Source organism: Vulpes lagopus, chromosome 10, assembly GCF_018345385.1.
Source record: "Vulpes lagopus strain Blue_001 chromosome 10, ASM1834538v1, whole genome shotgun sequence".
NCBI lineage: Eukaryota > Metazoa > Chordata > Mammalia > Carnivora > Canidae > Vulpes > Vulpes lagopus.
The window spans coordinates 97,719,108-97,863,286 of record NC_054833.1 but is presented as its reverse complement, the minus strand read 5'-3'; the positions used below and the strand labels follow the sequence as shown (position 1 = coordinate 97,863,286).

The 144,179-nt window shown below is 40.2% G+C and overlaps 1 protein-coding gene and 1 long non-coding RNA gene across 3 annotated transcripts; one reads left to right on the top strand and one right to left on the bottom strand.

The window, feature by feature from the left end:
• Window positions 1-50,598: 50,598 nt before the first annotated feature.
• LOC121499417 lies at window positions 50,599-133,514 on the bottom strand. 2 transcript variants are annotated; one of them, XR_005990117.1, is made up of 5 exons: window positions 133,367-133,514; window positions 124,988-125,152; window positions 106,389-106,610; window positions 63,230-63,324; window positions 50,599-50,842 (listed from the first exon to the last, which is right to left on the bottom strand). It is a non-coding gene; the product is annotated as an uncharacterized LOC121499417 (long non-coding RNA). The 2 variants fall into 2 exon arrangements; XR_005990118.1 differs by lacking the exons at window positions 50,599-50,842; window positions 63,230-63,324 and adding an exon at window positions 86,257-86,365.
• Window positions 133,515-133,587: 73 nt separating this feature from the next.
• DYNLRB2 (dynein light chain roadblock-type 2) lies at window positions 133,588-143,243 on the top strand. Its single transcript, XM_041772020.1, has 4 exons — window positions 133,588-133,704; window positions 136,058-136,133; window positions 142,005-142,172; window positions 143,002-143,243. The coding sequence occupies exons 1-4, from the start codon at window positions 133,702-133,704 to the stop codon at window positions 143,043-143,045; spliced, it is 291 nt and encodes a 96-aa protein (XP_041627954.1). The 5' UTR covers window positions 133,588-133,701; the 3' UTR covers window positions 143,046-143,243.
• Window positions 143,244-144,179: the final 936 nt, after the last annotated feature.

The window sequence follows — 144,179 nt, the reverse complement described above, 5'->3', positions numbered from 1 at the left end:
AATGGCCCTGGAACCAGAGTCTGCAGCTTGATTAAGATACAAAGTGTTGGACAGCCCAGGTGGCTCAGAGGTTTAGTGCCCCCTTCAGCCCAGGGCCTGATCCTGGAATCAAGCCCCACGTTGGGCTCCGTGCATGGAGCCTGCTTCTTCCTCTGCCTGTGTCTCTGCCTCTCTCTCTCTTTCTCTCTCTCTCTCTCTCTCTCTTCCTCTCTCTCTCTCTCTCTGTGTCTCTCATGAATAAATAAACAAAATCTTAAAAAAAAAAAAAAAAACCAAAGTGTTTTCCCTGGTCTACAAAGTTCCTGCCTGTCACGTACGCATGTACCTGGGGAAACTCCTCATCATGGGCCTAGTCCTTCCTCATGCCAGTCACTTGCACACCTTTGTCCTTGACTTTCCTCTGCCAGGAAATGTCCTCTCCCCAATCCTCATCTACTTTTCTATCTAGAAAACTCCTATTCATCCTTTGAGATCCAACAAAGTTAGCCCTGTCAGTGGAGCTTTCTCCCCACTCTCATCCTTTGCTTCATTCTTGACTCATCAGAGGCTAGCCCAATGCCTAGCACATAGTGAGTGCCTGTACCTGTTGGGTGAATGAATAAATCAGTCTTGTAAGACCCCTAGCAGTTTGTGTATATCTTTATAAGCCTCCCAATGCCCCATGTTTGAGTGTATATCACTCTATACTATTAATGTGAGTTCTTGAAGGGAAGGGTCTATGCTTTTTAAGTTCTGCATCCCCTAAATCCAGCACAGAGTGCTCATAACACGCTCGTTGAATTAAGGTATCCAAAAACAAGGATCTCTAAGAGTAAGCTGCTTCAAAATGTTTATTTCTGGCAAACTGTTCCATATCCAACTCTCAGCAGAGTGAGAATCATAAGATGAAAGGTCTGTGCCACTCACTTGGACTGACGGCTTTCCTTAGGAGAAGAGTCTGCTCAGAAGGTCCACATCAGTCTCCTCTGAGCTGTGTGCCATCGACCTTACTCTGAAGGATGGACGAGGCAGGCCACAGGACGCAGAAGGCACTGCAGACAGGATTAGGTTTCCTAACTTCCCTGTCTTTAAACTTTGTTGACTGTAGCTTTAAATATTTATAACCCAAGCAGGAAGTTTGGCTGGAATGGAGAGGAGCAGGAGTGGGGGCGGAGGATCTGTTTCCCCCTGCCTCGATGATGCTGGCGGAGTGCTCCCTCAGCACTGTTCTGCCAAAGCCTGGGCGCTGGCTCCCAAATGTCAGCCCATGCACTGTGGGTGGGGGCAACTGTGTGGGGATTGTAAATGATGGTTTTGTTTTCATCCACAGCTATTTTTCCTAGTCTCAGGGATGTACTATTGACCCAGTCACAGAACAGAGACACAATGCAGAAAATTGTCACTCAACCCATCCCTGTGCAAAGAAACCCAGCCATTATGTAAAAAGGCACAAAAGCTTCGATTGCGGCCAGAAATTCCAAGTCCATGCTGAGTGGGCTGGGAAGTTAGAAGTGGGATGCCTCAGAGAGATGATGGGTTTTCTTTTCTTTCTTTCTTTCTTTCTTTCTTTCTTTCCTTTCTTTTCTTTCTTTTTCCTTTTTTTTTTTTAAGAGAGAGATGGAATCTTCCAGATACAGCCTGCTCAATAGTTCTTAGCAGAAATAAATACTGCAAGAAAGATAAGTCCTGACAATCACCACTGTTTATGTAGAATCTCTGGCAAACGGCTTTCAACTCAGCGAGTTTTCAAATATGCATCACTCCGCTGCAATATTCTCTCCCCACACTATTTCCAGCCAGTGGATTTTGTTTAGGACCGTTTTCATGATTTGCACTCGTTTTGTAAGCAACATGAGGACCAACTCCAAAAGAAAAGCTAATCAGGGCTCTACCCAGAGACCCTGCAATCGAAATCAGATGTGCTGAAGGAAAAATTAATGGAAACACAGAAAAGGAAGGGCGCAATGCTGATTTCATAGCAGAGAGGAGGAGCTGACAGGAGGGAATCTTCGCTGAGCAGAGGGTCTGTGGGAATTCCAGCTGTGCAATTGCGCATTGTATTTATCATGCATGAGGCAACATCTGTATAAAACATTGAAGATTTCTGGGCCCCAAACATCAGGGGTAAAGAAAGGGTGTTTGGGAAGGGAGTGAACAGCAGAATGGTTTGTGCGGCCAACAAATAGCTATAACTCCTCAAAAGGGTGAAAGGAGACACTCGGGATCAGCTTTTTTTTGTCTTTCAAGCAGTTCTGTGGAGCGTAGCAGGTCTAGTGAAAACCAGCTAAGTCACGTGGTAGTAAAAACAAAACAACACATGCCAAAGAGGGCCGTTGGACAATCCCCCTGGAGGTCACCTTCACTTCTGGCTCAGATGGTGAGGTACCACATAGGTGAAAGTATAACTTGGAATATAAATTGATGAGAGTCTCGCGAGTTATAAAATCATGGAAGAAATGAGATCTCCCACAACCACTGAGGTGTGTGCCCACGACACGAATGAATGGAAAGAGCTAAAATGTTTTTGCGCTCACAGATGGTACCCTACTAGTCTACTTATTCCTTCTCAGTGTTAGAAGGGAGCTTGTTAACCCTAAACAAATTGGAGAAACTCACTCAGCCCACCATAAATTATATGATTGTAGCTAATCAGTGGTGTCAAGTTAAACATTCTTTCATTAAAGATAAAAATGCCTTCAAATGACAGCAAAGCCTAGACTATTCTCTGATGAAAGGCTCTGATATTGGTGATCTTTTTCCTGATTTCTTGGCAATCTCTTTCCATTTCAAAATCAGTTAAAATGGCACATTTACTGATGAAAAAGTCTCATGAGGTTGGTGCTGGCCTTCCTCTGGCCTTATCATACATCTCTTTTCCTGTTTTTACATGTACTCTTTTGCTGTTTAAGGACACACATGTGTGTATGGATAAAACACACTTTACAGCCCACATACTGACACATGATAGTTGCTGTATCCACTCACCCAAATCAGATTGGAGAGAATTAGCACATTTAGCAGCTTTCATTCAAAAGAACAAGATGCCTCATAAAAGTGGCCTAATGAAGAATTCATAAAAAGAATCTCCAAAAACATATGCACTGTGTCACCAGCTAAAGGTCACACTCTTTATCCCATACATCTGCCTCCCACCTTCAGAAATATAAATAGAAAGCTGTTCAATTTAAAAATTCAATTTATAAATTGCTCTGCTATGCTCTGTAACCACCATTAATAAATGATAATTGACTTTATCATTCTGTGGCCACCTTTGTTTCACTCGGGATACCTAGTCAATTACCTAGCAATAATGGCGGCCGTACGCTATGTTACTGCTTAATTTCACAGGCCTGGGGATATTTCTGGATTTAAAAAAAAAAAAAAAAAAAACAGGCAAAATGACAAGTTTCTCCCTTTACTTAACAGAGCTCACTGGTCCCTGCAGAGGGGTAAGAGGTGGTCAGAAAGGGAAAGGGGGGCCACTCCTGCATGCCTGTATCTTTCCGCAAGAGGCTGAGCAAGGATGGCAGGTGGGCGCAACCTGCCGGAACGACATTCACCCACAGCAGAACCGAACATGCTTAGTGATAGCGCAGCATCCTTTATCCTGCGCTTGTAAACCGGCCTCCCTGACCTCTGACAACGAGGGAAATCAGACGTCGGCTCTGCGCAGGGAGAACTTCTGCAACTCTGTTTTATGTAGAATTCCAATCCGGCCCCCAGGAGGTGCTTTTTCATTTCACCGCCGCCCTCCTCTCATCACCCCGACCTGCCTCTGCATTCCCCCGCCCGGCCACTTTTATCTTCACTACCAAGGGCAGAGCCTGTCTCTTCCAGTTCTGCTCTAAAGGAAGAGTTCTCTTGAAGGTTCTTAGGAAATGTGGTGGCTGCGTCTTTACTGAGAGGCAGCTCTGCAGCACATATTGAAATGTTTGCTAGTAGAGATCATGCAAACCTGGGAGATTCCAGAGGTCACTGACTCTGGATTTTTCCTCCAATTTGACTTATCAGCAGCCATTTCAGTAGGTGATAAGGATGGAATTGTGACCACCCTGCCCCCCCAAATTCATACATTGAAGCCCTACACGCCAAGATGATGGTATCTGGAGGCCTCTGAGAAGTGAGTAGGTTTAGATGAGGTCATGAGATACAGCCCCCCATGGGATTAGTGCTGTTTAAAAAAGAGACACCAGAAGGCTTGCCGTCTCTCTCCACCGTGCGAGTACACGGCTGGAAGGTGGCCACCTTCAAGCCAGGAAAAGGGTTTTCACCAGAACCAGGCCATGCCTGGCACCCTGATCTCTGACTTCCAGCCACTAGAACTGTAAAAATAAAGGTCTATCTATTATTTAAGCCATGGTAATTTGTTATAGTAGCCCAAGCAGACTAAGTCAGGAGGTTAAAAGCAAAATTCAAAATAAAAATTTAATTAAAATATCAGGCTTCTATGTATTCTGTCAACTCTGAATTCCCACTATATCCTGTACTCACACAATTACCTCAGCAAGTGACTCTGCTCCTCTGGATCTCAGAGATACGCATCTGTTAAACACAAATGGTTCCCCCTACCCATGTCTCCACCACAGAGGGTTGTAATCAGAAATTTAAAAATTACCAAAACAAGGCATTTAAATACTTAGCACAGTGCTGGGCATGGAGTAACCTCTCGATAAATAAAATCAAGATTCCTAATAAGCTTGGGAAGAAGAACGCCTTGAGAAAAAACACAGTAAGAGGCACCTTAAGAAAAATAAAATGGTCTAGTGACCAATGGTGTGCCAGCGACCTGGAAACAGTAAGGACGCTGCAACTCCCTGAAATTCATCTCTACGCCTAAGTGCAGCATCTGCACTCTACCACACCGCACCCAAACCTGCAGATAAAGTCCCTTTGGCTCTCTGAAGTCCAAGTATGAGCTCATCCTCTTCCTCATCTTGTACCTCAACCCTGCTATCCACCAGTGATTTTGTTTTCATTTCAGTATCAACATCTGGTGCCTCTAATTCTATCAACACCCAAACATATGGAAGGAACAACAAGACCCAGCAACGTGAACCATTATTTTTAAAAAACAAACCAGGTCCTAAATACCAATTGATTGCTAAAAGGGCACTTACTGAGGTTTATTAAGTACATAGAACATAAATCTGTTTGGCATGTAATTAATTCAAAATTACAGGAACACTAAATATGTAATTAAATCTACACGGAATGTTTAGGCCTTTAGCTGGCATTTACAAAGGAAGCTACGGGAAATTTATTAGCTAGCTATTTATTGTTCAAAATACTGGCAAATCATGAGTATGTTGATTGAAATCTAGCTTGCTGTCACTCTGCTGTTCTGGGCCAATTAAGGGCCTTGCAAACCAGTCGCCAAACAAAAGTCCATGGCTAAGAATGCTAAGGATGGAGTTTGATGGTTATGGCTAAGTTTGCCCTTTCTTTGTTTTGTTTTGTTTTGTTTTGTTTTTTATGATAGTCACAGAGAGAGAGAGAGAGAGGCAGAGACATAGGCAGAGGGAGAAGCAGGCTCCATGCACCGGGAGCCCGACGTGGGATTCGATCCCGGGTCTCCAGGATCGCACCCTGGGCCAAAGGCAGGCGCTAAACCGCTGCGCCACCCAGGGATCCCAAGTTTGCCCTTTCTATGTGATACCACCACACAGCATTCTTCAACAGACTTAAGTGCTTAACTGACACATTCAAATGTGACACACAACAGATCTGAGTGAGATAAATACAAAGTTATATTTGGAATCCTTACCCACTGACAAACTTCACTGTGTTTAGCCAGAACAAAACATTTCTTCTAGCCTGCTATGTAAGTCAAAAGTGTAATATGAGAAATGCATAAAATGAAAGACTCCAAAGTCATTCCAGAACCTCTTCTGCTCATTTCTAGGCTCTGCAGCAGGCTGAGACAAAAGAAGACTGTCTAGTGTCCACAGCTGGCTTGGCCCTCAGTTGATAGTGTACTGTATAGGTCCCATTGGTCAGCTTGGGTACAGGTGCTCTGGGGCACCCCTCGGGAAATAGCTCCAGTGATGCCACCTCCTAAAAGCTCCTGGAAGACTTTGAGAGTAGAGCAACCAAGTAGCGCACCACACTCCTCAAACCTCAGGAGGACTGTGTCCCAGTGCTTCCAGTGAGCTCAGTCTCCAATTCTTTATTTGACAACCTGGTAAGAAATGTTACCTTCAGTTGCTGTATTCCCAGTGGCTGGAGGTCCTAAGCACTAGCTTTGGAGAAGAATTCCCCCTACCTTTGATTAGGAGGGACTGGAATTTCTTCTCATTCCATCCGTATTCATTAGGATTGCATTTGGCTACAAATAATATAAAATCCAACCACAATATCTTTAAAACCACTTGTACTTTTCCCTCACACAACAAGAAACCTAGAGAAAAGTGGTCCTTTGCTGTGCAGAGACTGCATAGCATTACACTCCACCTTTCCCTATTATTTGCTGTCTTTTCAGTATGCTTTACTCATCACCTCATGGCCACAAAATGGCTGCTGCAGCCCCGCCCATCATACCTATACTCCAGTAGAAATGAAAAAGAGTGATATGGTATAAAAGGTTTTTGTTACAACAACAGCATTAGAAACTCCATAGCAGACTTATATCTACATTTTCCAATGGCCACTGTGTCCTATTGTGTCCTATAGCCACCTCTGGCTATAAACTGACACTCAAGAAATGTATTGTAATAGAGATTGAGCCAATCAATTAACACTCACTACCACACCATTCCTTTTTCATTCAGTCCCAGTGACAAGATATTCAGTATTTAGTGTAGAGTAGGAACTCCTTATATGTCAAATAAGACTCTGAAAAGCTCCAGAAATCACTTTCCCAATTTATTCAACTAAACACTAAGTCAGACACAGGCAATACAAAAGTGAACAGGTCAAATACTTAATACTTTAGACCAAAAAAAAAAAAACAAAAAAAACAAAACAAAACAAAACAAAAAACCCTTACAAAATACCTGTTTTTTAGATGAAGACAGGATCCCAGATTTGAAAGAGATATCACACTAGGCCATGCTCCCAAGAGAACTATCTACAGTGATGGAAGAGTTTTATACACTGTCCAACACAGTAGCCATCAGCCATGTGTGGTTAGCAGGCACTTAAAATATGGCTTGTGTGACTGAGGAGCTAGCTGATTTTATTATTTTATTTTTATTTCCATTCATTTAAATTTATATTTAAATAGTCACATGTGGCTACTGTCTATCATATTGGACACTTCACATCTAGAAATCATGCACACATACATTAAAAAAAATCAGAGGATCTCATTTTAATAGAGGGATTTCCAAATGTCATGGGAGGTAGAAGCCAATTTCTACTCAGAGCGATTGGAAAAAATAAAAGGATGGATTATTCAATCTGAGTTTTGTAAGATGTACAGGAGTTTGCCCATTGATAAAGAAAAGCTAAGGGAATGCTCTATAAGAAGAGAAAAAACTGTGTACAACAAAAAAGGGGAAAAATGAGGGTCAAGAGAGACTCTGAGCCAGAAACATCTATTTAACTCACTCCCAAATTGCTGACCCACAGAAGCTGAGATAAACAATGTTTGTTATTTGAAGTCACTATATTCTGGGTAATTTGTTATACAGCAATAGGTTACAAATATAGGATAAAACACCATATTGTGTGTGCACTAACTTTACACTGTGGACAGTGATGGGGAATCAGAAAATATCAGAGGTGATGGTGCAGCTCAGAAGATGAGAGAGAAAGGCCTGTGGAAATGTACTTTGCCCAGCTGACCTCTCTATGGCATCCAGCATCAGTCTCCAGGAAAGCTCTAAAGGCTCTAGACAGCCAGGGCTTCTGAGCCCTCCCACCGCCGACTAGCCAATGGCCTTCCACACCTAGAAGACCATTTAATTTCAAAAGCAACATTTCAAAGGACATTAAGTTAGCCTTCCTAACTGTGGTCCCTGCAAGTAATTACCTTTTCTGCTGGATAATATGCCAACAAGAATTTTAAGGACAGAACTCATGTTTTTAACTTCCATATGCCAAGCTGAGAAAAGGGCTTTATGCAAATATAGCAAAAAAATATATATACCCCCCAAAAGTCATCATCATTAGGCTTATTTCAAAATCAGATCTAATATTAATTCCCAGGCAATAACACCCTTTGGAATGAAAAGATCTGATTACTCTATAGGAATTCTAATGAATAGCACCCGCCACTCCTCTACCCACACCCACCCCCAACTCTCTCATAAGCATTTTAAATAATTTTTCTTTCTTTCTTTCTTTTTTTTTTATAAGTAACATTATATACAGTTCAGAAACACCAGCTAGAAAACATTCTGGCTTTGGAATTAAAGATCACAACCCTCGAAAGGCCTGGTGACAGGGGCCAGAGAGCATTGTGGGCAAAGTGGAATGAGCTAATGCTTCTCTGCAGGACATGGGGCCAGAATCCTTTCTGCCATAACCAGGGTCTCTAGTGCAAAAATATCCACATGGGTCATAAACACCAGTCCCAGTCCAAACAGTGGAGAGGCAGAAATCCTGCAATAGCTGTTTGAATGCAGTGTTATTGTTGTTTTTTAAATGAATCTAATATTTCAGCCCAAAACAGCCAGCAAGTGTCAGCAGTACCATCTTGATATCCACGGACTAGAAGAATTTCTCCTGCAAGTGTACAGCCAGCAAGTATCAGCAGTACCCTCTTGGTATCCACGGACCAGAAGAATTTCTCCTGCATCTCTTTTCTGTTTCTAATTAAGTTTCATAAAACCATAGGACATCAGAACCAAAGGGTGCTGGCATGGAGAGGGGGAAACTCTCCTTTTCACAAATAAGAAAATTAAGGCCTGGGAGGGAAGGGGACTCAACCCAAGCTGCATGCACATTGACCCAGCTGGGGCAGAAGCTCAGTCTTTTCCAGGGATTCAGAAGAATAAATCCAGTGCTCCCTGGATCCAGTTTCAGAGGGGTGGTAACACAACAGATTATTACTCATGCGAGCTGATCATGAACTGCTCATTTCTTCTGATTAGCAAGTCTTAAGAAGAGATGTTTCTTGACTCTAGTTGATATGGCCCTTTTAGGAAATCCACTTTCTTCTACCCCAAAGTACTTTGGTTCCAGGAACAAGACAGATGGATGGATCCAAATTTCATTCACATGCAGCTCTGTCAACATTCCTATAGGACAACACAGTATTGGGAAACCAACAATGAGGGGCTTATACTAGTTACGAGATTTGAAAAGTTATAGGATCTTTGAGAAAAGATTTGAAAGGACTCCTTCAGGCTGCAGAACTCTAGATATACCTTGTCTTTATAGCTGCCAGGCATGCAGCCTGCTCTCCTGGACAGTTCTCTGTGTCTCACTGGAGAGGACAGATTTCTCTCTCTGCTCTTCCCTTTCCTTGCCTGAAAAATTAATGTGTGCATATGGGGAAAAACGAAAGCATAGCAAAAGCCTATACAAAGAAGTTAGGTCTCCTTCGAACTCCCAAACCCAGGCCTGGCCTTTAGATGCAAGCATTATTCACCATATTTTATTTCATGCCTATGTGTATATCTCCTTTTCTTCCCACCAAGGGGAACATTCCAAACTCATATTGCCTTTGGTATTTTTCACTCAACGAAAGAGGTTTGAGTTCTTTCCTCATCATGTATAGAGATCCAGTTTATTCTTTTTTCACGAGTTCATAATATCCCATTGTTTATACAATCATTTATTTATCATTCTCTTATTAATGAAGATCCTGGTTCTGTCTAATATCTTATTTCTTAAATCTATGCCGAGGGCACAGTCTCAGCACAGGTCTGGAGGACAAGCCCCTGGTAGTATATGGTAGGCTTGTGCATGATGGACATTTCTAAATCAGAGACGGGATATTAGGGCAGCCTAATAATAATCGCAGTGCCTCTATACAGAACCAGTAGAAACCAGACCCAGTTTCTTCCTCAGCCTGGCTTCCTGTGCCTGCTTCCTGCCCCCCCCACCCCCACCTCTCTCTTGCCTTCTGAGTGGTCATGTACTATCCGTCTTCTCCACTAAGTCAAAAGCTCCACTGAGGACCAAACCTCCATGCCCCTCAGAGTTCCACTCTATGAACTTTCCTCCCTTTGCAGAGAAAAGCAATTCACTAAATATCTGCTAAAGAATCCACGAATGCCTAAACGATTAATGTAGTAAATAGCAAACACTTAACAAGGGCTTCACAGTTTTCAGTGGGTTTTACTCTCAACCCTTTTAACGGGAAGATACAAGACCTGTCCCTTCTTGAGTGTGAAGGAAGATGTCTTCCCTTAGGTCACACCTGTGTACCTCAAGGTGACCCCACAAGGGCAGAAGGAGCAAACAGCAAACGTGGACCCTCCCAGGCCAGTGGCCACGATGCATGTGTGCATGCATGCAAGTGTGCACGCAATGAGTACCTGAGCACAATGCAGGCCATTCCATAAACAACAAAAACAACAAAAGCAGACTGCCCGTGACCTTTAGAAGAACCCCGTGTCTCCCCAGCAAAGGCTGTCAGCAAGACTGCCTGGTGCTCTTTTGTTTGGGACTGACTGGAACTGTCATGGACACAGTGCATCTCCCAGTGGCAGCTCGCTGTAAGCCAGGCAAGCTCTGTACAACAGATGCCCTGCCCAGAATTCACTTTAGCAAGGAACTCTGGGCATTATTCCTCCAACAGGGGGAGAGTCTTCAGCAGATAAGGAATTACAGCAGCTGAGAACCACAACAGCTTATGCTGGTGACTAATTAAGTGCCAGGCACAGTCCTAAGTGTTTTGTGTACAATAGCAGATCTGATCAACACCCAGTGCCGTCAGTACTACCATTATCCCATTTCCAGAGCAGGAAACCAAGGCACGGAGGTTGAGTAACTTGTTTAAAGTTCCACAGCTAGTAAGTAGCAGATGTGGAGCAGGATTCTAGGACCATGGCTATTTTCCACCAGGCTGGTGGGAGGGAGGGCAGCAAGGACGGTCTGTCTACATTGCAGGCACTGCTTTGAACAATCTACACATATCTCGGGTGGTCTTTCCAGCAGCCCTGTGAAGCAAGAACCATGAATAACTCCACTTGCCAATAAGGACATGGGAGGTCACCTCAATAAGCCTGTGGAAGATCCTGCTGCTAGTAATTAAGCTTGAGAACCCAAATTCCTTGAGCTCCAAGGCTCGTGCTCAGAACCACGCTGCTCTGCACCACCTCTGATCCCACGAGCTCCCTGCCTGCAACAACTGCTCTCATGTTTCAGGCACCTTAAACCTGATGTTAAACCACAAGGGGCACCTTGTACCTGATCTTGGGACCTTAGCAAACATCAGCCAGCCTCGAGGGCTTGTGAAACCTTTTGGTTTTACAAATATTCAGTGTGTAACACAATGGAGACAGAGACAAACAGGCGATCAGAAACACAATAAACTTGGAAATAGAACAGAGGCCACCAACTGGCCCCTAGTTCCAGGGAGACAATATTACCAGGTACCACTTTGTGAGTGCTTATTCTAGATGCTTCACCTGTTAAAAATCATTTAATATCCCAACAAACTTCTGAAGTCGGTAGCACTGTCTTCATTTTACAGGGGGAGTCAAGGCACATACAGATTCAATAAGCTGCCCAGAGGCACACAGCATATAAGAGCAGGATCAAGATTCAAGGCCAGGCAGTCTGACTCCGGAGTTAGGTTGCCAGGCTTAGCAAATTACAAACAAAATAAAACAACAAGAAAAAAACCACGTAAGCGACAAGTAATTAAAAATGTCACATGCAGTATCCCTGCTCCTCCACAGCCTACATGATTCACACAATGTGCGTCCCTGTACGTGGGACCACTGCAGTGTCTGGTAGACTCACCTTTGTGGGGAAGGTGACCACAGCCTGTTCCCATCCCTCTGACCACACCAAGGTCTTGAGAGTCTCTCTCCAGCACCCCCATTTTCCCATCTGCTGGCACACGGTATAAACACACATCACTGTCCCTACACTGAGCACCCACCCAGCCTCCACGTAGCTTTGATACTAAAAAGAGGGCTCTTTATTCACCTCTGGACCATGGAGCTTGTCTATGCAGCCAGCAGCTTCTATTGAGGTTTGGAACAAAGCTGTAGCCATTTTGTTTCACACGTGCACAAAGGTGAGGCAGCTGCTCCCCTTGAGCACAGAAATGGGTGAAGAGCACTGAAGGGCCGCCCAGCCCCTCCGCAGGGTGTCTTGATCATCAACCCTGTGCTTCAGTCTGGGATTTGGACGCAGAAGCAGGTGAAGCTCCTCTGAAAAGAACAGAATCAAAAGGGCCTATGTGACTGTGTATCAGGGACATGGCCAGCAGAGCTTTGAGGCTGGAGCATGGATAAACCCTCAAAACAAGCGAAAGCCAAAGTTAAAAGTAAAGAGCAGCTCAGAGACGAGGCATCCTCTCTAGATATTTACAGGGCCTACTGCAGCATGTGTGCATGGATCCAGATGTGGATTTCAAGATTGCCATTTGGGGTGCTTCTTGGGGCTAAGAACCATGAAGACACATGTCCCCCCTGCGGTTTTATGACCATGTTTAGCAATGAGTGATGCTGAACGGAAGGGAGCCATTCTGCAGTGCACGCCCAGGCCTCACAGACGCTGCTTCCCCCCTCCCCAGAGCTCTGGGGCTGCTTGAGGCACAGACCTCATCTCTGCCCCCAAAGCTTTCTGTTTCCACAAAAGGGATTCTCAGCAAAACAGCATCCTGGCCGCAGGTAATCGCAGGCCTCTTTCTCTTTAAATAGCTTCTTTGTAACCACAAACATGTATGTTTTTCATAAAGCTCTGAAAATTGTACTAGGCCCTGGGGAGGTACCAAGTGGAAACGCGGGTGCCGGGAGATTAGAACTCGGCTACTCCAGAGGTACACTGTGCTGTTTGTAACAATTATAATAATACACCTGTACCACCATTGTCAGTGTGGACCAGCCACACGGGGGCTCATTAGTATTGTATTAGGGCTGCATGGGGAAACAGATAATGGCCCATAATGAAAAATGCCAAATTTTCTATATAATAAAAATGAACTTGATTAATGAAAATCACTTTCAGGGAAAGAGTTACAGCGTTGTTAGAAATAAAAAATGATGTATTAATCCGACATTCTTACAGATGGTCCCAACCTCCTGACAACTGCTATTCATTTGAGATGCTATTAGCATGCATAATTATGCTAATTAAGTTGTAATTAAGCACCAATTCTTCAGAGGGCTTTTTTTGTCTATCATTTAATACAACTCAGTTGCAAAGAGTGCTTAAAGCTTTGTACAGTGTTTCATTCAAAAGGGGTTCCCAAATTTCTTAGCAAAGATTTAGCAGCTGAGCCATGGATAGGAGCTATAATCCTTGTTTTGGTTAAAGAAAAGTCAGTAAATACCAGCGGGGTCTGCCAGTTGTTGATAAAATAATGAACGCTTTCTGCTAAAATAAGCACAGTTCAAACCAGGGCAATTACAATGAGAACAAAATGTATAATTATCAGTAGTGATAGAACCATTGTGCTATTACATGGTCGGTTTTATTCTTTTTATTTGAAAAAAGGGGACTTAAGGAGTACATTCAATAAGAAATAATTAGAAAAAACGCCATTCAATATTTTATTAAAAGTAAAATAAGTCAGAAAGCTGAAGATATCTCCTGGGGAAGGGGATGTGCGTAGAGAAGGAATCAGTGATTTTGTTGTCAGTTCCAAAGGCTATTGAGATAAACATTTTACAAAGAACATCATAAAATGATAAAGTGCACAAGATGGTTTTTTTCAACTCAACTGTCTGCAGAGGCAAAAGCAGAATTTCTAGCAGAGAAGTTAGTTAAACTGGCAATTTCAAAGATACATATTTACCTGTCATTTTGACTGAATTCTACCACTTTTGCTCGCAAGTATGCGCTGCGCGTGAGTACGCAGGATGCCGATTTAAGTTCCGTTTTGTTTTCTCACTAGCTAGGCTGTGACGAAGCCAGAAACAGCCAAGGAGCTTAGAACAAAGGAGGATACAGGGCTTGAGAACAGTGTTTGAAGGAGGGGCTAGCAGGGTCTGTTTTCCTGGGACACCAGAACCCTGTTACCTTCCTCCCAAAGCAGAGAAATGTCTCCTGTGAGCTCCCGAGTCATCTTCATTCTACCCTGAGCTAAAGGGGTTAGAGTCAATAAATAGACCTTGAGGAGCCCTGATTCTCCCTGAATGTAACTTTAAGTGACTTATTTAAAAGACAGCCAAGAGCCTATACCATTGCAACCCCATCTCTCCCTTGCCACACCGAAAATGACCAGCCAAAGGTTTAAAAAAGTAAAAATAAAAAAGCTCCAGGAGGGAGCATTTGAAATACCATTATGCCAAATCTTGGCAACCCATCTCCCTCATTCTTTTAACTGGCATTACAAAAATAAATATATAGTCTTTCTTTGAAATGACCTTTGCCTTTTCTGTTGCAATCTCTTTTTGGACATGGTCTTTGCATTTCATTTTACTTCAAAGCCTCTGGAAAACTTACTCCTCAGGTAGCATGCTCTGCAGAAACCACTCATTTTGTCTGTCTCCACTTTCTCTGCCTGCAGTCCAGAGCACAAGAGAAGGAACTTACAGAAAAACATTGCACTGGATGGTGGTAGCAGCAGCAGCTGGTGGCCTTCCTTGGTCACAACGTAACATTCAGCAAAGTACCCTCATCTGTAAAATGGAATGCCCATTAGCTGCTCCAGACAGCTCACATGTGAGTGTCAGACAAGGCAGTAAGTGTTAGGCAAGGTGAAAAGAATGGACCATTACATCCACTGTGTGGGACCTCCACTCAACAAAGATGTCAGGTGTTACTGAGACCCTCTGATGCCAAATGTCAGGTGCATCCACACCACAGACACAGGTACACTTTTCATTGGTTCATTCATTCAACAAATATTTACTATGTATCTACAATGTGCTCTGTAGAGCACAAAAACTGGGGATACAGCAGTGAACAGGTATCACATTTAAATAAGATGCTAGATATAAATACTATGAAGAAAATAAAATTGAGCAACATGATAGGGTTACTGGAATCAGGGAGTTGTTTTTTATAGTATGGTCAGGAAAGTCCTCTCTGAGATGCTGACATTTAAGCAAAACTGGGAATAACAAGGAGTCAGCAACAAGAGTATACTAGGTAAAAATAAAGAATGGGATGCCTCAAACTAAAAATCTTTTGCATGGCAAAGGAAACCATCAACATAACAAAAAGGCAGCCTATTGAATGGGAGAAGATATTTGTAAATGATAATACAGGGTTAATATCCAAAATATATAAAGAACTCCTACAACTCAACACCAAAAAATAATCTGATTAAAAATGAACAAAAGCCCTGAATAAGTATATTTCCAGAGAAGACATACAGATGGCCAACAAACACAAAAATATGCTCAACATTACTGATCACCAAGGAAATACAAATCAAAAACACAACTGAGATACCACCTCACACCTGTCAGAATGCCTATTATTAAAAAGATAAGAAATAACAAGTGTTGGTAAGGATGTAGAGAAAAAGGAAACCTCATGTACTGTTGATGGGAATGTAAATTGGCACAGCCACTATGGAAAACAGTATATGGGGGTTCCTCAAAATAATTAAAAATTGAAGTACCATATGATCCAGCATCCCTCTGGGTATTTAACAGAAGGAATTGAAAATACTAATTTAAAAAAAAAGATATATGCAACACTATGTTCACTGCAGTATTATTTACAATTGCCAAGTGTCATCAACAGATGAATGGATGAAGATGTGGTGTACACACACACACACACACACACACACACATACACAACGCATAAAAAAGCTACTCAGAATCTTGCCATTTGCAACAACATGGATGGACCTAGAGGGTATTATGCTACATGAAATACGTCAAACACAGAAAGACAAATACCGCATGATCTCAGTTATATATGGAATCTAAAAAACAAATGAACAAACAAAACAGAAACAGGCTCATATATACAAAGAACAAACTAGTGTTTTCCAGCAGGGAGGGGTGTTGGGGGTGAGCAAATTACATGAAGGGAATTAAGAGGTACAAACTTCTAGTTATAAAATAAGTCACAGGAGTATAAAATAAGGCATAGGGAATATAGTCAATAATATTGTAATAACTTTGTATGGTGACAGATGGTAACTAGACTTATTGTGGGGATCACTTCATAATGTTTACAAATACCAGGTCACCGTGTTGTACACCTCTAACTAATATGGTATGTCAACCGTACTTCAGTTTATAAAAAACAGTACATTCTTTAGGATCATCTCAGCAGAGTGAACTGTTGGTGTAAAGGCCATAAAGCAAGAATGAACTTGGCTGGTTTGAGGGATGAAAAGAAGGACAGAATGATAGGAGACACCAAACAAGTTGGAGATTAGAAGCCCATGGGGTCAAAAAAGAGATCAGATCACACAAATCGTTACAGATGCAATAGGGAGTTTTGATTTCTAGCTAAGTTAAGGAGAAGACATTTGGTTGTTTCCAATCAGATAGTGGTATATTCATGTGAGCTTCTGGAGAGGACTGGGTTACAGGTGAATGAGAAGTGAGCAAAGTTAAGAAGCTCTTGGAGGAATACAGATTGGGAGACAGTAGCTGGGACAGGGGAGGTAGCATGGCAACAGGGAAAAGTAATCAGATGGGGGACATATTTTGGACATAGAACTCACAGGACTGACCATATATACACAGGACATGTGGACTTCGTCACTCACTGCAAATATCCCCAAGAATATTTGCTTTCTGTTATACCATTTTTAATACTTACATGTCCCTATATTAAAACTGATGGCAAAATGTGAACAATCAGCCAATCTCAAGCATAATATCTAAGGCATGGAGGAAAACATTGGATGATGGGACCATTGGATTTCCTGGCAATGGCCTCCAAGGAAGGCATACAGGCATTCCCAAACTATATAAGCTACTCGTAACTCATATAAGAAATATCAAGGCCTGGCAGCTGGTGGGCAGAGTTCCATGGGAGTCTGAGAACTGATGGACAGTAAAAGGCTTCAATTAAGGTAGCCAGTAACTTGCTCACTGGAAAGAACCACAGGCACAGAAGGAGAAATTAGTTGCCCTCAAAGAATAGAAAAAACAATGACCAGGAAAGAAAAAGTTAAAATTCCCATATTGCAGAAAAGGGGCTTACTCACTTTCAGTAGTCAAACAGACAGGACTAACTAAATGCAAGGTTCTTTTACATCTGTTATCACTTTAACTGACAATGTCACCTGTGAAAGAAGTAAAACAGTCTCGAGGATGGTAAATCAGCCCAGAAGTGACAAAACTGTATTCAAACCCTTACTTCAGGCTTTGAACCACTGTTCTTTCCACACCCAGATAATTCCTGTGACTTGGATTCTCCAGAGCTCCCTCCCAAATATTCATGAGAAAGTAGGTTTTTGCTTGGACCTGCAGCAGGTCTTGATCACAAAGAGCCCCTCTCCTGAAGGCAACCACAGCTCTCTGGAAGAATGGGCTTTTCTTTGCCTCTTCCAGAGCTCAGCATTTTAAATATATCCCTTTGCCAGTAATTGTTAAGGTCAGAAGGGTGGAATAAGAGAATGATGAAGGGAATAATTTTAAGAACAGATGGCAAAATATTTTTTCAATATGTAACAAAAAAAGCAAAGCAAAAGGCAAATGAAAAGAGGAAAAATATTCTCAACCTATATCACAATAATGTCAACATCTCCAATATGTTAAAAGTTTCTATAAATAAAGCCCAACAATCCTATACAAAAAAAAAAAAAAACAGGAGTCACAGAAAAATAAACATAACAACTCTTAAATGTGTGAAAAAGTGCTCACTCTTGCTAATAAAAGAAAAATGAAAAGTAAAACTACAGTTAAGTAGAATTTCACACCTATTATGTTCACAGCTAAATAGAATTTCACACCAATGAAGGTTGACTGCACACATATATACACACAGCCGCATGAACATGCACACGTGCACGTGCACACACATGCTGTATTGGTGAGGGAAAAACAGGAGCTTTGATACTTATTGGTAGAACTTTCAGATGGCACGATCCCTATGGCAGAAATTTTAAAATGTCTAGCAAAAATACATGCATTTACCCTTTTGCTCAGAAATCCCAAAGACATGCTAGCAAAAAATAAGGTGATAGGAACCAACTAGCAAAAAACTACAAACAATACAAATGGCCAACTAGGTGACTAGTTGGATAAACTTCCATGCATTATATAAAGAAATAAATGAGATCTACATACAGCTATGGAGTTATCATCAGAAAATATTGTTAATTTTAAAAATGCAAGGAACAGAAAAGCATGTATATTTCCTGTCATTTAAGAAAGGAATATGTGTATGTAAATGAACCTGCTTCTAATTTTTAAAATACATGCCTGTACTTTTTTTAAGGTGCCACATAGGGACAAGTGAAAGAGAGTCAGGGTAAAACCTAGACTTATTTGAATATCTCTTGTTTTTCAGCCATACCTCCAGAGCTCTGAAAATGTTTTAACAAGTTGTATTGAAAAAAATCAGAGTAAGAAAAAGTACCTCAAAATTGAAAAGTAAATGAAACAAAGAATCTAAATATGTATTACATAATCAAAAGACATTATTCCAGTGACTTTAAAGTATAATTTGACCATGAATTTCAAGTGGGTATATCCTAAGGTCAAAAAGAACTGCAAAGATATATTAGTTTTGAGTATTTGTACTGTCAGTATCAACTCAATGTATTTGTTCATAAAAACATGTTTTTCTTAGAACTGTCTGCAGAAAAGGCCTCTGCATAATGACAAACCAAATACAAAGAGCCCAGTGTCCAGACTCTGGTCTCAAAATACCTTTTCTCACTGATAGAAAGCATTTGCTCCTTGGAGAAATGGCTGATTGCAGATCTAAGCACAGGAAATGAACAAGATGAGCCAGAGACAAATAGGAAAGCGTGAGTCACCAAGACTTCCAGGGATCACATCAAAGGACACAGAAGCCAACTTGAAGGAAATTCCACTGGCTAAAGATGGGGCAATTTGAGCATAAAAAGAATACCTCCTGTTATTGACTTAAACATATTGATCATGTTAAAATTCATGTGTTTATAATTGTATTCTTTTTGAAAAATTTATCATTGCCATGGTTTAAATATTTGTATCCACCTTCCAAATTCATATATTGAAATAATGCTCAATGTGATAGTATTGAAAGGTGGAGTCTTTGGGAAGTACTTATACCATAAGGACAAACACCCTCATGAATGGGATTAGTGTTCTCATGAAAGAGACCCCACAGAACTCCGCGGTCCCTTCCACCATATGAGTACACAGAAGTCTGAGACCCAGAAGATGGCCTTCAAATCATCATGCTGGCACTCTGATCTCAGATTTCTAGCCTCACAAACTATGAGGAATAAATTTCTGTTTTTTATAAGCCACCGAGTCCATGGTATTTTGTTACAGCAGCCTGAATGAACTAAAATAGTCACTGCTAGAAGATGCTAGGAAACTAAACTAATTATTTCAAAAACTGAAAAATAAAAAGGAGAAAAATCAAGTATTTGCCCCCCTTTCCTATATGAGTTCTCCCTCAGTTTAAAAGAATAAGGAGAGAGAGAGAGGAAAATAAAAGTTCTTCTTTTCTGAAGAATTCCAGGTTAAAATATGAATGAAAAGTGGACTCAGAACATCACCACTTTGCAAAATTTAATAAAATGATAGATCTGGGCAATGATTATCAATGGCCAATTAAACTACTAGATGGGAAGCTGGTGAGGAATTTTATAAAAAGATGGAGTTGACCATATCTGAACCCACTGATAAGTTTCAACATCAAAAAGAGATACAAAAAAAAAAGAGAGAGAGAGAGAGAGAGAGATACAAGCAGACATTCTGTACCTCCTGATACAAGTACTCAACACTATGAGATATAGATTTAAAGGGAGAATCAAAAGGACTCAGCAAGTCATTGGTGATTGGATTATCAAATGTTATCCTAACCAAACTAATCCAAAAATTGTAAATAGACTTCTAATGCTCTGAAGAAATGCAAGGATGGTTCAAGAGTAGAAAACAATCATTTCACACAATATGGGTAAAACATTATATAAAATTTAAATACTCATAACAAAATCTTAGGAAACTAGGAAGAAAAGGAAAAATTTTTAACCTGATACACAGTGATTTCTGAAAACATACTATAAAATTATACTTAATTGTGAAATATTAGATACATTGTTTTTAAAGTCAGGAAATGGACAAATATGTCCTACAATCACTTTTGAGGTCTTAGTTTGTGGGGTAGGTCAGGAAATGGAAATGAGAGTTAAAGATTAGAAATAAAAAGAAAAAAATGGATTTCATATAAAAATTAGGTATCATCCTATGGATTATACAGTAAAACAAAAGTACTGCAACTAAAAGGATAATTTAGAGGATTTCTGGATAAGACTTCTAATAAAAATAAATAACATACCTATAAGCCAGCACTAACCAATTAGAAAGTATTATAGAAAAAAATTCAAGGTCCTTAAGTATTATGAAGAAATAAAGCTATTAAAACGTATATGACTTGTGGAGTTAATACAATAAAAATCATTGAAAGATATAAAAATTTATAAATTTACAGTACATTTATAAATGAGAAAATTAGCACCATTAAAAATTCAAGTCTCTCCAAATTAATCTATAAATTCAATGCAGCTACAATTAAAATCCCTACAGGGTTTTTCAAAGAGTTGACAAACAGATCCTAAAATTCATATTGAAGGAGAAAGATCCAAGAATTGCAAAGACAACTGTGAAGAAGAATAAGAAGAGGAAATGGTTCTAATATATATTGTTGTGTAACAAACCACCTCAAATCTAAGTTGTTTGAAACAACAATTTATTTTGTTCACAAATCTACAGTTTGGGCAGATCTTCTTTTTTTTTTTAAGATTTTTTTTAAATTTATTTATTCAGAGAGAGAGAGGCAGAGACACAGACAGAGGGAGAAGAAGGCCCCATGCAGGGAGCCCGACGTGGGACTCGATCCCCGGTCTCCAGGATCACAACCCAGGCTGCAGGCGGCACTAAACTGCTGCGCCACCAGGGCTGCCCCAGTTTGGGCAGATCTTGGTTAGAAACCTCTCCTCTCTGCTCTGAGAGTTATCAGCAGAAGTTGAAAGTACTGCTCAGGACTACTACCATCTAAAAGCTCATTAACTTACCTGTATGGCCATTGATGCTGACTGATGGCCATGACCTAGGCAGGGCTGTTGGCTGCAACACCTGTACTTGGCCCCTCCACATGGTTGCTTGGCTTCCTCACAACATGGTGACTTGATTCTGAGAGACCTGTGTGGAAGTACTTTATAATCTAGCCTTAAAAGTCACATAATATCCTATCTGTTTGAAATAGCTAGTAAAGCCTTTCCAAAATCAAGAAGTGGGGAATTAGATCTCTTGATGGGAGAAGTGTCTAAGAATTTACAAACAAGTTTTAAAACCACCACAAATATGTTTCCATAAAATATAATATTTAAACTATAGCAACTAAGCATGTCCTAGTGATACACAGACACGGGTTGGGATAGCATAATTTGGGATGAGATGGGATGGGATGGGAAAAGATGGGATACGATTAGATGAGGAACCAGTAAACAGTCACATGTACACAGATACTTAAAACAAGAACTGACATTACCAATTGGTGAGGAAATGATGCACTATTTATTAAAATGTGCTGCTACACATGATATGCATTGAGGAAAGAAATAAAATTAGATCCTTACAGAAAAATAAATTATTGGTGAAATAAATGTATAAAACCTAAAAACAAAAATCAAAACTTAAACAAGAAAGAAATGTAAAATAATATATTTATAACACACTGATGGCAAATTATTTTTTAAAGGAGACCTCAAAGAACACCAATCATAAAGAAATAGATTGTGAATTCTTCCTAAAAGTAAATTTTCAGTTTCTATATAACTAAAGATACCATTAAAATGCAAATGACAGGCCATAGCCAGGAGAATGCCTTTTACTGACAATTGATTAGCATAAGAACATATAAAGAACATTTAATACTCAATAAGGAAAAGGCAAATAGCTCAAAAGAAAAATTAGCAAAAACTACACACAGTTCATAAAAAAAGGAAATATGATGAAAAAATACATGAAAAGTTCCACAACTTTCCCATTTTTCAAGGAGATGTAGTTAAACAACTGGGAAATACCATTTTTTTACCAAAAACTTGGCACTTTTTTAAATGAAAATATCAAATGTTGGAGGGATCATGTGTACGCTACTGATAAATAGATATTTGAACAATATGACAATATATAATAATGTTAAAACATCCAAGCCTTGCCAACCAGCAACACCACTTCTCTAAGCTATGTACTTTAGAGAAATGCTCACACACACATGAATAAATTAGCAAACATGTTAATGGTTTATGAGACCAAAATAAACAAATACATAAATAAATAAGAGAAAACGCTTAAGTGTTCATCAGGAGAGAGGGATAAATTATCTTATATTCAAATAATGAAAAATTCAACACTTAAGTGAAAGAACATGATTTATAAGTATGTTGAATTTTAAAAGCAAGTTGCAGAAGGATAAGCACTGCATAATATACCACTAATGCATTTTCATATTGATACATACTGATGTAGTAAATGTATAATATTATGGAAGTGTAGGATATTTGCCAAGACAGTAGCTTTCTTTGGGAAGGAGAGGAGGGCAATGTGGCTGGTAGGGGTACAAAGGAGGCTTTACCAATATTTCACATTTTATAGCATAATAATAATTCTAAATATAAAAATCTGAAGCAAAAATAATAAGATGTTAAATTTTATTATTTCTAATTAATGGACAGAGGTATGTGTCATATTACTTTCATTATCAGCTCATTTATATTAAACATGTTAAGTGCCAATAAATTTAGTTATTGGACACTTTGTGGCAAGTATAAGAAGCTCAAGTAACCCAGATCAGATAAAAATGGATATTTAGACTCCCAGAATCTCACAATAGTTTGAAAGACCAACCCTGAGGAGAAAAAATTTTCAGCAGATCTTTGAAACAAAGTTGAACCAAGAGGCATGAATGCCACCCAGATTCTCTTGTCCACTCTGCTGTCTACATTTTTCTGCATGTAATACTGCCATCCTTATTACAACTGCTAGTACTACTGCCACTACTGCTAACCATAAATACTTACAGAATGATTACTGCATACACACTGATGATCTAAGCACTTTACATTTAGTGACTAATTAAATCCTCAGAACAATACTACTTTATGGATGAAGAAACTGAGGCTTAGCAAGGCAAAATTATCCTGTCCAAGCCACATAGCTGGTAAAGAGTTAAAAAGGCATTAAACCCAGGCAGCCATTATTATTCCTGATTACCAGAAATTGATTTTTACCAACCTGTAGAAATAGAAGTATTGAGTATTTTTTTATTTGTTTTGTTTTGTTTTGCCTCATACTTTCTGCTCCTAGAAGAAGACAGATGCTCTTTCTGACCTCACATTTAAAAATCCAAGGGAAGGGCTGTGATTAGCTGATGTTGGGTCAGGCACTCCTCCTGAACCAATCCCCTGTGGCCTGTAGGGGCAGCACAAGAGGTATAAGGAAGCATGGAACACAGTGGAAGTTTCCATAGAAACCATAATGTTAGAGTACGAAAAGAGACTAGCAGAGAAAATGAAGGCTCAGTTTCCCAAGGCAGGAGGGAAAAATAAGGATGAGAGGCTGAGTAGATAAATAATAGATGCCCACAACATTTTAGTATTTAGTGTTAAGTATTGTACTTGTTGCTTTTATACTTTTCTGTTTTATCTAAAACATGTACAATGAGCATGTACTGTTTTATAGTTTTAAAAAAATTTAAGTTCTTTCAGCAGTTACCCCTTCTTTGAATTCTTCTCCTCTTCTCTTTTCTCCTCCCGGAAACAGATTCTGGCACTTTGTGTTGGAGAATGAATGGAGTCAATGTCTCCTACACTGTCTCTGAATTCCTCCTGAAAAGTGTAAAATGTTCTCTGTAAACATCCCAGAGTGAAGAAATTAGGAAATTTATTTAAAGGTCATGTTTAAAAGTTGTTTAAATGACTAATTGTTTTATTTTCTTTATTTTTGGAATCATGGTGATCAAACAGATAGAGGTAGTGTGTTACAGACTCAGAGATGTAGATTCAAATCTTGGCTCTGACACTAATTGGGAAACAATCATGAATATGTCTTAATCTTCCTTATTTTATCCTAAGTTCATCATTTTAAAAATGGGGTATATAATAATAGCCTCACCGGTTTGTGGGGTAGCAGATGGTATCTGGAAGGGAGAAAATCAGAATGGTAAGAGTTTGGTCCAGGTGGTAAGGTAATCATAGATTTGTAGAATTTGTCACTTGTCCAGAAGAGCATCAGTGGTCTTCCAGAATTCTGTCACGTAAATGGAGATGCATTTCCAGGCTTTTTTTTTCCTCTTTATTCTAGGAGAGGAGTTAAGCCCCCTCAGATGTGTGCTCTGGCAGGCAATAGGGCCCCTAGAGAAGAAACCTACCCATGGTGTCTTTGCCTAGCATCCTCGCTAGAAAATAGCTGTCTTTATGGCATGTTTCTGCTAGAGAACATTCTCCTACACATCTGAAACCAGAGCCTTAGAAAGAGCCTCCTATTCTCCTTTCTCAGCCAGGATTCAGTCCAAAGACATTAATAATGAGCTGTCTTGGACACTAATTTCTTTCTGCTACATTAAAGAGGCAGACAAGATAGAAAGCTGTGTCTTAAGAGAGTATTCAGGAAGAGCACTTTAGGTTCTGGGGTCTAGTATGAATTGTTCATACATGTGGTGGCCAAGAAGAAAAGAGAAAAGAGCATCCCTGGGAGGGAAATAGATTCCAAACTGAAAGGGTCTGGATCTGTGATCATCAAGAAAGGCGAGATGAGAACACAAGTTGAATGTTTGACTCATCTGCTGGGGACATTAATCTTTCAGACAGAGGGAGCAACAGTTCATTTCAAAGACTTAACAGAAGTTTGTGGTTGGCCTTATTCCCCAGGCTGAGTTTCAGAGTGGTGTGGAAGGCCAGTGGGAGTGAAAGAAGATGAGATTTAGAAGGTGATGTGGTCATGGAGGTAATGGGAGTCTAAACTTGGGAGAGTGCAGGTGAGGATAGAAGGAAGTGAGCCATCTCTAGAGACATCTGGGAGTCTGAATTTGTGGAGCTTGTGATCATTTGGATGTAGGGAGCAAGGAAGAGAAACACGTCAAAAATGAGTGCTCAAGGACAGGCTGGAGCACCTGGAAGAGTAATGGTGCATTTGCTGAAAAGGGGCATCTGGACATAGTGGCACGTTGCAAAGAGCAAGGAGCCCCAGAGATAGTTCTAGACATGGAGGGCAAGTATTCCTGTCCCTGTGGCAGTGGAACTCCCACAATAAATAAATACACTGTCTCTCATGTATATAATAGCCTCTTGTGAATTTGGTCACCATAAGATATTCCCACAAACTCCAGGTAAATTCATAACGTTGGCGATGGAGGACAGAATAGTGGAAATTACAGAAACTCCCTTGTGCTGCCCCCTTTCCAGATTTGACAGAGCTGCCAACACATATTCCTCTCCATTTCTCTGTTTAATGTCAACAGGAAACTGAGAGTTTAAGTCTCATAAATTACCACATGAAGGGTGAAAATAAAATGGTAGGGGAATTCAAAGAAAAGAGAAGTTGTCATCATTGGGGAGGACAAGGGATGTGACCTGGGGGTCAAAAGGCAAGCAGGCTCTGGATTATCAGAGAAGACTGGTACCTTCTTGATTTTAGAATAAGATGGGAGAGGGTATCAGGATGAAAATCTGAAATAAAAATGAGAATGTCTAAGTGCACAGTAATCTAGTATGCAGTAGGCACTCATTAAAGGAGTCTCTGATCTGGGTCTAAATCTCAGTATGGTTGAAGCCACTAGTATCCCTTTGCTTATTTATTGAGCCCATACTCTTCTAGTTAACAAGGTCCTGCCTGTTCTCCCAGTGCTGTTTGTCTTATAAAGGGAACTACTTTTTTTTCTAATTCAATCCTCTCATTTGGAGATGAAGGACTTAACAAACCACTATGTGTTGGGAGGAAAGGCTAAAACTGCTCCTAAACCAGATGAACTAGGCCTGGAATGGGGCAAAGAAGCCGGACAAAAAGGAACAAAAGCCAGCACATCTGTGGGCCTAGGGAAAATCCCCCTGGCACATACTGAATAAATACTCGGTCAATTACCACTGAATGAATGAGTAAGGGAATGAATTAAGAGTCACTCATTTTAATAATAATAGCTCATATTTGTAAAGGACTAACCTGTCATAGGCACTGCACGCAGTGATTTATAGTCATCTCTTCCTCTTTGGTTTTCCTCTTTCTTTAAATATGCAGCTAGGGAATGTTCCTAACATCACACAGCTAATAAGACATGAAACCAGGACACAGACCAATGACTGCATTTATTGCAATCCCGCTAATCCTGTTCCTATATCATGTTTTGTTCCAAAATATTTAATCAGCAGATATTTACTGAGCACTTACTGTGTGCCAGTCACCTACTAGTATTGGGGACAGACTGGTGAACTAGATAGACACTGCCCCCTTTGTGGGTCCTGGAGTTGAGAAGACAAAAGAAGGCAATGAGATGCTAGTCACATCTGCAGCCCAGTACTTCAGATGTTGATAGTTGCTGAGAGGAAAACCAGATGGTGTGATTGACAAGGACGGGGTACAGGGCTACTTTTCAAAGAGTGGTTGGGAAGGGATTTTGGAAGCAATGACATTTAGAGAATATCTGAAAGTTAGAAGCCTGTCCTGCAAAGAAGCACCAGGAGAAGTCATTTTTTTTTTTTAACCTCTAGGGGAAAAAGAGCAAAATAGTAAGCATTTCCATGGTAATTTTAATACCCAAGCATTTCTGCATGCATTATTTCACTTCCTCTCACTGGGATAAGGCTTTGGAAGTCATTCTACTTAGGGGTCCTTTCCACAGAATATCTCCAGCTTTTTGTCCACTTTTCCCCAATCACCATTTCATTCCGTTAGTTAATAATTGCAGGTCATCCGCAGGGCTGATGTAAGGGACAACCACCTCTGGGAGAAAAAAAAAATTCCGTTTCATTAAGAATCAATGAGGAGTGATGCCCAGCACCAGGGTGAGGAGTATCAAAGTGAAAGGTTGCTGACCACTGTCCAAAAAGCAACTGGTTGCTCTTTAAAGAAAGCCAAATATGGCCTGCCTAATGAGCCTTGAAACTGAGCAAACACATTCAGAGTCCACATTAGAGGCAAGCAAGCACAGGGCAACAAAGAGGGGATCATTAAACACAGAGACTGGCCAGGACCCTCTCTTCTGTTGGGGAGGAACTCAGCAACCCTGGTGAGCCATCTTGGGCACATGTAGTCAGGATGGGCTGGGACACAGCATCTCCCTAGAGAAGGCATGCCCAAACCTCCCTCTCCTTCTTGCCTCATTAAATTCCTGAATCCCTCCTCCTTCATTCCAACCAGAAAAGTTTCACTAAGAAAACTCAAGAGATCATCAGTGTATGACATATGAAGTGCCACTGTTAACAGGGCAGCAACCGCTAATCCATCATGGCACCCTTTCCCTCAAGCCTACAGGCAACCTCAGAATCACTCTCAGAACAAATCTACAGGCAGCTACTATTGTGAAATAAGATTTGGAACACAGTAAGAAATCTATGTGGCACTCCTGCATTCTAAGCCATTTCAAAATCTCCATCTCTAATGTTGAATGCCCAGCAGCTCTCTGAGGGCACTGATGCATCTAAGATTACTGGTTATAGTATAACAACCCCTCAGTGAGCACCTACTGCATACCAAAGTACTCTATTAATTCTCTCCAGTCTCTCTACTCACTCACTCCCACTGCAACCCCATAAGGTAGGAGATAATATTAGCCCCATTTTACAGACAAGGGAACCAAGGCTCAAAGAAGTAACTAAAAAAGGCATGAAGCTGGTAAGTGATTAAGCCCAAACACAAACCTAGATTTTGACTTATTCCAAGCTTGGAGCACTTTAGACTACTCTACATCACAGTTAATTTTTTAAGATGATGACATGAGACACTTAAGAATGAAAATTTCTCCATATTCTACTAAACATAAACCAAATACCAATAACCAGTCCTCCACTAGACACTTTTTCATTTCTAAATTCACAGTGGCAACAGCAAAATCCACAACTACTGAGACAGATCTTCTTCCCTGTTGAACACCTTCTGAGAAGTAAAGCCACTTGTAAAAATCCCCGAGGTAATGAGCTAAGATCAGACCCATCTAAGCCTGAGTTAGGTCTTCAGAGAACACTCAAGTACAGCAGACTCCATCCCTTCCTTCCTATACTCAAAGTGAAACAGGACCCTGGCTGCCAATGGCGTACTGGCTCCTCTGCTGGGCAGGGGGCTACACCAATGAACAGTGCCAGTGGAACCTCTCATCTAACAGAAGACACAGACACTAAATGGACAAGTGCATGGAAAATCACATATTTACAGCTGCCAGCTCTCGGGGCCCTGTGAGAATAAAACAATGGGCAGTTTAGTTTTGAATGCGGGCAGGGTGGGGTCAGATAATTCTTCAGATGGGCCTGAATGGACAGGTCCAGTGAAGCATTTCAGAGGACTCCAGGGCAAGCAAGGTTCACATGAATTAACAGGGCACAACATTGCTGCAAAAGAAAGAAGACAGAGAACTTCTTGGTCCCCAGTTTGGCCAGGAACTTGCCCTGGAGCCTGGCACAGGGGAGCAGAGTGGCTGTCGAAACACCCACTGCTCGCGTCCCACTCCACTGGTTCCTAGGCAAGGGAAGGCCTGTCCTTCAGGATGACTAACACAGAGACATCTCTGGATACCCAGCCTCAGCTTTCTTTCTGTCCCTCATGCATTAAGGTAAATTCATTCACCACCAGATTTTCCCAGAACACTGAACAGATGTCTATCATCTGCTACAACAGGTAAACTGAAAACATGTAGAGACTAGAACTTAAAAATTTAGCCAAACAACAGCATTTTTAGTGGAGTCCGTTAATGAAGCCCTAAGAAACACTCTCCTAGAAAAAAAAAAAAATAACCCTTCCTAAATACTTTATTGTCTACCCTGAGATGGGATGCTTACAGCACAAAAGTGTTTTTGCAGGCTCCCATTCTCCAGAGTTGGACTCATAACTAGATTTCAGCACTGTGTGTTTAATACTTAGGAAACAAGTGTTTGAGGGCAGAGGCAGCCATAAGCCCAGATAAATCTGAGGAAGAGTGGGAAAGAGCTCAAGAAGCCCCAAGTGTCGATCTTTTCTGGTTTCCTCAATGGATATGCCCCACATTTACTTGAACAGTCTCATTTCCTTCCTTATATTAAATGAAGTTGATATACAAAATGTAAAACTATACATACTTTAAAAAAATTGAATTGATGAAGATAATTTCCACCCTTATCCATGTTGGAGTAACTAGCATTAGACATTCTACACAGCCATCAACAGCGGAAAAAATGGGCGAGGATACATGAAATGATGGTTTTCAGACAAAGAACAGCAAGTATCACAGAAATAGATGAGATAAGCACTATAATTGCCCCAGGCTCCTACCTGGAGGCACTTTCTGGACTACAGCATAGGACAGGAAACTGACAAAGCATGGCAGTATCACTGAGCTGAAGAGAGAGATCAGAGTTCAGGAAGGTAGAGAATTTTCAAGGCAGAGTATAAGAGAGTACTCGTGATCATAGACATGTTGCCTTTTTAAGTTTCTGTTTCTTCATCTCTAGAATGGAACGTTTCTATTTAACCCACAGTGTCACTTAAAGGACTGTAAGACATTAGCAATAGCTATCATTTACAAAAACAAAAAACAAAAACAAAAAAAAAACTTACTATGTACCAGCTACTGTTCAAATTTCTTATGTTTACTTTGAACAACAACCCCCAAGGTAGACACTAATGCTGCCTCATTTGACAACTGAAAAATCAGGAGATTGTTGTCGTGAGCAACCTCTAAGATGGCAACTGTGACCCTGACTCCTAGTAGTCACACTTTTGTACAATCCTTTCCCCTTGGCTCTGGGTCAGACTTAATATGATTTCTGAGATTAGTTTATAAAAACACTCTGGTTTCCATCTTGGATATCCATCTCACTCCCTCTGAGGCACCCTACAGAGTCTCATGTGGCAAGGAACTAAGGGAGGCCACATGAAGAACAAGATGCTCATTAGGCAATAGCCACTGAGGAACTGAGATGCTCATTCTGACAGGCCATGAGGAAATGAGTCCTGCCAACAAAACTTGGAAGTGGATCTTCTCCAACTCAAGGCCTTAGATGAGACCACAGGCCTGGCTGACAGCTGAAACAGAAGACCCAGCTCATCCATCCATCTTCGGATTCCTGATGTACAGAAATTGTGAAAAAATTAATGTTAGTTCTTTTTGGCCGCTCATCTTGGGGGTAATTAGTTACACAGAAACAGATAACCAAGACAAGTGATATTAAATTATTTTCCCAAAGCCATGACAGTGTAAGTAAACTAGCTCATATAAAACAGCAACCAACACCAATCAGGCTCTCAGTAAAGGGTACTGATTGTGATTAAGATGATGATGATGATGCTAATGATGAAGATGGTGGTAACTGGTGATCTAAATAGCCCAAAAAATGTTATGTCAAAACTCTGGCTAAAATAGCTCTCTGGATGAATTCTTCAAAATTCATCCTTCTTCTTAAGAAAAAGGAACAAAGACCAAGTCTGCTTTCTCTAGTTTCCTCTGGATGCAAAGAGGTTCATCACAAAGAGCCTCATGCCTACTCCTTCCAGACGGGATGGAACTGCCCGACAATGTCCAGATCTCACTGGAGAAGGTTCTGGTGTTGGAATGAAATAAATATGCATACCAGAGGGAATCCAAACTCCAATCGCTGGGCTTTTTAAAAGCTCGTATTTGTATATTTGATGTGCAACCTAATTAGACCAGAACATCTTTAATTAAGTGTGTCAGCCCCAGTGGAAGCCACAGAGTTCAATGCTAATAAAGCTGATAAAGGTTTTTGTTTCCCAGACTTCTTTTATTTAATGCCTCAACCATGTTAAGCCAATCTGTAACATATGGGCAGTTCTCCCACTATGGATTTATCATTTGGGTGTTTCTTTCTGTGAATTAATGCAATCAAACTCCTGCCAGTGTTAATTATTTTTCTCCAAGAAGCAAATCCCAGAATTTAGCAATAACCAGCTGTGATTTACTGCTGGCAATGCAACAGAAATGATGGACTCGTGCTGTCTGCCACCGCCCCAGGCAGACGGAGAGAGGCTTCCGTGCTCTGGGGCTGACCTCAGCTTTCAGTGCCAGACACACGCAGCATTCTTGGCATTTGCCAGCCTTACCACCCTTCCAGGTGCATAAATCTCAGGGTTTGCAATAATCTGTCATTCTAAAAGTTTGGCTGGTCACTAGGAGACTATATCTACCAGGCAGACTCCCTCAGGTGGAATACACTGTCTGCCTGGACTCCTTTGTCAGGTCTTACCAATAGAACAAAACTCCTTAAGACAAAGTCCTAACCTCTGGGCCTTTCTAGTGCTCTTCCCTGTAACTGGAATGTTTTTCCCCACATTGGCCCATACTGGTTAATCATTCATCCTCCCAGGCGTGGCTTAAATGTCACTTCTCTCTGTCTACCCCATTTAACAGAGTTCTCAGCCACACTGAAACCCTTCCTTAGTTCCCTATTTTACTGAAGCCCTTAGCACGGATCAAAATTACCTACTTTCTTTATTCATTTGTTTACTTTATTATCATGTGCCCCCGTCAGAGAATATTATCTCCCTGAGATGGAGTCATACAGTCTTATTTAGTGCTACATCCCCAGCTCCCAGGACTTGTAGGAGACAAGAGTAAAGAGTAGGGGCTTGGTCAATAGCCACATCAAGAATGGATAAGATTTCGGGATGCCTGGGTGGCTCAGCAGTAGAGCACCTGCCTTCAGCTCAGGGCTTGATCTGGGGTCCTGGGATGGAGTCCCACATCAGGCTTCCTGAAGGGAGCCTGCTTCTCCTTCTGCCTATGTCTGTGCCTTTCTCTCTCTCTCTCTCTCTCTCTCTCTCTCTCTCTCTCTCTCTCTGTGTGTCTCTCATGAATAAATAAGTAAAGTCTTTTTAAAAAAATGGATGAGATCTCAAAGGAATGGCTGTGTGTCTCTTCTCCCCAAGTCCTGCTCTGCATCAGAAATACTATAGGTTCCAAATAACTGCAGAGGTTCTTTTGATGACTGATTGAGAGAGTTACCCACAGCCAATAATAGGACAAATAAAAGTCAACAACAAGACAGAATACGTAGCCATACTAAGCTCAAAAGTGAAGTAGATCATAATTTAAAATAAGCAAATTGGGATTTGAATTCTGGCTGTGTGGCTTCAAGCAAGTCATTTACCCTTTCTGAATTTCTGTTTCCTTATCCATAAGAATGAAAACAACCATCACCAAAAATGTGTGAAAGCATAATTGGTAAGTGATGTTGTTAAACAAATGTTCTTTGGATCCGAACTGGAGGAAAATCAACCTCAGGAGACAAAATGGTATTGTCTTTGAAGATATCTACATATAAAGGTAAATATATAAACACCCAGCTAAATGATTAAATTATGGTGGAGGCCCACAGGATATAAACAGCCCAGGGACCAATTCTTTAACATGCTATGTCTTGCTGAAGATACTTCAACATAGCTGCATGTGTCATCATGTAAAGAAGTTCCTAGTTCTGGGATACCTATTTAAAAAGGAAAAGGACTAGACTTCCTTCACATTTACCTTCATATCTCTTTTCACTCACTCCAGCACTCCTCAGTTTCCCAGAATGGCTTGTCTGTTCATGGACATTGGACATGAGATGCTGATAGAACAGTCGTGTAGATACCACAGGCCCTTTAGGGTAACTAGTGAGTCTGGCAAGCTGCAACCCAAAGACAGCACTTTCCTGCCTGGTGACAGGAAGCATTAAGGCTGCTAGGAAGCAGAAAACTCAAAGGAGAAGGGAAACTGTCATTCATTGAATATCTACTTGAGGTTTCCACTGAGCTGGGCACCTTACAAACATTATGTCTTATAAACTAACTGGAAGAAGAGAATAAAGAGGTAGAGAGTCAGAATAGCACAAAGAGCAAATTCCAAAGCCAATAATGTTTTCCATTTATCCATCTGTTCATCCTTTCAACATTTATTCAGCTCCCACTCTGTTCAAGACAGAGATTTGCCATCTGTTTTGTGAGCCGTCTAACACATAAAGAGGAAGGGTTATGCTCCTCTCCATGCATGTAGCTGGGAAAAAAAGGTTCTAGAAAAATAGCCCTCTTAGGGAACTCAAGATCTCAATCTGCTTTCTATTAGCTGAGAGGCCCAGGAAGAGAGGAACTGACTCTCATACCATGATCCCAGGCTATCCTGCTCTCCTCACTCTGATCTCTCCATGAATGGCAATCTAGCCTTCTACCAAACAGTAAGCACTGAGAGGCCAAGTTCATGCTATTGGTAGCCCAGTGAGTCTTCAGAGCCTAGCACACCATCATCCATGCCATTTGTGCTCACTAATATCTACTGAGTAAATATTTTCACTAGGTTCTCGACATGATCATTCTTGTTTTTAAAGTGGTTCCATCTTCTTCCCATTTAGACAAATGCAGTCCACCATGACAGGTGGATCAGGCTCTGATCCACATTTCAGGCCACTGTACCCCAGCTTGAATCACCCCAGGGCCAAGTGCCAGACTACTAGACACTCCTATAGCCCAGAGCCCACTGGAATAAATCAAATGAGCCAATCCTAAGGCTCTTAACCCCTGCCTCACATGTTCCTTCCCTCAGTAACCACAATAAAGGCTCCTGCTTGCATTTTCTCCCCACTCTCTCTGACTCCAGGCTGGCCTGGGTCTTCCCCGTATGGCCCTTGTGCATGTGTGCATACCTTCTGTTTCTAGGGATCTGTGAGTGTTTACTTCCCCCTCATGACAGTCAAGTCCAAGTCTGTGCATCTTACCACGTATGATTAAAACAACACCAGGATCCCCTTAACACAGACACCTAAAAATATGGATCAGAAGAAATATACAGAGGAGGTCCTCAGAACCATGGGTGTCTGATCAGGGTCTGCGATCCTCATTAATGAGGATGGTCTTTACCTCAGGAGCAGAATGACATGGAAAGCTTCAAAATCAGAACTTTCTGGTTTGATTAGCATGATTAGATTGACATTATAGCAAATGTTTTCTGAGCTCATCAGAACTAGAAAATATCTATCTCAGCTTTCTGTCTCAGGAAAATAAGTTCCAAATATTTGGGGTCATAATGTTTTGTATCATGAGCTTTGCTATGTTGAGAAAAGAGGGGCAGTGATATGCACATACAGCAGGGTTTAATCTAAGTCTCATAAAATTAAATTGTTACTCAGAAACTTGCCCTCCCTGAACAAAATCACTAATAACACTCATCAGAACTCATGAATAACATTCATCAGAACTCATGATGTAAACCTTTTTATAACATGCTCAGATACCAGCTCTGAAGGGCTTACAAGCATTACCATGATCTTTCCATAGGCTTCTGGGTTCCAAAGTGAGCCTGATATACAGCCACAAACTGCAAATACCCATTTTGAACCCCTAATTAGGTTGACCATTCACACTTACCCAAAACTGGGAAGAGAGCTGAATCCCCTCTAAAAGCAAGCAGACTTAGAGTAAATGAGAAAGATGAGTATGTTCTAATTTCCATATTATATGCCCAATGTAAGCAAAGCTGATTTTATGACCATTCTTTCTCCTAGTATCTTCCTTTTACTCTCAGTTTTGAAATTCTTAAACTCAAAAAAGTGACATTTACTAAGCACTGACACCTATCAAAACCTAAAAGATCCTGAGTATCCAGAGTAATGTTGAAAAAGAAAACCAAAGCTGGTGGTATCACAATGCTTGACTTCAAGCTGTATTACAAAGCTGTAATCATCAAGACAGTATGGTACCGGCACAAAAACAGAAACATAGATCAATGGAATCGAATAGAAAACCCAGAAATGGACCCTCAACTCTACAGTCAACTAATCTTCAACAAATTAGGAAAGAATAACAAATGGAAAAAAAAAAAGACAGTCCCTTCAATAAATGGTGTTGGGAATTGGACAGCCACATGCAGGAAAATGAAACTGGACCACTTTCTTACATCATACACAAAAATAAACTCAAAATGGATGAAAGACCTAAATGTGAGACAGGAATCCATCAATATCCTAAAGGAGAACAGAGGAAGCAACCTCTTTGACCTTGGCCACAGCAACTTCTTGCTAGACACAACTCCAAAGGCAAGAGAAACAAATGCAAAATTTAACCATTAGGATTTCACCAGGATAAAAAGCTTGTACACAGCAAAAGAAATAATCAACCAAGCTAAAAGGCAACCTACAGAATGGGAGAAGATATTTACAAATGACATATTAGATAAAGGACTAGTATCCAAAATCTGTAAAGAACTTATCAAACTTGATACCCAAAACACAAAAATCCAATCAAGAAATGGGCAGTAGACACGAAAAGACATTTCTCCAAAGAAGTCATACAAATGGCTAACAGACATATGAAAAAAAAAATGCTCAACATCACTTAGCATCAGGGAAATACAAAACAAAAATACAATGAGATACCACCACACACTGGTCAGAATGGCTAAAATTAACAACTCAGAAAACAAGAGATGTTGGTGAGGATATGAAGAAAGGGGAACCATTCCTCTTACACTGATGAGGGGAATGCAAACTGGTATAGCCATTCTGGAAAAGTGTCGAGGTTCCTCAAAAAGTTAAAAATAGAACTACCCTAGGACCCAACAATTTTACTGCTAGGTATTTATCCAAAGGATTAAAAAAAGTGATAAAGGGGCACATGCACCCCAATGTTTATAGCAGCAATGTCCACAATAGTCAAAATATGGAGAGAGCCCAGATGTCCATCAACAAACAAATGGATAAAGAAGATGTAAGGTGAATGAAATCTTCCTACTTGCAACCACATGGATGGAATTAGAGAGTATTATGCTAAGTGAAATAAGTCAGTCAGAGAAAGATAAGTACCATATAATTTCACTTATATGTGAAATTTAAGAAACAAAACAGATAAACATAAGGGAAGGGAAGGAAAAATAAAGATAAAAACATAGAGGGAGACAAAGCATAAGAGACTTAACTATAGGAAACAAACTGAGGATTGCTGGAGGGAAGGTGGGTGAAGGATGAGGTAAGTGGGTGATGGGCATTAAAAAGGCCACTTGATGGAATGAGCACTGAGAGTTGTAGGCAACTGATGAAATCCTAAAGTCTACTTCTGAAACTAGTAATACATTGTATGTTAACTAAATTGAATTTAAATTAAAAAAAAATTTTAAAAACCCTTGGAGAACTTTAAGGTGGCAATAAAACATTAAATATTTTTAGAAATATATATTCATATGTTCGATTATATACAGTATAAATATATGAGGGCTTCTGCTCTCAAAGCCATCTTGCATTCTAATGCAGAAGCAAGTCTGATAAATACAATTAGAGGAAGATTCTTAGAACAAGGAACAAACTTCTCCACGAAAACATCAGATATACCTGGCAGGGTGTGTGACTGGGGCACTGGACAAGGGGTCCATTTCTTTGAAAGCCTAAAGGAGCCTTTAGGACCGAAGTTGATTCATCCCCTTGATGCTGACCAAAGATCCAAGGGCATGAGTAGGCCTAGAAAACGTATCATCCTGGGGCAAGATTCACCCAAAAACCATAAATGTAGTGTGAGAACAATGTTGAGGAAAGGAAGGTGAGAGAACAGCTACCTATGGCAACTTGCAGTTACTTGGGGACCCATTCTGGGACCCTGGAGAGAGATAAAGGTATTACAAAAAGTATCTGACTAAACAAAAGAGTTAAGAAACTAAGGTTGCTGGGGTGTCTGGGTGGCTCAGTCAGTTAAGTGTCTGACTCTTGGTTTCCACTCAGGTCGTGATCTCAGGGTTATGAGATCGAGCCCCACATCATGCCCAGCATGGAGCCTGCTTAAGATTCTTGCTCTTCTCACTCCTTCTGTCTCTGCCCCTCCCTCTACCTCTCTTTCTCCCTCTTGATGAAAGGAAGGAAGGAAGAAAGGAAGGAAGGAGCCCAGAAAGCCAGCCATCCTGGCTTGAGGACTCTGACTGAGGCCCCTCAGGAGCACAATTCTCAGTCGGGGTAGAACAGGCATGAGGCTACCAAAACACAATGGCTGGGAGAGCAGCTTTCACTATAAGCCAGGAGACTGGGAGAGAGGCATGCCTTATGGGGCTATTATGGAAATGTTCTTAGAAATAGCTTTATCCAGTTGAGTGTGGTTTGGGACCATCTTTCTAGAGACTTTAGTGTGTTTTTAGAAAATCACATTTCCCAAACTATGTATTTCCCTTGTATAAACAATAAAAATGGACAGAGGGAATCCAGAGACCTATCTTCATGTTCTTGCCCTGCCATGAATGGGCTCTATAATCATGGGTGGCTCAGGTTTCCTTTCTAAGCCTTTGCTTACTCATTTATTAAATGGAGAATATGGAATAAAAGGAATAATACTTCTTTAATAATAGCATCTAATGAGCACCTTTTAGTGTCAAGCCCCATACAGGATATGGAGATGTACAGAGACAGAGAAAGATAAATACAGATATAGATGCTATCGTATATTCACATGACTATTCTCACATATAATTTATATGTGTATATTTAATATATTTACATCTATATTTAAATTATATTATACATATATACATAAATCCTATGATAACCTCATGAGGTATGAATGTGTCATTCTTATCAGGATTAAGAACCTTTCTATATATCACAAACCTGTAAGTGGTAATAGTGAAACTTTTTAAAGCAAAGGCATCCAAAGGCCATACCCTTGAAATTTCAACCATAAAGATTATCATGAGGGCCAGAAAATAAATAAAAGAACTGTGTATACGAAATCCTGATATACTCTAAAATTCTGGAATATTATTACATTTTTTAAATAATAAAAAAATAAACAGGCCTTTCCTATTGCAATTTTATAAAACACCCACTGCTTTTTTCTTTCTTTCTTTTTTTTCCCCACTGCTTTTCTTCTAGCATCTTCCATTCTGCATTCTGGCAATATTCATCTAATGTTCAAAGTTTAAAAAGAAAGATGCATCCACTTCTCAAATGCACTTCTGATTATTTTTCTATTATTCCATACACTGTGCTCTCATAAAGCCATCTCCAATACATCTTCTCTTGGCATCTGTGTCCTGGTTTATCTTCTCCTCACACCCTGTCTGCTCTGAGCCTTATAATGAAACCAAAGGTTAAATGTTTGTAGACTCACTCAACACCCACAACATTAAAACAATTGGATGGGAAATAATCTCATCTCAACATGCTGGGGGAGATGTGCTAGACACCCATTAGAGTTAATGGAAGTTACTGCCAAAAATCAAGGTGAAGGCTCTGCTCCCAAGGGCACAATGGCAAAGAGAAGAACAGGGGAAATTTAAATTGGAAAAACTCTACAGCTACATAAAGGACTCTAGGAATCTGAGTACTAGACTTTGTGAAAATCACCTACCTCTGAGAACTAGTTTCTAGCCTCGGTCTCAGACTAGCTCTTCCACTTAGTAGCTGTGAAATCTTGATAAAAAAGTATTAACCTCAATTGGATCTTAGTTTATTCATCATTAGAAAGGGCATAACAGAGGTATATATATTTAAGCTCTTTATGATAGATTACATGGGAGGCTAAACGATATTACACATGCAGAATACACAGCACAAAGGAAATACTAATAAGCTAGAGCTATCATTACTATCTTCATTATCATCACCATCATAACTAATAGCAACTTTATGACTTTCACAGAAGAGAGAATGTCTTAGATACTAACCTTTTTCTCCAGTCAAATGGCTTCCAAGAGCACTATCATCACAAATCGCTAAGACCACCATGGCTACCCCTAAATCAGATCCATAGGTAGTCACAGAGTGATTACTTTGTTTTCTTACACCCCAGGTCAGTTCATTCCCCTGAGGGCTCTGAAACACACACATTATCCCTACTTTACAGTTGGCAGAAACTGAGGCTCAGAGAGAGTGAGCTGTATTAAATAGTTCATCATGTCTCATATCTGATAAACATGGGTCAAGGTTTTTTACAAACCTTTACAAGGGCAAATCTGTGACCACATATTCATATCTTCCCAGCCCTTCTCTCTTTTGTCCCTGCACCATTACCACCATTTCCACATTCAATCACAAGTAGTGCAGATCATAAGAAGGAGGTCACAAACCTGCAAATGTGGATTTTACACCCAGTCCATTCAGAGGGTATTTGTCCTTTGGACTTTCATACGGGATATTGAGGGCCCTTAACAACTGCCAACCAACCAGCATTTGAGACCCCTGAATGGATCAATGCTTCCTGAGTAGCATCAAGCATGTTCCTCTGAACCACTAGCACAGTGTCAACACATAAGGTCCAAATAGCAAACACAGGAAAGGAAATAACTTTCAAGTCTTTTTGAAGATATCCCAATCATAACAGGAAAATAGAAGCTACTCTAAAACTACAAAGGGCTCCCAGAAATATCTAAAAATAGGAAGGTGGCTTTGAAAGTAGCATAGAAGGGGAACGTGGGGGAAAACACACAGGTACACTGAGCATTGAAATGCCCACAGACCTCAGACTCTACCTTTTAGTCTGGATCCCTAAAAATCCTTGCCTAATTCATTTAAATATCTCCTTTTTAAGCTTTCTTGGGAAAAAGCACTCAAAACTTGAAGTCCAACCCTCCCTCTCTTTATAAAGGACTTGGGATTTTTGTCATCTTGGTCCCTTTGATGGTCTCCTACACGAATTCCTCATTAGGGAAGAATTCCTCATCTCTGGAGAGGCAGATGTAAGACAGAAGCAGATAGTAAGCCCTGGAGTTTAAAATAAAAAGGAGAAAAATGTCCGAACAATAACAACAAAACTCAGCAGCCCCAGGCCTGTGGACAAATCAAAGAATGGACACACATCATTTGGACAGAAGAGTCTACCATCAGCAGTCCAAGCCAGCTTCCTTCCCTTCTGTGCTACCTGATTCCCTCTCTCACCATCAGTGTTCATGGGCAGGTTGCCTTTGGTTTGACATGTCATCCAAAACACAAAACATTTCACTTGAGTTGAACATGGGTAAACAGAAACCTCAGTTATAAATGAAGAGCCTGGTGAACATCTAAAATGAGATCTATGACTCTTCAGGTCAGAAACATTCTCTTGCCAAGTCAGTTTGAGTCTTGAGTCTCAGATTTCAATTCTATTTTTTTTTTTTTTGAGCAAAGTCCCATTCATACATTATTTCACTTACCCCTCATGACAACACTTTGGGGTGGGTATCATCATTCCCAGTGCACAGATGCGGAACCTGAGGCAGGAGAAACTAAATTAAAATGCTCAAGGCCAGAAAACGCTTAAATAGTAGAGTTGGGATTCAACTCCAAGTCCCCTAATTTCAAATCCAAGGCTCTTTGTACTACACCACCATATTCTCCTCACACCATACTTTCCTGCCAGACATGTCCCATACCAATATTAGGACAAGTTGTCATTTTTCTGAGGTTTGTGGTTGGCTCCACTTTGCTTTCTCTAAGCCACTCTTTCTTCTCCACTTCTATCCCCAGAAACAGTCCCCCTAAAAAATGAAGGAAACCTCCCCTTAAATTCTCCAGTAGGAAGGAAAAAAAATGGTTTTCCATTCCTTTCTTGGATTTATAGAGAACAGTGGAGACACAGCCCAGCCTCAGCTTTCTGCCGCTATTGTCCGCTGTATGTTTTATTCTTTCACATACACCTCAATTTGCCCTGGAAAGAAACAGATATCTGATATGACAAGTGTATGGGTTTTTTTTCCTGGAGATCTGACTGTTCATTTTTCCCTTGGAAGGGCCAGAGTGTCTTTCAAAAGTTTCAGCCCTGGGTTTTTGAGAAACTTATCCGTGTGGCATGTCTGTCACTTTTCACAGTCCTCAAGTGAATCTTGGCAATTTTCACATAATGGCATTTGTTGACAGGTTGTTAGGGCTGACAGTGAATATGTTTGAAAAACTGTCAAGCTGGTGAAAAAAAATTAAAGAGAGGGCCTCCTTACATTTGAAACAGCATGTTAAACTGTAAGTACGTCCTCAAAATGCAGAGACCTCCACTTCTCATCAAGTTACATGCTCAACAGTGACAGCCTGAGAACGTAGAATCCCTAAAAATTAGTGTCATCTTGTCACTTCAAAGGTCATATGGCACATTACCACTAAACTCTATTTATCTGCATAAAATTGAGTTTGCCTTTAATGCTCAATAACAGGTGAATAGAGAGAGGAGCCTTTGCAAATGTAGTCAGTATGATGCAATGTATTTAATTGGGCAAGTAGAACTGCCCAAGGAGTTGGCAGGGAGCCCTAAAATGAGGCACTGCAACTCAGTCAGGCACTTGGGCCACTGTTGTGGTTTATCTTTAATCAATAGACTTTCAAGGAATGAGTTAGCTGATGAGCAGTGACTGTGACAACGAATGGACAGAGTGGCAATGTCAGTTACCCACTAGTCTGACAAAAGAAAACCCACTATGTCCCAAAGGGTTACAATTACTGGGCATATCAGAGGTCACAGAGAATGACCAAGGACCAAATACATGACATTTTCTTACGGCCACTGAGATGTGGTAATGACCAAATCTGATTGCCAAACGCTCATGGCAGGGGGTTAGGGGATCATCACGTGCAGTCCTGGCCTAGACACCATGTAAGAATATGTGCTTACCCTAGGAAGCCTGCAACCTGGCCAGGAACCCAGGACAAGCACCTGCATCCTGAAATCAGAGTATGACAAAATAATGAAACTTCCAGAAATTAAGAGAAGTAATGATGTAGATGTCATTGAGGCCTCCTCTTGGCTTGTTCAACTTTTGCTTGCTGAGATCTCTTCATCACCACTAGATTTAACCCTGACTTTCTGCAGAGATGATCCTAGCATCAGTTTCATCAATTCTTTGAGTATGAAATTCATTGTACTCATTTGCTTGGTGATTGTCAACTATAGCCATCAAACAGGTATATCTAAAAATCAGCTATTCCTGAATTACTTTAACAGTTGTATGTCCAGGGACTCCTGGGTGGCTCAGTGGTAGAGCTCAGGGTGTGATCCTTCCACTCAGGGTGTGATCCTGGGATCCCGGGACTGAGTCCTGCATCAGGCTCCCCACAGGGAGCCCGCTTTTCCCTCTGCCTGTGTCTCTCCCTCTCTCTGTGTATCTCTCATGAATAAATAAATAAAATCTTTAAAAAGTAGAGTTGTATGTCCAACTTACTTAAGCTCCCTGAGACTCAGTTTCCCCATCTGGAGTATAGACCAATGCTATCTAGATGGACTAATGCTATTTGAGATGACATTTGTATAAGCATCATACCAAGTCGGATACATACTAGGTGCCCAAACATTTTCACATAAAAGACATGGGTCCCTGAGGGAATGGAAGAGACTGAGGTCATAGAAATTTCTACCAACTTTGCTTAGTGCTTCAGATGGCTTTCTTTTTTTTTTTCTCTAAAGCTAACCAATCTTCTTCTTAAAAACAGGATCTCTCTCTAGCCATCAGTTTAGTTTCTACAAGGACCTACAGATAAACTTGTGTCTAAGCATGCAGTGAACAACCCCTTGTATTCTTCGCTTCTGATTAGGAGCATTTCCACCAGGGCCTCCCTCCACAGGCTTACATCTAAACAACATCCTGGACTTTGCAAGCTCTGCAAGATGTAGAGTTTAATCAACCAAGAACTCTGAGGGGCTGGCAGAGCAGCGCGCCTGAGGGGCAGGGCTGCTGTCTCCTCCCTGCCGAAGGAAGAGTTTGGTGTACAGGAGAGTCAAGTCTGATTTTACAGTGCTGTCTCTGAGATTACTCAGGGGGGTGGGCAGAAAGCTGACAAGAGAGGGAGTCTGGAGCATTGGGATTTGTCTTCACAGCACAAGGCTCCGGCTGGAGCAGGGGGCACAAAAATAAGAGAAAAAGCAAACACCTCTAAAGACTGCTAATAACGATAAAGAGGAATGAAATTTTTATTAACTACAAAAATACACAGAAAAGGACACAAGTCACAAATGTGTCTCAAAGAATTTTTATAAAGTGCCTGTACTCTTGGTATCAGATCAAGAAATGATCAACAACATGTAGAATGTGACCAGCCTCCTGGGACTTCTTGTCACCCCTTAGCCACCAGCCACTTCCTCCTCACTTCTAACACATGGACTCTGCTTGCTTGCCTTTGAACTTCACACAAATGGTATCACACCATATGTATTCTTTTACATCTGGCTTCTATCACTTACTGTTACCTTTGTGAGATTCATCCAAATTGCTACATTCAGCTATAATTGATTTTTTTCATTGCTGGATTGACTCTTGACAGACATTTGAGTGGTTTGGGGGTGTTGACAAATGTGAATATTGTTTCTGTGATCATTCCTGTACATGTCCTTTGGGCCACATATGTATGCACTTCTGTGGGGTATACACCCGGGATGGAATTGCTGGTTATGGGGTCTGCAGATGTTTAGCTTTAATGGATAGTGCCAAACAGGTTTCCAAAGTGGCTGTGCCAAATTACACTCCCACCAGGCTGCTCCACACCCTCCCCAGCACATGGTGTTGTCCAACAAAATCTGCTGGTCATTCTCATAGGTATGAAGAATAGCTACTTCTTATTGAGGTCTATCACATACCAACTCAGAATTAAGAAATTCACATATTTTATAGGCCTGAATCTTTCAGGAGCAATATCCCCAGAGTTTCTGATTAAGAAATTCATATTCAAAGAAATTAGGCAATTTGTCTAAAGCCACCTATTTCCTGTATGAGAACTGGGAAGGATACAATCCCAACCCTGTATGACCTCAAGGTCTATACTACTTCCCTGATGCTATGCTCTTCTCAACTGACTTGATTAAAGCTTTCTTTTCCTGTAAAGATTTCAAAACTGTCAACCATAATGATGTATCTCAGTCAGTTTGAGTTGCCATAATGAATTACCACTAATGGGGTGGCTTAGATAACAGATATTTATTTTTCACAGTTCTGGAGGCGGGGGCATCCAAGATCAAAATGCCAGCCTGTTGTTTGAGGGTCTACTTTATAGTTTGCAGATGCCTGTCTTCTGATTGTATCTTCACATGAGAGAGTGCAAAACAGGAGAAAGTGTACCTTTTTATCAGGGCACTAATCCCATTATGAGGGTTCCCCTTCCATCTCCAAGTACCATCACATCAGGGCTTAGGGTTGTGAATTTTGAGGGGACATAGACATTCAGTCAATAGCACAGTATAACTGACCAAGCTACAAACTATTCCTATAAGTAGACAATCCAAAACTAGGCCACTAAAAGGGTAAAAATCATAGAAAAAAGCGGTCCACAATGTATGCAAATGTGAACATGTTAATGGTTGGAAACGTCAACACTGTATCTCAATGAGATAAGCTGTCTCTAAACCTTCTAAAGTAGCTGGCCCTGCATTTTTGTATTTCTTTAACCACAAATACAGAGCAGGACATGCAAGGACTATAAGCTGGTTTTCTGGAATGGAGAAGAGACGTGGTTGAGAGAGGCAAAGAAAGGCTTTATCTTGTTTCAGTCCCCTGACCTTGGCCCCACTGAGGTGCTATGGATGATTTAAATGGGACATTTATTAACCTAGCCAGCTTCTCTTCACATTCCCCAGAACATATTTCTCAAGACACAAATTAACCATATAACCTTAGCCCCCTCTTTAGTATTCTAGACTCCATCACTATCTTTAGCTCAAGTCTGAGCCTCTCCCCATTTTCTGACATAGGGGCCCCAATGAAAACCAAAGAATACTTATATTTGGCTTTTCTTTATCTTTGTCTCAAGGCTGTTTAGTAAAGTTTTCTTCTGTAGCTCTACTGTCTATTATACCTCTCTTTTCTTTCTTCATTCCCAACCTGCCCTTTTAGTCCAAAATCCCATCATGTAAGGGAGTCATAGATCTGTAAAACATGTTTCTAATGTAGCTCATGCTATTCTGAAAGCCCCTGAAAATCAAGTTTCTATTCAAGATCTTAGAGTTGGGTGTGAAGGTGAACTAGAATTTAATAAATGATTTATAGTATCACCCTTAGAAGCATACACACACAGAAGCATGCATAGAAGCACCTATGTCTTTGAAAATAAAGTTAGAATAAAATCAAAGGAACTGTAAAGGGGTACCTGGGTGGCTCAGTGGTTGAATGTCTGCCTTCGGCTCAGGTAGTGATCCTGGGGTCTTGGGATCGAGTTCTGCATCAGGATCCCCACAGGGAGCCTGCATCTCCCTCTGCCTATGTCTCTCCCTCCCTCTCTCTCTCTCTCTCTCTCTCTGTCTCTCTCATGAATAAATAAATAAATAAATTTTTAAAGAATACTGTAAGGATTAATAATAAAGAGTAATTTGGTGTATTTTAAGGATCAAAATATGAAATGAGTCAAAAGAACAAGGTTAGTACCTATGGATTAAAAAATAGAAACATAAGGAATTTGTAACTTATCTCTTTCCCACAGTTGCTGAGATCATTTAGTTTCTGAGTTTACCAACATAATATACCAAGAGTAAGACAAGACCTACTCAGTCTTCCCCACTGAATTCCAACCAAGGATTTGCATCTAAGGTGTGACCCTGGGCAAGTAACAGGGTGTTACCCTGTTACAATAATTGTAAACCCTTAGGGATCTTTTAAGAACTAAATTCAATATTACATACTAAGCACTTACAAGGCCCCTGGGCACTGAGTAAGTGCTCAATAGCCACCAGCCATCATGGGGTGATAATGATCATTGAAATCATTTTGATGATGATGATGATGTCTCCATGCTAGGAAACAGGAAGTCAACAAAGTGGAGATGACACCAATCCTGAAAGCAGAAAGAAAATGCATGCAAAATTCTCTTCTCACTCTTTGTGTTAATCATCAAGTTTCCTTATGTGCTAAAAACACAAGAACTTGGTGTTAGTTGTTTAGATAGGTACAAGTAAGTAAAGTGGAATTTGAATGTATATACAGGGCAAGACTTGAAATGTTAAATCAACTAACAATGAAAGGTTTGATTAAAACAACTGAGAGACAACTAAGTGAGGCTGTCGGATGACAACCTTACAGAGAGGAAAAGGGTTCCCCAGTAGCTGTCCTTCACACAATAGGCTGCTCCAAGCTGCTAAGTAAGGCATCATAACTATTTGGTTGCAGCTTTGCAAGGCCACTCTCAGCCTCTTAGATCATCCTGAAAGAAGAGATAGGAAGTGTGTCTGCCAGCCTACCCTCCCTTGCAATGGGGCTTGGGTGGTAGGCGGCTTTCCTAACCAGGAAAAGCCTAAAGCACCCAAGCCCTACACTGGATTCCCTCTACCCAAATTCTGTAATCTGTGAGCAGATTGCCAAAGAATTCATGCCACTTAGCAGTTTGTCTACCACCTTAGTTCAGTTCAAGATACCAGATCTAAGAGTTGATGTTCCTTCTAAGTTTGTAGACTGTGTTTAAATATGAATGAATAACCTGAGACAAACTTTCAAGCAGAATGTCATTCATCAGGGACATATTCACTTTCTTTCTTCCTGTCTTCCTGGAGCTTTCTCTCCTCTGCCTCTAGGTCCCAGGTGCTTGTGTACCAACCTTTAGCAGCTGATGAACCTCAAATCTGATGGCCCTATTCATCTGATGCTTCTTCTTGTCTGAGGACCTTTTACAAAAATAGTGACCCTTTGACAAAATACCCAGTGACCATTCTTCAGATTCATTATGCCCTTCTAACACTAACTCTTTTCATGACAGCCCTTTTATGTCAGCAAGCAATGTCAATGAGACATCTCATTGACTAACATCATAGACGATTTCACTGTTTCCAGGGTATCTACATTCTAAACAGATATATGTTAAGCCAACTAAATCGCTCTTTCTGGAAAGAGAGGCAACATGACTACAGCAATTCCAGGCTCCATAGAGGGATCACATGTACGGTAGAAGCACTGTTCCAGCACGTCAGATCACACACAGACTCCATCTCTTAGGGGTGCACTGAGGATTTAGGTAGGTCATTGTGGCTGATTTCCTCGTTTCCTATTATAGTAGAGTACAAGTCTCAAAAGGGATCTTGTGGAAATGGAAAGAAGGGCAGTACTTATAGAATGCCTGCATGGTGCTAACCATGTATTAGATGTTATGAGAGCACAAAGGAAGAGAGTCTCTGTTCTGGAACTCGTTAGGTTGACCTTTCCATCATTCCTTTTACAAGGCTGGGAAGTCCATTTACATAATCTCCTTCCCCCTATGGATTCACATGAGACTCCTGTGCTCAGGAATGACACAGTAATTTGACAGTAATTTGCATGATATTTGGAAGGTGGCAGAGAAGTAGATGCCATTGTTTTAAGAATACTCTGGCAGCTAGATGTGGCAGCTTTACAGACCTCTCTGTGAGCTCCCATTGTGTAGGATGGTGCTTTATGCAGTGGCTCCTCATCCCCAGGGGCTGCCCCACTGCCCCACTGTGTCAAGCCTCAGTCATTAGTGACTGTGACTCTGATGTTCTGGCTTCCAAACCATCAAAACTTGACTTCTCCCACATTCATGGAAGCCAGGTTCATATAGTATACTTCTTTTTCCCATAATATATGTGGTGGTTCTGTTTTCCTGACTAATCCCAGACTAATACTATAGCTTTTCTTTTTTTTACCTCTCATTTTTTTAAAAAGATGTATTTATTTATTCATGAGAGACACAGACTGAGAGAGAGAGAGGAAGAGACACAGGCAGAGAGAAAAATAGGCTCCTGACAGGGAGCCCGATGTAGGACTCGATCCCAAACCCTGGGATCACAACCTGAGCTGAAGGCAGGCGCCCAACCGCTGAGCCACCCAGGCTTCCTTTTTTTTTTTTTTTCCATTTTATGAAAAATTAAACATGGCAGTATTTGCTAACTCCTCCTAGTGAGAGAAAAAGTTTAATTCTCCTCATTTTGAATCTGGTCTGCTCTTAGTGGCAGCAGATTCAGCTGTATCCAGCAGAAACAGCAGAGATTCAACAAGACAAACTAGTACATATGAGTCCCCACTGAATTCCACATGTACTCAAAGGCTAAGTGCTTACCTGAATATGGAGCCTATTTACCATGTATGAATTATTGTTTACACAAGAAGAAGCCCATGTAAACTAAGCATACAGTTTATTTTTTTAAGATTTATTTATTTGAGAGAGATGGATAGTGAGAGAGAGCAAAAGGGGGGTGGGGAGAGGGAGAAATAGGCTCCCTGATGAGCAGGGAGCCTGACACAGGGCTTGATCCCAGGATTCTGGGATCACGACCTGAACTGAAGGTGGACACTTAACCAACTGAGCCTCCCTGATGCCCCCTAAGCATACATTTTAGAGACTTATCTGTCATTATTATATATCCCAATATACAATGTACATCTGCCCCATAGACTAATAATTAACCCTAGAATAGAAGTGAATTGATACGTTTACTATGAATGTACTGACTCTATCAGAAACAGATTAGAACTTGGGGAAGTCTATGTGTTCTCAGAGATCTATGGATTTCACTAAACCATGAAGAAGATATACTAAAGCAACCCTATGGCCTGATTTTAGGACCGTAGTAGGTTTATCATTCTAAGCAAGGTGCTTAGAAAGGAAATGTTATACAGCTCTTGAGCCTGCTGTGAGACCCTTGATTGCTCCAAAATCCTAGGTAGATAGCAAGAATTAAGTGTGTCAAGAAAATGATTTCCAAGGGTCTTCTATGGGGGTCAGAAATTAAAAAAAAAAAAAAATGCTTCCTTAAAAAAAAAAAAAAAAAAGGAAGATAGCTACTAGGATGTGACCAGAATTTCTGCGTGATTATTACTCCTACAGCCCTAAAGTTTGAAAATGAAACTGTATTTGGAGACAGAAAATAGGAAAGACTATTTACCTCTCGTGGAATCTAGGAGGTTTATAAAACAGAAAAGCCGTATTATATATACAACTTCAGTCGGCCCTATTGACTTTGTATTCCATGTAGACAGTAATCTCTGTAGTTGATTCTATGATTCCTTAAAAAAAAAATTGAATCCAGATCAGTAAGATGAGGCAAGAGTAGCAGATACATGAAAGAATGCTTGGGAAAAAAAGATTTTGAAAAAAACTGCATACTCTAAATCTGTAATTTCACTCCTGGTAATACGCCTTTAAGCAAACAAGGAGGACAAGAATACACATGTACACACACAAACATATATAGTGCAGCATTATTTACTAATTAATTAATTGTAAGGAGTTAAATGGTGAAAAGGAGTAAGAGATTATGAGCTTAGAGGTGCCTGGGTGACTCAGTCAGTTAAGGCTCTGACTCTTGATTTAAGCTCAGGTCATGATTGGCTCAGGTAGAGAGATCAAACCCAATGTCAGGCTCTATGCTCAGCAGGGAGTCTGCTTGAGATTCTCTCTCTCCCTCTCCCCTTCCCCCTCCATACACTCTCTCTCTAAAATAAATAAATAAATATTTTTTTAAAAAGATTATGAGCTTATAAAACACTGATAGAAGATAATGTAAAATAATTTTAAAAGAAATTAAACAAGAAATAATGTCTATAAAATATCTAAATATTTTTTAAAATATACAACATGCTTCTAAATAATCCATACTTCAAAGAAAGAAAGATATTAGGGAAATGAGAAAATATTTCTACCTGAATGATAATGAAAAACACAATGTGTCAAAATGTGCATGTTGTACCTAAAGCAGTGTTTAGAGGGAAATTTATAGCTTTAAAAGCTTATATTAAAAAAATAAAGTGGTCTAAAATCAATGACCCATTGCTAGAAAGACAGTAGAAAAGAAGAGCAAATTTAAATAAGGTAACTAAAAGGAAGAAATAATAAAGACAGGCAATCAGTAAAATAAAAATCAATAATGAAAAATCAACAAAGGAAAAAGCAGAGTCTTCTAAAAGACCAATAAAATTGAGCATTACTAGCAAATCTGATCAAAAAAAGATAACTATAAATTACCAATATCACTAATGAAAAAGAAGATATAACTACAGACATTATAATGATAGTAAGGGACTATTATGAACAAACATATAGGATATATTTAACAACACAGATGAAGTGGATGAATTCCTTGAAAGACACAAATTACCGGAACTTCACAGAAAGTAACAGAACACCTGAGTAGTGTTGTATCTGTTGAAAAAATGAATTCATAATTAAAAACATTTCCACAAAGAAAATTTCAGTCCTTCACGAATTCAATAAGGAACCAGTCTTACATAAACTCTCAGGAAATACAGGAGGGGAGATACTTCCCAACTCATTTTATGAGGCCAATATAATCCTGACACAAAAACCAGAAAAAAGGCAAAAGGGAAAAAGAAAGAAAATTTCAGGCCAATGTCCCTTTTTAACAAGACAGAAAAACCCTAGTCAAAATATTTACAAAACAAATCCAGTAATTTATTAAAAGGTAATACATTATGATCAAATAGTCTCTATCATAAATATGTAAGATTGGTTTAATATTAGAAAGTCAATGAGAGCAGGCCTGGTGGCTCAGCGGTTTAGCGCCGCCTTCAGCCCAGGGTGTGGTGCTGGAGACCGGGAATCGAGTCCCACGTCGGGCTCCCTGCATGGAGCCTGCTTCTCCCTCTGCCTCTCCCTCTTTCTCAATCGGTGTCCCTTATGAATAAATAAATAAAATTAAAAAAAAAAAGAAAAGAAAGTCAGTGAATGTAACTGACCATACCATCAGTATAAAGGAAAATTCATGCTATGGTGACTTAACACAATAGATTCAAAAAAGAATGTGACAAAGTTCAACACCCATTCACTATTTTATTTTATTTTATTTTATTTATTTTATTTTATTTTATTTTTTAAAGATTTTATTTATTTATTCGTGAGAGACAGAGACAGACAGACAGAGAGAGAGAGAGAGAGAGAGAGAGAGGCAGAGACACAGGCAGAGGGAGAAGCAGGCTCCATGCAGGGATCCCAGGTCTCCAGGATCAGGCCCTGGGCTGAAGGTGGCGCTAAACCGCTGAGCCACCTGGGCTGCCACCATTCACAATTTTAAAAAACAAAACTCAGTAACTGGGAACAAAGAAAAATCAATCCTTCAACTTGATTAAAAAGCGTCTATCAAAAAAATAAAATTTACAAATGGCATCACATGTAATAGTGAAAAGTGGCATTTTCCCCCAGGAGAGGACTAGGAAAGGATTTCTGCTCTCACTTCTTCTATTTAATGGAAATCCTAGACAGAGCAATAATGTAGGAATAATAAAAGGTATACAAAATGAAAGAAAGAAGTAAAAATGTCTTTACTTTCAGATTACAACAATTGTATATAGAAAATCTTAAGTAATCTAGTTCTTAAGTTTTAGAACTAGTAAATGTACAAAAGTCCATTCCAATGTACTAGAAATGAACAATTACAAAATAAAATTCTAAAATTATACCATTTACAACAGCAAAAAAATACTTAAGTGTAAATTTACAACACAGATGAAATAGAGACAACATGCAAGACTCACGAAGACTCTCATCCTTAAAAACTATGAAACTCCTAAAGAAACTAAGAAACTCCCTAATAAATGGTGATAGATGATGCTCATGTATTTGAAGATTCAGTACTTTGAGATACCCAATTCTCTTCCAAACTGACCTGTATTTTTCTTTTTTTTTTTAATTGAAGTTCAATTTGCCAACATATAGTATAACACCCAGGGCCCATCCCATCAACTGCTCTCCTCAGTGCCTGTCACCCTGTTACTCCATCCCCTTACCCACCTCCCCTTCCACAACCCTTTGTTCGTTTCCAGAGTTAGGAATCTCTCATGGTTTTTCTCCCACTCTAATTTTTCCCATTTTCCCTCCTTTTCCTTATAATTGCTTTCACTATTTCTTATGTTCCCCGTATGAATGAAACCATATGATGATTGTCCTTCTCCACGTCGAAGCAAATGGTGGGTATTCATCCTTTCTAATAGCTGGGTAATATTCCATTGTGTATATATACTACATCTTATTTTTCCATTCATCTACCGAAGGACACCGAGGCTCCTTCCACAGTTTGGCTATTGTGGACGTTGCTGCTATAAACATTGGGGGTGCAGGTGTCCCGGTGTTTCACTACATCTGTATCTTTGGGGTATAAATCTAACATAGCACTAATCAAAATCCCATAAGGTGGGTTTTGTTTTTTGTTTTGTTTTGTTTTTTTAGAAACTTACAACCTAATTCTGAAATTTACATGGAAATGCAAAGGACATAGATCTGTGCAGTACTGATACAAAATGCATAAATAGATCAATGGAACAAAGTCCAGACATAGACCTATACATGGTAGTAGGATTTTTTTTTATAAAGTTACCAAAGCAATTCAAAGGAGAAAGGAGGCCTTTCAACAAATGGAGCTAAAACAATGTAATGTCCATACGGTAAAAAATGAACCTCAACCTTTACTTCAATCCAAATATAAATATCAATTTAAGATGACCTACAGACCTAACTGTAAAAACCAAACTACAAAACTACTAGGAGATGACACAGGGAAGTATCTTCATAGCCTTGGAGTAGATTGAACAATGAAAATTACAATTATATTCTACTAAAGCTGTTTGGAAAGATAGAAAGAGATGGAGTACTTCCAAATTCGTTCTATGAGGCCAGCATCACCTTAATTCCGAAACCAGACAAAGACCCCACCAAAAAGGAGAATTACAGACCAATATCCCTGATGAACATGGATGCAAAAATTCTCAACAAGATACTAGCCAATAGGATCCAACAACACATTAAGAAAATTATTCACCATGACCAAGTAGGATTTATCCCTGGGACACAAGGCTGGTTCAACACTCGTAAAACCATCAATGTGATTCATCATATCAGCAAGAGAAAAACCAAGAACCATATGATACTCTCATTAGATGCAGAGAAAGCATTTGACAAAATACAGCATCCATTCCTGATCAAAACCCTTCAGAGTGTTGGGATAGAGGGAACTTTCCTCGACATCTTAAAAGCCATTTACGAAAAGCCCACAGCAAATATCATTCTCAATGGGGAAGCACTGGGAGCCTTTCCCCTAAGATCAGGAACAAGACAGGGATGTCCACTCTCACCACTGCTGTTCAACATCGTTCTGGAAGTCCTCGCCTCAGCAATCAGACAACAAAAAGACATTAAAGGCATTCAAATTGGCAAAGAAGAAGTCAAACTCTCCCTCTTCGCCGATGACATGATACTCTACATAGAAAACCCAAAAGCCTCCACCCCAAGATTGCTAGAACTCATACAGCAATTTGGTAGCGTGGCAGGATACAAAATCAATGCCCAGAAATCAATGGCATTTCTATACACTAACAATGAGACTGAAGAAAGAGAAATTAAGGAGTCAATCCCATTTACAATTGCACCCAAAAGCATAAGATACCTAGGAATAAACCTAACCAAAGAGGTAAAAGATCTATACCCTAAAAACTATAGAACACTTCTGAAAGAAATTGAGGAAGACACAAAGAGATGGAAAAATATTCCATGCTCATGGATTGGCAGAATTAATATTGTAAAAATGTCAATGTTACCCAGGGCAATTTATACGTTTAATGCAATCCCTATCAAAATACCATGGACTTTCTTCAGAGAGTTAGAACAAATTATTTTAAGATTTGTGTGGAATCAGAAAAGACCCCGAATAGCCAGGGGAATTTTAAAAAAGAAAACCATATCTGGGGGCATCACAATGCCAGATTTCAGGTTGTACTACAAAGCTGTGGTCATCAAGACAGTGTGGTACTGGCACAAAAACAGACACATAGATCAATGGAACAGAATAGAGAACCCAGAAGTGGACCCTGAAATGTACGGTCATCTAATATTCGATAAAGGAGGAAAGACTATCCATTGGAAGAAAGACAGTCTCTTCAATAAATGGTGCTGGGAAAATTGGACATCCACATGCAGAAGAATGAAACTGGACCACTCTCTTTCACCATACACAAAGATAAACTCAAAATGGATGAAAGATCTAAATGTGAGACAAGATTCCATCAAAATCCTAGAGGAGAACACAGGCAACACCCTTTTTGAACTTGGCCACAGTAACTTCTTGCAAGATACATCCACAAAGGCAAAAGAAACAAAAGCAAAAATGAACTATTGGGACTTTATCAAGATAAGAAGCTTTTGCACAGCAAAGGATACAGTCAACAAAACTAAAAGACAACCTACAGAATGGGAGAAGATATTTGCAAATGACATATCAGATAAAGGGCTAGTTTCCAAAATCTATAAAGAACTTATTAAACTCAACACCAAAGAAACAAACAATCCAATCATGAAATGGGCAAAAGACATGAAGAGAAATCTCAGAGAGGAAGACATGGACATGGCCAACATGCACATGAGAAAATGCTCCGCATCACTTGCCATCAGGGAAATACAAATCAAAACCACAATGAGATACCACCTCACACCAGTGAGAATGGGGAAAATTAACAAGGCAGGAAACCACAAATGTTGGAGAGGATGTGGAGAAAAGGGAACCCTCTTACACTGTTGGTGGGAATGTGAACTGGTGCAGCCACTCTGGAAAACTGTGTGGAGGTTCCTCAAAGCGTTAAAAATAGACCTGCCCTACGACCCAGCAATTGCACTGTTGGGGATTTACCCCAAAGATTCAGATGCAATGAAACGTCGGGACACCTGCACCCCGATGTTTCTATCAGCAATGGCCACAATAGCCAAACTGTGGAAGGAGCCTCGGTGTCCATCGAAAGATGAATGGATAAAGAAGATGTGGTTTATGTATACAATGGAATATTACTCAGCAATTAGAAACGACAAATACCCACCATTTGCTTCAACGTGGATGGAACTGGAGGGTATTATGCTGAGTGAAATAAGTCAATCGGAGAGGGACAAACAGTGTATGTTCTCATTCATTTGGGGAATATGAATAATGGTGAAAGGGAATATAAAGGAAGGGAGAAGAAATGTTGGGAAATATCAGGAAGGGAGACAGAACATAAAGACTCCTAACTCGGGGAAACGAACTAGGGGTGGTGGAAGGGGAGGAGGGCGGGTGTTGGAGGGGAAGGGGTGACGGGCACTGAGGTGGACACTTGATGGGATGAGCACTGGGTGTTTTTCTGTATGTTGGTAAATTGAACACCAATAAAAATTAATTTAAAAAAATTACAATTATAAAGGGGAAAAGAATAAGTTAGATTTAAAATGAAAAGCCATTGAAAAATATATGCAACAATTTATATATCAATAATACCTCAATACGGAGGTTTACAAAAAAAAGGAGGAGGAGGAAGAGGAAATGTAAAGATAAACCATAGACTGAAAGAAAACATTTGCAAAATATTTATCTGAGAGCCAACTTAAATCCAGAATATATAAAAAACACTTACAAATAAATAAAATACACATAAATGGCCCAATTTTAGAAAATAGAAGGTTGGCAAAAGACTTGAGTAGACACTTATGAAGGAAGACATTTGAATACTCAATAAATACATAGGAAAAGTACCCAGCATCATTAGTCATTAGGGAAATACAAATTAAAATAAAAACTAAACACAAATTAAAACAAACACAACTACTAGAATGGCTCAGGTTAAAAAGCTTGACAGCTACAGATTTTGGCAATTATAAGGCAACCATAACTTTCACATACCGCTGGTGAGAACATAAAATGGAACAACCACTTTGGATAACAGTTTGGCAGTTCCTTATGTTAAACATACACCTACCTGTGACCAAGAAATCCCAATCCTAGCTATTTACCCAAGAGAAATGAAAACAAACATTTGTACAAAGACCTGCAAAACAATGCTCATAGCAACTTTATCCATAATCGCCCATAACTGGAAAAAATACAAATATCCATTAGCAGATGAATTAATAAAATGGCAGTATATCCATGCAATGTGATGCTCTTAGCAATAAAAAGAAATGAATTATTTATATACAGGCCAACCTGGAAGACTAAAAAACAATACACTGAATGAAAGAAGCCATAAGTTCAAGAATGTATACCATAAAGCTGCATTAATAGGAAGTCCAAGAACAAGAGAAAAACTAACCTAAGATGAAGAAATCAGGACAGTGTTGCCTGTTGGTGACGAGCATTAGCTAGAAAGCTAGAAAGCTAGCATTAGCTAGAAAGGGCACTTTCTGCAGTGCTGTTAATGTTTTACATCTCAATTGGGATGACAATTATACAGGTGCATGCTTTTGTTGAAACCCACTGACTATAACTCACCTAAAATATATGTTAATGTATATAAATTACCACTAGACTTTTTCACAAAGGTCAGATAGTGAGTGCCTGCCCCAACATCTAAAGCTTCATAGGAATAGACATCAAGTGTGTGCAATAGCCTTTATTTGCATAATGGAAAGAGTATGAGCCTCAATTTTCCCACTTGGAAAATAGTAATTCATGTATTAAAAGTTAAATGTTATAATGCATGTAAAGCATATAGTATAATGGCTAATACAAAGTATGCATTCAATAAATATTTGATTCTCTTTCTCCCTTCATGTGGCTTATCTTTAAACTCATCTTGTAAATGTAGATGGTAGATTGTATCTGTCTTTATTTTTTTTTAAGATTTTATTTATTCATTCATGAGAGACAGAGAGAGGGAGAGAGGCAGAGACATAGGCAGAGGGAGAAGCAGGCTCCATGCAGGGAGCCTGATGCAGGACTCAATCCCAGGACTCCAGGATCATGTCCTGGGCCGATGGCAGGCATTAAACTGCTGAGCCACCCAGGGATCCCCTTAATCTATCTTTAGAACAAAATTTTTCTCATTGTCACTGGACTAAAGGAATAAAACAACTGCTAGCATACTAAAGTAAAAACAATATAGCCCTTGTATTTTAATACTTCCCCATCAATAGAATGCAATAAAATATACATTAAAATAAAAACCATAACCAGCTATGATTGTAAACAGCTAACAATTTTTGTTTAAAAAAATGAGTCTGCTTTAAATATTCAGCCTGTTCACTCAGGAAAGAAGCCTGACGGAGTCAAAACCCTGATAAACAGAAATTTCTAGATATACTGGCAAAACAAAAATTAATTTTAGTAGCCACAAGCTCCTCAGAGGCACAGATCTCCTTAGCTGCTCCACTGCAGTGGTCAAAATCCTGATCGTTAAAAGATTCTATGGCGGGTAAGATCAGAGGTTCTGAAGTCATGCAAGTGATGGGTTCACACGCCCAGCACTGTCACGGGCTATAGACCATGCACAAGTTATTCAACAATGGTGTGTTTGTTTTCTCATCCATAAACTATTCCCTAACACAACTAATTCCAATAATGTATGTTGACTGAATGACTAAACAGATGGAGATATAAAGTATACTCCTCATGGCAGTAGCAGGAGAATTAAATGAAATAATGCACATTTAAACACCCTGTAAGTCCCCAGCCTTGGGATTATTATACGCCACCCTTTCTCATTTCTCAGTCTGTATGGGTAACTCAGATGGAATGCCTCATAGATAGACCAACACTTTAATACAAATCCCCGGTTCCTGACACCATGTTTATTCTGCTTGGGAAGTAACTGACACACATGCACACACTTCTGTAATTATCTCAGAAAACCAAACTACATCTAAAGAGAGCTGGCAGAGAAAAGCAACGTGGAATACACCAGTCAGTTCTGACTCCTCAGTAAGTGATACTTTCTGTTATGGGAAGTGTGTCTCATGCTTGCTTTGACAGCACATATACTAAAAAATGGGAAGTGTGTCTCACCAATAACAAGCACTGACTCCCAAAAATGTGCCCGATGCATTGTTAGCACCACTCACACTGAGTGTGCAGCAGAATAACCACTGACAAGCGTTCCAAGATTTGCTCATAAAATCAGTAATTTTTTTGTCATTCATTGCCATTAACAAGTAACTTGTGACCTAATAAATGTCACTATCCATTTTCTTTAATTAAAATAATAAATATTATGCAGTGACACAGATTGGCATTTATGCGTTCATTTCTGTGATGTGGGATTTATAACCAAGCCTTTCTTTGAGGGATTCCACAAATAAAGGTTATTAAGCTGCCACAAGATGAACACAAGCTCAGGTTAATGAAATTGGACAATGAAGGGCAGTGATGGATGAAGCCCTCATGCACGAAGAAAAAAGGAATTCCCACCCAAAGTAAGAAGCATTCTTGGGCTGACAAAATATATATTCCATCTTTCTAGGCAGTTCAACTTTCAATACATGCAGGATGAACTCAGAGGCAACATCAATTCTACTGCTATTCCCTTGGGGTAGGCTTAAGTGTGGCTTCCCCATTCCCTTGGGAACCACTGTTCCCCACTTTATGGTGCATCCCAAGATAGGAAGGATTTTCAAGTAAAGAGAAAACTATTTTGGCATGTGAATTTGCTACCAGAGAAATAAGACTAATTATTATAATGTCCCAACCATCTACTTTGAGGACATGCTTCTCAATTCTTAAAAAGAAGGAGTTGCCCTTCAAAAAAAAAAAAAAACCAGAACAAACAAACAAAAAAGCCAAAACAAACAAAAAACAAGAAGATATTCTTGACAGCCCTTCCCAGAAGAATCTCTTCTTGCCTCTGGGATTCCACTCTTGCTCAAAGTCAAGAAATGAACCCAACACTCCCAACCTGAGATCCAGCTCCATCTCCAGCGGGTCTGATCCTGGAAATCCAGCTCAGGGAAATGGACCCAAACTAGCTTCATGGCAAATGTTCCAAATGTTACTGTTCAAAGTCTCCACAAAGCACTAAGTGAAGTGGAATTTAACCTCCACAGCTGAGATTTATCTTTGTGGATTTAAATCCACCTCAGGATGGCAGACACCTCATCTCACATTACTCCATAGCAGCTCAGAGCTATGAGAGGAGCCAGGCTGGCTGACTGGTGGCTCTCAGTCAGTGGACCAGACTCCCCACCACCCCCTTAGCTTCTAATCCCAGCGGCTGTTCTTTCTTGTGGCTGAAGAGTAGCTGTCTACTTGAGACTAATAAGTTAGAGATCAGATTTCTCAACTGCTGCATATTCCAAAGAATATGAAATACAGCAAGTCTCATGTGGAGGAGCCCCAACTTTAAAAGTGGCCATAGTTGAGTTCAAGTTTTGGCTCTATTACACACAGGAGAAAACTGACACACAGCAGGGACTCAACGAAAATTAGTTCCCAGCACGGGAAGAAAGCTTTGCTTTGCCATCCCTTTAGCACTTCAAATGAGCTAAAATAGTTATATAACAGTGTACTTAAATTGTACATGTGTGAATAATATATTACTACATACAATATATAATTATATATTATGATATATTTTATATAAACACACATATGTTCATAGTTTCACCTATGCACACATTACAGTTAATATTTTTCTTTTTTAAAGATTTTATTTATTTATTTGAGAGAGAGAGAGAGAGAAAGAGCTCAAGGGGGCAGGAGGGGCAGAGGGAAGAAAAGAAGCAGACTCCCCACTGAGCAGGGATCCTGATGTGGGGCTCAATACCAGAACTCTGGGATCATGACCTGAGCTGAAGGCAGACACTTAACCAACTGAGCCACCCAAGTACTCCTAGTTTATATTTTCTTAAAGTTTTTCAGTTAAAGTACAAACAAGATGGATTTACAGGCCCAAATTGATGCCCACTTAAGCAACAGCAAAGAGAAGTTCCCAAAGTAGAAAACCTCTCCCACTTAAAGGGCAAGCTAGCATAACCAGCTAGTGAAGCTCTGGGACATGTAGACAAGAATTCTTCCATTCTGAATAATGTCTGGGGCATCCTTGCCATCCAAGACTCTGCTTCTCTGTGTCTCCTTTTCCATATTCTAAGAGGTGACTAGCCTCCAGCTCTAGAGACTCATCTCATCTTTGGATAATGAATATTCTCAACAAGATTACAGATCAAATCTGTATTACACAATAATACAAACTTCATGGGTTCCTCTTGGGGACTTACAAAATGATTAGTGACAGATGATGAATGGATGGATGGGTGGGTGGGTTGGTAGGTGGATGGATGAACAGATGGGTAGATGGAAGGATGAGCGAGAGGCTTCCCAAAGTGCCTGTTACATAACAGGCACTCAGTAATTTTAGTTACTATTTTTATTGTGATTAAGGCAACAACAACTTTACATATTTCTGTTCTGGTCCATGACATAATTATTTCATAGTTAACTCTCCAGAATAATCTACCCTTATATCTTAATGATACTCAGTATCTGGGACTTCTCACATGCAGGGGTAGTATCAGGAACACTAGATAAGGAGATATCGTTTGTAATGTACATCTCTCAGGGCTCTAATAACACTGAAATTTCATGATTTGTGCCAGAAAGCTCACTCTCATAAGGCAACTCTTATTGTCCCAAAGAATTTCCAAAGCCCCAATTTTTTCTTCCATTGATTTTGAGTCCATATCCATATTCCATCTCCCACGGACAATCTTTTGGATATTTGAAGCACTTATCATACCACTGAAGACTGAGTCTAGTGCACAGGTCTACTCATCCCTGAGATGAAAAGGCATAAACCTGTTAAACACTTTTAGCATTGAACTTCCAGCCAACATGTTCATATCTCAGATTTAAGCGACATTGAAAGAGACATCCCTCTCCCCATACTCTCCCAAATTTCTACACTGTGGCTCTGAATCATTCCCTTCTTTAACATCTCCAGTTTTACTTCCCTGTTGCTACCTGAATTAGCACTTGGTTTTCTTTTCAGCGTCAGTATTTATAAGTAAACAACAGAGCAGAGTGTCTCTGTGTCCGTGAAAACAAGTAAAGGATGACAAAGGAGGGTTGAGGTGAGCAGGCTGGTGAATGAGCAATGCTCCCTCTCTGATCTCAGCTTCAAAGTAGGGCTTCAAATTTATCCTTAGGCAAAACTGAAAGTTATTGCAAATCATGAAAACCAAGGATTGATGACATGACCAAAACTATAGATATTAAATACCTAAAAGTTTAAGAAACCTGTGTTTCAAGCTAAGAGCAGTACATCTTGGAGAGATATAAACCTGAAACATTATTTGTTTTTGATCCAGTCACTGCCTGAATTATAGTCTGTTGGTTTTCTAACTCTTTTCTCTTAGTAAACTTTTGACTATATTCCAAAATGTCATGGTCATTTTTAGTTATTACAAATCCTGCCCAAGTTGAGACTCCAAAATCACCCATTTTGAAATCCCTCCCCTCCCTCATTACCAGCTGGGCTTTAAACTCTTAGGGATCTGGGAGGGGAAGTGTTTTCATTTTCACTCCTCCCCTTCTAGCACTTTGAAGGGAGGGAAAACCAAAGGCTAGTTTCAAGCTATCTTCTCCCTGGAATGGAGAATTAGGAGGAAAATGGTTATCTGCCTGGTGGTAGGGAAGTAACACAGTCACTCTGTCATCGTCTAAAGATTCTATTGGCTACCAATTATCTTTGCCAGTATGGTGATCTCCTCCTAGAGGAGCCATGGTCTTCAGGGATGGTAGATAACTTCACCAAGGACCCTAAAAATGGGAATCTTTGTTCCCATTCAACTACACTAATGATCATGCCCCTACTCACCCCATCTAAGAAGAACATCACCACAAAGCCTGCTTCTCTAAATCCATGCTCATTCACATGGAGTCAAAGAACTACTGAGGTCCCCTTCTGAGCTCTCTGAGGGTCACAAGGGCCTGGGATCAGGTAGTTTCCTTATCTCTTTTCCTAGGCATGTCCTGACTTCAGAAATCTCTAGAGGAGAAGCATCATCCCCTTAGACCCTATATTCAGATAAACCCCCAAATTCCAGGAAAACATGTCAATATCCCCCAAGAATGCCCTCAGCATGCTCCACTCTGATAAAATGGTACCACCAGGTTGGGCCTGAAGGACTCAGGCATAATTCAATAGGTATGACATGCCAATTTCCACTTCTTTAAAGCATCCCCAGTCTTCAAAAGTGATGTCCCTGAAGGCATTCCCTTACCTGACTTTGTGGGGAGCAGAAGGAAAAAAATTCAAAAATTCTTATACTTTAAACCAACAACTCATGACTCTGGTAATTCCTCCAACTGACCTCCATCCCAAGGTTTCTGCTAATTTAGACTGGTGGAAGAACCAGCTCTGCAAATCCTCAGAAAGCTGGGGTTGAATCAGGGTCCAAAAGAATATCTAGTTCCAACTACTGACATCTCTCTGGAATGGATAGGTTCCTTAGCACCTGTGTTTCTAGCTCCAAGGCAACAGGGAAATCCTCCCTTACCATACCCTGTAACAGGAGTGTGTTCAGCACTTCTCATATTTACCATGCATACAAATTACCTGGGGATCATGTCAAAGTACAGCTGCTCATTCAACAGGTGCAGGGTGGATCCTGAGGTTCTGCACATCTAACCAGATCCCTGGCAATAATGCTGCAACCACAAATCTACAAATCACACTTCAGCACATGGGTTTTATTTTCTTTGCTATTTTTCAGGCCTGGCAAATCTCTTTATTCTCAAACTCTCTAGTACCTAGTAGTGATTGTTTCACGTTGAGCAAACTTCTTGCTAAGTCCATCACATACATTATACCCTTAAATTCTCTCAAAAACTTTCTGAAATACCTAGAAATCATCATATCTATTTTAAAGACAGGGAACCTGGTCCTTAGTGGGGCTGGGGAACTAGATTCAGGCTTCAGGCTAACAGCTGCCATAGCCGTGTGCTTTTAAATACCACAGTCAGAAGAAGGCAGACCAAAAAAAAAAAAAAAGGAAGAATATAGAAAAGAAATTGCAATAAACAACTGGAGGGTATAAGGAAACTTCATTAAGTGGTGTTTATATTAGACAAGGATGTCCGTGAGCTGGTCATCCCTCACAGGAAAATTGCAATATTGAGCTCCTGAAATAGCCTGAGACACGTTTAAGCATGGATTTACATCATGAACTCCATCACTTTCCTCTTCCCTCATTTATAGCTGCCAAGTTCAAGCAACCTCTTCCCTGTTGGGGGGGGAGGGGTCCCATGAATAATAGAGATGTCATTTTTAACTGTCAACAACATACCTTGTAAATGGTGTATGCAGGCTTTTAAATAACCCAGCAAACCGTTCTTCTGACATCATTTTTATACCACACTTTGCAACAAAACTAGAAGTGATCTGAAAAGAAAGCACGTGGTTTAAACTACAGAATCACGCTCACCCACACATTCTTGTCTGCACTGAATATTTCGCTGGGTTTTGCTTCCCCCTCCTCCACCCTGATAACAACTGTCTGCTATGGAGACAAGACAATTAAACTATTTCAGCATTTTCCCTCAGTTAAATAGGCTCATCCTTCCCCATGACAGTTAGTTATGGAGTCAGAGAGGGACTGCTGTCGTTCATTTCTTCTTGTAAGTGACATTGGGATGATTAAGAAAAGCAAACTGTTTCCTTCCAACAAGACCCCGGCTGGTGGTGGGTTTTCACTGCTCCTGGTTTGGACAAGGTGACATGAGTTTCCCATTCTCTTGTGATGAAAGGGCATTTATCCTAAGACAAAATCTTGTCACAAGTGCCTGTGCCTCCACACAAAGTAAATCTTTAGGCCTATTTGTCAGGTGATACAAGAGTGTCATATAGAGTGTCAGGTGATACAAGAGTGTCACTAGAAAAACAAATCTGTGGCTACCTCACAATCCATCAACAAGGGGCTCATCAAATGCCAGGCACACCAAAACTGAAATGTAATTAGTAAGTAATTAATATAAGAAAATAGAATAACCTTGATTACCTTCTCTTGAAATGTTTTTATTTTGGAAAATTTCAAACATACACAAAAGTACAGAGAATACTGTAATGGCTTGCACACCTAACAGCTTCAACAATCAATCGCCTCAGAGAAATCATGTTTATACTACACTGATTTCCTCCCCACTTGTGGATCTTTGTGAAGTAAGTCTCAGACACAGTATCATAATAAATTATTTTCTAAATTCTGTTCAAATATATCCTGTCACCTCCATCCAATACCCTGTTTTTATTTAGATTCTTGTTTTAAGCCACTAAGTTTGTGGCATGCTATTATAGCAGCCATGGGAAATGAATACACCTACCCTAGACAATCACCATCTCTGTGTCTTCTACAAATCAGGACTCTTCACCCCACTGACAGCCCTGAAGATGAGGAACATAAATCTGCCCATGGAGTCTCCATCTGACCTCCTCAAAGGTTCCCACTGTTGTCAGGATATCACCTGGACCTCCACAGGTAGTATGGTCTGGGCCTACCTTTCCAGCCATGTTTCCCACCTCTCCCCACACTTCAAGTTGGAAACCTTCATCCTTCAACTGAGTCAACCAGTTTTCTACCCTCCCTCATGTTTTGCCTGCCTCTGTCTCTGCACATACCATTTCTTTTCCCTAGAGCAGCACTATCCAATAGAAATACAACTAAAACAAGGCACAAATAGGAGAGTCACATATGTGATTTTAAATTTTGTGGAGCAAAATTTTATAGCTCAGTCCATTAAACATCTGACTCTTGATTTCAGCTCAGGTCATGATGTCTGCATCCTAAGATCGAGCCCGACATCAGGTTCTGCATTGAGCATGAAGCCTGCTTAAGATCCTCCCCTTCTCCCCCCTCCCACCCCATGTCTGTCTGTTTCTCTCTCTCTAAAATAAAAAAATAAAAATAAATGTAAAATTTTTAATACCCACAATTTTTAAAAAATGAACAAAGAAAATCCATTTTAATAATATATTTTAGTTAACCCAATATATCCAGAATATTGTCATTTCAACATACAATCAAGATAAAAATGTTATTAAGGAGATACTTTACAGGGTTTTCTTGGGCGAGGGGGATACTAAGTCTTCAAAATCTAGTATATTTTATACTTACAGCACATCTCAATTCAGGTGACTGGTACTACTATATTTGACAGTGCAGAATGCCCTAAATCCTTTTTTTCCAGCTTTGTGAAATACTATCCATCCTTAAAAACCAAGCTGAAATATTATCTTCCATGGGAAATTTTCCATGGGAAATCTTCCCTGGCTATTTTCTATCCCCCACCAATCAGATCAATTACTCCCCCTTCTCCACCCTGGACCTTGGATATATTCCAATTTATGTACTGTTCATACTCCATCATATTCAATTGTGGTGTGTGTGTCTCTAGACTATAAGCTCCTCACAAGACAAAATCTACTCACAACCACGGAGTCCCTGATTATCCAAGGGTCTCAATCCTTGCTCCTTCCCCTCCTACCCAGCCCTCTATAGTATAATTGGTGATACTTTGGCTATAATACAGAGAGCCTACTGGCTTCACCAGCAATAAAGAAACCATGCTCTGGTCCAGGAAGAGGGAATGGTGGGCCCTTAAAAGTAGGAAGGGGAGGTACTAAGAATGGATAATGAATGAAGAAAGCCAATCTGACATCGCTAGGAAGAGCACATAAGCCAGGAAATAACATGGGTGAAAGCACCAAGACAGCTTTTTGACACTGCTGAAAGAGAAAGGAAATGGGTGGGACCACCAGATGGATGCACCAGAGGTTGTCAGAATGTGATGGCCCCTGGATAAGCTAAAGTAACATCAGTGGAAGGGGAGTATATAGAACCAGCTTTCTGCTTCTTTACTTTGGGCTGGGCAGTGTGGATGGGCCTTATTCCCATGTGTTGATGAGCTGATATCCAGATCATAAAATGTAATCAACTCCAATGCTAATGACTATTCAATCCTCCAACACATCAGTAGGACTGGGAACCTGGTTATGGCATTGGGCATCTGTATATACTCTCCTTCCTCACAGAAGAGAATAGAAAAGTATGATCCATATTTCCTTATAGCTTGGCACTTAACTTTTCCCTCTCATGAAACACCCCTAACTCTGTACATCAGAACCCTGCCTAACATCCGTGCCCTGAGTCCTTTCATTTTGTCCTGTTTCACATCTTCTCTCCTCCAAACAAGCTTTTACTTTAGCACTTTACCTCTCTCTTATACTACACAATGCTTTACCTACTCTATTAATATTATCTGTGCTTTAACTTCTTTTACTAAAGGGAAGGGGTCTGATCTCTTCATGTCTGCATCCAACATAACATCTGACACTGATTGTTTACTCCATAAACAGTTACGGAACAAATGAATAAGTGAAACATGATGTATTATCTGTTTTAAAACACCCATTATTTTATTTTATGACTTCTTCCCTATTCATAGGATAATTACTTTTAGTTCTAATCAGTCAGGTTAGGTGTCAGGGGCCTTGGAGTACCCTTTCTAAGATAGCACAGTCTACGGCTTTTCCCTAAAGCAGCCACCCCAGCTCATTCCTGGTCACAAAAAATAAAAACAGCTAACATGCACTGAATGTTCACTGTGTTTCAGGCATTGTTCTAAGGATTTTACATACATCTGTTCACTTAATCCTTGCAACTGCCCTGAAACAGTACGATTATTTATAATCTCCATGTGCAGATGAGAAAACCGAGGTATAGAAACATTTAGTTTGCTTTAAATGGCACATCTCTCAGAAGCATGAAGACAAAGACTCAACGCCAGACAGTCTGGCTCCAAAACCCACACTGTTATACCTTCTCTACACAGAAAATGGAGCTGCACATTTCTAAGACAGGGAACTTGTTTCCCAGTGCCATCCTTACTAGTTGTCACCCTTAGGCATCACCTCTTCTCTCCGAGTCTCAGATTTTCTTATGCTTAAAATGGGACATCACAAGTGCCCACCCCATAGGTCACTGTGTGGAAAAATGGCCTCATGGACACACAGAGCCTAGAACATAGCAGGCACTCCAAATGATACCTATTCGTATGGATCAAGAATTTGTCTCTGGAAAAACCAATTTAAATCCGCTAAAGGGAAAATAGGAACTCATTGGTTTGTGTAATGTAAAGTCTTGGGGAGAAGACCCTTCACATACAGCTAAATTTCAAATAATTTCATTAGGACTGAAATGTCTTTTTGACTCTCTTTCTCAGCTCTTCTATTCTCTGAGGTAACTTGTTCCTTATCATGATCCCCAGAAATTCCAAACTTACATCTATAGCTTGGTGACTGCAGGGAGAAAGAGCATCTCTTTCTTAACAATCATGGTAAAAGGTACAGAACTGAGTCTCCTTGGATTATCTTGGGTCATCTACCCTTCCCTGAACCAATCACTGCAATAAAGGGAATGGGTGTGTTGATTGGCTAATCCCTGGAACCAGAAGGTCAGTGTTAGCTCCAACTAAATGAGAATAGACATGGGGTATCTTGCTAAAAGAGAAATGAGGTACTGTTGCCAGGAGAAGGAAGAATGGATCCTGGGCAGGCAAAAACAACAGATGTCCATTCATGAATATTCCCAGTGTTCTCATGTTCTAAACAGACAGGGTTCCCTGGCCTATTGCCCACCAATGATGGGTTCCTCCAGCCTATGTCCACTTCCACTCTCTTTTACAGACTTCTCCAAGCCCTAAGAGTGCATGGGCCCTACGCTTCCTCCCAGCTACTGCAAAGCTCAAATTAGTCACTCTGTGGGCCCCTTCCGAGGCATATCAGAGACCAGCTGTGCAAGGACCTGTCACCTTCTTGTCAGCGAAAGTTTTCTGTCCAAAGAACTTTCGTCATCGCTCCTTTCTCAAGTAGCTGGATGTCACTTGAAGAGACAGCTGAAGTCACTCACAATGGCTGGTCTCAAATCAGCGCTCACTGGCCTTGTCAGTGAAAGCCTCACCCCGCAGCGAAAACTGTCACTGATCATGTTTAGATATGTACGAGGAGGTATTAGATTAGAAGAGAGAATGCACGAGATAGGAGTTTAAAAGAGGCCAAGTTGCAAGGGAAATCTTAATAGGAAGAAGTGAAAGCTTATGGCTGGAGGTAGTGGGGGGTATCTTTTTCCAAAACCCAATTTATACTTCCCAACAAAACCAGCAAGTATATATACACACACACACACACACACACACACACACACACCAATACCTTGTACATATATACAACGGAGATACACACTCCACTAACAAACATGCTTTATAAACACCTGAACCTTGACATCAGTAAGTAGTTGCTTTATCCAGATTATTATGAGTAGTTTTCATCTTCATATCAAAATACAGCTAAATTACTGTTGGAAAATAAATATTCACTCAAAAAACTTGATTACCTTCTGGAGAAATAAAGGAGAAAGAATCCACATATTAATCCAGTTGCATTTGTTGCCTTTCTCTGCATATGTTCTCTATTTAGGGCAAGGTTTCTCAACTCAGCATTGCTGACATTCTGGGCTGGATAATTCTTTGTTTGGGTGCAGGTAGGGGCTGTCTTGTGCTTGCTAGGATGTTTAACAGCCTTCCTGGTCTCCACCCAGTAGATGCCAGAAGCACTCCCCCAGTCATTTCCAAATGTCCCCTTGGGGCAACATTGCCCCTGGTTGAGAACCACTAATTTAAGAACTCCAATAAATGCTACCTTCAATATTACTATGGTAGAATAATTGGCTAATTATTAATTAATATGCATTGGCTGGGGATGAATGCTGTGCATCAATTTGGGGTAGCTTTATTTTGGACTTCTGGTTTCTGCTAATCAATATATTTATGATTAAAACACTGATTTCATCCATAGTATTTAGGTGGCTGACAATCATTTCTGCAACTGTTCTGTGTGGACCTGGGAAAGAGCAGCATGGGTGGAAGAAAGCTTGGGCTTTCAAAGTAAGCAGATTGAATGTGAATTTCAAAATGCTACTAAGTGACTGCACAATTTGGGGCTAGTTTCTATCTTCTCTGTATTGGAGTTTTTGCCACTAAAGAATGGAAATTTTAGTAGTCATCTCATAGGCAAGTTGAGCATTTTATAAAAGGTGATTATATTCAAGAAGGTATTAACACAAAACAGATGCTCAATAAATGTTGCTTTACCCAAAGAATGTACTTTGCTCTAAAAATGCCTTGCCCTATGTTTAAAAACAAGTCCAGGTTTCCTCTGGGAAGGTGATTAATCTAGCTGAGTAAAGGGCAGTTGTAATACTGCTCTGCCTATACAACTTTGTTTTTCATGGAGTTTTAAATCACCTATTTTCCAACTGTCTTTATCAAATCCTTAAGTATTTCTGGTGTCTTTAAAAAAAAAAAAGATCAAAGTCTTTCTCACCAAATTATCTCTTTTCTGGAGGTTTCTACCCTTCTGTTTCTCTCTAAACAAATGTGATGGTCAAAACAAACACAACCCAATTATATCCCAGGACTTTCCTTCATTACTCTTTTAAGTTCAAGTCACTGTTTCTGGGATTCCTTATCGTCCTTGCCTCCTCCCAGCCATTTTACTGGTGTATATCCTGTGTGAGAAACTAGAATTTAAATGCATATACAACTGTGAGAATTGTAAAGATAAATCAAACTATATGAAATTTAGGTACAAGGTCCTGAAACTGCATTCCTAACAAATGGATCAAAAACAATCAGGGACGCCTGGATGGCTCAGCAGTTGAGCATCTGCCTTTGCTCAGGGGGTGATCCTGGAGTCTCGGGATCAAGTCCCACATTGGGCTCCCTGCATGGAGCCTGCTTCTCCCTCTGCCTGTGTCTCTGCCTCTCTGTGTGTGTGTGTCTCATGAACAAATAAATAAAATATTTTTTAAAAAATCATATATACAAGGAATGCTCATTATAAAATTATCACCATAGGATGCCACACATTTATAAGGGTGCTGCCATGGCCCAAACTACATTTATCCTTCCCCTGGAATATTCTTTCAGAGTCTATGCTGTATAACTTTAGAAACCTTCACAAAGGGAGAAAGATTTGATCTGAGAAACAATCAAAACCAAGTAAGATGAAGAATGAAGGTGTAAACTTGGAACTTTCTTCTGTGACGGGGAACTACTGAGGTTTCATCCCAAATTTTCCACCACAGTACTCCCAAACCGGGGGACACATACCTCTACACTTTGGTCAAATTAGAAAGATGATAGGAGTCCTAGAAAAAGCATGAGTTTTCTTTAAAAGATTGTGTTTTCTTAAAAAAAATTGTTTGTGGGTTGCCTGGGTCGCTCAGCAGTTGAGCATCTGCCTTCAACTCAGGGCATAATCCCCCGAGTCCCAGGATCCAGTCCAACAAAGGGGCTCCCCATAGGGAGCCTGCCTCTCCCTCTGCCTATGTCTCTGCCTGTTTCTGTGTGTCTCTCATGAATAAATAAATAAAATATTTTAAAATAAATAAAGTCATTTGCATGCTATTCCATAAAATATAATTTTAATATAAATATTTTTCCTGAGTTTTTTTGAATCACAGTTGAGGTCAAGAAAGATACAAAGTATACAGCATCATATAACCTTTCCTGTAACTCTTGGCAGGAGTGATAACCCAGATTGAAAAATCCAGGGCTAATAAGTCAAGGGAAAAGCAAAAGAATTAGCAGTCTGCACACAGAATCCAGCAGAAATCAGAGCATGGAAATTTGTAGAGGAGCTGGTCATTCTCTACCTGCACTCACTCCTGTGGGATATCATACTTTGTAATGGCTTTAAATGCCATGTATGTCCTAGAGACTCCCAACTTTATACTTCTAGCACAGACATCTCTCCTGAAGCCTGCTCTACTCTAGCTACTCAGCACACTCACCTGGAATCCTAATTAGACATCCCACATACAACATGTCCAAAAGCAACCCCTAATCCTCAACCTCAAAGCCTGCTCTTCTCATAACCTTCTCCATCCCAGCTAATGGTAGCCTAATCTACCAGCTGTTCATGCCAAAAACCTTGGAGTTATTCCTTTTTTTTCCCTCTTTCTCTAAGACCTGAAATCCAGTCTAGCAGTCAATCCAGTTGGCTTTACCTTTAAAATATATCTGGAATCTCATTGCATCTCCCTACTTCCCCTGCTGCCACCTTAAACCAAAGCTACTATCCCACCATCCTCTCTACACTGGCACTGCTCTTGATGCGTAACTACTAACTTTGTCCCTCTGCAGAAGCTCCTCATTATAGCAACCTGAGTGGGCCTTTCAAGACCTGAGTCAGATTAAGTCACTCCTGTATTTCAGATGCTGTGACTGTGCTCCCTTCCCCATTTCCCTCAGAGCAAAATCCACACTCCTTGGATGGCCTTTCATGGCTTGAGTTCTCTTAACATCTCAGGCCTTATGCCCTGCTACCTCTCCCATTATTGCTCCATTCCAGCCACTCTCCTCCTTGCTGTTCTTTGAACATATCATCTATACCCTCACCTTAGGGCCACTTCGGGGCTGTTTTCCTTGCCCTAAATGCTCTTCCTCCAGGTATTGCACATCTATCCCCCTCACCTACTTTATATCTTCACTCAAATTTTTTCTGTTTTTGAAGGCTACCCTGAGCATGGTGTTTAAAATTACAACTGCCCTCCCACCTCTGATCTTTTCTCTACTTTTTCTTTTTCTACAGAACTGATGCCTAATTTACTTACTTAGTTTGTTTACTGATTACTGTGTGTCTTCCCATAGAATGCAAACTCTATGAGGGTAGTAGTAAAGTGGTCTTTGTTAATGGGCATATCCCAAACATTTAGAATAGTACTTCAAACATAGCCAATGCTCAGTGAGTCTGTGTCAAATAAATGTTACCAAATGGTTCCACTTTTCACATTCTCTCTAGAAGTGCTCCCATACCTAAACACAAGATAAGTATATTGAAGATTTGAGATAGGCTAGATAAAAAGAATGGAAGGCCAAGGAAAGCAGGCTACCAAAACTGATGAAGTAACTACACAGCGAGTCACCACTGACAATACCCTTATCAACATTTACAGTGCTTTGCAGTTCATAAAGAAAATCCAGAGCCCAGGAAAAGAAGGCTGACATGAGGAAATGAAGATCACAAGAATGACAGTAAGTGCACTCAGAAGGGAGTAAAGGCACAGGGTGGAGAGGAGATGGGGGTTATGGTTAGAAAAGCCACTTCCAATCAATTAAAAAACACCAACAAATGACAATGGTATAACTAGTCAATAAAATGTAATCATAAATACATCAACAGAAGTCCTAAAAATATTTTGAGTTCTCAGTAAAAGGGTATATAGTTGGAATTGAGTATTTTAGAGTGTAAAATATAAACAGTATCATATAAAAAAAATTACCTCAAGGCACCTGGGTGGCTCAGCCAGTTAAACATTTGCCTTCGGCTCAGGTCATGATCTCAGGGTCCTGGGACCAAGCCCCATGTCAGGCTCCCTGCTGAGCAGGGAGTCTGCTTCTCTCTCACCCTCTGTTGCTCCCCCTGCTTGTGCTCTCTTGCTTGCTCTCCCTCTCAAATAAATAAGTAATATCTTTTAAAAAATTCATCTTTAATATTGATCAAAACATGCTGATTAAAACAAAAATATAATAGCGACGCCTGGGTGGCTCAGTTGGTTAAGCATCCAACTCTGGATTTCAGCTCAGTTCATAATCTCAGAGTCCTGGGAACAAGCCCCATGTTGGGCTCTGCCCTTAGCCCTCTATCCTTAAAGTCTGCTTAAGGATTCTGTCTCTCCCTCTGCCCTTTCCCCTGCTCTCTCTCTTTCTCTCTCTCTCTCTCTCAAATAAATAAATAAATCTTAAAAAATATAATATTATTTTTACATCTCATCATAGGAAAGACTTAGAACAATATACGATGGTTTAGGGAGTATAGTAAGGCAGATATCTTCATCCCCAAGGTAAAATATAAATTGGACAATCCTTTCTAAAGAAATTCATAAAATGAGTTGAGAGCCCTTTAAGCCATTAATATGCTTTGGCCAGGAATTCTACTTTTAGGAATCTATGCCAAGAAAAAAATCAGAAATGTAGACAGAGATTTATGTATAAAGATTCAGTATAATGAAAAATTTTCTAATAAACCTAAATATTATAATGATTATATAAATTATGGCATTTATATAAAGCAGAATGTTGTGCAACCATCAATAATTACATTTATGTTAAATGTTAACAACATGAGAAGTGGTCACAATATAAGGTCAAATAAACTGAAACAGGGATAATGCCATATATGACATATGGTATCAACTAATATGAATTCATTTCAAACCAATTCAAGAGTGATTTTTTTAAATTTAATCTCCATTTCATTAGTGTTGTCAAAAATGTATTAGATTTTTCTAAAGAAAAGCAAAAACAGCCATCTTTTTTTAATGCAGAGAAAAGTAAATGATATATTAGAATTATATAACTTAGCACGGTTATACACATAGACCCTCCGTGGTTAATGATTCTCTATACAGCTTTGCAGGAAAATCATTTTCTATTTTAATGCATACTCCACTGCTCTCTGGTCTCAGTTTCCTAGTTTTTCAAAAGAAGCATAGCCTATCTAGATTAAAGGTCAGCAAACCTTTTCTTGAAGAGTCAGATAGTAAATATTTTAGGTCTTGTGGGCCAAATGGTCTCTTTCAAAGCCAATGTTAGAACATGTAAGCACCACAAATAGGTTAGATTTGGACCATGGGCTACTTTGTCGACCCCTGGACCAGATCATTGATAGTCTTTAATTAACTGACAGCTCAGACCCTGATGCAGAGTTCCAAACACCCAGAGGCACTTAAGAAGACATGCTGTATACCAATGTGGGAATCCCATAGGTTTCTGAATTGGAAAAATCTGGGTTCAAGGTTTAACTCACTTCCTGGTTGTATCTCTTGTTACAATATTCTTCCATGACTCTGAGTTTTGGTGTCTTATAAAATGAGATAGTAGCACCATCTATTTCACAGGGTCATTCTGTAGCTTAAATGAAATATTTGAAGTTAAAGCCCAAAACTCAGATTTGGTGAATGAGGAGTTCTCAGTGACTGGTAGATTCTTATTAGAATAGCTCTGAAGAAGTAGGCAACACAGAACCCCCAGGTGCTGAATGATTCAGAGCCCACACTGTAGACAGGAAGGAGAGCTGATTCTTCAGCAGGAAAGAGTTGGGATAAGCTAGGTTATGATACAGTATAAATTACTGCCAAGTTTCAGTAGCTTAAACCAATAAGGTTTATTTCTAGCTCATGCTACTTGTGCCTGGCTGAAGAGCTGGGGGCTCTGCTCTATACTACTGGCACTCTAGGACTCAGACTGAAAGAGCAGTCACCGTCTAGAGTTTTGCTGGTTGCAGGGGCAGAAGGAAAAAGAGGGTGGCTGAATAATGCACTGGCCCTTAGAGCTTCCACCCAAAGTGATATGCATCAGTTCCATTCCCATTTCATTGACTAGAGCAAGTGTAATAATCACATTTAACTCGTGGGTATTATGGGGCAGAGAGCTTAGAAATACTAGCTAGTCTATTCCTGGAAGGGGGCAGGGGGATCTGAAAATACCCGGTTAACTGCACTAATAACTACCATAGCAAATAGGAGAATAGTACTTAACATTCATATGAATTTAGCACAACCTAACACAGTGCCAACTGCTTTACCTACAACTTGGGGAAACCAAGTCAGGACAATAAAAACAGAGCCAGAGTGAATGGAACAGGATATTGGGCCTGGGAAAAATCAGGGAATGCAAAATCAGGGAAACAATATTTCAACAAGACTTGCTTTTTCTAAATGCTTTCATCAACTCTTTCCTTATTATCTTCCCTTTATAGCTGGGTCTTACCACCATTAAGAAGGCTGTGATCAGAGTCCATAATCTAAAAATCATGTCTGATTCTGTGAATCCCTGACATGAATATTGTTGTAACTGAATGCCCTCCAAATTTACATGCTGAACTGCTAACCCCATGTAACTATATTGGAGACAGGGCCTTTTAGGATGTAACTAAGGTTGAATGGGGTCATAAGGGAGGGATCCTGATCCCATAGGACTGTGCCCTTAAAGGAAGAAGAGACACCAGAGCTACCTCTCTCCCATATGAAGACACAACAAGAAGAGTACAGGTGGCCTTCCAGGAAGTTAGCTCTCAACAGAAACCAAACCTTGCCAGAAACTTGATCTTAGACTTCTAGTCTCCAGAACTATGAGAAAAAAATCTCTATTGCTTAAGCCACCCAACCTATGGGTTTGTTTTTGGGGGGTTTTTGTTGTTGTTGTTGTTGTTGTTGTTGTTGTTGTTGTTGTTATAGTAACTGGAGATGATCAACACTAAGACCTAAATTAGACAGGTCTTCTCTTGGAATTTGATTTTCTACTGTGAACTAAGCTTATTCCAATCTACATTATGATATTCAAACACAGGTCCTTGGTAACCCAAAGCTAAGGTTAGGTTGCTAAGACAAAGACATGGCCCTTGAAATCAGAAAGACCTATGCTCAAAACCCAACTCGACTTACCATGTGGCCTTGAGGAAGTTGTATAAGCTCTCTGGGCCCCAAATTCCTCTGAAATAGGGGTAATGGAATATGTGACAAGGACTACAAGCAAGGTTTTAACATTCTCCTGGACAACATGTGAAAACATGAGTGGCCTCATCTAAGAGCTCTCAAAGAAAGATTCTACTACTCATCCCTTCTCCTGTGAAAAACATCTTGGGGTTAATTACAAGATGGTTCTAGAACCACATGGTCTGGTACACAGTAAATGCTCAACAAATTTCTCTCTTTTCCTGTATTACTATAATCCCAAGATTTCAGGAATCTCAAAAATGAACATAATTAAGGCAACAAATCTACACTAAGGAGGAAGAGGAAGAGGTGAGGCAGCCAACATGTAGCGATCAAGCATGATGGTACCAAGTGTTTCCCACATTCTCTTATTTATACCTCACAACTATCCCACAAAGAAAGTTAGTATTAGGCTCAATGTACCAATGAGGAAACCAAGATGTCAGAAAAAGAGGTGACCTGGCTGCAGCCTCCCAGTCCTAGACAACTGGATTGATGTTCACTGTGATAAAGTTGTCCCTGGTTCTGAACCTCAAGCTCCCTCATCAGCATCTGTGAATATGCCTGCGAACTAGGGTCTGGCCTGGTTTGTTGCATTCCACGTAATTCCCTCTCACAAAAATTAGCCAGGAAAGGACAAAACCCCAGAATATTTGGACCCTGCATTCCCACTCACTGGGTTGAGACCTAAAAGGAAAATATTTGCAGAACCAGAGAAGGAATGAGTGGGAATGGACTTGCAATACAGGTGGTTATTTTAGCATACCATCTGTTAGCAATGTTCTCTGATATGCTGATCAACTACCTGGGCCTTAGCAACCCCTTCTATAACATGAGATAGTGGCTGAATAAGGGATACACAAGCCCCTACCTCCAACATTTTATCATTGGTTCAGTCCTCCAGACACACTGAGCTGAAATCTTTAGAGCCGGCATTTTCCAGAAGATTGGCTCAATTCACAACTGTTTGCTGGTCCACACAGTCAAAACAACAGTAGCCACAGGCTTTCTTAAGAAAGCTGAATGGAGACCAGGCCAAATACAGGCGCCTATAAAGGGAACCACTCTGGCCAAATGGAAAATCACATTCCGCAAGTTCCTGGAGGGGGAGGAGAGGGGAGGAAGCCGCTGCTTCCAATAAGGACTTCATTCCAGAAATCCCACATAATGGCCTCACAAGCACCCTGGTGTGATAAAGAGATGACTATTTCGGGTGAGAGAGAGTCCTCCTCAGGGAGTGGTGGGTGGAGGATGAGGCAAGTGTTCTTTCCAAGACAAGTTGAGTTCAACTCTTTAAACAGGAATATTGACTCTTCCGTTTCCAGTGTAATGACTTTAGCCTGGTGAATACTTGGCCTCTGCCAAAAACCTGTCAGTATTCAGTGTGTTTTCAATTGTAAAATGGCAGGAAAAGAGGGGAGCAGATCTTTATTAGAGCCTGGAGTTCACACCAGTATCTGGTCTGTCGGTGTCTCTGCTGCCAACACAAAGGAGAATTAGCCCTGCCTCAAAAACTCAGAATTCAGCAGAGGACACCAAAGCTAATTTTTATCTCAGTATATTTCCAGATTTTTTTTTTTTAAGACTGCCTTTTCGTTTTCAATTTTTTTAAAAGTGTAAGCAATTCCCCTATGTTTGCATTACTTCCTCTCCTAAGTCCCCTACCTCTGTACCCTTCTGCCAATGTGCCCTGGTGGGCAGAGTTGAACACTACTTCCATGTCATGTCCTTCTGGTGTAGCACATAATCCCATGGCATCACCATGGCTTTGTGTGTCTGTTTTCTCCTAATTTATAGGCCTCTCCGGCCTTCCCTCTTTCTTCCTTCTCTCTGTTAACCACTGAACAAAATATGACATAATAGAAGAGCATGGGCTCTGAAGTCAGATAGAGCCAGTCTAACCTCAGCCTCATCATCTGTAACTCTGGGCTACATGGCTGTACATCTCTGTGACTTTCCCAATCTGTCAAATAGAGTATGAAGAGCTTTATCACAGACCTCTTTTGTAGACTAAGAAAATGCATGCAAGGAGCCTAACATCATGATCTGCTCTTCTCTCCTTCCAGGCACAGACCTAAATGCTGTTCCTGCCCTCAAGGAATCAGGCTACTGGGGAAAGATGGTCATCATGACTCACGCTCTTGCATGGGGCACAGAGAGAAACTGATGAGAGCTCCTCATGGGGCAGGGAACCTAATAGAGGATGAACTACTCGATCTAGAAAGGTAGCACTTGGTTTGCTTAAAGCTGTCCATATTCATTACTTTGATCAAAAATAACAAAACCCAAGGGCACCTGGGTGGCTTAGTTGGTTAAGTATCCAACTCTTGATCTCAGCACAGGTCTTAATCTCAGGGTTGTGAGTTCAAGCCCTGCACTGGGTCCCCACTGGGCATGGAGCCTACTAAAAAAATTAAAAACAAACCAAAAAATAAATAACAATACATAAAGAGAAAATAAAAAAAGGATGCACAGAAAAAGATGGAAGAAAAAGAATTACATATAAATATTTATATATGTGCATAAATGTGCATGTATATATAAACTTATTATATTGTTTTCTTTTGTTTTCATGCAAAAAAGATAACTATAATTGCTCCTTCTCCACAAATCAGAGCAGCTGCAAGCACGTACTTACACATGGCACAGCTTGCTGGGAGTCCCTGACACAAGGGCACTTCCCCTGCTAAGTCCCCTGACAGGACTTCTCTTCCATAGCCCATGTAGCCAAAGTTAGGCAACACAAGAAGAAAGGATTTTGTCACTTTTGCTGTAGAACTAATACACAAAATGAGAGATGACATAAAATTCTGCCTCCCAGATGACCACTGGTCTCATGCTTGGTATACAACCTGCAAGAACTCCCTCTTGCACCCGGGTGCACAGCTCTACATTTCACACACATGTGTGCACACACAGACATAGCAGTGCGTATGTGTGTGTGTGTGTTTGCATTCACATTCATATGTACTGTCCCTGACGAGCTGTCTTCAGAGTTGTGGCATGAGTTAGAGGACCCCAGGGGTAGAGATGGGGTGCCACCACCTGCTGATACCCATGACATGTCTATAACAGAAGCCAGCAAAGTTGTTTTGTAAAAAGTGGGAGAATAAATGTTTTAGGCTGTGTGAGCCCAGAGGCATCTGCTGCACTATCCAGCTCTGCCATTGTAACATGAAAAGCAGCCCTACACAATGTGTAAAACAAACATTCCAATAAAGCTTTATTTACAAAACAGGAGGCAGGCTGTAATTTGCCCATGCCTGGCTTAGAACATGCCATGAACTGAAGGGCTTCAGAAGGGTAATTAAAGCACACACCGCACCTCCCGCCCCCCCGGGGGGCAAACTTCATTTTCAAGGGTCCATGTTATTCTATTTTAACAAATGTTTCTGCTTTAATGTGCATCCTCCTATAAAATAATGACCACAGATAATTAGGTTAAGTGAAATTCCCATTTCTCCCCAAACGAGCATTATGAGATAAGTCAATTCCACCTGTCCTCTAGCTCCCATTTCAGAGAAACATCCAGAACAGAAGCTACACAGACATGTCAAAGCAAGGTACTGAAGTGGGGATAGGGTAGTGTTCTATTCATGTAAACCACCCTGGATCACATGCAATCAGCAGATGATTTATTAAAGGCTACAAGATAAATACCGATAAAGTCTTCAAATAGAGAGGCGCGTGACATATGCGCAGGAGGAGAGAATCGGAATGATTAATAGGAAAGCAGACAGGCTGCAAATACAGAAAACCTCCTCCACCTGTGGGGAGGGTCCTAGAGAAAGCATTTCCAGTCTCCACACAGCCTTCCAAACTATGGTAATAAAATACACTTCTAATAACAACAGCCGTTTCACACCACTTTTTCCCATAGGTTTTGAGACATAATTCATGAGCCCTTCCACCGTCCAGATCTGTGCTTGTACAGTCTATTCTCCACAGGCATCTTCAAGACAGAGAGACTCTGCTTCTCCCTGTTGAATCTTAATGACCAAGCAAATCTTAACATGCAGCAACAGGGCTGGGAAGTTTTGCTGACACGACGCACATCATGTCCCCTCCGGTCGTCTTCTCTCCCCGGTTGAGCTGGGTCTTTCAGGGATCAGCGCCTGCACTTAACTCAGTGTTCTGCTCAGCTGCACGCTCCAACCTTGCCCTTTCTTACAGCTTCTGTAAAGATCCAAGATGTCTTCTGGGAATTTTAGAGATGTGGGAAGGTCACACTCCAATTATGCCTTCCTCTTGTGGTAGTTTTCCCTTCACGCCCTGCTCTGTCCTTCTCCCACCTCACACCAGCAAACACACACTCAACCACACCTATTTGCTGGGCAACTACTTACGGAAACATACCTCTTGTGTGCCTGGTTCGGTGCTGGGTCCTAGAGATAAAAGTATGACACAGTGGGTGCCCTTTCATAGCGTGTAGCCTATTGGGTGGGGTAGATATGGAAACAAGCCATTCAACATAATGCAATAAACACTGTTATCAAGGTACATAAAGAGTGCTTAAAGATAAGCACACAAGCACAAACTAATGTAATAGCAAAAAGTCTGGAAGGATATACTTCAAAGAGATAACACTGGATTCCAAAAATGCATGTGGGGAGTCCGGGTTAGGTGAGGAAGGCTGTCAGAGAAGATGAAAGAAGCAGGTTCCACTCTGGGAGCCTGACGTGGGACTTGATCCTGGGACTCCAGGACCATGCACTGGGCCAAAGACAGGTGCTGAACCGCTGAGCCACCCAGGGATCCCCAAGCTTTAGATTTAATGTTTGATTTTTGTTTAATTTTTTTTTACAAAAAGGTAATGGCATTATTTCTCTTAAATGTAATTTAATGCAATGTTTAAAAGTTCTAAGTGCAAGAGGCCAGAAGGGGATGAAATGAATGAGGGGCCAGTGCACAAAACTCAGGATGCATCATCCTAGAGTCATAGGGGTGGACAGGGTGCATACAGGAGGGCAGTGGGCTGTGGGGGTAGAGGCCTGGGAAAGAGCTCAGGCAGGACTGAGGGAAATAGAAGTGGGTCTTCCGGGGGGTGGGGGGCGGTGGTGAGGGGGTGGTTTTCCTGAGAGACAAGAGAGCACTAGGCAGATAGGGCAGCAAGGGAGAAGGAACAGAAGTGTGTTAGAAATAATAGTAATTACAAATGTCTAGAACACAGGATAAGGATGGGAAGGAGAAAGTAAAAAATATATATGACTGGGTATATACATATCTTAGAGCTAGGATAGTCTTTCCATTATCGGCCCAGCCTCCATGTTTCAACAGCAGTATTAAAATCAGATCAAGTGACCTGAAGCCTCAGCCCCTGCCTCATGGTTCCAGTCCAGATACCCTCATGAAGCTCACTACCATGCTTACTCCATTACTCTAAATGGTGTCTATTTCCATGATCCTGAGATCCACTCCAAGGGTGCCACTTAGACCTCTTGTCTCTTCCTCCTTTATCCTTTCCTTGAGTTTCTTCCTTTCTAGGACCTTCTGACAAGGTTAAGTCATGTAACAAAGCTCTCTACTAAGTATGCCAGATACTACTCCAAGTGCCCCACATATACTACCTTATTTACATTTCCCAACGAACTGACATGTAGGTATTGCTATTATTCCCATTTTATAGATGAGGCAACTTTAGGTCAGAGTGATTGAGTAACTTACCCAGAACACAAAGGAAATAAATGATGATGCCAAGACTCACACCCATGGCCAATGCCTGATCTTATGTTATCTAACTGCTGCCTGCTGGTATAAGTAACCTAGGGACACAGAGGTAAATACAGTAGAGAAGAGGTAAAAGGTTCATTTTGGAGTATCTGAACAAGTAGTCCAGGTCCAGACATGACAAGCAAAGGTGGATGTGAACAGCTCAGAAAAATCAGTGGCTACGGAGGGGAAGAGAAGCCCAACATCAGCATCATGTAAGCTATAGGGAAACTACCTTGAAAGTGGCTAAGGTGGAACATGGACCTAACATCCTTTCTCATATAAAATCAGGGGATTTTGCCTGCAGTAGTTTCCATTCTCAGGCAATTTCAGTTTATTAGGAACTCTGCACCTCAAATAGTGTGGGAAATGGTTTTACACTTATATTATGGAGGCTAATTATTGGGGTTTCATTTATCAAAAATGGGGCATTTAGATAAGGAAGAAAGAAATGAAAACCAACCAAAACCAGAGAATCAGCTGTTGGACACCTGTGAGCCACTGGACATGGTTTCCCAAAATCGGATCAAAACTATTAGCAAACAATGGCTTGGCCATAAGGGATGTTGCTTTCCTTGGGCCAAATCTGAATAAGCTCTGTGCCTAACTGGGCATAAGATTTCAATTGAGAGTAGGTGGAGTTATCCTGCCCACCTCCCAAAGATGAACCATGGGGACACCAAGACAGTCAGCAGGGAGATCTGGCACCAAGAGTTGGGGAGCTTGAGCGCTAAAACCTGGGAGAGTCACCAGGCCTCTGGGCGATGACAGGGAAATACCGCCATCTGGTGGCTCCATGACAGATGAGCTACATTCCTATCCATTGTCTTGGGAAGGGACAAAGTTAACTTCAAGCAGGAAAAAAAAGTCTTTGGGAGCATTTGGAAAACAAGGTCAACCATGCCTATATTGACAGCATGGAGGTAAGATGTGGCCCAGGGCCAGTCTGTCTGATTGGTGGCTACGGGAGACAGAATGACAGTACAGTGAAAGGCATCCATGGTGAAACTCCTGGGAACAGGATATACCTACCACATGTGGGCACTCCTGGGGACAGTCATGCATTCCTCAGTTGGTATGATGAGGGGCATGCTCTTGATGCAAGCTTGGAAGGCCAAAAGGGGACAAAATCCACACTACTAGATCATGTGGAGGGCAGAGAAAATGATGATGTCAGTGATGGTGGCTGCAAATAAAAAGAATCTAAGATCTGCCATTAATGAATACTTAATAACAAATAATTAAATAATCATTTAAAACTAACCCTCACAGAAATACGCCTGGTTGGCTCAGTGGTTAAGCATCTGCCTCCGGCTCAGGGTATGGTCCGGAGTCCCAGGATCGAGTCCCACATCAGGCTTCCCTCAAGAAGCCTGCTTCTCCCTCTGCCTATGTCTCTGCCTCTCTCTCTGTCTCATGAATAAATAAATAAAATCTTTTTAAAAATAACCCTCACAGAAACCCCATAAAAGGCGATGTGTTACTACCATCTCCACTTTACAAAATACACTGTATTCTTCAGAGACAGAGACGATGGAGAATTATCTAGTCTCCATCACCCAGGCAGCAAGGACTAAATCCAGAACTTATAGTCTCAGAGGCCTAAGAATTACCCCTGGAGTTTCTCACATGATGGTCCAGAGACCACCTGTTCTGGACACATCTGGATATTAAAACACAGACTCTGTGACCTCACCCCAAACATACTGGGATGTGAGTTAGCATTTTAACAAGTTTCCAAGGTGATAGGATAACCAGCATACCTGGTACTATGGAATGTATTATGTTCCCCCTGAAATTAATATGTTGAAGCCCTATGCACCATCAAATACCTCAATGTGATGGTATTTGGAGATGGGGCCTTTGAGAGATAATTGGGTTTGGATGACTTCATGAGGGTGGAGCCCCCATGATAGTATTAGTATCCTTGTAAGAGAAGGAAAATACACCAGAGCTTCCTGTCTCTGCCATCTAAGGATACAGCATGAAGGATACAGCAGGTCAGGAAGAGTTCTCACCAGAACCCCACTCTGCTGACATCTTGGTCTTGGACTTCCAGCCTCCAGAACTGTGGGCAAATAAATTTGTATTTTAACCTACCCAGTGCATGGTATTTTGTTACAGCAGGCCAAGCTGACTAAGATAGTAGGCCTTATCCCTATACCATCTCATGCTCTAAGATGCTTGGTAGATGCCTGTTAAATTAATGAATGGCTAGTATACTCCACTGCTCTGTCCCTCTGAAGAGATTCACAATTCCCATGATTTAGCCTCTTTTTCAACCTCCAAGTGATGCTTACTGGAGTTTGTCTTCTTCCAAATCTGAGAATAGGCCTCCTTCCTACATCACTTAAGATTCATGGGTAGGGTTGGGGGGAGGCTTCTGAAAGCAAGTATGATAACATGGTGTGAGTGTGGGGAAATGAGAATAGTAATAGCAGCTTTGCTTTGTGTAGCTTTATAATTTACAAAGCTCTCTGGCATTCATTATTTCTTTAGATGATTGGAATTGCCCTGTGAGGTCCAGAGGCCAGATGATTATGATCTCAGTTTAACAGATGATAAAGCCAAAGCTGATGGAATCATAGGGCCCTGCCCATGGCCATCTCACCAATAATGTGGGAATTGGCCCAAGCAGAAGGCAGAAGATGAACTAGCAGAAAAACTTGAGGTCACCAAGAAATAAAATTAGAGGAGCCAACAGAGCTTGAAAAAGAGGTTTATCTGTCAGGGTACTAGCGGCAAGGGCATTCAACCCAAGTAGCTGACGTGACAAGGAAAAGGCCTTTATGAAAAGACGACACACAAGATATAGGCAGGGACAAGGGACCAAGCACAGAACGGCAGTGCCCCTCAGGATCAGCAATAGGGTAAAACCGCTCCCACTCCTGAGAACGAATAAAGCAAGAGGAGACAGTGTTCTAGACTAAGGAGGCAGATAGGGAGTACAATAAACAAACAACAAGGCCATTGAACATAGAGGTTGTCTTTGAAGAACCACTTCTGGCTTCAGCCACCTCATTGTCCCACTGTTCCCGAAGAAGTCACCTAATGGCCTCACAGAAGACACCCCAAGGGGCCTGATTCTCAGCCTCAGTCCCCCTGGGAGTGGGCGCTGGCACCCACTGTCCAGGGGACCAGGACTGATGCAGGGTCTACTATGCTGGACTTCCTTGAGCCCATCCCACCCCATGTGAAGTAGAGAGTACAATGGCTGAGAAGTTGAGACTAAATTATCTTTTTTTTCAGATGCAGATTCTTTTTTAACACAGGGGGAGAAAAGTGTATCCCTATCTACTGAGGTTGTTTACCCCTGCTGGACAATCCTTGATATATTCTTTCTAGTTATGCATAGCTTTTAAAGACAGGGACACAGTATTTTTTAAGTTACCTCTAAGGCAAGGCTTATCACTCTCAACACTACTGACATCTGGGGCCAGATGGTTCTTTGTTGTGGGAGCTGCCCTGTGCATAGCAGGACGTTTAGCAGTATCCCTGGCTTCCACCAAAAGATGCCAGTAGCATACCCCTCCCACCCCAGTATGACACCCTCCAGCATCTCCAAACACTGTCAGGAGCCCTCTGGGCAGTGGGGGGGTGGGGGGGGCTGGTGAGCAAAGTCACTCTCCATCCCCTTGAGAACTCCTGTTCTAAATGATTATAATTTGCTGAGCAAAATGCCACCATCGGCAATGACAGGAATGGGACTGGGGTAAGGTGAATGTTTAATAAAGATCCTGTCTATATTTCCATTTTGACATTTTGTTCATTATGAATTGTTTTGAATTGAGTTTTTTTAATTGCATTGCAAAATTATCCTCCTTACTAAGTGTTTTGCCACTCCCTTAAATTTTGCACCTAAAGGATATGCTTCATTTGTCACCCTTAAGTCCCAGCCCTAGGCCACATTCCATTGGAGACATCAACATAAGGAAGGAGAAAGTTGTTCTATTTCTTCCACTGTCACTCATGCATGCAATGCATTCATTCATTCAGTACTCCTAAGTCCCCTGGTATATGGCTAACTCATTGTTAGCAATGGCTACATAATACCTCAAAGTGTAGGTCACCAAGATTTATATTAGCATTTCCTACATAATGGGAAAGAGGTATCAACAGAGCTGCAACTGGAGTTAGGGAGAGAGCATAAGGGAACTACTAAAAGCCAACAGACCAGTTATAAGGGTAAAGCAATAATCCTGGGCAGAGATGACTATGGTTTCAATTTGTGATTCTGGCTTTGGACATGGAAGAGACTGGAAAGAGTAAGGAGACAGAATCAACAGGTATCAGTGATTAATCAAATAGAGGGTATGAGGATGGACTCTCCCAGCTTTGTAACATGAATAAGTGGGTGAAGGCCATGACAGCTGATGAGGCAGGGAAGCGTGGAGGGGCAATCTGGGAGGTACTATGCATCAGGATGGCAAGATGGATATAGGGGTGGTTAGGTGAGGTACCCCTGAATACAACCATCCATACAGAGTCCCCCCCAAAGGGAAGAACAAGCTGGAGGTAGGGCCACAGGAGCTGGTGGCATTTAGATGTAGGGAGTGCACAAGATGTGCTAGGAGGATGTGGAGAATGACAAAAGGCTTATGGCCAACCCTTAAAGAACTCTCAAGTTTGAAAGGCAGGTGGAGAATTAGTAACGGATGCTTTTTTTTTTTTTGTAATAATAAATTTATTTATTTATTTTTAATAATAAATTTATTTTTATTGGTGTTCAATTTGCCAACATACAGAATAACACCCAGTGCTCATCCCGTGAAGTGCCGCTCTCAGTGCTTGCCACCCAGTCACCCCCATCCCCCGCCCTCCTCCCCTTCCACCACCCCTAGTTCGTTTCCCAGAGTTAGGAGTCTTCCATGTTCTGTCTCCCTTTCTGATATTTCCTACCCATTTCTTCTCCCTTCCCCTCTATTCCCTTTCACTATTATTTATATTCCCCAAATGAATGAGACCATATAATGTTTGTCCTTCTCCGATTGACTTATTTCACTCAGCATAATACCCTCCAGTTCCATCCATGTCGAAGCAAATGGTGGGTATCTGTCATTTCTAATGGCTGAGGAATATTCCATTGTATACATAGACCACATCTTCTTTATCCATTCATCTTTCGATGGACACCGAGGCAGTAACGGATGCTTAAATTAGTGGCTAAAAGAATTACACAAGAACAGGATATTTGCATAATCTCAAAGCATCTCTCTTCAGGATAATTATTAATTACAAAGGATAAAAGAATAATTTTAAAGTAGAGAGATCTGGAAAATGCTACTTTAACCAAATCAAAACTTGGGATCCCTAGGTGGCACAGCGGTTTGGTGCCTGCCTTTGGCCCAGGGCACGATCCTGAAGACCCAGGATCAAATCCCACGTCGGGCTCCCAGTGCATGGAGCCGGCTTCTCCCTCTTCCTGTGTCTCTGCCTCTCTCTCTCTCTCTCTGTGTGTGACTATCATAAATAAATAAAAACAAAACAAAACAAAACTAACTCACAGCAATGAGACATACACACATCATGTGCCTTCTGGTAGGATGCACCCAGAAGGACCTAGCACCTCCTCTGCAATCTCTTGCCAAAAATGCATAACCTCAGTGTAACTGTGAGCAAACATCAGGGAAACCCATACTGAAGGACTGTCTACAAAATGACTGGTTGCTGATCTTCAAACGTGCCAAGTCATAAAAGACATTATCTCCAGAAACAAAAAGTTTTGGTGTCCCAGGAGAAGGGGAGCTTAGGTCATGGTCACCCAGAGAACAAACTGGATTTGCACTCTCCTAAAGTGAAACCAGCACCTTTCCAGAGCCTGATCTTCTGATTCCAGAAAAGGCAAGAACCCTGAGCAGCCAACAAGAGAAATTTGTAGTGAACAGACCCACTTATTACTTTCAACTTACTTAGCAAATGTCACCGGGGGGCCTTTGAAAGATACAGAAAAATGCTGTTAGATCTTGCCAGAGGTGAGTCTGTTGGACAGCCAGTTGAGGCCTATAAAATGTTGTTAGCCAATTTCCTTCACTGGGGAGTGGGGGGTGGGGGGGAATAAGACTGCTGGATTTAAAAACTACTTACATGTTGTTATTTCCTAATATGACATAAAGGAGTCCTTTTCTTATATAGAGAGACATCAGCAGTCAGACTACAAGAGTGAAAGTCAAAGTCAAAGAGGGAAAGTGCCAAGTCCCAATTATCCATCTGTTTCTTCATTACAGATTTCAAAGGGTGGTCAAGTTATGGGGTGACTAAGGATACAGCCTATTCACAAAAGGGCATGCCTATAGGTGCAAGCATTTTTCCAAGCTCTGTTCATGTCACATATACTAGCAACTCTTTAGCCAAACAAAGTGCATGGCCAAACCCAAATTCAAGAAGTACATAGTACATTTCACCCACCATGAAGTCTTGGCAAGGATATGGCTATAAAATACTAGTGCAGAGTACTGAAGAATTGGGACCAGATGTATAATATAACATATTTAGGTAGAATAGTGGATATCAGTACAAAACAAGAACAAAAATCCCTGACTATTGATCAGTAGTGGTTAACAGGGTAACACAAAAGCACATTTTATAATTGGGGACAGGGGACAGGGAACAGGGTTTATATGGACCAACCCAAACACTGGCATTTGGACTTGTGGTTTCCCCCACATGAATGAGGTTAGGGTTGATGATGGAAGTTTCAAGGCCTACATCATGAGAAATGTTCAAAGGGAGAAAAGAATTTTAGATAAATACATTTTCCAAATTCCACTCAGATACAAAATTAGAGGTCTAAACTAGAAATGTTCTCTGGAGTCCCTTTCAACTCTACTTGGCATGGTTCCCACGGTGTGCCAGACATTATGCTGCCTCTCGATCAGTCACAATGTGCTCACCTATAGCTGGTTCCCTCATGGCATGGCAGAAAGAGCCAAGGGCTTGGAATCAAGCAAAATAGGGTCACACTACAGCTCAGCTGGACTTATGACGGCTGGGTGAGTCCTCTGCTGCCTGGCCCTAGTTTTATGATCTCTGAAATGAGACAGAAGGACCAGATGATGTTTATAATCCTTCTGGTTCTAAGAGCTTACAATTTTATGACAATGAGGCTATGTGGAGGGATCTATAATGCTCTGGAGGCAGAAGTGGCCTATGTAAGAAGTACAGTCCTCAGGAAGCAGTAGGAACCATGTTGATGAGTTACAGTGGCATTTGGTCAGGGCTTGGGCTCCATGTGCTTCCAAATTATCCACTTATCTACCATCCAGAGGACTATGTCTTCCCCTAGACTCCATCTCTGAGGCTAAGACATGGTCTCTGGAGTGAGATGCCTCCTGGAAGAGCTTCTATCTCTCTCGACCTCATTCTTTCCTGGATCTCACAGCACCCCAAAGATCTGGGTTTCAACAACTCTCTCTCTCTCCACAAATGAGACCACAGGGCCACTTTTTCTAGCAGCCCAGCAGATAGAAAAAAATAACAATACAAGCAATAAAAGGAATTTTTATACAGAAATGAATTTTGAGGCTACAATGTAAAGTCCTTTTAGCAGGAGCCACAATTCTCTTAAATAATCATTCCCATAATTGGCTACTTGTGGGGACAACTAATTGTGCATGTAATCATTTGCCTGTACAACTCAGCACCAACTAATAATTAAAGACAGAGCTGTCCTTGCTAAATTTGGCTCCAGAAATAATAGTAATATTTCCAAGTGTCCAATGTCTCCCTGCCAAGGCACTCTAAGCCCCGTTCAAACAAGTTTGCTGTTTTTTTTAAACATCTTGGAAAGGGAAGACCTGCATCCTTGCCCAAAGCCAACACACACTCAGAGAAGAATGCTTCTGGAATAATCTTCTGCTTGCACTTTTTCTACCAGCATATGCTGATTGTATATTAAGTATCTTCTACATACTGGGTGAGACCCTTCCCTGAAATAGCATCTTCTTGCTCATCTCAGCCCTTCTCTTTGTATACCCCCTCAGAGAAGGGCAGGAAAAATCACTGGCCTTTGCAAAAGGCACACCTATGTAACTTCCTCCAGGTCACAGATAGGTCCTGACAAAGCACCTCCCACCCACAGCATCTCCCTCACCCCTGACTAGCACATGGCCACCATGTTTGAGAGTCTCTGTCATCCTCCATCTGGAAGCTCCCAGCAGCCTCTTAGCACCAATTCAGTGCTTGTGCCTCTTCAGCCCAACCTCCTGCGACAAGAAAGCAAGCAGTAGTCTTAAATTCAAAGGCAGATCAAGTTATCTCTATATGGTGGCTTGAACTGCGTCCCCAAAAAAAGATATGCCCATGTCCTAATCCCCAATACCTGTGAATGGAACATTTTTTGGAAATAAAGATCTTTACAGATGTAATTAAGGATCCTAAGATGAGATCGTCCTGGATATCAGATGGGCTACAATCTGGTGACCGCTGGCCTCATTAGAGAAAGAACGGGAAGATGACACACAAGCTCAGAGAAGACAGCCATGTGAAGACAGAGGCACCTGGGGAGTAATGAGGCCCAAGCCAAGGAACACACAGAGCCACCGGAGACTGGGAGAGGCAAGGGAGGATCCTCCCCTTGAGCTTTCAGAGAGCAGAGACCAGCTAACAACTTGATTTAGGACCCTGGCCTCCAGAACTGTGAGAGAATAAATTTCTGTTGTCTTAAGCTGTGAAGTTTGTGGTGATTTTTTTTTTGTGACAGCCCCAGCAAACAAATATATGCAACTTAGCATCTTTTCATGGCTTCCTTTCCCACTTGGAATAAATTCCAACCTTCTTGCCTGGCCCCTGACACCACAACAGCCCCATCTCAATTTATGCCTCACTGCCACCCACCCCGTGGCCACACCACTCATGACCCTGGCCTTTTTTCTCTGTGTGGGACACACCAAGCTCGTGCTTGAGGGTGTTTGCATGTGTGGCCCTCTAGCTCACAGGACCAAGAGCATCAACAACCCCCTTCCCCGAGCTACTCTACCTCCTCCTTTAGGCTTCGGTTCAAATGTTCCTCCGCAAGGAAGGAGGTTACCTTGGGGGTTACCCTGAGTTAGAGAGAGAGAGAGAGAGAGAGAAATAGATAGCTAATCTCCTCCTGGTGCTGTTTCCCTGGAGAAGTGCCCTCTCCCCATGAGACATTGTCAAGATTTAATAAGATAATTCACATGGACTGGAGGGTTTCATGAAGGCAAAGGGGCCACATTTCCTCTCTCCTTTCTATATCTGCTTCTTTAAGGATACTGTGTGGAATGAAGGATGCCTCAATATATTCTCTATCTATAATCAAAAGCCCTCTAGGAACAAATACGTATTGAGTGGTGTGTAGAGAGCCCCCATTTGTATCCAAAACAAGAGTTGTTTCTACACCTCCAGCGAAGACTATAAAAGAGAAGTAGAAGCAACAATACTAACAAAGGTGAGAGCCAGAGGGAGTGCTGGCAATATGGGTACTGCTGATGGTATAGTAGAGACCAGGCACCATGTCTTACTGACTAGGAATATCCCACTCAAGAGTGGCGGGATGCAAGGTTTCATCTAGGAAACCCCTCTCCTCTAGGTTCCTATGGCTAAACAGGAGACACTAAGCACCAAGCCCCTTGGGGTCATAGTGCTAAATAAGACAGTGTCCCTGCCCTGGAAGAGCTAAGTTGATCTGTGGACAATACAGGCACAGAGACCATTACAGTCAATATAGACATGTTCTCTCATAGGGGAGTCCCAGATGACGAAGAATTCAGAGACGGAGCCCTGCTAATCCTACTAATGTTAAGCCTATCTCCACGCTCCCTACCCTATCACCTTCCAAAATCCCCTTCCCAACCCCAAACAAGCCAGACCTGAATCTCACATAAGGCTTGGGGATTTCATCATAGAAAGTTATGAAGTCCTTGAAGAGTTTTAACCTGAAGGAAGGAGGACCTGACTGGATTTTCACTATGTAATTATTATAATACCCTTTACAGCCCTTGATAATATGCCTAACCCCTGGCCTTTCCACATAATCTGTTCCCCCTCACCTTCCTTTTAAGCCATTTAGACCTTCCCTCCACCCCTTGAAAGAACCATGCTTCCTTCTGCCACAGAACCTTTGCTTCTTCCATTTCCTTTTCCTCATCTAAATCATTTGTCCCAGATAAATGCCAGGAACCTGGTTTATAGGCATTAACACCACAGAACCTCATATGTGAAAATATTTAATTTACATTCTTACAATAAACACTGTCTATGTAGTGCCATATTGAGTTTAAATTTCATCAAAACCAAAAAAAAAAAAGAAAAGAAAAAATATTTCATCAAAACCCTTAAGGTTTGGTAAAAGGACATAATGTTTTAAGACCAGGGCTGGCAAACGTTTTTTGTAAAAGGAGTCAAATAGTACATATTTTCAGCTTTGAGGTGATATTATTTCTATAGTTACTATTCAAATCTGCCTTTGTAGTGTTAAATGGTAATGGGCAATATAGATATAACTGGGCATGGCTATGCTCCAGTAAAACTTCATAAAAACAAGCAGTAGGCCAGATTTAGCAAGTGGGCCAGAGTCTGCTGACCCCTGTTTTAGAATAAAAACCTTTAAACATCTAATGGTAGTCAATCTTAGTTTTTGTCTCTAATTCAAGCTAGCTATCAAATCAGTAAATTGGCAAACAGTTGCAGGACAAGGGTACAAATGTATGTCAGCAGCTATGGTCTGAATTGAGAGCTCTAAGAAGAAAGTTTTGAAAGCAAAAACTTGCAAGAAGAAGGTTTTTCTCCACATTAAAAGTTAATATTTTAAATGATTTTCCCCTTAAATAAATAGGTGATCTTTTGAACCAACTAATCCTTAACAAATTAGAATCTTTACACCAAACTGAACTGAGTGAGCATCTGTGTTCCTACAGCCATGTCCCTTCACCCTGAACCTCTTTAAAGATCCATTGATTACTGCCAAGCCTCCATTGGTGGGATTAATTAATTTATGAACCTGTCATTACAATTCATTGATTAAAATGTCCCTCCTTAAAGATTTAATTATGCCCAAAGATAAAAGATCTGCTAATTATTGTCCTTTATCTAATTGAAGTTTTGTATTACAAATAAAGTTCAAAGGTTTAAGACAGTTGCCCTTTCAAACAGTTGGGCAAAGATGAGAATTTAATTAGAGGCAAGACACCATTTTCTCTGATCTATTCTAATGGGAGAAAGACATCATTCTGGCCAAGATGTCTGGTCGGGGTAGGAAGACCTGGAGAATCTGTCAACTTTCTTGGTCACTTAAGGTTTTCAGCAAACAGCTCTAGTCACATGAGTTGTGGAAACACTTGGCTGCTGGCACACATGGAGATCTTCATTGTGTTAGGAGCAGGAATTTTGCCAACCCAAACTATACTATGCATTTAATTTTTCTTATAAATACTGATGCATGAAAAAGTCTCCAAAGGTTTGTTTTCTTCCTAAGATATTCTGAAAAGGAAACCAAATTTGTTCAGTAAGCAAACCACTGAGAGGCAAGGAAGCCTGCTGCAAGCACCCTAAAAGTCAGGCAGGTCTGGGTTCAAATCCAGAAGGAGGATTAGTGGAGGGCCCTGCTTCCCCTCTTTTTCTGCCCACACAAGTCACTTGGATTGATGGGGGCTCGTCGACCCTGCTGGGTGACTGGGTAGAGTCGTCTCCTGAAAGGAAGCAAGCTCTGGGAATTCACATTCACTTCTTTCCCTCCCCCTCTCCCAGTTCTTTTTCCTCTCTTTCTCTTCCCCTCTTTCATTTTCTCTCTGATCTCATATTAATGTGGGGCAGCAAACTGCTCTTTAATCCCTAATCTTCTCTTGAGTGGTCTCTCTGAAAACCTTAACTCATGAAGAACAGAAGATATCTACAAGCCCTGTTGGCCACAAATCTACAATCATATTTCTCATTCAGCTTTAAAGAACTGAAGGTAGTAGTTCACCTTCATCTCTCTGACTCTTGTGTCTATCAAAGTAGTTCTGAATCTGTGAGAACAAGAAAATAGTTATTTTTTGACCTGCTGAGAATTCCCAAACAGCTGTGTTACTTTGGATATTTTGCTTAATCTCTCTGAATTCCAGATTCAAGGGTCAAAGTGGAGATAGAATACTTCTTTCATAGGGTCAATGGAAGAATTACAATGGATTTAAGCCACTTAAAAAAGTAACAGGCACCTAATAAGTGCTCAATACATAATTATTATTAATAGCATGTTCCATAAACTAGGGAAACAAAAAAGAACAGTGTAAGGTCCCTGATCTCAAGAAGTTCACAGTGTTATTTCCATATGCAGAATGTTTTCATACTGATAATCCCACCAAGTCTGCCCCTTAAGGGCAAGTGATATTGAAGCTCCAAACAGTTCACATTTCACATCTCTTTCTTTTAAAATAGAATTTATCTGTGCTATGGTGTCCCTCCACCCCATTTCCTAAGGCTGGAATGGAGTGCAGGCTCTGGGAAAGAAATACCCCTCTGCATTCAATGGAGAACTCACTGGGTATCAAGTCACAAAGGTAGGTTTTTGTCTAGGGAAGTGGAGGGAGAGGAGTGGATGAAGAAAAGAGCTAAAGCCCATTCAAACTGTATAAAAATGTTAATATATTCAGGAGAAAGTGAGCTGGATGGGGTGTAGGGGCATGAGTATCTATCCTTTGAAGTCATTCCCAAAAGGAAAAAAAAGAGAGAGAGAAGACTGGACGAGAATCTGATATATGCAGCACTTTTAAACTGCCACAAGACTGTCATGTGGCAGGGACCAAATAATTCTGTTATGATAACATTCAGACATTATTGTAACTGGAACTGACTTTCAGTGAGCTCTTATTATGCACTCTACATTTCTTGTCTTGTTTAATACTTCTAACAACTGTTTGAGGCATGTACTCTTTTATTGTACACATTTTACACAAGGAAAGTAAGGACCAGAGAGGTTAAGCCTTTTACTAAAAGTTACAGAGCTGGTAGATAGAGAGGCCAGGGCTCTATCTGACTCCAGGACCCCATGTCCTAAAGCAGATTCTAGATCATTTTGTGGAAAAATATTTTATGATAGGTACTTAATCAGCTCATCAGTGGTTCTCTGACATAGTGAATTCTTAGTCACTGTCCAATAGAGAGGCTGGACCACCCAAGGGGTGAGATAGTTACAAATGGCACCAAATAAAGTCAGGTTGGGGTTTTCTAAAACTGTAACCAAGTTCTCTTCCCACCCTAAGAGTCCATGACTCTAAGAGCATTCCTCATTTTTTTTCTCCCCAGAAAAACATAGGAGTTCACTGTTAGAGGTACAGTGCAAGGAATATAATCCCCCCAAAGGAAAACAATAGCAAGAGTATCATATCAATCATTAGGCAAGGAGACTGAATACTCTCACACAGAAGAATACTACTCAGCCATCACAGATAATGCTGTAGACACATGAAAAGTTACCTTCAACATTAAGAGGAAAATTTATGATACAAAATAGAGTATTATATACGTATGCATTTTTATATGTATTTATACATTCACACACATATAGGAAGGAAGATGAAGAAAGAGAAGGAAGTGAGGAGGAGAGAGGAAGACTATCAAGTTTACCATAGTGATTTATTCCTAAGGAACAGAGTATTGGGAGGTTGCCTATCTACTTTTATTATCTACATTTTCTGATTTTCTATAATTACCATGGATTTATTTACTAAGAAGGGGGAAAAACCCTTAGGTTTCAAACTAGGTGATTTCTTATTCCAAGGACACAAAACAAGCCAGATTTGGAGTCTATTTTACTTAGTTTGACCACTTAGCCACCATAGCTTCTGCCACGTGATTTATTCTTCATGTTTTGCAAGCCAGGCTGTGGACACATTTGCTTCACTGGTGACCGATGCCCAGGACACCTTCATCAGCCAGTCTGACAGTCATGCTGGCTCCCGCACCTTGCCTTGCACTTGCCTACATGGTGCCCATCTTCCTGAGAACAGCTACCCAAATGATTCCTCTGGGTCTTTCTATCCCATGAACCTTGAGAGTGGGCACTGCTCCAATCTCCACTCTTCAAAGACGGCAGGAGTCAGGGCTCAGACACCTCTCCGCAAATCCAATCCTCTGCATGTGGGACCCCTTCCCTCAGATCTTCCAGAATCCTGCTGTCTGTAAGCCCCCTCAGGAGCAGCCTGAGAGACAGTATCTTCAGCCTTTCTGCTCCACCAGGTCAAACCTTTCCCAATTAGGATCCTTGCTGCTAGCCCAAGGATTGGGCTCCTGCCTCCTCCTTCTTTGTTCTTGTCCTGGCCTTGCCTTTTGTTTGCATCTGTTTACTTTGGTTTTGAAAGTTTTTTTTAACTCTGAACATAACCCTACCACACCTAAAAGATATGGAAAAGCTTCTACTGTTTACCTACAATGGGATCTTTGAGAGTAAAAATATAACTAAGTCATGAATGGAGAAACTCCAGGCAACATTAAGAATTAGGACAGCACTGTGGGGTAAGTTGGAAAGAAAGGCCCCTCTCAAGGCAACACAAGGCCAACCAGGCAGGCTAACTCGTGTGAACTTGCTCCAGCCACCTGGGCTGTTGGTCAGAGTGGGTACATGGTTCCAGCTGTCCTCAAATTTATGGTTACTCCCAGGGCTGCTCTTCTGCAGCACTAGGAAGCAACAATAATGTTCTGACCATGGGGGTGCTTGGGTGGCTCAGTCAGTTAAGTGTCTGCTTTTGAGGAGGTCATGATCCCAGGGCCCTGGGTTCGAGCCCAATGTTGGGCTCCCTGCTAAGCAAGGAGTCTGCTTCTCCCTCTCCCTCTATTGCTCCCCCTGCTTGTGCACATGCATGCCTCCCTCTCCCTCTCTTTCAGTCAAATAAATAAATAAAATCTTAAAAAAGAAAAAAGAACGTTCTGACCAGAGAGCATCGTTGTACCCAATTCTGAAAGGTTACAAAAGCCTGTCTACTGGCATCTGTTCACAAAGCTCTTCCCTCCCCGCATGTGGTGCTGCCTACACTACGTCTCCACACTAGCCAGGCAGAAGCCCTCTATAGCAGAGACAGGACCCACCCTCATCCCCTGAATATAGGCAAAGACACCCCGGGAGAGCAGTGGCTGTATAGTACTTTGTGCTGCCCTGCAGTCTGTCTTTCTGGAAGCTTCTTGACTTCAAACAAAGATCAATGCCTAGAGAGTCTTCCCTATCAGCATCCCACAACTTCTGGAAGCATAGCAGATGTGCCTGGGCTGTATCACATCACAAAATTGTCACATGTGTTGCGTCTATTTTTTTTTTACCTATAAGAAAACAACTTGATAGTTGTTATGAGCCTAAGAAACGGCCTTATTAATGACATCAAGCTATTGAGCAGCACTCACCAACTGTCGATTTACACTATGTAATGGAATGTGAAGCTCGATTTCCTTGTGTCACATGTATAACGATTAAATTATCAGCAGATGGAAAGTCGTTCTGAGCTATAACAAGGTCCTATAAGGTGCTAATTAACTTGGCACCTTTCTAAAAAAGAATTCTGTCACACTTTGATAGGAAATGTTGCCACTTGGGGATACTTATTGGGACCTTAGTACATTTAGGACTTAGGTGCTTAGGACTTATCTAGGAGAATTTTTTCTTCTTTATGGTTAGTTCTTGAGAGGTACAGTAATATCATAAACATATGGATTCTCCCATTTGGGTCCACAATCCATACTGCAGCAAATCCTTTTTGATTCTGCAAGAAGGAAATCACCTTCTTTCAATGATACAGTACTTACTAACAATTAGTGAGAGAGTCAAAAATTGCACCCCAGCAAACATGACAAGTCTCCAGAAACTTTCAGCTCCCTACAACCTTGCCAGGTGGGAATTCAGGAATACTATGTGGTCACTCCACAGACTTGACTTCTCTCCTTTTCATGATTTTAGAATTTGCCAAATTCTTTTAATCAGCAGATTGAGGTGGAGGCCAAGATCACAAAGTTCTCAGGCTTTGCAAGTCATCATTTCTCAGTCTGCAATGACTAAGTAGTGAATCTCAACTACCACAGTTTGCTCTTCTCCCACTCAAAATAATCTGCATAATACTTAAAATTATTGTAAAAATTTTTAATGTGATCACTGCATTGTAGTTATATTTTTACAATGTGCCTTTACCATTTTTGAAATATATATAGTGAAATATTCATAGATAAAATGACGAGATGTCTTGGACTTGTCCCTGAATAATCCAATAGGGAGGAGAAAGGAGAAGATATAGCTCAAAGAAGATCGTCCATAAATTGGCAATTGTTGAAGCTGGGTTCAGAGTACATGGGATTTCATTATACTGTTATTGCTTTTACTGCATGTTTGAAGTTTTCCATAATGAAAAGTTGAAATAAATTAATCAATTCCCAACAAAGTGAGAGAGAGAGACAGGGAAAGGTGATTAAGAATTGATTATGATGCTTTGGATAAAGATTAATGGAATCAGTTTAGGGTGATTTCTTTTATAGTCAAAATTGTTCCACGTTGTATCTCAGAAAAGAATATTATGCATATAAGACTCAACTTGGGAAAAAAAAAAAAGACTCAACTTGGGGCAATCTAAACTCATTTGAACAAAGTAACCCAAGATTTTATCTCTGATGAGGACTGACCAAAGATACTCTGAAATAGTCAAATGGTACCTACTGTTTGTGGATCTCACATGTTCAGGCAAACTGGTAAAAGAACAGCAGGGAAAGGTGTGTGTGCTAACCTGAAGTGAACAGTCACTGCAGGCCAGTATGGGCACAAGTGTCACCCATAGAGAAAAGCAAACAACATGAGCAAGAGAGGGACTCATGGTGATAACCTGATAATAACCTGGCTTTGGATCATCTTGCATCCCAGCTTGCAAACACAAGAGAGAGAAGAGAAAGGTCACAACTTCCCGATGAGGCAAGTGTATACTAACATTCTAATGTTGTAGGTGGAGAAACTGGGGTCCAGAAAAGTGAAATTTTTTCCCAGACCCACAAAGTTAATGAGAAATAGAGCTCCCTTTGTTCCTCACCCCACTCTTTCTACATCATGACTCACAGAGCCACCAATTCTAAGGATGAAAGGAAGAGAACAGTCTTTCCAGGCATTTCCAAATACAGGGACAGAAACTTCTGTTCATGAAATCAGCTTAAAATGAGCCCAACTCTTATACACCATAAACAGAAGCTGGAGTAGGTATGGTGAATTACTGTGTTTAAAACTATTCCTACATTTGAATATGACTGAAAGGGTTCAGCAGAAAAAAATAGTTGGCCTCCTTCTGAACTAAAGTTTGCGAGAAGAATCCATCTAGTAAGTGATGGAGGTTATGAAACTCAGCGTTTATTGAAATAAGCTCTTTCATTGTTAATTGCTGACTCATCCTGAAGGAGAAGTGAGAACTGGAAGACCATGGTGCTCATCTCATTGTGTCTTGAGCCAAGCCAGGATTGTTTCTTACTGTAAAAGGAGAAGCTTGAGATATTCTACCTTCAAAATGAAACAGATATCTGGGGGAAGAACAAGATGTTTCTACAAGTCATTTATTGAGGAACAGAAGAGTAACACATCTTCCTCCACAAAACCAAAGAGTCCAGTATTCCTGAATAAATTCTATGGAAAACAGGTTAAACAAGATAATATATGAAGCTATATGCTATATTCTCCTTTGAAAGAATAATAGAAGCTTATTAAAGGCTCTGATAAATCCTAAACTATACTATTGAATGCAGAGTATTCCATCCAATGCATGAAATATCCAAATATATTCTGTTGTAGAGCCATTTTTCACAACACTTATTAGTATCCCATGAAACTACAATTCCTGGAGACATTTTTCATAAAAGACAAGGGTATGTTGGTGGGACACCTAAATAGTTATCTACAGAATCTACTTTGTAGACAAAAATAAATTAATTAAATAAATCAGGAATGGGTACTAAGCTCCTTAGCCACAGATATTCTATCCAAGTAGACCTATAACCCAAAGTCAAGTTATAATTCAAGTTAATTTCATAAAAGGCAATAAGTAGTATTTAGACCAAGTGGTAAACTTAGACATGTACTCAGAAAAGTATGGGCTTGATTCTGCTATAGTATTCAGAAACAACTACTTGGAGGAAACAGAATTTGAAACTGAGTATTAAAGAATAGGTAAATCTAGATAGTAGGGGAGAGGAGGAAGAGACAAAGACTCGCTTCAAGCAAAGAGAATAATATGCTCAACCTGTGTATGGCTTTACTATCACTGAGCAAGCCATGTAGAGGATGCATTTTAATTAATGAATGTATTAAGTCTGGCATTTTTTGTAAAATGGCAGAATTCAGGTGAAAACCATTCTGTTACTCATAAGCAATTATAGAGAAACATCTTATTTTTCAGCCATTCTAAATAAACAAGAGCATATAGTAAATGTGATTGATTTCCCTCAAGTTCTGTGAGTGTGTGCTAATAGATTAAATTGAACTTCTGATTAAAGGTAGTTTCTTCTGTTACTTCTGCTGTATCTATCACACTTATAACTTCATCCAGAAGGCTCTTAAGTGATTCCTATGAGCTAGAATTTTCCCAACTCATTACTGCTTTGTGAATTTTACTCAGAAGGCCACAGTTTTGTGGGTGCTGTTTCCAATTAATTTTGGCCACTCCATAGCAGTATTTTTCCAAGAGAAGAGCCTGGGCCAATCACAATGCCCACTGTATAGTTATTTTGCAGAGATATTTTCCTTATAAATTGTCTCCACAAGCCTTTATCTGTATGTTCCTTCTGCCTGGAAAATATAATTCACCTCAGCTGCCATTCCCATTTTACCTAATAAATTCATATTCATCTATTATGACTCAGCTCAGACATTATATATATTCTAAAAAATCCTCTGTACTTGTAGACAATAGAAATCTATCTTAAACTAACTTAGTAGGGAAAAGGTGGAGGAAGAAAGCAATTCATTGGGTCATATAACAAGATGTACAGGCCTAATTCCTAGCTGCAGGCATGGTTGGATCCAGGAGCTTGGATAATATTAGGTTTTGTCATTCCCTCCTTCTCATGGATCTGCTTTCCTCAACTGTCTTGTTTCATTCTTAAGCATATGTCCCCACAGTTCCACACAGTGACAGTGTCACTGTAACAGGACAGGAGCACTCTAAAATTTATGGGTGTATTTTGATTTTAATACAGACAAATTTCAATTACCTTATATTGAAGGGGGATAGGAGTATATCTCTTCAGTTGTCTTACTATATGTTCCATTCATAGGCAAACTTTCTCCAAATGATAGGAAAGATGACCAGCTGCCACTCCAAATTTATAACCATCAGATTAGCAACCCTGACAAAATAAATCTCTACCAATGGCTAGGTTGGAAAATTCCAAGGGGAAACATTTATTTGTCTGAGTCACATGCCCGGGGCTGCTGAGTTAGTCCCACTTGGAACAGCATTTATTCCTCCCTAGAAAGAAGGCTATTACCTGCAGGGAGAGAGACAAACAAAAGCTGTCTTTGATGCCCATCCTGAGCCACCTCGCCCAGTACACAGCATCTCTCCCCAGCTCTCAGTGATCCTGTACAGACCTCTCCTGGTGCAGCTAACACATGACATTGCTGTTGGCTGTTATATCCAGTGCTAAATGGTCATGTTCCACATATTCATAGAACTAATGCATGAATGCATAAATCCCACCTCATGAAGTGCTGCCAGGCAGAGGTATCAGTAACTTCAGTGAAAGAGGGTGACTGCCCTGCTATAAACAAGATCTGAGTCTGACAAAGAGATGGAGAAAGGGTGCTGTTGCTGGATATTTTGAGTGTGAGAATGAAGGAGTCTCCACTGGTGCAAACCTTCTCTTCACAGCAACCTACATGCAGATGACTCTGCAGCGTGGGAGCCACTTGCCTTACCTTAACCAAATCATGTCATAGATATGCTTTCTACTTTCCCCCAAAGATTAAAAATATAACTACCCTATAACCAGCAATCACCCTACTGGGTATTTATCCAAAGAATACAAAAACATTAATTTGAAGGGATACATGCACCCCAATGTTTATAGCAGCATTATCAACAATAGCCAAACTATGGAAGCAGCCCAACTGTCCCTTGACAGATGAATGGATAAAAAAGACACACACACACACACAGAGGAATATTATTCAGCCATAAAAAGAATGAAATCTTGCCATTTGCAACAACATGGATGGAGCTAGAGAATACAATGCTAAGTGAAATAAGTCAGTCAGAGACAGACAAATGCCATATGATCTCACACATATGTGGATTTTAAGAAACAAAGCAAATCAGCAAAGGAAAAAATGAGAGAGAGAAACCAAAAAACAGACTCTTAACTCTAGAGAACAAATTGATGGTTACCAGAGGGGAAGAGGGTGAGGAGAATGGGTGAGATGGGTGATGGGGATTAAGGAATACACTCATGATGAGGAAAATAAAATAATTTAAAAGATGCTTTCCTACTGTCCATGAAACTGCATTAATACATATCCAACGATGTATATAAATTCAAAGTTTAGAAAACACCATCCCCATAACATTAGGTCCCTCACTTCCGCCATCAGGCAGTGTGTCCGTACCTCACTCTCCACACAACTGCTGGGCAACCTTTTATCACTTCCTTTCATGGGCACACAAATTATCAGCAGGACCTGACACCTTAAATTTCCTTCAGTATAGGCAGCCCCATCTTACAGGTAAGGAAACGGACTCAGAAAGTTCAATTTGGCCATACTTACACAGCGGCTTTCCTTCTGAAGGCTGTTCCTGATTATTCCTGTAAGTCACCATAGTCACTACTATAGTGACTTAAGCATCACTAAAATTGAAGATTACCCACGTAAAAAAGCGGGGCTGTGCAGAAATGTGACAAGGGATTATATCTTTGCTTGCCATATCCTGAGTCTGAAAAGATTCTTGATTCCATGAGCTCCAAGTTTTGCTCATTTGGCTCATTTTAAATGTATATGGCATAATAACACAGAAGGAAAACATCCTAAGAGCAGGACTTTTTGTCTATTTTTTCACTGAGATGTCCCTAGAGCCTATAATAGTACTTGCCGCACAGTAGGTCCTCAAAAAGGTATCTGTTGAATGAATACTTATTGAGCACTGCTTTAAGTATTTTACATGGATGAATGGGTCCTCACAACTGCCTTTTAAGATAAATGCCAGTACCCTAATTTTATAGATTAAAAAACTGAGGCAGAGAGAATTAAAATAGTTTTACATAGTTACTAAGCCTTGGAGGCAGGATTCAAACCCAAGCAGTCTAGATCCAGTGTCCACTTATAACTAGAGAGGAACCACAGATGAAAAATGTACAAGTTATCCACTTCCATGTAACCAAGCACTCCAAAAGTTAATGGCTTAAAACAATCGTTTTATTTTGCTCACAGTTCTGTTGGCCAGAGATTCAGAAAGCGCTCAGCCAGGCAGTTGCCTCTGTTCATGTGGCCTTAGGTGGAATAACTGAGGCTAGAGGGATCTGCTTCCAAGATGGCTTCTTCTTTCCCACACCTGGCATCTTGGCAGGAATGACAGGAAAGTGGAGCACTGCTGGAGCTCCCTCTCTCCACATAGTTTCAAGCTGGTCCACATAAAAGTTAAAAATCCCAGAACAAGAGTTGAAGAGACAGGGAATGTAAACTCTCTTAGCCTGGGTCTGGAAGTTGGCACAGTGTCACTTCCACCATATGCTATTGGCCTAAGCAGACACAGAACCGATCCTTTCAAGGAGACCCTACCTCTCACTGGGAAATATGGTAATAATCTGTGGTCATTTCTAACCCACCAAAATGGAAGTCCAACCTAGTTTATAGATAGTGTCCACTAACTTCACACAGTTGTATTGACACCTCATAGCTCAGAATCATAATGCTACAAGAATACCCTCCAACAACAAAGCATCAAGGGCATCCACATATTAGAAAGCTATTTTGTGACAAGACTTCACATTTCAAAATCTAAAGAAGCATTTTCTGATCTTAACACAAATCTTTGCAACCAAACTTTAATTACTTTGATTGAGAGGAGGGGGTGTCTCTTCAGTCATTTTAATGTGTGTTTTATGTTTCCAGATGCTCTATCCTAGTTTTAGAAGGAAATGTTTCTCATTATCATAAAATTTACATGCTCATACATTTCATTGAAAGTCTTATTCTTTCTAGGTGATAATAAACAATTCAGTAATTTGGAGGAAAAACGTCACAGAAATAATTGTGTAAAGGTACTACAGAAGTCTCCAAAAGAGAGGCAGCATTGTTAAGCAGAAAGTACAAAATTTGGTTCTGCTCCTAAGAAGTCTGCTCAGACTCTGGGAACCTAAATAGAACTGTATGTAAAATAAAAGACTTCTGTGGACAGAATTCTCCACTGTGGCACAAACCTCCTATCTTGCTTCTAGTCCTAATTCTGCCAATAACTCATTCTGTAAGTCTAAACAAAAGGTATTCACCTCTTTGGATTTGATGATGATGACGATAATACTATAAAGAGAGCTGGGTGGCCCCATATTTCCCAAACTTTCCTGCAGTTAGGATACAGCCATGTAATTATTTCTGCCCAGCAGACTATGAGCAGAAGCAACAGTCCCACTTCCAGACCAAGGCAAAGGAGAAGCCAGGCCTATCTAAATTCAAAGCCAAAATTTTTAATTTCTTCCCACTATGATTGCCTTCATTTATTTATCTGGATAATTAGGAGCTTGTTTCAATTGATTTATAAGGCCCTATCAAGGTCTAAAATATTTTGTTGACTGTAATAGCTCTTCTGAACAAATTTGGAATTCTGAAATTGGTATTCAATGTGTCAGAGTTTACATTGACAATAGGTATAAGAGTAATTGGATTTATATTGATTAAAAAGAAATCACATAATTTTTTTCAAAACACATCCATGTTCATTGAGCTTAGGATTTTTCTTTGCTGTTTGTTTGATTGTTTAATTGATGATTATTAAGCACTCAGGTGCTGCAGATTCCAAGGTTTGAATTGAAGGAATCAGATGCAAATGATTCAGATTTGTTTCATCTTTGATCAAAATTCATTGTTCTTTATCGATACAGTTCCTACAGATTCAAACCTAAAATTCATGTGAATGACGTTAGAATGCCCCCAACTCTTGGTTACTCTGAAAATACCTACATTCATCTTTTAGTATTTGTTATGTTAACCAACTTGTTTGAATTTTAAATTGTGTAGTAAGCATGTGACTGTCTCTTGAAAAATTTTGAGTTTTGATCACTCTGTCTCAAAAGGAGAGAACTCCAGTATGGTTTGGAATTCAGAAACATTAGGCCATAAGTGAGGATAGGATGGAAAAAGTAGGATTAATTGAAGTTCTACACATGGAGTAGGTAACTCCACTCCCTCATGTTCAGAACATCCCATTCATTACCTGCGATGAAAACAACCATACAAAAAAAAAGAAAGAAAACAACCATACATATACACACATCACACATGCATGCACATGCGCACGCATGTGTGCATGCACAAACACACACAGCAGCAGCAGTAATAGCCATGAGGACTCTTCCTCTAAAAATACTGCATAAATAGAGAAAAACCAGGGCAGCTAGGATGAGTGTGGATATGGACAGCACTCCACATGCATGCATTAGGAGTTCCAAAGCAGGATGTCCAGATTCTTGCCTACTATTTCAAAAGAAAAACCTGACAGTTGACCATCCTGGCCATCCCAGCATCCCCACTCAGCCTTTCTGAAGCCTCATTCTTATATATGAATGAACAAGAACCACTCTGCCTACAGCTTGCCAGAAAAAGATCAAAATAAATAAAAGAAATGTGATAACAGAGAAAACAGAGATGGTACCCCCTTCCCCCCACCAAAGAAAATCCCTGAACACTACCTTCCAAAACACTGGGAAAATATTTATATCCATAAAACAAGAATGGGATGTCATACAAAAGGAACATCCTAAGAACCATAAAAAGAGTAGAAGAAATCCCTCAGAACTCAGAACAAAATAACAAGTGGAGAAAATCTAGTAGGGAAGCATCTACTGGTATCTATGCTTACAAGTAAATAGGCCAATATTTTGAAAGATAACACACCTGAGTGAACTATTTGTCTCTGGAGAGAGGTACTGAATGATTCATCTTTTATGCTACACATTTCTGTACTATTGTTATAAGTATTTATTAATTTGAATTAAAAATATAACCCTTGCATTAACCTCACTCTCATCAATCAATTTATAAGAGACTATTGCCACACAGACCTCTTAACAAAGCATAGAATATGACAACCCCATAGAATAGACTCCTGTTTCTGTTTATCACATGGTCTTTCTGAGGATCCTGTTAGACTGAATTAATGTGTCAGAGTGGAGCTTCTCGAAATAGATTTTCCCTTTACACTTACTGTACCAGAATTCCCAAAGATGAGACCCTGGAGACTGCATTTTAACAAGTCTCTCAGGTGATTCTATGCACACCAAAGTTACTCAAACCACTGCATCAGAGCCCAGTTCCATCTGAGACAACAGCCAGTACTGCACCAGCAAGGCACTGCCCTCCTCAGGAAGACAGCAGCCTCCCTGGTTAGCATCTGCCAGAGCTTCAGACACAGTTCTGGTGCATAGATCAAATTAATGATTGCTTTGCAGTGTTACCAAATCTAGACTTGCAGACCTTGAACCCTAAAGGTATTGGGGAAATGAGAGATGCTCAAACATGCATCCAATTGGATTTTCCAGATGAAGAGTATAACAAAAACATAATTATGATGTTCTGAGACAGTTATAACTTGAGGTGACCCAAGGTCCTAACCTTGTGGCTAGATGGCTAAATCATGAACTTCCCTTCTCAAGATCAGCCCCATCACCTGACATTCTAACAGAAACAAAACAGGCTTCCATAGCCAACCTAGCCTGGAATCTAAGCTCTTTAGATGCTGAGCTTTTGTTTACTCCTGAATAAATTCAATAAAGTGCAGTAACCATTATAATAAATGTAGATGTCACTAATTACAACACTAGATTTTAAGTGCAACACTAGTGTCTCAAGTGGCCTGTAAAACTGAGTAAAATCACAGCCAATTCAAATTTAATTAAAACTATCAGTTTAATTTAGTTTGCTTTTACAATAAAAACTACACTAACCCATTAACTGCATTTCGAATCTCCCATTACGCAGAACAACCAGCAGCTTGAGGGCCTCCACTTTGGTGAATGGTGCAATGCATTCATTTACCTTGTTATCCAGTGAAGTTTCAGTTGTTCTAGATCCAATAAACGACCAATTTTTGTCTTTGAAAATGAGGCTCTTAGATTCGTTCAGGTAATTCACCATGTGGTTAGAATGGGCTTTTGTCCAGCTTCTTGTGCTTTTGAAAATTCACCCCCAAGGCACCTTCTGAGGACTTGATCATGGTATCTGATCTTGAAGAGAACTTACAGTGGCCAAGAAGGGGTCCTGGGAAACCAAATGAAAGAATATGGGGAATCCAGGCAATCATGACCTGACCCTAGTCCTGTTTCTATGAGTTGAATAGCCTTGGAAAAACTTCCCTTTCCAGAGCCTCCATTTCCTCTTCCTGCAGGAGATCAGAGCAGAGTAGTGCTTTCAAAGATGCTACTTTCATGATCTTTGTCACATCCAGGTATTACCTGTTAACACCTGCAATTCATATATATTGAATACAATGGGTTTTCAAGGTACCATCTGCTTCAGCCTCAACCTGAACAGTAATATTTATGAACTCATGCAGTGTCATGTACCATTTATGCATTTTTTCAACAGAATTAAAGTAAATATATAGTAACTAAAATTATTTAAAATGTTGAGCTAACATCATCCTACATACCCCAGTGGATTATGCATCACATTTGGAGAATATTAGCCTCTCTGACCTCTGAGATCCCTTCCTGCTCCAGGGATTTGCAAGTCTATGAAAAAGAATTTTATCACTTGACTCAGGTGAGCAAATGAACATGCACAAAAATGAACTGCCTACAGGGCTTGTCTGCTTCAGAGCAAGCAGAGAGGGTAGTTTCTGGTAAGAGAGAAGAGCTGATCAGAAACAAAATTCAGAAGGTCATACATTTTATTTTAGGAGAGAAAAGCTTCTAGTAGCTTAGCAAATTTATGACAAACTGTACAATTCAGCCGAATATTGAGGAGGGAAAGATAAACCCTTAGGAAGGAAGAACTAAAGTATAAAGAGAAAGTAGGCCTGTAAAAGGCTTTGCAATCTTTTAACCACACAGAAGAGAGAAGCCTGGGGCTCAGAGGAGCCTGAGAACATCTGTTTGGGCCTAAATGTAGATCTCCCCAGGTACTCTCCACTCTGGGTCATCCTGGCTCAAGGATGCCTCTTATGGTGATGAAAGTATAATGAGAAAAACTGCATGCAAATGAGGTAAGGAATCACGGGAGAAGAATTTCTACACGTGACCTGGCTGAGTCTACTTCATGGGGAGATATGGGAAGGAAGAGAGGGAAATATGCTGCCAAGAATGAGGTCATTAAGAGAAGAATCTGAGATTTATGCAGAAAGGTTGACTTAAGGCTGTTTTATCAAGAATTCAGAGACCTGGCCTGTGGCTTCTCCTGGCAACACTGATTAAGTTAGTGTTGGGATTATCAGGTGCTACAGGTTCATTTTGAGCCACCTCATGGCTGCACGAGTAGAAAGGAAAACGTTCTCTGTCATGGTAACCTGTGTGGTGTGGTATAGAGCAAAGCAGAGCATCATCTAGCATGTGGCTGAGTCAACAATAACCTGTTGACTCTGAATATACAAATGACCTACAGCCAGACTATACATGACAAAAGAACTCCCACCCCCAGGTTCTGTGGTGGTCAGCCCAGGAAGCCAAACCACAGACTGCAGCTCCCAATCCAAGCACATAGGGCTTGGTCAATAACATCTAGCTTCCCTAAATTTTGTCTCCTGATTGACTCAGGACCAACTAAAGAAAGCCAAATATGCTCCAGAAACCAATCACACAGGCTGCCCCAGTTTTACTCCATATCCAGCTTCCCCATGAAAACAGCCTCCAATAAAGGCAGACTTGAACCTTCCCTTGTTTTCCCTATACCGCCTTCCTCTCCTCTGCCTGTTTGGGAGCCTCTACCTAACACCAGTCTAGGTTTCTGCTTGTTTTCATTTGGATGGTCACTGTTTTATTTCTACTGCCATTTGAAACTGCCTAAAATTTGACCAAGGCCTACATCCACCTCACAGTCCACTGGTTTAAGTAGGAGAGAGATTACTTGCCTTTGGTAATATATCCACACATAATTTTTAAATTGTCCTTTCACATACACTTGTGCATGTACACATACACTACTGGAATTGGCCTGAATCATTTATGTATTCACCTGAATTACTGATGTCCTCATTTCAAGTGTGTTAAAGGCTTCCACTCAAATTTACCCTGGTGTGTGTTAAGCCTATATTGGGGCAATTGCTTCAATTTATGTGACACTCAGGGCAGAAACCAAGTGAAGGCAGGACCTTATCAAAAACATGTAAGGACTCTGCTGCTATTGCTCCCCAGAAACTTAATGATTCTGTTTATGCTGGACTCCACATACAAATGATTTTCTGAGACCAAGGATCAGTGAACTGTGACTGTGTATCTGTCCCACTACCTTTTTGGAAATAAAGTTTTATTGGCACACAACCACACCTATTCATTTACTTATTATCTACGTATGCTTTTACCCTATAATGGCAGAGGTGAGTAGTTATAACAGAGATGATATGACCCATACCCATATCCATTCTTATCTGTCCTAATTTGTGCCTAGGAGCCCCCAGAGTCCCTTGCCTGCTAAGATCCGGATGGGTTTGATCAATGGGAAGTACCTGTAGGAAATCAGAGGGTGGAAGGAGAGAGAGGCCAGAGTATTTCTTCCTTGCTTTACCAAATATACAATGATATCTGTGTCTTCCCATGAACATGGGTCCTTCCAGATGGCTTCCCCTCTACATTGCCAGTACTCACCAGGTTCCAATAATGTTTTGGAACCCCCCCATCCTAGGGGTTGAAAGATCTTATTATGGCTAGTCAGTAGGGACCTCACTCACCATCCCTTGTCCATTTTTGTAACCCTGTCCATATCTCAATCCTTTTGTTCCTCCATGATTCAAAAATCATCTGGGAGCAATCCTGCCCATATCTTGGTCAATAAAGCCCCACCATTGAGCCTTCTGGAACTCCATTTGAACCATGTGTCATGCTAGGATCCTGACCATTAGAGCCCTTGTCTGTATATCAATAATTCACTTAATCAACTAGCCTAACCCACTCACTCAGGACGTAAGGTCAAAACACATTCACCCAACACTTGCATGAACACAACATTATATCAGAGAAGAGGCATTTAAAAGCTGACATTTATATTCACAAAAATATCTTTTAATCAGCCTTGCTCACTCCAATTCTGGTAGTTTACTTTAAAGAGAAGCATCTCTTTCTATGAGCAATCAGAGTTTATGTAAGGCCGTCCATCCATACGAGCAGATGAACATCATTATAAGCCTGCTCTCGAGATTGCAATGTTCCCAAATATTATTGCTACGCAGTCAACAGTTATAATGAGTCAGGAGCTCACTGCTCACCAATAAGTGGCACTGGCCTTTTTGTTCTCTTCTGAGTCAATCTCTTTATTGTTTCACTCCTTTGGTAGAGATTGTTTTAATATGTCCCATTTCTGAGCAAATTCTCTCAGCTCATCTTCAAAATTCTGAAATTCCACTTGGGTTCCCACTGGGCTGTGTTTGTTTATAAGGTCACAAAAGGTTTCTTTAAGCTAAATCAAACTGGGTAGCATTGCTGTGCCTGAAGTTTTCTGTAAGCAATATCTGTAGCAAGACGAAATGGGTTTTAAATCATTTGTAAGAGATTGAGTTTCTTGTCCACGCTGACCCTAAGGACATTTGTTGCATTTTTTTTTTTAATGTTGAATGACATAATGGATGTAAAAGTTCTCTGTGAACCATAAAGACCTTTCTAATGTAGGGGATTATGATGATGATCTCAGAGTTTGGGAACATCCTGTCTCCTTGGGTTTATTTTATTCCCCATTTTTCAAGGGTCATCAGATTCTAAAGGGGACCAGAATTCTTTTCCAATATTTACTTTTATATTTGGGATAGAGTAGAACCAAATTGATAATATAATTATTCGCTTATTTATTTACAAAATATTTATTAGATACCTTCTATGTGTCAAGCATTGGCCAGGGTGCTACGGTAAAATGGAGTAAATAACACAGTTCCTGCCCTTCAGGACTTTAACATTTATTTGGTTCTCACTCTGTACCAAGCACAGTGCTAAATACTTCACTCACATTATCTCAATTGGTCTTTATAACTATACTAAGTTAATTACATTATCCACATCTTACAAATAACACATAACAAAAAACAATGTCAATGATGAACATTTATTGACTGCTTACTATGTGTCAAGTAGTGACCTAAATGCTTTACAAGCATCTCAGTTAAGCTTCAAAATCCTCCTCAAAGTATTATATTGTCCCTATTTCCCAACTAACAACTAATATTTATTGACCACTTAATATTAGCAAGTATGACCAAGTACTTAACGTGAATTATCTCATTTAATTCTTTCAAGAACATCATGAAGGAGATACTATTACTCAGGTGCTTAAGGAACATGCCCAAGGTCATATGGTTGGAGTTGGTAGAGCTGACATTCTAACTCAGTTCTTCAGAAAGCCCATGACCTTAACCATGACACTAAACTGGCTCTCAAGAACATATTTTTCCCAGAATAACTGACTCTCAGGGGAAGACAAACAAAAAGATGTCAAGGTACACATCACAGCCAACAATGAAGGAGGATTGTTGAGAAATAAATCTGAAAACAGATGTTGTCTTTATTCATCTTATAGTCTTTTTTGTTATATGATAGCTCCCATCTTTCAAAAGAGACTTCAATTTACCTTAATTTACCCTAGGATTTGCACTGTTAGTAAATATGGCCTCTAAGAAATCACTAGCAGAGAAATACAAAGGGTTTAAAACCTGGTATTCTCCTTAAGTCACTGCTAGTATCAATGCTTTCTAGGTAAGTCTTTATTCTGTAATATTTCAGATTAATTTGAGATTTCCTCCTGAGTATTACTAGAGAGGGGTACAGGAAATATGGAATTTCTGTCAAGTATAATGATATTCTGAAAACTATTCCTCAAAACATACATACGTGTGTATATGTTGCCCCCCTCAACCACACACACAGGAGTTTTTTTGGTAACATTTAGCAAAAACTCTTGCATCCAGCAAGAACTCAATACATGGCTGTAGAACAGAATGAAATGAAACACAATGTAACAGAGCAGAAAAATATAGAATAAAAAGTCATATGTTCAAATGGATGAAATAGCATAGGATATCTACTCATTAAATACAATAGCATTGACTAGAATGGAAGTGAAAGGAAGAAAGGGGAAGGGAAGAAAACTGATGCCTGACATCAGATTGTCTGGGTATATTATCACTTCCTTATATTTGCAGAGTCCAAAAGGAGGCCTTGACTCAATAACTGGTCCCTGTGAGCCATTGCAGCTCAGGCTGGGCTGTAAATCAAAACAGGGCCACTCAACAGTGGAGGAGTCTCCCCTCTCCCGCAGACCCTCGGTTCAGAGCATCCAACACCAGGAATCTTCTTTTTATTTCCAGGTAGGAGAGGAGCTAGGAAATCCTAATTTGCATCTACTTCCCTTTTAACCTCTGCCTTCCTTGGAAGTGAATAGCTCCCATGTTCAGGGTCCTTGCTGATGCTGGGCATGAGACAGATCCAGAACAAAAATCACATATAAAGAATTTTGGCTTTGGGTAGTCTGTCTACAGCCTTCAGAAATCCTATATTGAAGGACCTAGATATTTGCTAAGAGGTTATGCAAATGTGTCTGGCTCTTAGTTGTCTAGTACCCTCAGAGAAGGCACAAGCACTTCCAAAGAGCATTATTCTAATAGCTCCCCTGGGTCAGCTTTGGTGCCAGAATTGTTATTCTCCTAAGAAGGGCTCTATCCTGCATCACCAGGGCATCCTTGGGGATCATGTCCTTAAACAGTAGGCTGCGAGCCTGGATATCAAGAAGGAAGACTGAGCCCAAGAAAGCTGACCTATTTAAAGGTGCTGGCGGGAATGAGGAAGTCTCTGGTGAATTAAGAGAGTCAAAGAGTCTCCACAACAGGACCACAGACATCTCACCAGCTCCCCTCATATAGATGTGTACATATTGGTTCTATTTCTCTGGAGAAGATTGACTAACACACCATTGCTTTGCCCTGTCCCCTATTAATGTATAATATATTAATGTTTCACCTATTAATTCATGCATGTGTATGTGTGTGTATATTCACATTTTTAGAAAGTTTGTATAAACATGGGAAAAATTCTGGAAAGATACACAATAGATACAGCAGTTTCCTCCACCTCCTTCCCATAGTCCCTCAGGGAGTAGGAGGAGTATGTACAGTCTAGTGGAGAAGTTTGTTTTGTTTTGCTTTTTTATAATAATCACTGAAATACACTAAGTGCTTGCTAAATGCTCAGAAACATGCTAGTGTGCTACATATACAATGTCAACTAACATGCATAACAACCCTGCAAAAATGCTCACTCTATTTTGCAGGAGCTCAGACCAAGGCCTTAACAGGGTAAATAATGATCCCAAATATGTAAGACTTGAATGCAGCATAGACACAATTCAATCCCAGGTCTATCTGATCCAAAACTGTGTTCTGTTCATGATGTACTTTCTCCACAAGCAGATGATTTTAATATAAATATACACATTATGTATAAACATATATACACATATGTAGAAAACACATATACATGTGTGCATAAAATACATACATATATGTATATATAAATATATGCATATCATAATTAAAACATACATATATAGATGTATATAGAGAAAACATTTTTTCAATGTACTTATATTACTCCTACATATTTTTTAAGAATAGATTTTAGTATTTACTCCAAAACAATATAAATAAGATCTCGGAAAGGGAAAAAGAAATAAATTCAGTGAGAAATAATCTACTCTTTTACTGTTTGTGTATTTTCCCAAAGAGCAGAGCCTGAGACAAGGACTTGGGTACATGCTGTTTTTGGGGAGGTAACCCAGGGAAAGCCAAGATAAGGAAGTACACTGGGGTTACGGCTGCAGACAACATGGTTTGATTCTGCCAGGATCCCTGAGAAGCTGGGCCATATTCCACTGACTTCTGTCCCCCTTCATGGAAGGTGGTCCCCAGGGGTGTTACCTCTGGGCCGGGAGCAAAAGCTTGAGGTGGGACTCTGCACTTGACGTGTGTCTTACCCAAGGCTGACATACAGGCAGGCAAGGGGATGTGACACAGGATACCAAAGCAATCTGTTACCTGTACCATGTGAAGATTACCTTAAAGGGGGGATATTTTTGGTTTGTTTAGATCATTTTTGTTGCTTAAGCAGTCTTTTTTCTAAGGAATAATATGGAAAGTAGCACAGACTATTCATCTGAGCCAACCTGGACCAGTAATATGTTGGCCTACAGTTCTGAATGGATATGGTTAGGAGAGATGGGGCTCCCAGCCAGCAGACAAAGATGCAGGGGGAAAGGCCATCCACCAGAGAGCCAGGTTTACTTGCAGAGAAGCCTTTCACACACTCATAGTGAACCTCACAAGCTCCCTTGCTCTGCAGTTATGCTTAGAGATAGGAACAACAAGCAGGGAGAGTTTCACGTCAAATTGCATCTGAACTTTCAACTATATTCCTCCTAACAGCTGCCTTGGGTAAGGATCCTGGCAAGTGCTTTTAGATTTTTATTCATGTGCAGACAGGAGAGGAGGTGAGGAAACAATTCAGAGATGAAGAACTCCAAATTATGAGAAGAATGCAAACTGTCAATAATCAAAATAATTCTTCTCTGCATAATCAACACCACATCGGCACAGCTGCTGACAAGGAAACAATAAACTCCGAGTAAAAGTAAAAAATCTCTTTTTTTCATGCTACCTTACAAGGAAAATCTTCACTGGAGCAAGGCTTTGTGAAAGTAGTTCCCAAAGCATGCAATCAACATTTTCTTGAAATTACAGCTGGCATCTTGCATCTAGCAAATGTCTTTCTCTTCCATGTTATTATTTATTTATACCTTGTAGAGATGCTTTAACACTCAATTGCTAAGCCATTTGATTGACAATTGATTGTGTACTGCCCAATGGCACACCTCATGTTGGAAGGTTGAGATTATGTATTTACATGTATGTCAATGTTGTATGTGATCTAGATTGTGTGACACTTGGCCAGTGCTACAGAGAAGTTATGCAGGAGTCTCAACCTTCCCACACATTTCATGGTGTGGTATCAGTTGTTTTGTAGAAAGGGACAACCTCAGGTTTCATGAGTTAAACATCAGGGAATCCAGAGTCATTAGGATGTAAAGTGCTGGCCCTGGAGTCAGACAGCTTGGGTTTGAATTCATACTCTGCCATTTACTATCATGTGACTTTGAGACCATCACTTGACCTCTCAAGTCTTCAATGTATTCACCTGTAGGATGTGAATAAGAATATTCCATTGGATGTGTGTGGTGAGAATTAAATAAAATAATGCATGTGACATGTTCTGCACAACATGTGGCTCATAGTGTGTGGTCAATGTTAGCTGTTACAACTACTCTGAGGTTAAGCAATTTTTCATCCTTCTATCTTGAATTTCCTTCCATAAAATAGTAATGGCCTACTCTCTCTTTGTTCATGGAAGGATTTCTAATTCCTAGGATATCCAATTTCTAATTTCCCTCTAGTTATTCACTGGGTATTCACCTGGTAATGAATTTCCAAAACAGCTGTTAAAATCTGGGTCCTTCAGGGCTTATGGGCAGAGACACAAGAGGAGAAGAGTGCCTTAGGGCAATGAATACGCATCTCCCATGTCAAAGAGTGAACTTGCATGGACTATTCCCTCTTTTCTGAACACATTCTCGGCATCTCCCTGACATATGATGCAGGTGACTTCAGTGTTGTACGGAACAGTGCTGAAATTTAGAGATGATGGAGAGCCATTCCCCAAGGAAGAGGTTCTCTTAAACTCCTGCTGCCTTGGTCACTCTTACCCCTCATCTCCCCAAAACAGGTCAGAGTAATACTTACAGACTGTAAAGTGCTCCCCTTTTCCAAAAATGTGTTATGGCATCCCACTGCCCGCAGAGAAGGCTGATTTCACAAATATGGATGAGCTTCCAGGGTATGCACTATTCTGTTAAGGCACACAGTGTGCAAAGAAGCACAATCAGGCAAGAGTGAGCCCAGAAAATTAACTAAAAATCTCATCCCTGGTAAAATAATCCCACACATCCCTGAGAGGAGCAAGCCACTCAGAAAGTGAAAGAAGGGGGGATCCCTAGGGGGCTCAGTGGCTCAGAGGTTCAGCACCTGCCTTCAGCCCAGGGCGTGATCCTGGAGACCCTGGATCAAGTCCCAAGTCGGGCTCCCTGCATGGAGCCTGCTTCTCCCTCTGCCTGTGTCTCTACCTCTCTCTTTCTCTCTGTGTCTCTCATGAATAAATAAATAAATAAAATATTTTAAAAAAAAGAAAGTGAAAGAAGGGCTCCTGGGTGGCTCAGCGAGTCAAGGGTCTGCCCTCATCTCAGGTCATAATCTCAGCATCCTGGGATCAAGCCGCAAGCAGGGAAACTGCTTCTCCCTCTCCAGCTCCCCAGGTTTATGTGTGTGCATGCGTGTTCTCTCTCTCTCTCTCTCTCTCTCTGTCAAATAAATAAATAAAATCTTTAAAAAAAAAAAGAAAGTGGAAAAAAAAGCCACATCACATCAAGTCATGACCCCTCCATTTCAGCCACATGCCCTAGTGGCATCACAGGGAATTGGTAAGAGAACTTGCTCTTTCTAACATCTTGCACATCGAGGGGACAGACAGTCCCCCAGTATCCTCTGGGCTATTTAAGATTCTAGGCTTTGAGGCATGTATCTCAGCTCCATGACCTTGGGCAAGCTCACTTATCTCTGTAAGACTTGGTTTCTCATCTATACGATATAGATACAAATAGCACCTACTTCATAGAGTTTAGTGATATTTAAAGAAGACAACAGATAAAATAGTACTTAACTCAGAGCATCAATAAAGATCAGTATTAATTCATATTAATATTATCATTTACTAATGATCATTCATAAATGTGTTATCATATTCTTAAAAATGAATAAAAACTGTACTGCATACCCAGAACTAAGCACAGGGCCTCAAAACCACATAAAGAGGAATGAGGCGAGAGGTGGAAAAGGGGTAAAGAAGTTCAGGGACTGATACTTAAATACTTTATTCTCAAACAAGCACCCCAGTCTAAGTCACAACTTACTTGTTCTTATTGTATGTGTTATTCTAATAGGCTTAATTATCTGGCTTCCAGTTTCAGAGCAAATTAGAGGCAGTAGAGAAGTGCTATGAGCAGGCAAATCATCTGAAGGCATGTTAAGATGCTCTATCCTTCCCTCAGCCTCTGCTTCTCATGGGTCTTTGCCTCCATCCCCTTCAACAATCCTCATATAATATGATTTCAGTTCTCTTTGTCACCTTAGCTGTCCTTTAAACCTACTCCATTTTTTCTATCTCCTTGAATCAAAATTAAATGCAATGTTGCATGTGTGGCTCAACCAAAAATTATTGGAGTCTAGGTTTTATGAGGAGGTCACAAATGCAAACATTTTCAGAGGTGGTGAGATACAGTAAATGACTGAAGAAAGGGGGAATAAGATAAGAAATGGTGTCTCTTCTGTGAGCCTATGAACAGAGAATGCCCCATCAAGGGCATTCCTGCATCCATCATAAGAATACCCAATAGTCTGACCCAGGGAATTTGTGTAAGCCAACTGGAATGTGGTATTTGGGCCCAATAAGACTTGAGGAAAAAGGAGATAATTTGCAGGACAGGTGTCTCCATTCCTCTTTCAGACACAAACAAGGATACATGAGCCATCTCGCTCCTGGATGCCATCCACCTTACAACCATGAGAGCAGAAGCCCACATGAAAAAAAGTCAGGAGGGAAAGATAGAAAGAATCTGTATCCCTGATGAAGGCATAAACTGTTAAACGACCAAACCTAGGGCACACTCTATGTCTTGACTTAAGTAAGAGAATAAATGTTCTTACTGATTAAGGTGGTGTGAGTTGAGGTTTCTAAATTTGCCCTTAATAGTGTCTTAGAAAATACAGAATTAATATTTTAACTTTTAAGTACTATGATTACCCAATAGGATTGGGAGCTCCTGGGCCGGGAGCAATGTAGAACTCTTGAACACTTGAAAAGTGAGATGTGCTCTAAGTACAAAATTAGAAAGACTTAGTACAAAAAAATATATAAACTGATTAATATACTTTTTATATTGTTTACATCTTGAAAAAATATTACTTTGAGTAGGTTGGGTTGAATATTTTCAATCATAAAGTTAATGTTATATGTTTCTTTTTACTTTTTTAAAACGTGGCTACCAGAAAATTTGAAATTATGTATGTATTCATGTTGTGTTTCCATCACACAGCACTGATCCAGTTGTTGCACTGTTTTCAATCAGCCTAAAGGTATCAGGTCATATAATACTATTTACTCATATTTCACCTACTGTCAGCAAAAATGTCTGAACTTCTCCTATCCTTCCTTGTGTTAAGTCATTTTTCTCCATTCTTTCCTCTGTACAGTTACTTTCTCAGCCCAAGTGAAGAACTTACATTGATCCTAGTTCTAGCTTATCTAAAGTGCATTGCCATAGTCCAGTGATTCACCAGAGGGCATGCTGGAAATCTGTGGGGGCCTGTTTGGGTTGTCACATAATGGGGAGGGACCCTACTGTTACACAGTGGGCAGGAGCTTGCATGTCTCCTAGCAGATGAAACAACTGTCTCATTTTCCCCATGCTATGATGAAAAATGTGTTTACATATAACTGGCCAGAATAAAACTGCATTTTAGTTACAAATATGGGAGTGGTTTGCATGGTGTTAATTTAAATAAATTTTCTAGGAAAGCAACTACTGTGTAAATCAAGACAGAGGTATACTTTGTTTCGTTCAGAACTTTAGAAGTTATTCACCACTTTAGAAAATCACATCATCTAACAATGTCATTAATGGTGTCTGAGTACCAGCATGGCTCAACGGCATGGGTTCACATCTGAGCTGTTCCAGTAAGACAATTCTACGCATATGTATTAATGTACTTATTTCACCTTATTTCAAAATGTCCCGTACCAAAAAAAAAAAAAAAGAAAAAAACCATCAATACTATTCAGTTGAAAATTGTCTTACTCCTCTGAAATCCAAACTAATTCATGAGATCAGAGGCAAATGTCTAAGTACAGTCAGTTCTGACATAACACAATATATGCATTCCTAAAAAGTCAGCTCACTCCACAAAATCACAGGGCCTATGGGGAAGGTGGAACAAGGGAGGAAATACTCAGTAATTTTGATAGTGACATAAAGAAAGAATGTAATAAAAGTGGTTGCATATTAAATGGTTTTATACATGTTAAATGGTTAAGAAATATGCACGTACTACCTAAAACATGACACTTGTTTGCTTGTATAAGTCTGGGCAATGGAAAGGCTGTGGCTTGTGGTTATTGTGAGATGAGGGAAGAAGGGTTGTCTGAGTCAGAGGAAAAGATGTTCACCAGCTGTGGATGGGTGTAGCTCACCACACAGGTGAACTGAGGCAGCTGATGTTTGCACTGTGCCCATATGGAAGTTCTGTGTTTTCTAGAAGCATGTTTACATATCTTTTTTCCTAATCTCTCCACCAGCATGGACATTTATATATACTGTATATCTGTCTGTATATTGTATGTATATCTGTGTTTTATGTATAAATAAAATAATATTTTTGTCCCCCAAAAATGAATCTCTGCCCCGTTGGGGACAATATTGCCCTCTTGAGAATACATGTAATCAAAGTATATAGAGAAGATGATGGGAGCACAGAGAAGGGGATGACTCACTGCCTGGGACAGACAGTCATGGACTGTAGAAGAGGAAATGACATTTGAACCAGGTTTTGTAGAATGAGTAAGACTTGCCATCTGGGAAAAGGGAGGGAAGTGGTTCTAGAAGGAACAGCTCCCAGGCATGTTTCCTAAATGTTTGCATAGCATGGTGTGCTCTGAGATCTGCACATCCACAGAAAGAGTGGGGAATTTAAAAATACAAATTTTAGTACAATTTTAGATATAAACTGACTCTTATGAGGTATCAAATCCTAGATACCTTTTGGGGGCAAGAGTGTATAAGGAACAGAAACTGGGAAGAACATTGAGTTATTAAAGGTAGATATTAGGTTCCTTTAATTTCAGCCTATGTCTCAGATGGAAAGACTCTTGAGTAATAAATAATAGAGCACACTTTGGGCATAGTTCATTCACCACACTCCCAGATACATTTCGAATACCATTCAAAGCAAGTCGTGAAAGCTCTGATTAATATACAACACAGAGCTCTCTCTACATGCTCTCAAGGGTAAAAATACTGCTGAAAAGCCAGTTCTTTTAAAAGCTGAGCATCTAACACCACCTTGTGAATGATAATAAATGGCAAGCAAAGCCAGAGGTAGACTGGCCCTCTGTCTGGGTCTGCAAGTTTTACATGCACAGAACTACAGACCTATTCTTTGGCCAGCAGAGCAGGATCTTCTTCCAGTTAGATAAGATTTCCCCTGAGACTCCTAGTATTTCCCAGTCCCAACTTGGTCAAAAATAGCAACCCCGACTCCCATGGGTTGTTTCCTTTTCTTTTTTTTCCTTCATATTCCCCATTCAAGTTCCACTAGAAACATGCATCTATTTGCTATTAAAATAATAGGACAGTCATTTTCCTTAAGGCCAGAGAAGTTTAAGATTTTTTCCATAACATCAAATCCCTCCCTGGCCTCATGGAGCTTATGATCCACTCAAAGACAGGAACTGAGCACAAAACCACACAACTAATTTCAAATGTGATGGCAACAAGGGAGGATTAAATAGGATTAGACACACGAGACAAACGTTAACTTAGAACCCATAACTTCATGAGCAAATCAGGATACTTCATGCCGTGCATGACATAAATTTGTGTTATGGGTGAGGAAAAAGAAAGAGCATGGCATCCTCATGAAAGAAATATGAACACATTTGCCCTCTCTAATTATTGTAATTAGAACTCCAGCCATTTGAATGAGTACTATCCAGCAGCAGATTTACTTCTTACTGGTCATCATGGACCCAAAGAGAATTATGTAAGGACATTACAGCATCATTTGTAGAAGAAAAAGTAATAATCTAAGTACCTATCAAAAGGAGATGAGTTACATGCATGGAGCACTCTACGCAGTATTCAAAAGAATGAATGAAGGCTACATAATAGCAATATGAAACCACATTCAGAAAATATTAGCTAAAAAAAAATTTAAAAAGTGAAATGTAGAACAACATGTAGAGTGTGTTTCCCTTTGTGTGAAATTTAAGGAGAGACACCCCAGTTGAAGTAAACTTTCACATACACACACTATCTCCGGAAGAATACACAAAACATGATGACAGCAATCACCTCTGGAGGAGAACTGGGTGTACAAAGGTCAGGAGTGCTAAAAAGATATTGTTCATTACATCTACTTTACTATAATTGGAAATTTGCCACAGCTGCTTAGAGAAAAGTATATATGGAGAAAGGTAGTGCCAACCAACAATAGAAACTATTCATTTTATAATCTGCCCTTCATCTCATGTTAGCTTAGCAGAATTCTCTAACATTTAGAAATAAGGTCAGAGGAATTAGATGAGTAAAGACCAAGGTTCAAATGCGACTGGGGGGAAAGTAGAAAAAAGAGGCAAAATTGCACAAGAGCCACCAAGATACATGAGCCATTGATCACAAAAGCTAAAGGATGCACTTGGGCTGGGAAACATGATTTTAGGTGATAAATAGACACTAGTGGAGAAAATTGATTCACATAATGAGAAAATTATTCCCTTTTCCAATCTTTTTTTATTGCTCAGATATAATCAAAGAGGAAGTCTCAGTTTGGCACAAGTATGTCTTTATGACCTCTGGACACTTTCCTGGAGTTAAAATTTGATAACGTAAGTTTTGATTTGACTGCATTTCTTTTCACTCATATCCTTCTTAGAGAAAGTGACTGGTTTTCCATTTATGGCTTTGAAACAAAGCCCCCTTCTGAAATAAGCATATTTAATTCTGATGCTTTAAAATGAGCCATTTTAAATGAAAATATTAAGTAACACAAGAGGTGCAGGGAGATGGCAAATTTTGTGAATGTGATGCGTGAATGACAGAAGTTTAGTAAGCAGCACCTTGAGAGAAAATCCACTTCTGTCTATGGCAGAGAAGCTGCACAGTTGTGCGATTGTGGCTGTTGCTGATTTTTACTTCTATCCCATGGAGCAAGCACTGAATAAAAATGCGGAGGACTGCTCAGGAAGCTGTAGTCCTGCTCTCATTGCCGAGGGTACTTAACAAGAATATCATTAGTTTCCGAGAGAGCCGATTCCTTGGGTGAATACCGAGAACCAAAAACACAGGCACAAACTCTGAAGGCCTAATTAAAAGTGTGATTCGTGCCCCAGTGGGTAACGCAAGCCCTTTTGTGAGCATCCCAGGAGAGAGGAAACACCTCAACTGAAGTCACGTTTTCCTTCTTTCTCCCTCTCCAGTTCTACCACTTTTTCATTAGCTAATCCCAATTAGAACGCTTTCTTACTAAAGCCATAAATCTCTGCCATTCCCAATAAGCATAAGTTATATGGTAAACAACGGTATTCTGTGTCTCTCCAGAAAAATAAACCGCACTTTTTTTTTTTTTTTTTTTTTTTTGGCAGTTCATGAGACTGAGCTGTTAAGTCAACATTCATGCTTTTTGATTTGGGACTTCTCATCTATCACTCGTCTATAAAAATAACACTTCTTTCTGGAAGAAAGCTACTACCAATGCACTTCTCTAAAATTCATCATAATAAAAGTATACTTTTTCTTCCTATTGCTGAGTGATCCCAGGTAGTGGGAAAAGCTTGATCGTTGTCTTAAAATCTACCTCTGCCATTTCCTGGCTAAATGGCCTGGGACTCTCATGCTGGCTCAAACCCAGGCCTGGGTGATCAACTGAGGAGACTGGCCTCATAGAATTTTGCCCCAAAATAAATGAAGAAACTTAATAGACAGTGTTTAGCACAATGCCTGGCACAGAGTATGTGCTCATTAATATTAGTCGTTCCTACTGTATAAACAAAAGTGGTGATTTTGTTGTTGTTCCTTCTGTGGTCAGCAATTGCTTAACCCAACATTTTCTATGTTAAACTAATTAACAGAAACATAACTTATCCGTGATTGATTTTCAAACTCATTTATTACTCGTTTCTCTATGGTTTAATTTAATTAAATTGAGCAGCATATCAAATATTGATTTTAATAAAATCTTGATTAAGACTCGAGCAATTATCAAACACAGTTTTCATACCATTCCTGCATTTCAATGGAACCAACCTGAAAACTAATTTGCTTTTAAAATAAAGAAGTGATTTCATACACATACACACACACACACACCCCTCAGGCCATTTTCAGAAACAAAGGAAAAAATGGTTTCCCAATCTTTTCATTAGCAAAGATAAGCAGCATATCTGACTTGGGTTCTAAAAAGCTTAATACAGCTGGTCATCTCATGTCCGATCAGTAGTGGAAGGGAAAAAACAAACCAGAATCAATTCCTTTAATAAACATTAATTTAGCAACTACTATGTACAAGCCACTGTCCTACCCTGTCCAACAGAAGTAGAGATAGCCAAATGCTAATCACATAGCCAGTTTTAATGTGTGTGGAAAAATCCATCCACACATGCAAGTCTTCAATTTTACTGAATAATAACCAGAGAAGTACATGTATTTCAATTCTTAAAATTACTCTGCTGTGTAATTTATGTGTACAGAGTCATTCTTAAGAGAATATAATGTAAATTGTAAATATGATGGTATAAATTATCAAGAGTATCACATTAGCAATTAACCATAAGTATAAGACATTTAATAAGTTAAATATTTGGTTTGATAGTTAAGTGCTAAAAAAATGTCTGGCCAATAGCTATCACAGCAGCACCACCTAGAGGACTCTGAGAAGTAGCACAGGGTCATTCCCCCCACTTGCCATTCTTCCTATTTAGGCAAAAAGAAAGGCAGCTACTAACTTGTACCATCTTATCTCATTTAAAACATTTCAATTTTATTCATATTATTTAGCACCTTCTTAAGTCTTGGAATTTTTATGGAATAGCTAATTGAAATTGAATATTCTTAAAATTACGATGCAATCGGGCAAAGGACCCCAGCTGTCCTCCTGGGGAGGCAGTACTGGGCATGTGCTGGACCATCCCGGCCAGTGCCACTGTGACGTGAGTCACAGCTCTCTCCTCCCTCCAACATACACACCTCCTCATTCTATCTTGATCCCAGACACATCTTCACCGAAGACTGGACATTTGGCAACATTTCAAAATCATATTCCTGAGCTATTGGCCAGTGTTTAGTTAGAGGAGTTGAGAAAAACTTAACTATTGTTAAAATTGTTTACACCAGCACATCCACTTACTAATTCCCTTCCATTGGCCAAAGCTGAATCAATGTCCTGGGGCGGACTGACAGAAAAATAACAAAACATCTACTTGAATGAGAAATATATATATATACATATACAAATATATACATATGTATATTTCTCCTATTTGTTTTTATAATTTTTCTGAACCAGGGAGCTGCTTTGGAGTCCTGTTAAAAGGACGACAACCAAGGTAATAAAATACGTCTGTTCTTCATAGGAACTAGCACTCTCCTTACATTATTTGGTTTCAGAACCTCAGCCAACTTTGCAGACCCTCAGCTGGCTGAGACCTCACAGGAGAAGGGTGAAAACGTATGAGCCAAGCCAGGGCCAGGGCCCGGGCGGCACAGAAGGAGTGCTCACCTTCATTTCCACTGGAGGGCACTGTCCACCTCACTGAGAGGGGACTGATTCTCAGTCTGCCAGGCAAGCGTTAGACAGAAAACTGAGCTAACCTACACTCTGAAGTCTGGGTTCTGAAATGCGCACACTAGTAAAGGGGCAGAGGGGGCAGTGGCTCATTCATGGTGATTTTCTAAATTTCAGGTACATGCACTTGGGCCCAATTTACCAAAGGAATATGAGGTTTTGCCTAGAGGAATCTTTTCCCCATTCTGTAGCTAAAGCCATCATGAAAAGTCATACCAAGCTGCAGTAATTTTAGTTCTTTCAAATGTCATTTTCTTGCACTTGCTTTTCCCTCTATTCTATCTCCACACCTATTCACGTCACAAGTGTCCAGTTCTCCTTTATGACTAACTCCAGGAACCCTTCCATGACTCCCTTACGTTGGGTCAAGATGATCTCCTAGGTGCCTCAACTGCAATCTATGCTTCTCCCATGAGGAAGCTTGATGCAATTACTTGTTTAAGAACTATGTCCCTAAAAAAAAATAAAAAATAAATTAAAAAAAAGAACTATGTCCCTGATTAGGCCATAGGTGCCATTAAAGCTGGGGATATCTCTATCTTATTCACAGCTATATTCCTTGCATCCCCATGGTTTTGGCTCAAACTCTCCATCAATATTGTTAAAGGAATGTCTGCCCTATATAAGTCTGATTTATGTTGGGGTGGACTATGATGTTCCATACACAACCTTCATTTCTTTGCCTTCCAAATAAGCACCTCAATACCCACTGTTTTGCTTCCTCACTTACCTTGTTTTCTTGATCCCTACAGTGGTGAGAAGAAAGGCCCAAGATTCCACAAGGCAAGCTGCTTCTTGCTATCAAGGATTATGGAAATTCTGCTTGGCCATCTATTCACCATCTCCAGAACTTATTCTAGGATCCATAGACAACCCATCTCAATTCCTGAGTCAGCTGCAAGAGAAAGCAGTCAACCAAAATATTTACAGTAGGGATCTTTCTGAGGTGTCTGGTGAGCTATTATGAAGCAGGAGTCAACTGGGAGGGAGATGAGAACCCCTCCTCTTTCCAAGCTGGTAACAAAGTCCTATTCTCTACTGTATGCAGTAGATATAATAGCACAGAAGGAAAACAAGGAAGTTCAACTTTGTTTCTGGCTCAGCTCAACTGTGGCCATGGAAGGACTATGGTATTTTAGAACTACAAGAGCACAGAGCCATCTAGGCAACCTAAAGAGTACATAGTATGCACCCCAAATACAGAGTCAGAGCTATCCTGGGAAGTTCCACACTGGTATGAAATAAGATTTACCACTCTGGATCCATATTCAGTCAGTTGACTTTTTTGCCTCAGAGACTACTCAGGAAGTAAACCTGTCAAGCTCAAGGAGTCACTGTGAGGGCAACTGAGACAGGCTGAGACATGGTATATCAAAGTGTATGGAAAACTATGCCCAGGCAACAAAAAGTGAGAGATTATTAATGTTAATAGAAAGACCACAGACTGCCCCATCATCCCATAGCCATTATCCTCAGTTTTTAAAGGTCTGCAGAGAGTATTTCACTGCTAACATCCTGACTTAGGTTTAACTGGAAAATAAAACTTATAGCTAAATTAGCCTAACATATATGAAATGATAATCAGTACACCCTGAGAGTAAGGACCACGTAGAGATCATTTAAGGTACAATAAAGGGGAAGTGGTATATACAGTTGTGTTGTTTTACTTCCATGCTTATAATTGTGTAGATAATAATACACATGCTGAGTACCAGAAGTAAACATTTTTCAGCCAATTCCCTTATTCTTTAGTCATTCAAAAGAAAAGTTTTTTAAATTACTAGAAACTAGCAAAACACAGGATGAGAATTTTCCAAAACTGACAAAAGTTACCAAGCCACAGTTTTAAGAGGCAAAATGAACCCCTAGCGAGATAAATACCATCACACAAAATGAAACTTCAGTGTATGAGTGATCCAGTTTCTCAACATCCTCCCTGACATTTGATGTTGTCTCTATTTTGTATTTTAGCCATTCTGATATATGTGTAGTGCTATCTCATTGTGGTTTCAGTTTCCATTTACCTCAGGGCTAATGATACTGAACAGCTTTATATGTGCTTAGCTGTCATCTGTATACCCTCCTCACTGAAATGTCTTTTGCCCATTTTCTAACTGGATCATCAGCTTTTTTTACTGTTTAGTTCATTCATTAGTTCATTCATTATTTTAGACACTAATCTTTATCAGAGATACGGTGTGCAAACATTTGCTCCCAGTCTGTAGCTGGTCTTTCATTCTCTTAATAGGGTCTTCCCAGTTACTGATTTTATATATATTACACTTTCGGTGTTAAGTCCACAAGCTCTTTGCCTAACTCTGAAGCAAAAAGATTTTTTTCTTAAAGCTTTACACTTTTACATTTACATTTAAGTCTGTGATCCATTTTGAGTTAATCTGTACATAAGGTGCAAGGCTTAAGTCAAGGATTTTGTTTTGATTGCTTGTTTTGTTTATTGATGTTCAATGTCTCCAGCACCATTTATTGAAAAATCTATCCTTCCTGCACTGAATGCTTTTACACCCTTGTCAAAGAATCAGTTGGATATATTTGTGTGGGACTACTTCAGAGCTCTCTATCCTTTTGCAATGACCAGCATGTTTATCCCTCCACCAATGCCACACACACTTGATTACTGTAACTACATAATGGGTCTTGAAATTGGGTACCGGGATTCCTCTAACTTTATTCCTCATTTTTAAAAATTGTTTTTCCCATTATATTTCCTTTGCTTTTCAATATAAATATTAGAATGATTTTCTCTATATCTATAAAATATCATGCTGGGATTTTGGCAGAAATGGTGTTAAGTCTGTAAATCAATTTGGAGAGGACACCCTCCCCCATTATTTTAATCTTCGTTTCCTTTAATAGGACTTTGTAGTTTTCAGCAAGTCTTACTCATGTTTTGTTAGCTTTATACCTGAAAGTTTCATTTCTAGTTGATTTTGTAAGTTCCTTGTCATTTTCTACAGTTGATTTGTGTCATCTCCAAACAGGGACAGTGTTATTTCATTATTGCTGCCTGTATGCCTTTTTTTTCCTTTTCTTGCTTTATTGAACTGGCTGAGTTCCATCCCTGTGTTAAACAAGAGTAGTGAGAGAAGACTTGTTCCTGATTTTAGGAGGAAAGCATTCAGTCCTTCAACATTAAGTATGTCATCTGTAGCTTTTTTGTGGAATGCCCTTTATAAAGTTACAGATGTTCCCTTTTATTCCTAGTTTGCTGAGTGTTTTTTTTAAATCATGAGTATTAAATTTTGTCAAATTCTTTTTCTGCCTCAACTGACAAAAATCACGTGATTTTTTTCTTCTTTAGCCTGTTTAGCATAGTGGATCGTGTTGACTGAGTTTTGAATGGTGAGTTTGCCTCACATCCCTGGGATAAATTCCAGTTTGTAATGGTGTAAAGTTTTTTTATGCATTGCTAATGCTATTAGCTAATATTCTGTGAAGAATTTTGAATGTACACTCACAGCAGATATTGGTGCATAGTTTTCTTCCCTTCTTTCCCTTTAGTTATTAATTTTTGTATACTGTTACTATCTTGTTTTAGTATCAGGGTAATGCAAACTTCACAAAAAGAACTGGGAAATTTTCCCTCTCTTATTTTCTGAAAGATATTGTGTATATGTCTTATTAATTATTCTTCAGAGAATTGTCTAGTGAACCTCCAGTGAAGATTTCTTTTGGGGAATATACAAATACGAATTTAATGTCTTTAATAGTACGGGGCTACTCAAATTACCTATTTCATACTGGGTGCAGTTTTTGTGGTAGATGGTTTTAAGGAACTGGTCCACTTCATCTAAGTCATCAACTTTATACATGTGGAGCTGTTTACAATGTTCCCTTTTTTATACCTGCAGAGTATGTAGTCACATCCCATGTTTCATTCCTGATACCACTAATCATGTTTTCTCCCATTTTTATCTTTGACCATCTTGCTAGAGATTTGTCCATTTTATTGATCTTTTCAAAAAGACTCTTTAATTTTTCTCCATTGTTTTAAGTTTCATTGACTTCTGCTCTTATCTTTATGATTTACTCTTTTGCTTACTTGATTTTGCTCTTTTCTAAGCCCTTCATGTGAGACCTCATGCTTTCTCGGATTAATGTTTAAATGATATATCTTTTTCCATCCTCTAATTTTCTATATTCCTATCAGAAGGAATATATATCTGAAGTCAGTTACTTGTAGACAGTATATAGTTAGGTTACATTTTTTAATCCACTCTAATGATCTATACCTTTTTATTGGTATATTTAAATTGTTTATATTTAATGTGATTATTCATATGCTACAGTGGAGGTGGCAGTCCAGATTCCCCAAATGAACTTTACTGAAACTGCTGCAAGGGTTGAGGAGGTGCCTAATGAGTTAACATCAAAAAGGATGAAAGAACTGACTCCTTATTCAGTCTTCTGTGACATTATCTGGTGGGGTATGGGGGGAGTTATAGCAAGGTGAGAGTGGGAGTCTATACTCTCCACCTGGCCTTTCTACTCTTGTTCTGTGGTGTTTGGCTGGAGAAAAATAGTTATTTTCTGCGAGTTTCTATGTTATTGGCTGGTCCTTTCCTGGTCCTATGGCTAAAGAAGAAGCTTTTGTTGGGGCATTTTTAAATTTCCATGTCTGTCAGATTTTGGGGTTATCAGCTTCTTCAGCTCCAAGTGTAGAATATATGGGCAAAAAGAAGACCCAGGTAACTTATTATGGTGTCATTTCTTGGGTCCCAAATTCCCTTGGCAATATAATTCTTTCCATATTCCAGAGTCTTCTTGTATTTGTATGATTTCTAGGCACTTTAGTTATACTTAGTAGGAGGGATAAGGAAAATCACATCTACTCCAAATTTCCAGAAACAGAAACCACTGGTCATTTTTTAAAATTAATTTTAACAATCTCTGTCTTGTAACTGATATGCTTAGACTATTAACATTTAATGCAATCATTGATATATCAGGATTTAATTCTACAATTATATTATTTGCTCTCTAATTGTTCCACTTGTTTTCCATTCTACTGTTTGCCCTTTTCCCTTTTTAGATTTGTACAATTTTTATTATTTCATTTTAATTTATCTATTATGATGTTTTGCTATATCTGTATACTTTTTTATTGATTGTTCTAGGGGTTATATACTCATTTTTCAGTCTATTTAGAATCAATACTTAAATACTTCAAGTGGAATGTAAGATCCTTACTCTTAGATAAACCATTTTACTCTCCCCCACTTTCTATTATAGTTATTTTACATATCATATTTTTATATTAAGAAAACTGCGAACAATGTTATAATTTTTTTCTGTTTTCAACCATCAAACATATTTTCAAAACTAAAGAGAGAAGAAACAGGCTATTACAAAGACTGGCAAATTTTTTCAGTAAAGAGCCAGATAAATATTTTAGGGGTTTGAGGCCATATACTGTGGAAGTAATGATTGGAATTGGCCATGTGGATGTTTCTGGAATATAGACAGTGTTCTATTTCTTCACCTGATTGAGGGTTACACAGAGTTCACTTTGTAGTAACTCACCACACTAAATTTTGTTTTGTGCATCTAACTTTTTTGTGTTATACTTATCAAAAGTATACCTAAATCTGAAACTAAATAGATCAGAGAGCTTGAAAAAAAACAGATGAAAGACTTTGGGAATGGATTATCAGAAAAAAGAAGGGGTATATAAAGCAGGTGGGATTTATTGCTCCCTTCAGCCCTTCCTTCTTTGAACAAAATTAATATATAAGGGAATATTTATAGTTTGCCCTCAACCCTGAGATACTGAGAATTTCTACTAGGTGCAATTCACTGAAATGAGAACTGCTTACTGAGCTATAATTTAAAAATAGGACTTGCTGGGGCCCCTGGCTGACTCAGTTGGTAGAGTATGCAACTCTTGACCTTGGGGTTGTGAGTTTGAGTCTCATATTGGGCATAAAGATTACAATAAATAAATACATAAATAAATATATGTGGGAAAATGAGATTAGAGGTCAATGAGGTACATGAGAAGAATATTCTATGTGAATAACAGGATAAAGGGAATAAGAGAAGAAAAGAAAAGATGCCCTTTAGTAAGAAAGTCAACACTATGAATTCTAGATATTTTTCCTAGAAAGGGCATGAAGGTAAAGGAGGTTGAAGAGAAAGTGGTTAAGAAGAGCGTAAAGAAACAGGGGAAGGAAGTAGAGAGGAAGAGATTAGAGAAAGAAACAAGATGGAAAGAGAGAGGAGAGAAAAGAAATGAAAGATAAAAGGAAGGTTGAACTAAAGAAAGGAAAAGACACAAGAGGGAAACATGGTAAAATGATCTATATTGGACATTTGGTACAAGCCAGGCATTTACCCATATTTTTTATATCTCACATCAACTCTCTAAGATAGGTATTATCTTTCCCCTTTTATGAGGAAGTGAAAGCTCTGAGAACTTATTCTACTCTAGGAAACACACCTAGGAACATCAACTCTGGCTGCATGCAACTCCAAATTCTGCGCTCAAGGAAACTTTAATTCCAACAGGGACAATTCCTTTATGGCAAGTGAATGTTTATGTGACACTTGATTTGGAAAGAACTATCCTAGAGGGTGCCCTTGTCCTAATAAGTAGAAAATAGTTGATCTTCTGAAACTTTAAACCTAGAATTCTGCAATTCTATGGCTTCAGGTTGTATTATGTGGCTTACTGAGATCACTGACATACTCTAATTCTGCTTTACTACTAAGGGGCACTTTCAAAGAATCTAATGAAAGAATCTAAAATTTCACTTTCGGGTGGGAAATAAGTACTAGATGTTCTGTTTTAGTTGGGCCTTATCTTATGAGAAAATGGGCACCATGTATATTCCATGGCCCAGTTTATAGTATTTGCCAACCAAGTATGAATGCCAAAGATATATAAATGTATGGGGTGGTACTGAAAATTCCAAGAGAGACTCGAGATTATCAAATTACCTGGATTGCTTAAGGCTAAACAAGAGAGCACCAGCAAACTACCAGTGGGAAAGAGAGACCTCAGGAAAAAAAAAAATCACCTCATTTTGACAAAATTATGTGAAGAATGGTGGACTTTGTGTGTACCACACATTTTGGGGTCACTTCAGAATACTTGAAAAAAAGAAAACACACTAATTCTTTCACTTAAGTTCAAAGTTGTTTAGCACTTACTGTAAGTTAGAAGGAGGGGTAGGGGGATGTTAGGAGGGGAAGGGAAGGGGATAATTCACAAAAAAAGGCATAAAAATTAAACCAAGTACCTCCAAGGAATAATTAGAAGTGAAAATCAATAAGGAGAAAATGGCTCATATTCTCCTCATTGATTTCCTGTGCACAGTGAGTCAAACTTGACTGTTGGTTAGAAGTCAGTTTGGCTACTTCTTATTACTTTTTCAGCAGTTGGGTACTCCTGTCAGTGCCGTTCATGCTGGAGTCTTTCTTTGCTCTAATCACAGCTGTCAGCTATTGAACGAGTTTGACACCCTGACTCCAGAAACGAGGGGATTCACACCCCATGCATATGCAGTTGGTTCCTTCATTAAAGCTGACTGACATAACAGATATGGTGCACGGCCACTGATCTTTATAAGCAAAACAAACGGCTACACAACCAACTAGGAATATCCTTGATCAGAAACACCCAGAATCCCTAGAATCAGCCTTTATGCAATTCAGCCATTTTTATTACTGTAAATACCTATACTCTGATTACTTAAAATGCTAGATAATAGGCAGTCAAGAGCCAGATGTGGAAACACACACACCAGACTCCTACCCTACAACCTTAGCTGTCCACTATAAATAATCTTGGCTGGAGTTCCAGGTGTCGGTCAAAAGGAGAACTACTCAGCTATTGTGATCCGGATTTGGGGGGAGGCATTATGTTTCTCGGAGGAAAAAGGACAGAATGACGCTAACCAGAATCTCCTCCCCAACCACCAAAAAAAAAAAAAAGAGAGAGAGAGCAGAACGAGAACTTCTCAGGTATTGTCATAAAGTCACGAAATGATAGACTCTAAGGTGAAATGGGCCAATTAGCCCCAACTCACGACTTTGGTTGTTTCAGAGCATCCCTGACCAGGGCCCATTCAGATTCTAGTTGACAGTCTTAGCAGTGAGCGTGCCTTTTTTGGGCTGGAGGCTGTTGGGGGGGTGGGGGGTGGGGGGTGGGGATGGAGGCACAAACGGCCTCAGCAGTATGGGGAGTCCTTACAGCAGGGTCCCATGGGGGTGCATTCCCAACCTGTAACTTGTAACCTGTAACTAGCAATCGCCGGTCGCCCTCTTCCAACCCCAAGACCTGAGGCCTGCAGCCACCGCGTGCTCCTGCGGGCGCTTCACACATGCTTGGTCTCTGCCTCCCAGGCCACAGACACGTCACCAACGCCCTCCTCAGCACCCCTGGCTGATCCTCCACGTGTTTCCTCCATCAGCTCCTTCAACACCTAGTGAAATGCTCTTCTAGGGCACTTTGTACAGCCCTCCCCCCGCCCCCCGGCACTACCACCTGCAATTTTTCAGCCACTCAGAACTTGTCAGATAATGACCAGAAAAAAAAAAAAAGAAAACAAACACAAACAACAAAACAAAACCCTAAGGGGATAAACAAAGATACTAGTGAGTAGAAACCCTGCACCTGAGTGAAGGGCAGTAAGGGGACGGGCCCCTGTGAGGAGAGTAGAAGAGGCGGCTGACTCTACTGTTTGGGGGTAAGGACACAGAAGTCAACACATAACCTACATATATATATATATGATTGTACTATTCGATATAGTTTAAGAAAAAAAAAAAAAACTATGGGTGGGGGCAGGGGCGGGGACCACGGCGGGCCGTGTGGAAAGGAGTTCGCCGGGCCTGGGCCTGGGCCTGGGCCTCGTGGGGCAGCGGCGGCTGCCCCCAGGCCCCGGCAGTGGCCCAAGCCCGGAGGGAAGGGGCCCGGCCCTCGCTTGCAGGCTCCGGGGCGCATCACCACGCTCGGCCAGTGCTGCTTCGGGTGTTGCATTCGCTCGTCACCCGAGCTGGAGGGCCCCGGGGCCCAGCGCGCCCAGCACGTGGCCGGTGGTCAATGAGCCGTTCTTGACTGAGGAAGCGGTGTTCCGTTAAGGCGTACCTCAAGGAATGACTGAATGAATGCACGGCCGAACCACCAGGCCCAGGCCCGCTCCGCTCCGCAGGCCCCGGCCCCACGGGCCTACCGGGCCCCCAGGTGAGCGCCCCAGGGGCCCCGGGCCCCGACCTCCGCCTACGGCGGCCGGGAGGCGTCAAGGCCACCTCAGGGCGGAAGAGCCGCCCCCGGCCGCCGCCGGACCGCGTACGCGCAGGCGCGGGTACCGGCACTTCCGGGAGGTCACATCCTCCCCCGTCTCCTAGCAACGGCTGGAAGCGTCGCGGACTTCCCGGGCAGCGTTGGCGCCGGACTGAGCCGAGAGTCCAGCTGTCTGCACGATGGTAAATCTGGAGCCCCGCTCCCTCCGGGGGCGCCGACGTCTGGGGCTTCCCCTGCCTGGGCGGCCCGGGGCCGCGGCGGGGGCTGGGGGCTCCAGAAGCTTTTTGGGAGGGGCGACAGGGACGAGATACCTAGATGGGGGAAACCTTTCGAGAGGGATAGGTCTCTGGAGGGTTGATTCCGGCGGCTGGAAGTGGCGAGGTGTGAGCGGCGAGAAAGGGAAGAGAGAGATGGGGCGGGGGGGGGGGCGGGTATGACAGGTGGTGAAGGGGTGAGGGGTCTCGACAGCGAGGAAACTTTGAAGAGGAAGGAGGCGACGTGGAGAGAAGTCGGATCATCCTGGGAAGGAAGGAAGATGCGACAGGGAGAGAGAGCGGAGAAGGAGGCGACGCTGAGAAGGAAGGAAAATAGAGGGGCGCCCGGGTGCCTCGGTGGTTGAGCGTCCGCCTTTGGCCCAGGGCGTGATCCTGGGGTCGCGGGGATCGAGTCCCGCATCGGGCTCCCTGCATGGAGCCTGCTTCTCCCTCTGCCTGTGTCTCTGCCTCTCATGGTGTGCCTCTCATGAATGAATAAATAAAATCTTAAAAAGGGAGGGGGGAGGAAAGAGGAAAGGGAGGACAGAGCAAAAACTGAAAGCGAAGAAGAAAAGGAAAGTGGAGCCTGGGAATAGTTCGGAAAGCAGCAAGGTGAAAGCAGAGTTTTAAGAGAGGAATTAAAAGGAGATTGGAAATGGGGATGAAGAGATTGCATTGGGGGGCGCAGAAAACACGAAAAAGCAGCTGAAAGAAGAGAGGGAAAGGCTGACAACAGAGAGAAGCATTTGACAAGGAAGTAAAAAAAAAAGATAAAGGAGGAATCAGTGGTCGTAAGGAGCTGTGGACAATGTCCTTAAAGACACAAAGATGTAATACGTTTTGGGTCCCCTGTATAACTACTCCGCCTTAGTGCAGTGTTTCCCAAAGTGATATGCAAAGTTGCTGTGTAAGACAGCTTGGAAATAACAACACAGTGAATCATATCTGAGGAAGTTATTCCTCTTCTTCTTCTTCTTTTTTTTTTTTTTTTCTCCCAGCCGGTAGACTATATCCAGTAGAAAGCTCCTGGCACTGTTAGGTCCTTAAGCACTGTCATTTGGTAATTTCTTTTTTTAACCTGAACATCAGTGCTCAGGCTCAGACCTTTCTTTGGAGTAGAATTTAATAATATGTTCTCTCTTCATTTATTTTTGTTCTCATGGTTATTTCTGTTTATGACAATCAGCAGATTTCCATTTGTGGTAGTGATGTATAGTTTCCTTGTAATATGCATTTAAGTTTTTAATAGTGAGATAATTCAAAGAGCATACTAGGTAAATAGTGTAGATGGTATTCATTATGGCAAAAAGTGGGAATCCAGCACATGAATGCCCGAAATTCAGAAAACACCTGCTATAGTGGTGGAAAAGGGGACGGAAGTGTTCCTGCCCACAGCAAGTGCAAAAGAAAACTTTTGACTAAAGTAGCATAATATTCATCCATATGATGTCAGAAGGAAAAAAAAATAGATCACAAACCCTCATCAAGTGACTCTGTAGGATATTGTTTGAATCCAGAAAATCCAGTGATTACTCAGGAATAATATGCAAGTTTGGAAAAGATTGTGATTTTAGCATTGGTGGAAGGGAATAAAACTGGTACAATAGAGTCTGTGCAAAAGATTAATTCAGAAAGCTGAGTTTAAAACCCAATGGTGTTCCAGCATCATCACTCATGATTGAATATTCGTGGTTGAACATTTGCACTGAGACCCAGGCTATCATTACTAACAGAATCCTGGAATCTTAGACTGTGCTGTGTTTACAGATTATCCTGAATTTAATCATCTGAACTCTCAAGAAGGTAACATTTAGGACTAAGACTGAGATTTCTCATGAAGGGATGCTTTTAGACAGATGGAAGTAACCATATAGCTCAGTAACTTTGTAAAGGGCTATAATACAGATAAGGAATTTTTCATATGAATACAGAAAGATCAATGAGTAAAACATGAGCAGGAGCAGATTTCTGTCCAACTTAGAGAATGCTTTTCCAGCAAACAGAGATATTAAAACCTGAGTGAGCTCTTGTGAGACAGTAAGCTCTCCATCCCTAGAAGAGTTCAAGCCCAGAGGTATGTCAGGTTTTATGTAGGAGTCTTATCAGTTTGGCAGGCTTGTACAAGACAGTTTCAAAGCTCTCTTCCAAAGGTCTGAGATTATAGTATCAAGAACCTTAGGCTAAAGGGATAGGAGGGTAGATGTCTCTGAACATTATTCAATTTAGGATTCGGGCTACCACAAAGACTGAGTTTGGTTAATTGCCTTCCTGATCTCTTCAGGCAGAGGTGGAGGAAACCCTAAAGAGGATCCAGAGCCATAAAGGGGTCATTGGAACTATGGTCGTAAATGCAGAAGGTAAATATATCACAGGTTGCCTTCTTGACATACACAAGCCAACCGAGAAACTACTTGTTGTGCCAAGCCTAGGACAGACATCTTAGAATTTGAAATAAAACATATATTTTCTATGTTTTAGCTATAACATGTACTTATCAAACATCCAAGTCTCTGTTCCATACCAAGTGCTCTAAGAATTAAAGATATAAATATGAATAAGACATGTCTAAAAATATCTGTATATCCCTAAGAAACACTATACACTGTCTACTTTGGTGACCCTTCTAATATTTCAGAAGCAACAATAAAACTATCATATTGAAGACAGGGAGGATGTCATTGTTGGCAGTTTTTATTCTAACATTACAAGGCATACAGAGTTTCAGTCTTCATTTTAAATGAAATTGTTGTTCCTTTCCCATCCTTAATAAATGGCGAATCAATTTTAATCTCATGTATAGTATAGGCTTTGTGGTCATAGTATAAGAAGGACCAGCGCATTTCCACCCATGAAATCCATAGACTTACACCAGAAACTTGCTCTCATTCCACAATCCCTGTTAACAATCCACAGAGCATGTTCTCTGGCAGACTGCTCCCTGATCAGCTATGGGGCAACCTCTAAAGGCTCCTGCTAGTTTCATTGCTAATTCAGGCATTTGCAAGGGCAAGAAGTACCGCAAATCCCAGAACATTTGTTGAAATAAGAGTAGCTACTTCACATAATTCACAGTGCAACCATGAAATTGGCATATTGCCATAGCAGAATGCTTACAACAGAATCTCACAGCTAATCATTATTTTGGCACAGTTCTATCAATAAATGTTTATTGAGCAACTGCAAACCACAGCCAAATTCAGACTTCAATCCCTTATCAATTAAAAATAGAATATAACCTACTTTACTGATGGTTGTGATCATTAAATGAAATAATAATTGATCAAGTCCCTGACACAATACCCAACACTTAATATAATTATAATTAAATAATTCTGAGAATGTGAAAGTTTTTCATTGATTTGGACAGATAAAACATTCAATGTGTAGATAAAATATTGGATATGTTTTGCAAATAAAATAAAATGAAAAATAACACCAAATGAATATAATAAATTCACCCAGCTTGAGTGATCAGGAGGGAAAGGATTTAAGATCAGCTTTATAGGTAAGAAAGAGTTACGCCTAATATTTCCAGGAAGTGGTCCAACCCTAGCACATTGTTCCGGTTGAAATGATTTTTTTCCTGGCATGTTCATAACTCCACACATCCCCTAAATACAGATATTTAGGCTATCTGTATCTGAAATTATTTTTTTCCTGGCATGTTCATAACTCCACTCTAAATACAGATATTTAGGCTATCTGTATGGATTCAAAAAGGTAATGTATTCATTTTCTTCAGCTCCCATAACAAGGTACCACACACTTGGTAGCTTAAACCTTAGCAAGTTATCAGTTCCGGAGGCTGAGAGTCGAAATAAGGGTGTCAGCGAGGACAAGCTGTTCTTTGAAGGCTCCACAGAATCCTTCCTTGCTGATGTGTCACCTTCTGTTGGTTTCCAGTTCCAGTCCTTGGCACTCCTTGCTTGTAGATGCATCCATCAGTCCAGTGTCTGCTTCCATCCTCATGTGGTATACTCCTCTCTGTTTTCTCTCCTTATAAGGACCCCAACCCTTGGATTCAGGCCCACCCTGTAGTGTGACCTCATCTAAAAAATTACATCTGCAAAGACCCTATTTCACATTCTAATATTTAAGGTAGATTTGAATTTGCAGGAGGGTATACTATTCAATCAAGGATAACTCATTTGACAAGTTACATTGGAAGATCTTAGTTGAAAATACATAATCCTAGCAATATGCATCATATGTCTGAAAATGCCCATACCCCGTGCTCTACAATGTCACTCCTCGGAATTTATCCTGAGTAAAGAAGAATAAAGGAGACTCACTGATGCATCATATACAATAGCAATAAATAAACAGAAAAATCACTAAACAAATCTAAGCAGTAGGGAAATTTTTTAATTAATTATGTAATACTTACTTGATGAGCCATTACTCTGTTTAAAATGTTGAGGAATATTTAGAGTTACGGGAAACTATTAGGTGAAAAGAAGCATGGAACAAGCAGTAGGTCAACACTTTCTAATCATAAATATAGCCAGTCACACATAAACACTTAAGATACATATGAAAGAAAAGGCAGGGATACAGTGATCATCTCTGAGTGCTGGAATTACAATTGATTTTTGCTTTTCCCTAAAATTTCTTAATATTTTTCTTATCCAAAGGCAACAAAATATTATTCTTAATACCCATTAACTTTATCTAATTAACCCCTACAAGGATAAGATTATGTTAGGATTCAGGGCACTTGTCTGAAAGCCAAATTAACTTTTTCCCAAAAATATAAAATAGAGGTTTATTTTTATGGTCAGATTATTAATAACCAGAGTGTATGACAAGCATGTTTATTAATAGCATATGGTTTAAGTTGTGTGATCAGAATTAATAAAATATTCCATTTCAGCAGCCTACTGAATTTTAGATGAAGTGTCATTTATTATAGCACAGCTTTGCTGCTTTCAAAAGACCCATGAACCTTAATACTAAAATTAATTAACTAAGATGGTATTCACGTGTTCTTGTTTACTACTAATGGTTTTAGTGTAATTCTCAACAAATCATTTTAACATATTTTCAGGTTTTATCCGTGACTATGTAGGCCTTTTACCATGTTTATCTCCTCATATGGCATGTTGAATAGAGTCCTTTGGTTTCACCGTTACTGAAACATAGGCGTTCTATCCATGGCAATAAAGTAGACTTATCAGTTTAGCCCACTGCTGAGTGGTACAGGTTTTTATTAGAATAGATTCTTTGTTAACGTTGGTTTCTCATTTATAAAACCATTCATTGTTTATAATATTGCAGCAGTGATTGTTGAATTAGACACTGGTGAATATATATATTTGTTTCACAGACAGTCATAACTGTTAAGCATTCTTATGTAGTAAGCCTGATTTCTGTCGGCTCTTAATTTTAAATATTCTTGACATTTCTAATAATCTATTATTTGAATTTTACTAGATTTTATCAGCCATCCAGCCAATTCCTTATATTTTGAAATGCAATCAACCAAAATACTTCTACAGTCAAAGACTACCAGCTTACTGGGATCATAAAGAGTCATATATTTTTTTAAAGACTTTATTTACTTATTCATGAGAGACACAGAGACAGAGGCAGAGCAGAGGCAGAAGGAGTAGCAGGCTCCCTCTAGGGAGCCTGATGCAGGACTAGATCCTAGGACCCCATGGTCACGACCTGAGCCAACGACAGATGCGCAAGCACTGAGCCACCCTAGTGCCCCATAAAGAGCCATATTTTAAAGTAGTGCCATAAACTCAGCAATATCAAATTCATATTCTTTGTTCTGGAAGTTCCATTGTAGGGATTTACCCTACCCATAGACACAAATGTGACATGGCATGCACACAACCATATTGTGTAGCCTTGCTTATAAAAGTCAAAGATTGAGAACAATCTAAATGCCCACCAGGAGAATTTACTAGTTACGTGTTCACAAGTCATCCATTCAACAATCATGTTATGCACTCACTAACCTAAGTGGTCCTGCTTTATATGTACTCTATGGAATAATTGTCCAAGAGTATTAAATGAAAAAAATTAAAATACAGAATACAGAACAATATAATTAAGGAGTGAAGAATACAAACACAAACATATTTGAACACATTTAGAATGCTTCTGCAAACTGGGAGCAGTAACTACCTCTCAGAAGGAGACATGAGTGAATTTTATACTTTTATACTGTGTGCTAAAATTGCTTCTTAATAAATTATTTTTAATTACCTCACATGGTACCAAGCAAGAGCTCAATAAATATTTGTTGATTGATTTTTTTCAAGCAGTCTGTAGTGGGTATGAACAACTCCAAGAGTTTCCACAGTGTGCACTTATTATTCAGAAAGGTTAGCTGTTTTATTTATTGGCTTGGATCATGAAATGACTAACTAAATAGGCCTGAGCACCGGATTCATAATCTTGTCATCTACATTTTAAATAATTTATTCTGGTTGTATTTCTTGTTTTGACACTGAGCATTGCAGACTTTGTGGGTAGCCACTCCTCAGGATGCAAAATAAAACTAGTCCTCTAGAGGTGCTCTCAAAAGGTGGAGTGCTTGCTACATTTCAGCCTGCTGCTTGTTAAAGACACAGGCCTTGAGATGTTTCATCAGCTGTGAATGATATAACTGACTTCAGGGTAAAGAGGCCAATCAATAAATATACAGATGAACAAACTTGATAAAAAGACTTATTTTTTTATTTATGATAGTCACACACAGAGAGAGAGAGAGAGAGAGGCAGAGACACAAGCAGAGGGAGAAGCAGGCTCCATGCACCGGGAGCCCGACGTGGGATTCGATCCCGGGTCTCCAGGATCACGCCCTGGACCAAAGGCAGGCGCTAAACCACTGCGCCACCCAGGGATCCTGATAAAAAGACTTATTTATTGAACAGGTTTTCCTTTAAATATTATCCTTGTCTTATTTGGCAAGACCTGTTCCAGAGGTTAACAGTTTTCTTAAAAGAGAAAAGCAAGTAGTCTGTTTCACAGTCAGAATGGAGTTCTCAGTTTCATGAAAAACTGGTAAAATCCTTAGTGTGTAATACTGTTGCACTCTTGAAGTCCTCTCTTGTTTAACAATTTCTGGAATTGCATTCTCTGTGAGGGAAAACCCAGAGCTATGTTTGCCTCTTTCACTGATTGGCCTTAATTCATGTACCTGTGAAATTTGAGCAACCCCAAGTTCCCCTTCATATGCGTCCCTAAATTAAAAGCACGTTTTCAAATAAAATCCTTGCAATTCCCTGGCTATCTGGTAGTTCTCAAAATAATCTGAAGTTCCTCTCAGATTAGGCACAACATATGTAAAATACCTAGCACCGCACCTGTTAAAAAAAATAAGCCCTGAGCACCAAGTGACCTGAATTGAGCTAAGATTGATTTGAAGTGAATTGAATTATACTTGCATATTTGTCTGGCTAGATTTTCCCAGTTAAATTAATAGGTTCAGATTTAAATGCGCATAATGGAACAATAGAGCACACAAGCAGCTAAATTTAATAATGCTTAAACCAAGAATGAGCACAAACCAGGGAATGCCCAGCAGAACCACCTTGCCTTTGCTGCCGTGTTCTCTGATATAAAATTTAAAGTTTGCAAGATACAGTATGAGGAGTTACAAAGAAATTTTTTAAATCCCTTTTGATATACTCTTCAATATGTGCTGCAATATCCCTTTCTATTGCTGGCCTTAGGGGAGGAAACATGACACAGACCAGGCATTTCAAAGAAAAATGGCTGTAGATTGGCTGCTTGGAGAAGTGCATTTTTTAGAGTAATATGTTAACTTTGTTCTGAAATAATTAATTCACAACTTCCAAAAAAATGTATGCATAAAAACGTTCTTCACACCATTAGCAACAACAACAAAAACTGTTCCTAACGATCTAACAATAGGGAATTAGTTATATTACGATATGTTTATAAAATAGTGTGTACAGCCATTGAAAATAATTTGTTGACATTATCACTGACAAGAGCAACTTGTATATGCTACCATTTAAATGAAGATAAAAGCAAAAGTCACATTTGTAATCATAGTTTGACCCAACTGTATTTTAAAATCCATGTAAAGACAAAAAGATCGGAAGGAAATAAGCTAAAATGTTACCAGTAATAGCAGCCATAACTTTTTCTTCCACTTTATAGTCATCAGTATATTCTAGTGTTTCCACAGTGCATATTCCTTTTATAATTAAAAAATGTTAACCCCAAAGTGAATCTCATAACAGGCATCCCTATTCGAACAACGTTGGACAACTCAACAACGGTTCAATATGCAGGTCTTCTTCACCAGCTGACGATGAAAGCCAAGAGCACAGTACGTGACATTGATCCTCAGAACGACCTCACTTTTCTTAGGATCAGATCAAAGAAACATGAAATCATGGTAGCCCCAGGTAATGTGGCATTTCATTTCATATTTAAAACATCTTTCTGCTTTACTGGATAGAAGCTTTGTTTCAAAGAACTATAGATTTTTAACATGCAATATGGCTCATAATGTTCTTCAATTATAAAATGAAGATGTCTAAATCTGAAAAATCCAATCTGGAAATTTTGTGGAATTAGTGGCAAATTTAACCTTTGAAGAAGTTGACTCTTTTGCCTATTTGCACTTATTATCAGTAATCAAAATAATTAAGAGATGTAGATCTCACATTAGAGACTTTCAGGAGTATAAAGAAATGTTTCCTGTCCAGGGGATAAAGTACAGAGTAGATCAGACTGTAGGGTCTTAAACCTTCCCTGGGAGAGAATACATTCACCTACCTGTCAACAACAGCCACCATAGAAATACTTCTTTCCCTGAAGGAATTACATGCACAGTGTTAGGAGATGTCTGTGCAAAACAGGACTCATGCTCCTATATCTTATCTAGAACAAACTTCTCTAGAACATCTATAAAACCCCCAAACTGAAGCTTTTTCTCCACCTTTGACCTTACCCTGGATGTACATTAAAAGCACTTGAAGAGCTTTACAAAAATAATTATTGATACCTGAGGCCTCACCCCAGGCCAGTGAAATCAGGACCTCTGGAACTGGGCGCCAGGTCATGAGAGCTTTTGAAAGCTCCACAGGTGATTCTGATGTGCAACCAGGATGGGAACCATCAGTCTACAGAAAGTCCAAGTCATGTTTTGAAGAGAAAAGCAGATTAGCTGAAGTATTCATTTATTAAGTTTAATTTTTCAGGTAGATTAATTTTGTCCACATCTCTCCACAGATAAAGAATATCTTTTGATTGTCATTCAGAACCCATGTGAATAGATCTGCTACAGCCCAGCCTGTCCTATGATGTCAGATTGAAAACATTTTACTTTATTACTAAGATTATATTCCAATCTAACTGACCTTTCAGACACTGTTTTCTATTTTTACATTTAAACTATTTGGCACGTCTCATTTAGTCCCTTTCCAATATATTATAAAGTTGTGATTTAGCTACATAATAAATGAGTTCTGATATGTGAGTCTCTTTCTTTTATACTACACACAACCAAAGGATTGTCGTGAGAAGACAGGCTTCCTTGCTAAAATCCTTGCAGTCCAAAGGTACACCAAGAATCAGCGGGGCTGTGTCCTTTTTCCCATTTCCTTAGCATGTCAGGGAGATCCCATGGAGTGCATCAGGAGCTACCAGGGAAGTAGGAAGTCCTGACCCTCTGGAGGCACTAGATACTCTCCCCGCTTCAACAAGGGAAGCAAAAAGTCAGAGGTGTGGTCCTCAGCAGGGTCAGCCCCACAGCTGAGCACCTCCTCCCATCCCAGACTGTGCTTCTGCCACACCAGCCTGTGAGATCAGCAGCAGGTCTGAAGCCAGATGCATGCTTACAGGGCTGACCAGAAAACCCCACTAGGTATTTCAAATATTCAGAAAATAATGAAAGTAATAACAGAACAAATATAACAGATTTCTAAGCCCCATTAAAACAGATGTTAGTATTTTGCCATATTTACCTTCTATCCTCTCTTTTCTTAATTAAGCCTTTTGAGATAACTGAGGATTCACATGAAATTATAAGAAATTACACAGAGATCCTGGGTACCCTTTACCCAGTTCCCCAAACTACCACATATCTGACTTTCAAGCAGTTTCCCCACACTTTTTATTTTAAAAGACTTCAAATTTGCAGAAGAGTAGGAATAGCACAGTCAACTCCCACATAAGCTTCACTCACATTCACCAACTCTTAGTATTTCACGTTTGTTTCATCTCTCTAGATATACATGTGTATATATCATATATACATATAAACAGAACCCTGCTTTCATATTTAAGACATTTAATATTGATACTATATCATCTAATACACAGTCATATTCAAATTTCCTCAACAGTCCCAATAATGTCCTTTACAGATTTTTTTTTTAATCCAGGATTCTATCAAGGGTCACATGTTG

What these genes read in the sequence shown, in the direction of transcription:
- DYNLRB2 (XM_041772020.1), top strand. An exon ending in TATGGTCGTAAATGCAGAAG is followed by an intron (nt 136,134 to 142,004) that starts GTAAATATATCA and finishes ATCTCATAACAG; the next exon opens with GCATCCCTATTCGAACAACG. An exon ending in TGAAATCATGGTAGCCCCAG is followed by an intron (nt 142,173 to 143,001) that starts GTAATGTGGCAT and finishes ATCTCTCCACAG; the next exon opens with ATAAAGAATATCTTTTGATT.